Source organism: Podarcis vaucheri (assembly GCF_965113315.1).
Source record: "Podarcis vaucheri genome assembly, chromosome: 15".
Taxonomy (NCBI): Eukaryota; Metazoa; Chordata; class Lepidosauria; order Squamata; family Lacertidae; genus Podarcis; species Podarcis vaucheri.
Genome location: NC_138753.1, coordinates 25,762,258 through 25,883,244, shown reverse-complemented (window position 1 = coordinate 25,883,244; position 120,987 = coordinate 25,762,258). Strand labels below are relative to the sequence as shown.

Here is a 120,987-nt window from a genome sequence, read left to right as displayed (position 1 = left end):
ACACCCTCCCAACACTTCTCTGATGAAAATAGGGGCGTCCAAAGGAAAAGGGGACATTCTGGGATCAAGTATACCTGAAGGAGCGCCTCCACCCCCATCGTTCTGCCTGGACACTGAGGTCCAGCGCCGAGGGCCTTCTGGCGGTTCCCTCATTGCGAGAAGCAAAGCTACAGGGAACCAGGCAGAGGGCCTTTTCGGTGGCGGCACCCGCCCTGTGGAATGCCCTCCCATCGGATGTCAAGGTGATGGACAATTACCTGACATTCAGAAGACATCTTAAGGCGGCCCTATTCAGGGAAGCTTTTAATGTATGATATTTTAGTGTTTTTTGGTTTCTGTGGAAGCTGCCCAGAGTGGCTGGGGAAGCCCAGCCAGATGGGCGGGGTACAAATAATAAATTATTATTATTATTATTATTATCAAATCAGAAACCGGGATGGGTTATTGTAAAATCAGGGCTGTCCCTGGAAAATAGGGACACTTGGAGGGTCTGCCCTTTACCCGCAGATCTCGGGGTGGTTCACAACAAAAAGATTGCAACCTCTCCCCCCCCCCCAGAGCCCACTTTTAATGGGCATCATCAGGTACACAGGACACCTTTTTCTGGAAGAAAAGTACTGGTTAAAAATGTGGCACTTACTCTAACAACTGGTAAGTATTGACACCATTTTTTCGTAGCAGAATAGCACTGGACATCATTGAGATGTTGCAGGAAAACAACTCCCATCAGTCCCAGCCAGCACAATATTCTACCTGGGACTGATGGGAGTTGTAGCCCAACAACATCTCGAGGGCACCAGGTTGGCAAAGGTTGCTCCAGAAAAAGTGTAACCTGTTAGGATATTTCCGTTCCACCTTAAAAGGGAGCAGGCTTTGTGAGTCAGAGTCTGCGCATGTCCTGTTCACAGGATGTTTATGTTTGCTATTGCTTTCGTTTCTCCATAGGCGCCGACTCCATGGGGCCTGAGGGGGCTCGAGCCCGCTCAAAAATTTTTTTGGGGGGGCTCAGCCCCCCCCAATAATCTCGGGCGCCCTTCCAGCAGAGCGCCGCCGCCGTCCCCCGCCTCCTCCCCACCTGCTCCCTCGCCAGCCAGCCAGCCAGCCAGCCAGCCGCGCGCCCTAGTCGGAGAGCCCCGGCCGTCCCCCGCGAGATTAGGGAATCCCCGGGGGCGGGGGCTCCTGCCTCGCTGCTTCGCAGCACCACCGCCACTGCCAAGGCACTGCCGGGGGGAATTTCCTTCCTCCTGGCGGTTTCAGCGGTTTAGGGCCGGAGCGGAGGGGGCTCGTCCTCTCTTCTCCGGCTAGCCCCACGTTTCCGGCATATCAGCTGTTCCGGAGCTGATTAATAGGCGCAGCACGCTCTCCCCTATTCGCTCACGAGGAGGCGGCGCCACTTTATTTGCATATTCATGAGCTTATTTATTATTCATGAGCTTCCCCCCCCCAATATTTTTTATAAGTCCACGTCCCTGCGTTTCTCTCTCTGTCGGAGACACTGACGCAGGCAGTCATGGTTTTCTTTGTTCTGATCAACGCAGAATAAAACTTGTAAATAATGCTCTCCTGAGTGCAACTTTTGGCTGTGCATTATCTGCTGATAAAGAGTGTGCATGAGCTCCAGAATGTGGGAAGCCATTTCAGGAAACTCATGTCGCTAATTGCTGATACTGCGTGCCTACGGGAGATCGATGGATCGTCCGGCAGACGGCTTGGGGCCATGATGGACTTTATCTCCCAGGCAGTATCCCAACATGATGCTCTCCAAACGTTGGATTGCAAGTGCCATAATCTCTCACCATTGACCATAATGGAAGGGGCTGGTGGGAATTGTAGTCCACAATGTGGCATCTTGCGTGTTGTCTGTGTTCAGGGGAACATGACGGCTGCTTTGCATCGAATTGGCTGTCTTCGTCTGTCAATCACAGTGTTGTTGACACTAACTGGTGGCAGCTCTGCAGGGTTTCAAGCAGAGTTCTCACCCAGCCCTACCTGGAGAGGCTGGGGGTTGAGCCAGAAACCTTTCTGCATCCGAAGCAGATGATCTACCACTGAGCTAGGGCTCACTGATTCATTGAGGCTGTATCACCATCACTGAACTCACTTCCTGCATTTGTAGGTGGGCAGCTCGTGAGGGCCACTGTTGACAGGATGCCCAATTGGTGGGTATTTGCAGAATTTTCAGGAATGCTTGGAGGGGTGTGTGTGTGTGGAGGTGTCTGTCATTTTCCTGCTGTTTTCTGGTGTAGTGTCTTTCCTCCCATGTGAGCTGAGTATGCATTAGATCCAGTAGCCGTTCTGCAGGGATAGGGGCAGTGCATCTCTGGCCCACGCATAATATGAGTATAGGCTGGGCAACACATACATGGGGCCTTGTAAATTAACAATAAGCTAATAAATCATAATGGAGAGTCGGAATAACCATCTTGATAGTTTAGCAGAATGGCAGGCAGGTTTAACTTTTTATTTAACAAAATGTATGCAACACGGATTCAAAAGACCTCTAAGCGATTTGCAAAAGACAATCTGAAATATTAATTATGTTTAAAAACATTCTGAAATATTATGTTTAAAAACATTTTAAAAGTGTTTACATATATATGTGTGTCTCTCTGTGTGTGATAAAACCAGTAATTTAGAAGCAATTATGCTTACTAAAATCACATTACACAGAAAATCATATCACAATTGTATACTAAAGTTACATGTCTTGTTAGGTGTGCTGGAAGATAAACATTTTTAGTAGGCACTGATAATAATGCAGCAAAGGTAGTATCAGTGGGGCAGGGTGTTCCATGGCTGCCACACTGAAGAATTGATTCCTTGCAAGTGTGGAACAAAATGTGGTCTAGCAGGTACCTATGAGGTACATAGGTGCCATCTTCTGGAGGGGGCCTCTTCAGCTCTTTACCTTCTGTATTGATTTTTCTTCAAAGAATGCTACTTCCAGGCCTCAGTTGCCAAAGCTTCCATGCAAACAGTCGTGTTTCCTAGCCAGAGGTGAGACAGACCATTTTACCTGGCCGTGTTGTTAGTGACTGTTGCCTTCGTCAGTCAGCTAACTACACTGCCTGGTAACAAGGCTGGTGTTTAGACTCTTTCCAGCAGCCTAATTTCCTCCTTAACTCTGCAAGCCTCCCACATTATCTTAAATGACAGCAATTAGATTTAAGCCTACATTTTGTAGTTAGATCTTACAGAAAATACATCCAACTCAACGGTTAATTTTCAGAAAGAGGGCTCAGTTTGAACCCTGCGCTGAAGACAAAATGGTATGTTTGCACAGAATGGGGCAGGATGCTTCCTCTGCATTATGTATGTTACTTCTGTGTTTTAACAGAATACACAATACCCTTTACATGAAAAAAGTGATGGTGGTCTTGCAATTGCTATTACTATAGAATCACAGAGTTGGAAAGGGCCCATATGAGTCTAGTTAAGTGTTCTTCAACCTGTGGCCCTCCAGGCTTCATTGGACTACAATTCCCATCATCCCATGCTGGTTGGGGCTGAAGGGAGTTGGAGTCCAACAACATCTGGAGGATGGCAGGTTCCCCACCCCTCCTTTAGCTTCTGGATATGTTTGCACTTCCTTAGGGTGAAGAGTGCATAAAATAACAACAATACTTTTCCAGGCAGCCACCACTTACTCCCCCAAAATTTCAGCAGTATTTCACTTCTATCTACTGTTTGCACATAGTTCTTTCAGCAGGGATCAAACTTCTGGTGCTCCTTTTTGCTCTGCTCCCCAGGCATGTCAAGGAGAAGAAACATCACCTGTCTCCTATTCCCTTACATGGCGTAAGGAAGAAAACGAGCACTATCTTTGAAAAAGGCCACTCTGGCCAACTCTTTCTGCCCCCAAAGCATAGTAATCCATGCTCCATTTCAAAACCAATACATTGGTTTAGCTGTTGGAAAAAAGTCAAGGCTGGCTGAAAGGATGGAGGAGCCTTCAGTGTTCCCAAGTGTGTGATCGATAATGACTTTGAGCATTGCATATGGACAAAAGCTAGAATCAGATGCAACCACATACAACTTGCTTCACTTCTGTCAACTCCTGATTGCAAAGAGAGCATCCCATGTTAACCAGGTTCCTATGATACTGCTCTCTCCTCTTGTGATAAAGGGGAGAGACACAAGAAGTGGGGAATATTAAAAGGAGTTGCGTATGCAGAGTGAGCTCCCCTACTCTGTGGTTTATGTAGCATAATAGGAAAACTAGACCTTAAATACACGGTTGCAGGATATCTGTCCTCCAGCAGCAAATTCAGGCCAGGTGACCACTAACACTGGATTTGTAAGGCAGCCTTTGCCAACCTGGTGCCGGTGTGCTGGCTGGGGCTGTCGGGGGTTGCAGTTCAGGAGGGCACCGGGTTGGCAAAGGCTGTGAAAGGCTAGGTCCCTCAGACTAGGATGCCAGGGCTTTGCTTCCTACACCATTTAGGCAGAAGGAGCGTCCAGAGGTGACCCCTGAGCAGCGTTACGAAACTTCACCCACTGACTCCATCACTACCCAGTCAGGTGACCCAGAAAACCAATGTAGCTCCACCATGCTCTATAAATTGCATGTCCCATATGCTCTTCCTTCCTGTAGAGAATTATTTGGCAGGTTCCGCTTCCTCAGGCACACGGCTGCTTTGGGAACCTTGCCTTTTTTGCCTGCCTTAGACTGGCACTTGGCCTCTGTCTGCTTCTCTCTCCCACTTCACCCCTGGTGCTTTGCTTCTTCCTGATCCCAGGGCTCTGATCCTTCCACCCCACCCCATTCAACCCTGGCCAAATTCTGCTGTGACAGGATCATGCCCAACCAGTGCTAAAATCGTAACAAGGCTGCCAGTGTGTTCCTAATGTTGCGGGTCACGCAGCAACACAGATTCTTGGCGACCATCCAGCGTACTTCCTTGAGTCAGCATCATCTCTTAAAAGCCCCTTTGTCTTGCTTGCTGGTGAGCTGGTGGCTTCTACGAAGAAACAGGATATTATGAACAGAGACAGATAGTAATTCTTTGGGTTCAAGCCGAGAACCAGCTTTCCGGATGTTTTCTGCAGCGCTGGTGAGGTCTGCCATTGGGGGAATTCTGCGCCTTGTTTTGATAACAGTGAAGCTAGTGATTGCTCGGGGAAATGGATACAATCAGCTAACTACACTGCCTACAAACCAAATGCTACTTCTGCAGCATCCGAGCCTGAAAAAGACAAAACGTTTCCAGCAATTACACCTCCCGTTTGCTCGTTCCTTTGCTTTGAAATAATAAAGAGCACTGTATTTTGCATGCTGTGCCAGGGCTGTGTGTATTCTCATTTTCCAGCTGCTGGCATAAAGTTAGGTAATGAAAGCAGAATTCAATCTGCTGTGAATCCTCATTTTCCATATATATATTTTTTTAAAAAATCAAGTTTCTAGTCTAAGATGGCCACAAAGAGCCTTGAAAGTCTGAAAGCAATACGTGGTAAACTCTCAAAAGCTAGAGGTGACTGGATAGTGTTCTGGTGGTCAGAGAGAATGGTGCAGTGCCCTTCACAATTTTTATTTTGGTCTTTTTGCACAACTACCAATACATATATACTATTGGCATGGGTCTTTTCCTCAGCATGGAGTACACCTGGTTGTGACTCCTCACTGTAGCAGTCCCCAGAGTTCCCGATGCTTTAGTGTGGCTGAGAAACAAACCCGAAGAATGTGTTGGGGGTCTATGGAGAGAAACAGGATTTTTCCTTGGCTCCCATTCACTCTTATGGGGCCACAATCTTGGAGATTTGCAGGGGGCAAATCTAGCCCCAGCCCAATGGTGCCCTTAAACTTCTCCTGATAGGGATGGGTAAAAGGGACTCATCATTTGGTGGCAGTGTTGTAATGGATGGGGCAAAGCCTAGCTTCCACTCTTTTCCAGCCTCAGGAAACAAGCGCCTCTCCCCTCCGAGCATACAAGGTATCAGGGGGCTCAGCAATGCTGAGTGTTGCTTGCCCAAACAAGGAACACAAGAAGGAGGAGGAGGAGGAGAAGGAGGAGTTTGGAGTTGATATCCCGCTTTATCGCTACCCTAAGGAGTCTCAAAGCGGCTAACAATCTCCTTTCCCTTCCTCCCCCACAACAAACACTCTGTGAGGTGAGTGGGGCTGAGAGACTTCAGAGAAGTGTGACTAGCTCAAGATCACCCAGCAGCTGCATGTGGAGGAGCGGAGACGTGAACCCGGTTCACCAGATTACGAGTCTACCGCTCTTAACCACCACACCACACTGGCTCTCAGAGAACATAGAGAGCTGCCTTATACCAAATCAGACCATTGGTCCATGTAGCTCAATATTGTCTACTCTGGCAGTGGCTCTCTGGGGTTTCAGGCAGGAATCTTCCCTAGCCCTACTTGGAGATGCCAGGAACTGAAGCTGGGACCTCACTGCAGAGAGGGCAGCTGCTGTACCACTGAGCTATGATCCTGCACCTGATCCTCTGTACCTGTACCACCACATATTGGCCATAATCCAATCCCTTGTAGACCTCTACCAGAGACAAATTAGCAGCATCAGCACCAGGAATAAGGTCGGGTGGGTGGGAAATCAAACATTCCTCATATATCTCAAAAGTCTCATTTGCCTCTGAACATAGTATCTTCAATACACCTCCTCTGGTACAAGTTACGTAAAAGAAACTGTAGCAGTTGCCTTTAAGAAGCTTACCTTGCAGTAATCCCGCCAACTTTATAATTAATTACAACAGCCTGGAATCAGTTCAAAACTTGAGCTAGGAAGCGGGGGAAATCAACAACGCCTTTGAATTTCTTTTCCCTAATGGATAATCTCCTCCTTAACCTGCTTTTTAGTTTCTTAAAGCCGCAAATCCTGTTGATGAAAGAGGGACTTCTTTTGGTGGAAAAAAAGAAAAAGAAAGGAAAGATCAACCTGAAAAATAACCTGCCCACCTCAATCTATCAATTTCTAAACCTGAATCACAGAATTGAAGAGTTGGAAGGGACCACAAGGGCCATCTAGTCCAACCCCCTGCAATTCAGGAATCTTTTGCACAAGAGGGCAAAGTTTGATTCTGATCGAAATAAGATGCTCCATAAGCAAGATATCCCACCTGTTTCGTCCCTGCTCTCAACAGCCTTTGCACCAGACTGGCCTCAAACAAGACATGGGGCAGTCCCAGGCCCGACGTTTGTGTATACTCTGTTGTCATGGATGCTCAGGTGTGGCACAGGTGTGACTACAGATTAGCTCTCTGAAGGGGGTGGATTGACTTTGCTATTGTGGTGGTTGCATTGTGCAACGTTTCCATGGGTCATAGAATCATAAGAGTTGGAAGGAACCCAAGGGGCATCTAGTCCACCCCCTGCAATGAAGGAATCTCAGCTATAGGGCAAATGTTGTCCCTATTTTCAAAAAGGGGAAAAGAGAGGACCCAAATAATTACCGCCCAGTCAGTCTGACATCAATACCAGGGAAGATTCTGGAGCAGATCATTAAGCAAACAGTCTGTGAGCACCTAGAAAGGAATGCTGGGATCACCAATAGTCAGCATGGATTTCTGAAAAATAAGTCATGTCAGACTAACCTGATCTCGTTTTTTGACAGAATTACAAGCCTGGTAGATGAAGGGAACGCAGTGGATGTAGCCTACCTTGATTTCAGCAAGGCATTTGACAAGGTGCCCCATGATATTCTTGTAAAGAAGCTGGTAAAATGCGGTCTTGACTATGCTACCACTCAGTGGATTTGTAACTGGCTGACTGACTGAACCTCTTCATCCTGGAAAAGAGTGACTAGTGGGGTGCCACAGGGTTCTGTCTTGGGCCCGGTCTTATTCAACATCTTTATCAACGACTTGGATGATGGACTCAAGGGCATCCTGATCAAATTTGCAGATGACACCAAACTGGGAGGGGTGGCTAACACCCCAGAGGACAGGATCACACTTCAAAACGACCTTGACAGATTAGAGAACTGGGCCAAAACAAACAAGATGAACAGGGAGAAATGTAAAGTATTGCACTTGGGCAAAAAAATGAGAGGAACAAATACAAGATGGGTCACACCTGGCTTAAGAGCAGTACATGTGAAAAGGATCTAGGAGTCTTGGTTGACCACAAACTTGACATGAGCCAACAGTGTGACGTGGCAGCTAAAAAAGCCAATGCAATTCTGGGCTGCATCAATAGGAGTATAGCATCTAGATCAAGGGAAGTAATAGTGCCACTGTATTCTGCTCTGGTCAGACCTCACCTGGAGTACTGTGTCCAGTTCTGGGCACCACAGTTCAAGAAGGACACAGACAAACTGGAACGTGTCCAGAGGAGGGCAACCAAAATGGTCAAAGGCCTGGAAACGATGCCTTATGAGGAACGGCTAAGGGAGCTGGGCATGTTTAGCCTGGAGAAGAGGAGGTTAAGGGGTGATATGATAGCCATGTTCAAATATATAAAAGGATGTCATATAGAGGAGGGAGAAAGGTTGTTTTCTGCTGCTCCAGAGAAGCGGACATGGAGCAGTGGATCCAAACTACAAGAAAGAAGATTCCACCTAAACATTAGGAAGAACTTCCTGACAGTAAGAGCTGTTTGACAGTGGAATTTGCTGCCAAGGAGTGTGGTGGAGTCTCCTACTTTGGAGGTCTTTAAGCAGAGGCTTGACAACCATATGTCAGGAGTGCTCTGATGGTGTTTCCTGCTTGGCAGGGGGTTGGACTCGATGGCCCTTGTGGTCTCTTCCAACTCTATGATTCTATGATTCTATAGCATCCCTGACAGATGGCCATCCAACCTCTGCTTAAAAACCTCCGAGGAAGGAAAGTCCACAGCCTCCTGAGGGAGACTGTTCTACTGCCAAACAGCTCTTGCTGCCAGAAAGTTTTTCCGTATGTTTAGTCAGAATCTCCTTTCTTGTAACTTGAAGCCATTGATTCGAGTCCTACCCTGCAGAGCAGGAGAAAACAAGCATGCTCCCTCTTCCATGTGACAGCTCTTAAGATATTTGAAGATGGCTATCCTATCTCCTCTCAATCTCCTCTTTTCCAGGCTAAACATACCCAGCTCTTTCAAGCACTTCTCGTAAGGCTTAGTTTCCAGTCCCTTGATCATCTTGATTGCCCTCCTCGGCACACATTCCAGCTTGTCCTTCTTAAATTGTGGCACCCAGAATTGGGCACAGTATTCCAGGTGTGGCCTGACCAAGGCAGAATAGAGTGGTACTATTCCTTCCCTAGGGACGCGGGTGGCGCTGTGGGTAAAACCTCAGCGCCTAGGACTTGCCGATCGCATGGTCGGCGGTTCGAATCCCTGCGGCGGGGTGCGCTCCCGTTGTTCGGTCCCAGCGCCTGCCAACCTAGCAGTTCGAAAGCACCTCCGGGTGCAAGTAGATAAATAGGGACCGCTTACCAGCGGGAAGGTAAACGGCGTTCCATGTGCTGCACTGGCTCGCCAGATGCAGCTTGTCACGCTGGCCACGTGACCCGGAAGTGTCTGCGGACAGCGCTGGCTCCTGGCCTATAGAGTGAGATGAGCGCACAACCCTAGAGTCTGGCAAGACTGGCTCGTATGGGCAGGGGTACCTTTACCTTTTATTCCTTCCCTTGATCTGGACACTATACTTCTGTTGATGCAGCCTAGAATGACATTACCTTTTTTTCTGCTGCATCACACTGTTGACTCATGTTAAGCTTGTGGTCCACCAAGACCCCTAGATCCTTTTCACAAGTACTGCTAGTAAGCCAGGTGTCCCCCCCCCCATCTTATATTTGTGCATCAGGTTCTTCTTGCCTAAGTGCAGAACCTTACATTTGTCCCTACTGAAATTCTTTTTGTTAGCTTGGGCCCAGTTCTGTTAAGGTCAATTCTGATTCTGTCTCCTGCGGCATTAGCTACCCCTCCCAGTTTGGTGTCATCTGCAAATTTGATGAGCATCCCCTCAGTTCCTTCATCCAAGTCATTTATAAAGAACATGGCCGGACCAGGAAGCGGCATCAGCACCTATGCCTTTAAAACAGAGCTGCCCCTATCATTAGGCAGAGACTTTGGTGGCAGGCATAGCGGGGTGGGCAGGGATCATCATTGAGGTATATTGGAAGACAGCACTCTGTGTGCATCCTTTGCACTAGCCTGTTGCCCTCAGGTGCAGTGGGAGTCAGTGTTGAAGACAGAATCACCTGCAAGGCTGGTCAGTTTTTTATACATGGAATGGGGAGGTCCATTGCCATAGACAGGAAAATGCCTCAGTTTGTCTCTTCCATGACGATCAAGATCAAGATAATTTATTACGGTCAAAGACCAGCTTGCATAACACAATAAAAACAGTGTTCATAGAGATAAAATATACAATCAGAGCAGATTGCAGCAATAGCTCATGAGTTAAAATTGAGATATATACATACACCCATACAACTGAGATTTGGGCTACCATAAAAATTGACCCTGAGGCGCCCCAAAGGGGGACTTCAGCATTTCCCCAGTAAGTTATTTTATTCTAGAGGATGATCTATGCCTACAAATCTGGGTGCAGAATCGGGCTACCAGCCAGGTCGTCTTATGATCTTTGCCTAAGAGGAGAGAATTAAGTTTAGACTTGTCTGAAAGATCGGTGAGCCTCTTCAGCAAAGGACTCTTCCATGAAAATATAGACCTTGCTCTGGAGAGTTGAGTACCAGACCCTTTCATGAAGGGGGGGGAGGGAGAGGAATTGCCCCAGGCCCCACCCCCATATCAAATTTGATAAACAGTACAATATTTGTACTGCAGGGGGGGACGGGGACGTTGGCACAGGTTGTGGCCCATGCTCAAAAGTGGGAGACATAGTCATGAGGTTCACTGGACAACGTTGGCCCACTCACTGTCTTTCAGCCTAACCTCCTTCACAGGGATGTTGTGAAGATAAAATGGGGAGGAGGAGAACCTCCTTGGAGAAAAGGTGCACTATAGTTGTAAATAAATTAAAAGTTATTCATTCATTTGGATAGCTGTGACTTCATGGGAGGCAGGTGCTACTTGGTTCAAAATAAAAACTTAGTGCTTGTGGCGTCCTCGCCCCCCCCCCTGAACACAATTCTCTGAAAAGCCCTTCCTGTCCCGTACACCCCCAACTTACCTCCAGGGTTGAATCAGTCTCTCACACTCTGCCTCATCTGCATCTACACACACATGAGGATTTTTCTTCCATGCAAAAGTAATGCACCTTTCAGGTTTCTGGAACATCTAAGGCCAGACAGCAATAAGATTTCGACCAGGGGTCATTTCCATAGGGTGGTCAAGAGACCTCCAGATGCCTTTACCCCAAGAAGTCCCTGCAGAATTTGCAACCACCATCTTCAGAATGCATTTAGGAGAGCAATGTTTGCTCCAGATTAGGCCTGCAGTTGCTAGAGAACTGATGGACGACTCCCCCCCCCCCCTTTTGGCATGCCTGGGCTTGCCCAGAGAACAGGGAGACCCATAATTTAATTCAAGTAGGAATGCATGGGCTGAGGTTGGGACCCCATCCAAAACCTTTGGATAAGGATGGAGACCTTCACTCGGATTCTACATAAGGTTGGATGATGTTTAGAAAGAACACACATAGGGATGTCATGAGAATCCTGTATGGGAAACTGCAAAAAACCCCACAAACTTCCAGAAGATCTGGAAGTGACTTCCTGGAGTTCTTCACCGAGTAACCTCCAAAGCCATGAGAAAAGGGATGCACAGCGTAGAAACATTATTTTCTTCAGCTTACCTCTACTCCACAGTTCAACTCAATACAGTCAAAACTTTGGTTTCCAAACGGCTTAGTTGCCAAACAAATCAGCTCCCAAATGCTGCAAACCCGGAAGTAAATGTTCTGGTTTGCGAATGTTTTTCAGAAGCCAAACATCCAGCGTGGCTTCCACTTGAGTGCAGGAAGCTTCTGCAGCCAGTTAGAAGCAGCGCCTTGGTTTTCGAACAGTTTCGGAAGTTGAACAGACTCCCGGAACGGATTATGTTCAAGAACCAAGGTACCACTGTATTGCAATGCAAGTTCTCTGGCCCTTCTGGAAGGCCTGTTTATTGATCAATCAGCCTGATTGGTTTTGGGGAGGTTAAGTGTTGCTGCATCAAACTATTGTTACGCTACACTTTCCACTGCGTTTTCCTGAAACTTTTAACGCAGAAGGTCCAATCTTCAGGGGAAGCAGGTTTGCACTGCAAGAGCGCCAAATTTAATCACACAGCCCAAATTTGCCAGGTTGTGATTGAATGCTACCCGAAAACAGCACCAGTCTGGAAGTGCCTGACACCAGCTACTTCTTGAGCATTCATTCTGATTCGTTTGTGGAAAGGTTAGAAGCTGCAGCAAAGCAAGTACTATCCCGCACTTCCCAGGGCATTTTCCGGTCACTTTCCTTAGGAGCAAATGTCTGACCTTATCTGGGAAGCAGGTTTGTTGTTGTGAAAGAACTCTCCATTAACACTCATGTCACTTGAAAATAAGTCCTTAGATGTATAAGGTAAGCAATAAATGTTGGAAATGTAAAGAAAAAGAAGGAACATTTTACCATATGTGGTGGGAATGTAAAAAGGTGAAAAACTTCTGGGAAATGATATATAATGAGATGAAAAAAATGTTGAAATATACATTTATTAAAAAACCAGAAGCATTTTTACTAGGCATTGTAGGAGATGATATAAATAGAAATGATTGTAAGCGGTTTTTATATGCCATGACGGCAGCAAGAATATTACTGGCACAAAAATGGAAGCAACAAGAATTACCGACAAAAGAAGATTGGAGGATGAAGTTGATGGACTATGCAGAATTAGATAAACTAACGGGAAAAATTCGAAACCGGCGGGACCAGAGATTCACAGAAGAGTGGCGTAAATTTACGGACTATTTGAAAAGTAATTGTGATGATCAGATTACATTTGTAGGTTTGCAGGAAGTTTTGTGAGGGGAATAATTTGAATTATTGCACTATTGGACGAAAAGGAAGACGCTAGTTAAGATAATTAAAGGCAATATGAATTTAAGAAATCATAAAAATGGGGGATCATCAGAGGTGCTGATGGAAGTCCAAAAGATTGTATAAGATGTGAAATTTTGTGGAATGTATGATAATTAATATGTTTTAAAATGAATAAAAATTATATATATATATATATATATATATATATATATATATATATATATATATATGTCCTTAGAGACTTAGCACATAGCCAACAACTATGCAAAGAGACAAGTGTCTAGATGAGAGAAGCTGAAAGACTAGTGCAAAAGAGGCTTAAGGGGTCAGCAGAGGGAGGAACCACCTGAACCACGTCATTGTACAAAAGTGCCCAAATCAATTGCAAATTAAACAAAAACTGCATTTGACATCCAGGGCAAGTAGTACGCCTTGTGGGCTACAAAGAACATGGTTAGCCCAAGGACACCAGAAGTGCATGCTGGATCAGGCCAATGGCCCATCGAGTCCAGCATCCTGTTCTCACAGTGGTCAACCAAATGTCCATAGAAAACCCAAAAGCAGGATCTGGACTCAAGACCCCTCTCCCTTCCTAAGGTTCCCAGCACAGAGGCATTGCTGTCTGTGACTGTGGAAGCAAAGCATAGCTATTGACAGCCTTATCTCCCATGAATTGGTCTGATGCTCTTTTGGATTGGACAAAATGGAGCAGAGCTTGTTCTGCTAGCCAGTGGCGTAGCGTGGGGGGTGCAGGGGGGGCCGGCCGCACCGGGCGCAACATCTGGGGGTTAGGGTTAGGGTGTGCAAATCCATGGGTTAGGGGGCGCAAATTATTTGCCTTGCCCCGGGTGCTGACAACCCACGCTACGCCACTGCTGCTAGCAGCGCCTTGGTCTCACCATGGGAAGTTGGCAAGGAGGACCTGAGCACAATGACCCCCTCCCACTTGTGGTCCCCACTAACTAGGGCATTCAGAAGCATGCCTCCTTCAATTCAGGAGGAGGAAGAAGAAGAAGAAGAAGAAGAAGAAGAAGAAGAAGAAGAAGAAGAGTTGTTGTTTGGATTTGATATCCCGCCTTTCACTCCCTTTAAGGAGTCTCAAAGCGACTAACATTCTCCTTTCGCTTCCTCCCCCACAACAAACACTCTGTGAGGTGAGTGGGGCTGAGAGACTTCAGAGAAGTGTGACTAGCCCAAGATCACCCAGCAGCTGCATGTGGAGGAGCAGGGAAGCGAACCCAGTTCACCAGATTACAAGTCTATCGCTCTTAACCACTACACCACGCTGGCTCAGCCCAGGAAGCACACAGCTATTGGGGGTAGCAGCCATTGAAAGTCTTGTCCTCCACGCCTCTCTGGATTCAAGGAATGCCCCGTGAGTCTCCAGCAGCACTGTGTGTCCTTCATCACCAGGGAGACTCCAAACGGTTTATTTACGGCTTCGCTAGCCAGCAGCCCAGGGTAGTTCTCCAAAGTGTAGAGCAGGAAAAGGTGAACCTGTTTCAGCAAACAGCTTGATGCGCTTCTGTGGGATACAAAATACATTTGATTATAGCTTCTTGCAATGGCAGTCAGGCTTGGGCAAAAGCTCCTGACAGCTGAAGAAACTGTGCTGTCCTCAAACCTATGCTGCTCCCTCTCCTGTCTCCTCACCTGGAGATTGAAGAAGGAAATAAATACAGAGAAAATACCATCCTCAGGAGGTGGAGCTTTCTTAGTTCATTCTGCCCCTGACTTTTGTGTACTGAAATTTAGCTGTGTGGAAGAGACACCATTATACAGGATTTGCCAGCATTGGCAGGCAGACGTGCAACAGGTGAAGCGTCCCTCCTGTTGCCCCTCCATTAGATTTCTCCCTTTTAACTTCTGTTTCCCCCACCAATGTTAAAACCGCTTAGGATCACCACTAAGAAAAAAGTGACTCTCAGAAACAGCAGCAGAGGAGACTCATTGAAACTAACAGGCGTAATTAGCTCAGGGCCCTTTAATGGGGTTGTTTCCCTCGATCTAGACAGAACTATTTGGAAAACAGATTCAAAAGAAGGGAAATTACCAAATGGTTTGGTTTTTTTGACATGGTGTCCAATTTTGATTTAATTTATGGCGTGTTAAGCCTCCATTAGAATGCAAATCCACTTTTTTCTCAAATGCTAATAATTCTTCAAGTAGAAAATATCATATTTGGGCCTCAAAAGAACTAATAACTAGGGTTAAAAAGGTTGAGATACAACCGAAGACATTATCTGATCACAATGCCATCTTGATGATAATTGCAGATAAATTCAACAGAGTAAACAATATTCGATTGATGTAAAAGTGGGAAATTGATTTGAATGGTTATAGCAAAATATGCAGGAAATTATGATAAGTAATATGAACCATGGAAGGAGAAGAAGGGAAGTCACTGGATATTTTAAAGTTTGTAAAATGTTTACAGTGCTACCTCGGGTTAAGTACTTAATTCGTTCCGGAGGTCCGTTCTTAACCTGAAACTGTTCTTAACCTGAAGCACCACTTTAGCTAATGGGGCCTCCTGTTGTAGCTGCGCCTCTGGAGCATGATTTCTGTTCTCATCCTGAAGCAAAGTTCTTAACCTGAAGCACTATTTCTGGGTTAGCGGAGTCTGTAACCTGAAGCGTATGTAACCTGAAGCGTATGTAAACCAAGGTAATGTAGAAATGTAGAAAAATGAAAACTATATATATATATATATATATATGCAGGTTTTGGTGTCTTCGGGTGTCTTCCCGTGTAAGAGTCGGGGTGTCTGTGCGACGTTTCGACGAGGTCTCACTCGTCATCTTCAGGCTGGTGCTTTCGGCTTCTTGTTACTGGAACAGAGCAGAATCTGGTGTTTGAGTTCCTATAAATACTGTTGAGGGGTGTGGTGTATAGCCTCCAACGTTCTGGGCAGAGAGGAAGTTCCTAGATTAGTGTGCCTTTTCTTCTTTTGTTCCTTAATTACTTGAGGGATATCTTGAGTGATTTCATGAGTGATATTCTGAATACCACTGGGTGGGTCATTAAGTGTAGATTAGTTGCTAAAGCTTTCGTGTCTTGACCTCTTGAGCTTGTGAAGAGTTTTTCTGAGAAGATGGCTGTGCTGCATTTAGTTGTGCTCTGGCTTGGCTTCGTGTATAGGGGCGAGCTGTGGTTTTGTGCCTTGTGCCAGCCAGATCTGCTGCACCCCCCTGCAATCCCTACACAGATCTGGCTGGCACAAGGCACAAAACCACAGCTCGCCCCTATACACGAAGCCAAGCCAGAGCACAACTAAATGCAGCACAGCCATCTTCTCAGAAAAACTCTTCACAAGCTCAAGAGGTCAAGACACGAAAGCTTTAGCAACTAATCTACACTTAATGACCCACCCAGTGGTATTCAGAATATCACTCATGAAATCACTCAAGATATCCCTCAAGTAATTAAGGAACAAAAGAAGAAAAGGCACACTAATCTAGGAACTTCCTCTCTGCCCAGAACGTTGGAGGCTATACACCACACCCCTCAACAGTATTTATAGGAACTCAAACACCAGATTCTGCTCTGTTCCAGTAACAAGAAGCCGAAAGCACCAGCCTGAAGATGACGAGTGAGACCTCGTCGAAACGTCGCACAGACACCCCGACTCTTACACGGGAAGACACCCGAAGACACCAAAACCTGCATTCCTGTACCCGTGAAAATCTACGAAAGCAATATATATATATATATATATATATATATATATATATATATATATATGAATGACATTAATTTCAGTGAGTCTACTCATCACCAGCTTCCCAACACTGATGTTGCTGAAACTTACCAGAATAGGGCCAAGTAATGGTGAGACCAGGGCTGTGCTGACAGCAGTTGCTGCTGGTGCAAATGGGTCCTGGCAGGGCCAATGCCAGGGAGACCCACGCCAGGTGGTTACAGAGGCAATGACATGCAGAGGCAACTCAGCCTAGTGCTGGGGCCAAACGCTTCTCTGCTGGGTTCTACAAACAGCAACACAGAGACCATGGCGGGGAAAGCCAACAGGCAGTGCATTTTTAAGTGCAGGCTGGCCAAGCTGATGGGGCAGTGTTCCATTTGCCTTAATAGACACACGGATCGGTGGCACCAATCCGGCCATGGGAGGGCAGCTATATCGCACTGGCCACAACTCCTTGACTCCCCCAAAAGAAGACAAGGCCCTCCTACCCCTTTAAGAGGTGTGCAGACAAGGAGATTTCAACAGGTGTGAATTGCATGACCAGAGATACACCTGCTGAAATGGCCTATCCTGCGCAAATATTAAAAGGACAGGAGTTCGGTCTCTTTCTCTCTTCTTGACCACTGTAACACATGCAAATGTCCAACTGGGGGCATCTTTCTACAGAAACATTGCTGTAGAAGGAATTCCATGGCTTTTTTAAAAAATTGCCTCTGATCCTGTAAGCCTCCTCTTCTTCTTCTTCTTCTTCTTCTTCTTCTTCTTCTTCTTCTTCTTCTTCTTCTTCATAATTATACCCCGCCCATCTGGCTAGGTTTCCCCAGCCACTCTGGGCAGCTTCCATCAAAGATTAAAAATACAATAAAACATCAGTCATTAAAAACTTCCCTAAACAGGGCTGCATTCAGATGTCGTCTAAACGTAAGGTAAAGGGACATCTGACCATTAGGTCCAGTCGTGACTGACTCTGGGGTTGCAGCGCTCATCTCGCTTTATTGGCCGAGGGAGCCGGCGTACAGCTTCCAGGTAATGTGGCCAGAATGACTAAGCCGCTTCTGGCGAACCAGAGCAGTGCATGGAAATGCCATTTACCTCCCCACTGGAGCGGTACCTATTTATCTACTTGCACTTTGACGTGTTTTCGAACTGCTAGGTTGGCAAGTCCTAGGCTCTGTGGTTTAACCCACAGTGCCACCTGCGTCCCTCATCTAAACATCAGATAGTTGTTTATTTCTTTGACATCTGATGGTAGGGCGTTCTAGAGGGTGAGCACCACTACCGAGAAGGCCCTCTGCCTGGTTCCCTGTAACTTGGCTTCTCGCAGTGAGGGAACCGCCAGAAGGCCCTTGGCACTGGATCTCAGTGTCCAGGCAGAGTGATAGGGGTGGAGACGCTCCTTCCGGTATATTGAATGTTGAATAGTGGGTAGACATAGCAGACGACACAGTGATTTCTCCAAAGCTGCTCTTTATTTGTAAGCTGGACAGAACTGAACAGCAAACAGCTCAGCCGGCCTGCTTTTATAGGCAGCCGGCTGTCAACACTGTAGCAACAACAACCCAGGGTTTCCCGCCTAAAATAACTGACGTGGACCTGAGTGAAAACTACATACACAATACTCCTGGTGGCCAGGGTGAGAACTTCAGTACATAACACTGAATGAAAGGAGCATCTGAAGAAGGCTGAGATCCTAGGGCTTGGGTTTTATTACAGTCAAGTGGTATAGTGTATAAATCTTATGGGTTAAATAAAAAGAAGGAAAATTTAAAAAGTTCCCTTGAACACAGTGGGGGTGACTTGTCAGAGGGACCCACCGGTTAGGTGAGGTTCTTTGCAGGTATATTTCTGCAACATGCCATTGACACAGTTATAGAGCATTGCTGGTAGATTTATACTGGACCATCTGCACACATCACCCTGCTTTATTTTGTGTTCTGTGATGCTTCCCTGTTATTACTGCATTATTGCCATCCAGAGGGGCACTCCTGAGCTGCAGCTCAACAAAAACGGGAGTGGAAGGGGGACCTGGAACATTTGCCTTATGAAAAGGTACAGGATTTCAGCAGGAAGTTGCAGCACATGCACTAATAGCAAAAATTAAAAGGTAGTATGTCCTCCCTGAAACTCATCCAAGTGCAAACAGTAAGATCATGAGCAGAAAGCAGAATATAAAATCTCTGGAGAGGCCGTGAACACGCAGAAACTGAGGCTGGAAGCTTTTCCCAATGCTGATATAGCCATACCAGGAAGAACATTGCCTGTTTAATTTCTGCATTTCAGGCTGCTGTTAAAGTTACAGGAACATGATCAGTAGGTGGGAGGGGGGCAGAATCCTAAAATCTGCAATCCAATGTGCACTTACTTGGGAGCAAGTCCTCCTGGATTCAGCCGGGCTTGCTTCTGAGTAAATGCACACAATATGATTGGGTTGCATGTGGGGAAATAATTCTGCTTCCTCACTGCCTTCAAGCCTCTCAAGAGAGAGGGTTTTGAGGTATCGGGACCTGAGATGGAGATTTCTTCAGAAACAGGCCCTATCCTTGCTTTATGTGCACACACCTCCTTTGAAAGCCAACCTTAGCTACTCTAAGTCCTGCTTATATAAGCCAGAAGGAAGGTAGCAGTAGTTGTTTAGCTAGCAAAAGAGCTGCAGGTGGTTAAGAGGGTTAGCTGTAATAGCAAAAAGGAAAAGCACTACAGCTATTGAACTGGCCTCAAAGTTTAATAGCTTCTCCTCTTCTTTCTTACTGGAGTCTCTTTCCTCTGAGAGTGAAGTTGGTGAGTACTGAGGCTTGCAATAGAATTACATTTGGCCAGAGCAGGACAGTGCTTAAAGCAGAGATTTGCAAACTGTGTGTTGTGATGCATTAGTGTGTTGGCTGCAGGGGGTAGGTGTGTTGAGTGAATGCTCCCCACGCTCCTCCTGGGGCTGGAAAGGGGTTAGTTTAACCTCCAGTTTGGTAATAAATCTGAATTTCCGTGTCACGAAATGATGCATGCTGAAAAAGTGTATCCCCAATATGAAAGGTTTGGCTTAAAGTGTCAGACTAGCACCTGTGAGAGGAAGGTTCAAACCCCTGCTTAGCTGTGAAGGTCCCTGGGTGACCTTGGGCATGTCACCACAACTCAGGGTTGTTGTGAGAATTAATGAGGGCAGGGACACCTATGCATTCTGCCTTGAGCTTCTTGGAGTAAAAGGTGGGCTAAAGGCTTAGGACCCTCGTACCTACGGGACCGCCTCTCCTGGCATGCCCCACAGAGGACCTTAATGTCCATAAATAGCAATACCCTAGTGGTCCCGGGCCCTAAGGAAGTTAGATTAGCTTCAACCAGAGCCAGGGCCTTTTCAACACTGGCTCCGGCTTGGTGGAACACTCTGTCTCATGAGACCAGGGCCCTGCCGGATCTGATTTCTTTCTGCAGGGCCTGTAAGACAGAGTTATTCCTCCTGGGCTTTGGCTTGGAGCCAGTTTGATTCCCTCCCCCTCTTTCTTTTTCCTTTCTCCTCCTGTGATGAGACTGCATTTTAATGTTTTAATGTTTCAATATTTTAATGTTGTATTTTAATCTTGTTTTTAAGTTGTATTCATTCAACTTGTTTTTATTATTGCTTGTTAGCCGCCCTGAGCCTGGCCTTGGCTGGGGAGGGCAGGGTATAAAAATTATTATTATTATTAATATATAAATAATGATGAATCAATACCAAATATAGCTAGAGGTTTGACTGTTCTCCTCTGAGAGCATCTGTTCCTGAAGGTTTTATTTTGTGTGTTACTCTTTCCCATCCACCCAGGGTTGAAGTACTGTTACTATGTATAATGATCACATTAGAGTGAGGAGTAAACCATTACCCACGTCTCCCAGGAAAGAGAATTGGCCCACTATACAAAATGGCTGTGAAAGTGTCTAAATTTAATGGGGTGTGGCACTGTGGGGGAAAAAACGAGATTGGAAGCAAAGTGGGAAACACTTGCATTGTATAAACACTTGCATTGTATACTGTATGAACTTGTAGCAGGGCCAGCACACCCATTTTTCAGTGGAAGAAGCTACAACCTGGTTGGTTGGTGAAAGGGCTTCTTCAAAAAGGTGGAAGCCTCACATGATGGCAAGGAAATAATGACTGTTGGCAAGGATACCCTTAAATGTGTCATCAGAACTCACTTCTCCCACATTTCCTTTTTCTCCAGCTGTACTTTCAATCCAGAGGCTTATCTAGACATGAAGGATGAAATAGCTGCCACGGTCTTCTTCATCACACGCTTAGTGAAGAAGCACAACGTGCTGACTAAGCAGCAAATGGAGAAGTTTGCGTCCAAGTTGATGGCAGCTATGTTTGAGATGTACAAGAGCCACTGGTACCCAGACAAGCCTTCAAAAGGGCAAGCCTTTAGGTGAGTAGCCCCTATGCGACCTTCAAGCATCCCTTGCCTAGCTCTTGTGCAAAATGGGGGGCTTGCATGTCTCCAGTATGTGACATGAATTTGCCAGTATGTGATTGAATACTGCCCGAAGATTGTACGGTTAGGGTGTGTGTGTGTGTGTGTGTATGTATATATATATATAGAGAGAGAGAGAGTGAGTGAGTCAAAACATCCTGAAATTTTCACACTTAGACATGCAACACCTCAAATGTGAAATTCTGCCTCTAAACCTTTGTATTGGACTTTGATGATATTTGATGCCTGCCAGGTGTCAAGAGAGAGGAAGTCTTACAAGCTGTCAAATATGAAATGTTGGGCTGTCAAATACAGGTGCCAAATCACAAACCCAAGCACCTGGTGTCAAGTAACTGAATATTCAGGGATGTGTCAACTTGTTTGCACTGAAATTCTCAACAAAGAATGCCTAGGTGTATATTATTCTGGCTTTACAACAGCCCTAGCAGTATTGCTATTTATAATTTATGTGCTGCTCAATGCTGAAATTGTCTTCCAAGCCGTTTACAGGCATAAAAACCAATCACACAAGCATTAAAATACAAAGATCCATAAATGCACAGTAAAATAACCCCATGAAAACATCATAGTAATTAAGACTTGGGTTCAGAGACTCAGGGGATGCGTGTGTAGACAGGTGTGCCTTTGAAAGCCCACGGCATGCCAATACAGATGAGGCACCTTGTATTTCAGCAGGGTGTGCATCCTGTAACACGGATGCCACCATGAAAGAGATCACCTCTATGCCATCACAAGCAGATAATCATTAGCATTTTATGTACTGAATTGATGCCATCCTGCTTTTGTCTGGTGTATGAGCTGGGAGCATATAAGCCTTGGGTCATGGCTGTCTTTTGCACCAGAAAAGTTGTGCCATCTTCTCCCCCATGTAAAATATGCACAGCAGGTGCCAAGGGGTGGGTGTGCAGCCTGTTCCCGTTGCATAATGGGAATCATGAGCCACTGCGTCCTTCCCTAGTTCATGTGGGGCTAATTTGGGCTGAGGGTGGATTGCACAGCACTTGTGTCCCCAGTGCTAAGTTGATATTATTGTAATGTGTGGACTATAGAAGAGGAGGTACAATGGGCCATCCAGGATACCTCTTCTATTCTCTTCTGCTTGTCCAGGTGTATAAGGATAAACCAGTTCAACCCAAGAGACCCTCTGCTGGAGCGGGCATGTTTGGAGAGCAACGTGGACTTCAGCAGCCTTGGATTACCAAAGGAGATGACCATTTGGGTCGACCCATTTGATGTATGCTGCAGGTGAGCTCTTAGTGTGTTTGAAGGGCCTTACTAAAAAGAACTGATGGAGCGGGACATCTTTGGATAAGAAAACTGCCTTCTGTCCATTGCCCACTCCATCTCAGTACCTTGGCAAAAGGTTCCCCAGAGTTTCAGGCAGAATCTGTTGGTGCTGAGGATTGCACCTGGGACCTTTTGCACGTAGAGCAGATGTTCTATCACTGAGCAATAGTCTGGCCAACTGCTAAGCCTTGAGCGCAGGACTGTGCAATTTGTCACAAAGCAAAGAAGGAGGTGGAATGTAGCATATTTTTCGCTCCATAAGATACACCTGACCATAAGAAGCACCTAGTTTTTAGAGGGGGAATGCAAGATTTTTTTTTTTTTTAAGGGAGCGCTGAGCAGAGCCTGTATCCATCCCAGGCTCTGCTCAGTGCTCACTTTCACGAGCCGTGTGGAGCGTGTGTGCGACGCTTGCAGGATTTTCCCTAGGAGGGAAAAGCCCCCAAGAGCCTCACACACGCTCCACGCGGCTCGTGAAAGGGAGTGCGGCTCTTGCAGGCTTTTCCGGGAGGTAGGGGAAGGGACTGAGGGGCTGCCCTCTGTCCCTTCCCCCACCTCCCGCAAAAGCCCCCAAGAGCTGCACACCCTTTAAAGAGCGTGCGGCTCTTGCAGGCTTTTCTACGAGGTGGGGAAATTCCCGCAAAAGCCCCCAAGAGGGCTTTTCCCCGAGGAGGCAGAAGGGACTGACACAGGAAAAAGCCCCCACGGCTCTTGGAGGCTTTCCCCGCCTGCCTCCCGCCTGCATTCGCTCCATAAGACGCACACACATTTCCCCTTACTTTTTAGGAGGGAAAAAGTGCGCATTATGGAGTGAAAAATACGGTAGTCCCTGCTCAACGCATCTGGGGTTCTGTGTGTTTGTCTTTTGTACTTGCTGGCTGACAGAGTCCTTGGCTCTCCTCTTTGGCAGAGCTGTTTCCTCCTTGCATTAAACTCTACTTTTGCAGAGAGGGGAAAAATGTGATATAGGGGAGTGGCAGACCCTGGCACCTCAAATTTCATTGGTGCCCTGGGCGACGCTAAAATCCAGCAGCCCTCCCACCTCTCGCTTTCCATTGGATTCATAGTTGTGGCACCTGCTGTGGGGCCCCAAAAGCTCCATGCGCAGTGGATTCTGAAGGCTGATGCAGCAACATTGCTAAGCACTGCCTCAGCACTGACGATGGAACACTGTCCCTTGGCATGCCAGGGGTGTCAGGTTAGATGAGGGGGCTTGAGAGAGCCTGTAGGACAACAAAGGGGAATGGATGGAGTGGGAAGCTTAGAAGAAATAGCTGGGATGGCTGCTGTAACCCAGCACCCAGAGCCTGCTGAGGCAGTTGCCTCATTCTACCTCAAGGAAGAGATAGCCCTACTTATAGGGCTATTATAAGGATCACTACTAGATAGAAAACAAGTAAACTGAAGTACTTTGTGTTGGAAGTGGAGCTGCAACTTGGCTTGCTTAGATTGGGTCTACAGGAGGTTAAGACAGATGGAGTGGGAGACCTCCATATTCCTAGACTGTCTCTGTCCTTGGATCTCTGTACAGTGGCATAGGACAGGTTGCTGGTGCCCAGGGTGGGGAAAGGGTAGCCCGGCGGTGCTGGGCCGTCGCCAAGGAAGCTGCCTCTGCAGCTCCCTCGCACACCAGAGCCCAGCAGAGGAGTGGCACGGTGCTATTATCATTGCACTCCTTGGTGGGTGCTGGTGGGGCCTGCCCCCTCTTTTTTGGACGACCCAAGGACGGGGCACACACAGGCTTCCCTTCACTGGCCATGAGGAGAAGGAGGTGGGGTGAGGGATCCTGTTGTGGGGGCACCTCATTGCACCCTCTCAAAATCATAAACCCAGAGCCATGGCCCCTTTGCGGCCCCCCCCACCTCTGCTGATGTATCCCTTGAAATCAAAGTGATGTGTGTAAAATTGCATCCTCTTTCATGTATGCCTACCTTCTCACACTTTTATCTGGGACTCTTCTGAGAACAGAGGTCAAGTGTGGCTTCCTTGTTTCTCCAGCTCGTTAGTTAGCTAGGACTATGGAACTGATTCTTATCAAGAATGCACTCCCCTTAAAGAGCATAAGCTTTCTTATTTTATACCAGTTCTCAGTCTAAATCCCTTCCAGTTTAGCCCCATAGGCTAACACTTTGAATGCTCTGGCTGCCAATCAATGCTAGGACTCCACCTTTAGTATTGATGTAGCCTGCAATTGGGGACGTGGGTGGCACTGTGGGTTAAACCACAGAGCCTAGGACTTGCCGATCAGAAGGTCGGTGGTTCGAATCCCCGTGACAGGGTGAGCTCCCGTTGCTCAGTCCTTGCTCCTGCCAACCTAGCAGTTCGAAAGCACGTCAAAGTGCAAGTAGATAAATAGGTACCACTCCAGCAGGAAGGTAAACGGCATTTCCGTGCGCTGCTCTGGTTCGCCAGAAGTGGCTTAGACATGCTGGCCACATGACCCGGAAGCTGTACGCCGGCTCCCTCGGCCAATAAAGCGAGATTTTTAGCCTGCAATTAGAGCCATCCCATGCAAACTTGGACTGGATGAATCCCATAAGGAAGATGTTTTGGCTTCTCTGCCTAGAACTGCTTGGTGAGCCTTGACCTTCTCTCTGTCCTTCTCTATGTCTAGATATGGGGAGAATAACCAGCCTTTTACAGTGGCTCACTTTGAAGAGGACAGAAAGGACCACGATGTCCCTCAGCAAATCAGGCAGGCTGTGGATAAGGCAGAGGCCCTGGACTGCCCCTCCAGCATCTGCTCTGATGAGGAGGGCGCCACTGTCGAGCCCCAAAACATTCCCACCGTGAGCAACCCAAACAGCGTCTACCAGGTGAGAGAGCAGCTCGCCATGGATGAGTAGTGAGTAGCTTTCGTCTGCTTTCTCTCAATGCTTTTGCTGCTACGACTGACTGGGGCATGGCGGATAATAATGATAATAATAATAATTTTATTATTTATACCCCACCCATCTGGCTGGGTTTCCTGGTGTGCCTGTCTAGGGGGAACCTCCATCCTCAGCGGAGCTCCTTGTTTATTACTTTTTAAGAGCAGGATTTCCCAAGCTAGTTGCTTTTGGACTACAATTCCCATCATTCCTGACCACTGGTCCTGCTAGCTAGGGATGATGGGAGCTGTAGTCCAACAACAGCTGGCACACTGATTTAGAGTGTGTGTGCCCTGCTCTTCTGCCAAAAAGGCCTTCAGAATGACAACGTACAATTGAAACAAGACAATCCCTGCCTGCAGGGTGACATTCTAAAATAAAATAAAACATGACAAGCAAGGAGAGGGGGAAAATCAAACTCTGACACCAATTCTTAAGTAGTTGTTATCATAACGACTAGCTTGGGGTTTTTTTCCTGATGAAGCTGGTCCTTCAAGCTGATGGAATGAGCTTTTCATCTCTCCCAATATGGTGGTGTGATAGACTAGCTGCCCCCAGGTGATGGAGGGGAGAGAGGAGGCCTGATGGACCTGTCATAGCAGAGCTGATGGAATATCCTCAGCTTCCCATCTCTTCCACTGAGTCAGCCTCATTTGGCCTGTGAGGCTGTTTCCCTGCCTGCAAGCCATATCCACTTACCACCACGTGCAACATCAGGGGTAGAGGGCGGGTAAAGATGCAACTGCAAAGGAACAGCTGGGAGCTGAAAGGGTGCTTAGGGTGGTTCCTTGGCAAGGGGCTTCACTCACGGCATGTGCCAGCACTGAATGCCCTTTGAAATAATCCTGACCCGCAAGCGGATGCTGTTTCTTGGCAAACACCTTTGTGGGACTGCAGAGGGGGACAAGTGCCTTTTAAGGTGCTGTTTGGGTTCTTTCCAACCAAGTTCCGCTCAGAGTAGACCTTCTGGAAGTAATGCACCTAAGTCAGCTGCACCCATTAATTTTGGTGAGCAGAGCTTGCAAGGATACACCCATTTGAATTCAAAGAGAGAGAGGCCAGGCTTGCTGTCAGCTGATTAGCATGGACAGTGAGCCCCTTTCAAGACAAGCTGTTCTGCTCACCTGTAGGCCAGTTCTTGATCAAGACCTTAGGCTGAAAAAGGTTTCCCATCCCTGCCCTACAGTTTTAAAGAACATATACAGTGGTATCTCGGGTTACAGATGCTTCAGGTTACAGACTCCGCTAACTCAGAAATAGTGCTTCAGGTTAAGAACTTTGCTTCAGGATAAGAACAGAAATCGGGCTCTGGCGGTGCGGCGGCAGTGGGAGGCCCCATTAGTTAAAGTGGTGCTTCAGGTTAAGAAGAGTTTCAGGTTAAGAACGGACCCCCAGAACGAATTAAGTTCTTAACCTGAGGTACCACTGTATATGGAAGGGAACAAACCTGTTATACACATATTAAAGGGGGAATAGCAGGGAAGCGGCCAGAATGAGGCCATTTTAAAATATAGATGTTCCTGGAAGCAATGGGCTCTTAGAATGGCTTCCATACGAAACTGTCTTATACCGAATCGGGCCCTTGGCCCATCTAGCTCAGTAATGCCTACACTGACTGGTAGCTGCTCTCCAGGGTTTCAGGCAGGTGTGTCTCAGGGCTACCTAGAGATGGCAGGGATTAAACGTAGGACTTTTCGCACGCAAACCAAGTTAGCAAAGTAACTTAAACAACACAGGTGAAACCCAGAGATGAAAGAAATCCCGATAACAATTTATTGAGGAAAACTGCATTAAACATATGTTTTGTCTTTCTTAGTTCAGGCCTTGTACATAGCAGGGAGACACTAAACAAAACATACAGAGGAAACTACCTTGGAACTACACAGCCAATCAGATCATGGTCTGTGTCACTAACTATCTTGCCATCCACCTTGGTTGCTAAGGAACACCCCCACCCTTTCCCCCTCTTGGGTAGTTAACCTAACCCTAACAGAATTAACCCTCAAGGTTCAAATTGAATAATCCAAGCTGTTGTGTGCTATGGCCCACAAATGATGATGATGATTAAACAAGATGGTTCTTGCAGGGGACTAACATACAGTGGTACCTCTGGTTACAAACTTAATTTGTTCCGGAGGTCCGTTCTTAATCTAAAACAGTGCACAATTTCTGTTCTCATCCCGAGGTAAAGTTCTCAACCCAAGGTACTACTTCCAGGTTAGCGGAGTCTGTAACCCAAAGTGTTTGTAACCCGAGGTACCACTGTATAAGGGAAGGGGGATGAGAATAGAGGAAGAAAACAAACAAGTGTGGGCACCAGTTCTTAATGCTACAAAGTTCTTAGGATGACCAGCTTGAACGGAAAGTGTTTGGGAAGAGCTGGTCTCTGCAGAGCTGATGACCAGGTTCCCATCTAGCAGCCTGGGGAAGGAGGTTGTTGATGGAAAAGAAATTATGTCTGGCAAAAGAGCTTAAGACTGCTGCAGAAATGGGATAAAATGAGACAAGGATAGTCTTGTATTTAATAACTTGCCCAGTTGTCATGTCACTAGGTCAAGAAATTCAATCCTACTACAGCAGGCACCCCCAAACTCGCCCGCCAAGTTATGGGACTACAATTCCCATCATCCCTGACCGCTGGTCCTGTTAGCTAGGGATGATGGGAGTTGTAGTCCAAAAACATCTGGCGGGCCGAGTTTGGGGATGCCTGCTGTAGTAGGATTGAATTTCTTGATTCAGTTGAACTTCACAGTAAGGCTGGATTGAGTTGCTGTGCTATTTCAGACTATACACAAGCACAAAATATACCTTCTCTCTCCAAAACCCCTCCCCACTCCTGGCCCTCCCTCTTGATTTAATCTCAGTGCCATGAGCCATTTCAGCTATGGTCCCAGTATCCTCGGCGAAAGCTTCATGTACCTGATGGATCCCACCAGCATCCCACCAGTACATGCTGCCTTCAGTGCAAGGGCTACAAAGTCTGTCGGCCGTCATCCACCTTCACTGGTCCACGAGTAGACAGATACCACTGGGTCAACGCCAATCGATAATGATGGACAGCACCTCCCCACTAAGGCACTGGGGAAGAATAACTCTTTGGACAATATGTGGGAGGAAGCTGGAAGCTATACCAGGATGTTCAAATAAAGGTCTTCTTTCGAAGCATTTATTTCAACTCTTGCCTGTCACTGTTGCCAGCCACTTCTTTTCTTACTTCGTTTGTGTTTGTAAAACCTTTTAAACTGATACACCTGAAGGCTAAAGATAACTTTTAATTGAATGCTTTTAATGTATTTTTATGGCAAGACTGAAAATGGAACTGCCTAATGACAACTTTGTGGAAATCTTAAAAAGGAAATTAATTACTAATAAAATGTGCTTGTTTTATTAAAAAAAAAAACCCAAACACCTGCTTTTGTTTTTGATTTGCTTAGGTTGGCTCAAGACCAAGAGTGGATGAATCTGTCAATTTTGGTTTCTCATTCCCTGCCCCCCACTCTTTTTAAGTTCCAGCTTTCCATGTTTCCAAGCTGGTGTGCAGTTATTATTACTTTTTAAAGGCCTCATGATAATTCATTAGCATTTTAAAGCAAATTTCCTTAATATGCATGTGTTTTTATGCAATGTTGATTATGATACTTCTGCAAGGCAATTTCCCCTAAAACAATGCATTTTATGTACAGTTTACAGTACAGTGGAACCTTGGTTTCTGAACGTCTCTGAAGTCGAACATTTCAACTTCCAAATGTCGAAAACCCGGAAGTAACTGCTTTGGTTTTCGAACCATTTTCTGAAGCCAAACATGCCATGCAGCTTCAGTTTTGAGTTTCCCTATTGAAATCAAACCTTTATTAGGCATTATGCAAATAAAAACCGTAAGAAGGAAAATAACATGTAAAAGCCTTGAAATATATATAAAAAGGCAGCAGTTGGCTACAATCATATATATATATATATATACATATAAAATCAGTGGTTTTCCTTGTTAACCTGCTCCTTGGAGGACTGCAGCCAAAAACTCGGCTACCCCCGCCGTTACCCTTTGGTCAACGTCGGATAGGCAGAATCCCGCACATTCACCTTGCTGGGGTTCCAGACCACCCAAAAGAGGGGACAGCACGCGTTGACGGAGCGTACTGTACAATGGGCAATGAAAGAGAATATGCTCTACAGTGTCCGGGACATTCATAGAGCATCTGCAGAATCTCTTGTTTCTAGGGATGTTTTGATATCTTCCCCAGACAAATGCTGAGGGAAAGACATTCAACCGGGCCAGCATAAAAGCCCTACGTTGGGCTGGGATTATTAATTTAGTGACGTAATTGACTCTGCTATCTAAGATATTTAAATCATAGAATATGGGGGAGCAAATTTTGTTTACAGCTGCCAACCAAAAACAACAGCAGCAGTGAAAATTGGTCATAGCTAACCTTCTATATAGAAAATTTGACCGATAAATATCCAAATGCTTCACTGATAATAGCAGGTGATTTTAATGCTAGAGTGGGAACCAACAATGAACAACTATGTAGCAAATTAAATTGGAATACTGATAATGATATCGCACATGCCCTGAAAATAGGACGTTTCTCCAGAGATAGGGTTGTAAACAACGAAGGCTTACGCCTACTTGAATTATGTAACAACTTTAATTTGCAGATTGTGAACGGCTCAACAGAAGGCGATAGAAGCGGGGAGTTTACATACTTCTCCCCCCGAGGATGCAGTGTCATCGACTATATTCTTGCCCCTTATAATATTATAAATTCGATCATGGACCTCAAAATTGGAACGCGTACTGAAAGCGACCATCAGCCACTATCGCTGTCTATAAACTTAAAGAACGAAACCAAAATAACTAAGTACAATATCATAGAACCTTCGCAATACAAACAAATGACTCAATTAAAATGGTCTCAGGAAATGAGTGCAGCAGTGGGGCAAAAACTTACAGCCAACCTGAGAAAACAAGTATTATCCAATTTAAAGACCACTAATCCCTGCAGTGATATTCTGAAAACTTATAATGAAATCTTCCAAATGTTTGTAGAGCTTAGTACTCCACTTAAAGGTTGGATACTTAAACATAGCGCTAGCCCCTGGTTTGACGATGAATGTTTCCAGCTAAAAAGAAAACTGCGTCAAACATTTAAAAATAATCGCATTAAACTAGAGCCCTCTTATCTTGATGAAAAAAGAAAATATCATTACATTCTGGCCGAAAAGAAACAGAAATATGCAACCCAAAAATGGCTACAACTATTTGACTCAATTCAGAGTAAAAACAACAAAGCGTTCTGGAACCTAGTGTACGGAGGACTGAAAGCCGAAAATCAACTAACCCAACCACCAATTGCAGAATCCAAATGGTCCCAATACTTTACATCTGTATTTAACAATCTACACAGTGAACTTAAAGGAAATGAGACCGCTATAAATAAAATCAATAAACTCCAGGAGTGGCCAAGGGTAGAAGAAGAGGAAATTAGAGAGATAGTTAAAAATTTCAAATCAGGGAAATCGCCTGGGCCAGACGGTCTACCAATAGAATTATTTAAGACCTATATAGATTGGTGGAGTTTCCCTATTGTACTGAGGCTTCCGCTTTCAGATTTTGGTTTTCGAACATTTTGGCAGTCTTCTGGAATGGATTACGTTTGAAAACTGTACGTGCATTTTTGTAGACATAACTTGGCCAGAGAATGGCATTGCACTGCAGTCCTGCAGATAGCCTGGGCCTAAGCTGTATATGCTTTGTAAAGCTCATATTATTTCTGTTGGCCCTTGATGTTTACACAGATCCCTTGAGAAACAGAAGTTTGTGTACTCATATATACTCAGTGCTTTTTTGTTTGTTTGTTAAAAAAAAATGAGGTGCTAGTACTCCTATCTTCATAAAAGTGCTGTGGAGGCTGGGACAAAATGGCTGCCATTGGCAGCACAAAAATATTAGACGTGATGGTGTACCATACTGGTGATTACCACCACCAGAAAAACACTGCGTAGACCCCTGTCTCTAGCTGATGCAGGGGGGCACAGGGGGGAAATGACCAGAGGGGTTGGTTCCCACAGCACACTCTCAAGAATCCAAATGTGCCCACAAGTCTAAAAAGGTTGGTGACTCCTGCTGCGTGGGGAACACGTACAGAATCTTGCTTCTTGACTCAGCAGCAAAATTTCTTGGCCTGGCACCACAGCTGCCCATAACTGTACTCTTGAGGCTATTAACATGAGAAATGCTTTCTTGGAAAGTGCCCATCCCTTGCCAAGTTAAAAGGCCGATGTAAATCGTTCCTCCCATGCAGGGGATATAAACACGGCTTACTCTCAGCGAGAAGGAAAGCTTTATCTGTTTGTTGGCTCGGTATGAATTCTGCTGTTGTGGCACAATGCTAGATATGTTTACTTGATTTGCAATAGATGTTTAAAGTGAGGGTTTGGGAGTGGGCCATTAGTGCCTAATGGACAAAACCCCCCAAAAACCTGCTGATAAAGGAAAATGTGGGGCAGGTGGGGAGCAAAATGCTTGCCAGTTTGGAGTGTGTGCACACTGCCTTGTTGCAAATTCCTCCTGTAGGGCATGAATCATCCCACTGGACAATCGAGTCCTTTTCAGATTTGGTTTTAACTTTATTGGGGAAACCGTTACTGTGGCAGGGACATGTCTGAACAAGTGGTGGCAAAGTGGTAACACAACACAAAGTTTAGGAGAGCAAAGTTTTTGCAGTGGGTTTTGAGGCCCTCTGCCCGAGGTTGACCTTGCACTAATTTCTCTTGCAACTCCCCAGTTTATTCCTGCTTATCTTCATAGGTTGCCTGTCTCCACAGGCAGACATGAGGACAAATGATCTCTGCCCCCCTACCCCATCAACAAGGTTCCCCCACATCCTCCTCGCTCCCTTGTTCTAAAAATGCAATGATACGAATGCCAAGCTGTGGCAAATGTTACTTTTCCCCAAAGCCAACGTGAATAAACCTTCAGAGATGAGGTCAGCCACTAAATATATATTTGGTATTTCCTTCTAGCTTAATGTTGATAGCCTTTTCAAGTGGAAGCAACAGGAAGATGGGCTAGGGAAGGAAGTATCTGGCATGATGTAATCAGAGACTCTTCAGGGGGAATTGCTCAATGGCAGAGCATCTGCCTTGCGTGCGAAAGGTCACAGGTTCAATCCTCAGCATCTGCAGGTAGGGCTGAGAATTCTCCATACAGTGGCGTGGCGTGGGGGGTGCAGGGGGGGCCGGCCGCACCGGGCGCAACATCTGGGGGTTAGGGTTAGGGTGCGCAAATTACTTGCCTTGCCCCGGGTGCTGACAACCCATGCTACGCCACTGTCTCCATACTCCATACTTGGAGACCTGGGCTGGTGCGATCAGTCTTACCAATACTAAGCTAGATGGATCGATAGCCTCACTAGCTATAAGGCAGTTTCCCGTGCTCAGTGTTTTCACCTGCAAATGGCAAAGGATGGGGCCTCCATCCGATCTCCCTTTTAATCTCAGATTCCCACTAAGCACAAACCCTCCAAGTGGCCCTATTTTCCAGGGAGAGTCCCAAATTTACAGAAGCCATCCTGGTTTCATGATTTGATCCTGGAACGCCCCGCTTTTCCTTAGGACGTCCCTATTTTCATCGGACAAATGTTGGAGAGTATGGAGTTGTGCAACCTTGTGAGCCAAGGAGTAACTATACAACTTTTAGAAGACCTCTGAAGGCAGCCCTGTATAGGGAAGGGTTTTTTTAATGTTCAATCTTTTGTTATGTTTTTATATGTGTTGGAAGCCACCCAGAGTGGCTGGGGCAACCTAGTGAAATGTGCAGGGTATTATTATTATTATTATTATTATTATTATTATTATTATTATTATTTAGGATGCCCCTATTTTCATTGGAGAAATATTGTAGGGTATGTACGCATTGCCTTGGGAATGGTCTTTACCAGCCTTACTGTGTTTGTGTGGGCCTTGCCATAACTAACCAATTGTACTGAGAACTGGAATCCTTTGCTAATCATGTCCTGGTGACTGACTCTTGCCATTCTTGGCTTAAGCTGCAAGATGACATTACACTTGTTGCAGATGTACATTGGGGTAGAGGGAGAGAAAACAGGCAGCTATGTCAAGTCAAGCATTTGGGGGCGATTAGGCGTCTCCAATGCTATTTTTCTAGAAAAAAAGGATGCCGGAACTCACCATGAACCTCGCTCTCTAAAAATGGCAATGGTGCCCACCTGAGAGGCACAATCCTAACTTGTTGCCTCTCTCACTCCTGCCCCCATTGCTTTTCTAAGACTCCATGGATTCATTCCAGCCTCCCCTTTTTGGCTTCTGCCACTTTCCTTTCCAGGGCTTTTATTTCCTTCAGCAGAGAGTCTTTCTCCAAGCCGATGGCCTTGAGCTCATCAAACAGTGAAGCTCCATCATCTCCGCTCCTGGAGATGCACTCTTCCTCCTCTTGCAGGAGTGTCACCAGCTTCTCGTTGAGCACATCCAGCTTGTCTGCTGCTGCTTCGGGGGTGGTGTGGGGGTAACTGCTGGCCTGTGAGCTAAGGAAAGGGAGGAAGGGTCAGGTCAGGCCTTATAATGATCTCTGGCCAAGCGAGCAGCCCGATAAAGCAGCGAAGACTCTCCATCAGTTTTATACAAGTTTATTTGAAAGAAAAACACATTCAGAGCATGGCAATCTGCCTGCTCTCATTAATCTAGTTGCTCAGTCTGACTCATCGTTCCTTCCCCAACAGGAAGAACGCCAAAACCCCGCCTTTCATCTCCTTCCCTTCCGTTGCTCTCAGAGTCTCTCTAATCTCCTCATTTTGGGACCGCAGGGCTAAGCTACCCCTTCCTCAGAAGACTCAGCCTCTAACACCACCTTATCTGCTGGTTGCCTGGCAATGCCTTGGCCAACATCCAACTCCTCCCCCCCCCTTGGGAACTAATCACTTCCTCCCTGGAGAGGAGGGGCCCCAGACTGTTCTCTCTAAAATCAGACAAACAATTCTCATCCACAGTCAGCCTCTTCCTTGCTCAGCTCAATTTCCAAGGCTGACTCTCCCAGTGTGCTGGGGGGGGGGGGGCGGCACGTTCCTGACAGGCCTTGGTGCATGCTGTGTAGTAATTGAACCCATACCCACACCCATACATTTAAAGCACATTTACAATACTTTTATAGTCATGGTTGCCCTCTAAAGAATCATGGGAATTGTAGTCCACCTCTTGCAGAGCTACAGTTTCCAACACCATTGACAAACTACAGTTCCCAGGAGTCTATGGGAAGCCACAAGATATAAATGCATGTTGTGGATGTGACTTCGGAGATTTATCTTCCCGACTTCATGCTTTCCATTAGCCTTTGGTTGCCATTGCTCAGCTGCTCTCTTCCAGCCCTCAATACCTGCAACATTGGTCTACTTTCAAAGGTTGTACAGATGACTGAGACACTGAATGCACTGACACATAACACTAAGCCATGGTTTGCTTTAAGCATTTTGTTCAATGAACTATGGCTTGTCTCACAGACAAGCAATTTGGTGAGCATTGGAGATGGTGTGGACAAACGTATGGCTATGCAAGGAAGTTGTGGTAAGGCATAATGCCAAACTATAGCTAAAATGGCAACAGCAACTGTTTCATAATCTGCTGGGCTGGGTTTGGACATCTTCACAAAACCCAGTTTCGCTGAACAAACTAGACCTTAAGTGTTTACACTGCACTGGCTTCCGATTAGTTTCTGGATCTAATTTAAAGTGCAGGTTTTGACCTATAAAGCCTTAAGTGGCCCAGGACTAAAATACCTCAGGGACCACCTCTCTCCATATGAACCAACCCAGACACTGGAATCATCTTGTGAGGCCCTTCTTCATGTGCCTCTTCCACGAGAGGCCCGGAGGGTGGCAACATGAGAAAGGGCCTTTTCTGCAGTGGCTCCGTTTGTGGAATGCTCTCTCCAGGGAGGCTGACCAGGGAGACTTCAGTACATATCTCTGGGCACCAGGTGAACTCTTCAACCTTTAGTTGATTAAACAATCTATGGCCTTTTAAATGTCTTTTTTTTTGGAGGGGTGGGGGCATTGTTTTGTGTTATTATGCTATATATTTTGTGTTTTTATGTTTTCAGTCACCCTGTGATCTTTGAATGAAGGTCAGTATATGAATTTAATAAATAATGACAATAATAATGCATGCAACATCTGAAGCACTTGAGAAAAGCGCCACAGGATGCATGCCACAGTGCTCCACCAGCCTCGTGCTACTAGTTCTGGGATTCTAGACTGAACAAGGTACAAAGTGTCAGGAAAAAGCAGCAATGCAAGAGCGAGCTGCTAGTTGCTGGAATGCAAAACAGGATGTTGATGTTTGGGACTGTACTATTGGAACAAAGGGGCAGTCTATTCACTGTACTGAGCACCGGATGTTAGCTCAGAGTGTCATCTGACCTGTACTGGAAGTACAGGCGTGGAGTTTTCTCTCTCTACTGTTGGAGTCTGGAGAGTGCAGACGTGTTTCTCTGTACTGCTGGAATGACAGAAATAAAGACATGTAAAGAGATTTCTGTCTGTCTCTTTCCCCTCCCTGAGGAAAGCAGGGAGGAGGGGGAGAGGTGTGCCCCTCTCACGCTGAGTGGGATCGCCGATAGTGACCTTGCCTGTGTCCTGCCGGGAGACGCAGACGGGGAGGTCAACAAGGATCTCAAGCCGAATGCCTGGAGTGTGGCCAGTTACCTCTGACTGCAGCCTGAGAATCCGACATAGTTTCAGAGTGGCAAAGTGGGAAATCTGTTGCACTGCCACAGAGCAAGACCTTGTATGAGCTGAAAGCGAGCAGGACAGGGTTGCGATGGAGGCAAGCAGCAACACACAATTCGGTTCTTTAACGACAGCCAATACGGTGCCTTCCTGATGTTCCTGTTGCACTCCAACACCCATCAGCTTGTGCCAGCATGCCCAATGGTCAAGGATGATGGGGTCTGCAACCCAGCAACGTCTGGAGGGCCCCAGGCTGACTACCCACCTGTTTTCAGTACATTGTCATCAACCACCACTTGTGACTTGGACCACTCTCACCTTGTCGATGGGAGAATCTCCTGGCCGCTGGGCAAGATGTGGGAGTAACATTCCTTCTTCTTTCCGGGCAGTTTGCTTCTGAGCGAGTCGTCAAACTCCACGTCAAGCAAGAGGCTCTCATGCTTGCAAAGAAAGGCAAGGTGACCATTAATGAATTTGCTTCTCTAGCGTTGCATCCAGGGGGTTAGGTGACCTTTGGTGGACCTTCCAACCCTAGAATTCGACAAAGCAGCAGGTGCTATTGGGTACATCTGATAGGTTATGCAGGCAGGTGGGAACTTCTGTGCTGGTTGTATGTCAAGGACAGGGAGCCATGGCCAGGTATTGTTGAACTATAACCTCCATCATCCCTGACTGACCTGTTGGATACTGATGGGAGTTGGAGATCAACTACAGCAACTGCAGGGCAATAAGTCTCCCACCTTCTGTTTTGTAGCTTTGCTAGATATTAGTGGCTTTGTATGTGACTTTTGCTTTTTAATACTTTGTGATCATTTAAAAGTAGTATGCTGACCTGCTGCTTTGGGGATGGCACAGAAAACTGGGGAGGGGGAAAGGGGGAATGGAATATCCTAGAAAAGGACACAGCTAGCTGGAAGCTTGAACAGGAGTTTCTCTATGCTGCAACATACCATATTTTTTCGTCTATAAGACGGCCCCTATTTTGGGGGACTCAGATTTAAGAATATGGGGGGAGATGTATCCATGTATAAAACGCCCCCTGATTTTTGACATTATTTTTTAGGTGGGAAAACCTAGTCTTATACATGGGAAAATACGGTATATTTTTTTTGCAACCCCCCTTGCAAATTCATAAGCATATAGTGAAGCTCTCCGGGGCCATCCCAGCCTTCTTCACTCTTGACTGAGAAGCAACCAGTCTTTCTCTCTGGGGTGGCACAAGGGACCCTGGGAAGGGGTGGAGAGTGGACTGGTGTGTGTGTGTGTGTGTGTGTGTGTGTGTGTGTGTGTGTGTGTGTGAAGAATTACCTCCCCCTCTAAGTCTTCAGAAGGCTTCACTTTGGCATCCAAGAGCCCTGAGAGGAGATTGATTTTCTCATCTGCGAGCCCCTCTCCCTTCAGAAAAGCCTCGTTAATCATCATAGCTGCGGATTTACTGTCCTCCAGAACTGCTGACGTCTGAAGCCTGAGAGAGAACATTTCACCCAGGCAAGCCTTGAGTGCCTTAGATGCAATGATAAATAATATAGTTAATATATATATATATATATATATATTGCACCCTCTGCTTAAGTATGCTTAATGCACATTATTTCAAGGTAGCAAAAATTAAGAGAAATATGAAAGAAGGGTAGGGGTAAAGAAAGAAAAATTATCAGAATAACTTTTCAGATGAGTTCATGGCAAGCTGAATCTGTTGGTCTCAAAGAATCCCTTGGAGCTATTTTCATGGTGCAGGCAAGTCACTCATCGGAGCATAGCAGAGCTGGAAGCAAATTCCTGGATGGACTTCTAGTTGCCTAGAAAATTAACCCAGACATCTCATTGGGTCCAGGTTGATTAGGGCCCTTAAATTCTGGTGAATCAATGACACATCATCAACGTGACCAATCTCAGTAGTGGGCTTGCAGATTTCAAATATTTTGCTCCTTGGCTGAGCTGGGCTGGAACCTGGTCCAGGTCAGGGACCAGAGGACAGTGGCAGAGGAAGTGCAGATATTTTAAAGTGTTAAAAAATATATATATATTCAGGTGGCTGGCGCTGAAAGGCACTGTGAATTGTGGTGCAGGCTAAAGGGAATGTGCACAACAGAGTATGTAAAAGCAGCCCCTACAACTTCCACTGCTGGGCATAATAGGTGCATAAAGATCCAAGCAGCTTCTGCAGAAGAGACACACACAATCCATTTTCACCCATCATGGCTGTTCTACTGTGTGCACAAAGCACACCATAACCCCTGGGTGTGATGCATATACCTCAGAGATATTGTGGGCTTGGCTCCACTGCAATGAACAGAATTTTGCAATACATTGGACGCTCGGGTTTTAAACATGATCCGTGCTGGATGCATGTTTGCAACCCACAGTGGCGCATCTGCGCACACGCAGGTTGCAATTTAGTGCTTCTGCGCATGCGCGACTGCCGAAACCTGGAAGTAACCCGTTCCAGTACTTCCGGGTTTTGGCGGGTGTGTAACCTGAAAAAATGCAACCTGAAGTGGCTGTAACCTGAGCTATGGCTGTAGAGTGAGTCTCACACATTTTTGTGTTTCCCAATGCATATAAAAGTTATGTTTACACTTTATTGTAGTCTATAGGGGTGGAAAGGGAAAAACCTGGCTACAGATCCACTGGAGAAGAGGAGTAGTAGGGGGCGGGGCGGGGTGTGTGTGTAGACCCACGACACAAGGCAGGCGACCTGCAGCTGCACCCACATCCTTGTAAGAAGCAGTATCTGCAAACTACAGTAAAGCGAAACACAATAAAATGAGGTTTGCCTGTACAGGCCTGGCAGGGCCCAGATTAACAGCAAACCTGCTTGGTTTTCTAAATTCCTATCACTGCTTTTTTAATGAAACACAGAGAGGAGCTAGGAAGGAAGCAGCACACCAAAATCCTTGCTGATTTTCATACAGATGCGCATAGAAATTGTTGGAAGTTTGGGTGCAATTCAGCTTGCTGGGAGGGGTTTGCATGGGTGAAGACCCCAAACCATCCCTGTGACTATCCCTGCAATGACTTTTCTTTATCTCTCCGATGTTTAGACTGATATGTCTTAGGTTGCATCCTGTTTATAGCTTCCTGCTCCTCCTCCCATTCTTTCTCTGGACCTCAAGACAAGAGGTCATCTTGGAACTATCTTCTGAGAACAAAGGGGCAAGCATGGCTGCTTTGCTTCTCCAAACAGACAGTTAGCTAGAGCTATAGAATTCTTTCCTATCCAGAATGTACTTCCTTTAATAAACACAAACTTCCTTATTTTATACAAAGTGTCAATCTGAATACTGTTCAACTGAGGGTGTGCTCCAAGTAAAGGATTCATTTAACTAATATTAACTGCTGCTGCATATAAACTTTATATATTAACAGAAATGACAAACTGACCCTGGGCACAGCAGCTCAGCAGTATAGTTATGTGAGGTTCTGGTCCCTGTTTTCTTTGTGTGGGTCCAGGGAACACTTTTACTAGCTTCTCCATGACAGGAATTCACAGATGGATGCCAAATTGCTCTTTCCCAGTCTGCTCATACCTGGAGTCTCACCCAGGAGGCCACCAACCCTTAACTAGTAAAGGTAAAGGGGCCCCTGACCATTAGGTTCAGTCGTGGCCGACTCTGAGGTTGCGGCGCTCATCTCACTTTATTGGCTGAGGGAGCCGACATACAGCTTCCGGCTCATGTGGCCAGCATGACTAAGCCACTTCTGGCAAACCAGAGCAGCGCACAGAAACGCCATTTACCTTCCCGCCGGAGTGGAACCTACCGTATTTTTTGCACCATAACACTCACTTTTTTCCTCCTAGAAAGTAAGGGGAAATGTCTGTGCGTGTTATGGAGGGAATGCCTATGGGTGGCATGCCTACGGATTTTCCTCCTGTAAAAACTATGTGCGTGTTATGGTCAGGTACGTGTTATAGAGCGAAAAATACAGTATTTATCTACTTGAACTTTGATGTGCTTCCGAACTGTTAGGTTGGCAGGAGCAGGGACCGAGCAATGGGAGCTCACCCTGTTGCGGGGATTCGAACTGCTGACCTTCTGATCGGCAAGTCCTAGGCTCTGTGGTTTAACCCACAGCGCCACCTGCGTCCCAACCTTTAACTACTATGCCCTTTAAGTGTCCACAGATTTACAGCGCGGTTATGACTGCTTTGTACCTGGTAAAAGAGCCTCCGAAAAGCTGGGCTGGAATCCTGGCTGAGGTCTTCGGCAGCGATGTGGGCCAGGCAGTGAACGAGAAGCAGGATAAAACTGCCCACGCAACTCAGGCACTCCCTTAGAACGAACAGTTTGTTGCCAGAGCTCTAAGGAAGGCGAAAAGGCAACATTTAAATAAATAGGTAAATACTGAACACATGAGAGAGACTGAGGACTGATGCTTTTAGCTCAAGGTCCTTCGCCTTCAGGCTTTTGATACTTATAAAGCTCTCCAATCTTCTGTGCCTCTCTCTCTCTCTCCCTCTTTCTCTCCCTCTTTCCTTTCTCAGAATTCATAAGAAGAGCCTGACTCAAAGGCCCATCTGGCTCAGTGCTCTGTCCTCCCAGTGGCCGACCAGATGCCCATTATGGGAAGCCTGCAAGCAGGAGGTGACCACAATTGCACTGTCTCACCTGTGTCCCCCAGTGACTGCTTTTCAGAGGCACACTGTCTCCAATAGCAGAGGAGGTGTCAGGGACTGGACTGAGGAGGAATGGTGGGAGCTGCACTCCCCCTTTTCTGAACCTTCCCAATGGCAGGAGGGCAGTATTGATTTAGAACAGTGGTTTGCAGAGGGGCATAGTCCAGAGGGGGAAAGCTGAGAAATACTGGGGAAATACTGGGTGAGGAACAGCTAGAAGAGGAAACAGCAGGAGAGAGACAGCTGGCAGATTCACTGTCTTTAGAATGCTTTCTTGACCTCCCTTCACCTAAGACTAGACGGGCTATGAGAGTGATAGAACAGAAAGGGCAGCGCCAACAAGCTCAGATTACCCAACATAGGAGTGATGTAGATTAATGGGGATGGAGAGGGTAAACCTTTACTGGGAGCAATGCCCTTTTTTAGAGAGAGAAGCATTCCTTTGTCTCTCGCTGTGATTATTAAAGAACTTACCTGGCAAGAACGCTTCTTTCATTTGATCTGCTTATTTACTGCCACCAGGAGAGGGATCTGATTCCCCAAAGCCTCACAGGAGGACACCGCCACTACAACTAGCAACCAGTGATATCACCCAGGGATTTTCGAATACCCTTTTAAAGCTTTCTAAGTTGCTGGCTAACATTACGTCTAGTGGGAGTGAATTCCATACTTTAAGGAGTGGATAAACTTTTTGGTGCTGGGACCTGCACCTGGTATTTGGTCCCATCCTAAGGGCCACCTTTGACAGATGGGCAGAACAACCCACATGTCAACTACAGTATATCAATAATGTGACACCACATGATTGACAGGCCAGTTGTCCCTCCCACATGTCAAAATTCATTCCAAGTACCTGGCAGCTAGAGTCCCATGGCCAGATGGAGAGGCTTGGACACTTATCCTTTGGGTCTGAGGTTCCCCACACCTCCCCCAGATGGACCAAAGGCCTGACATGATGTAAGGAAGGTCCATACATTCATTTACATGGGACATTTGTTCTTCATTTTGTTTTGGAAAAGATTCCCTCTGTCAAGAGGACGTACCTGATAATGGAAAGAGTTCCGGAAGGCATTTCCTGGTGTGTTGCTGGAAGGAATGCTGGAAGCAACACACAGATCAATCTCTGGTGCCTAACATTGAAAGAAAACCATCTGTTATGGATATGTTTTGCCTCTCTGGTGCACTGTACGTCCAAAGCACAAGCCACATCTGATCAAAATTTAGAATAAGACTGCCACTTTCTCAAATACAAAACATCCCTCACGTTCAATCTGCCTCTTCTTTAATTACAGACATGAAATCAAACCACTTTGCTCAATGTTTTGGAGGGCTAACTTGGCCATTTCTTTGGGGGAGGTTTTCCATTGTTGCAATACATCACAGAGGGGCTGAAGCTCACAGAACTTGCAGACAAAAAGGAATAAAGTCTTTAGGGAGAGAGTGATATGAACTGGGAGCCATGTGGATGGACAGCGAAGACAGCCTTCGTCTTCCCGGTGCTGCAGATGTTGTTGGACTCCAGCGCTCAGCAGAACCAGCAGCCAGCATGGCCAATAGTCAGGGATGAAGGGCATTGTAGTCAAACATCATCTGGAGGGCACCATTTTTGCAAAGGCTGTGTTAAGAGAAGAAATACTGTCTCTCAGTGCTTTAAATGAATAGCACCATTGTTGCTCTTCTCTTCCTTTTGGAATTCTTGGGGTGGGGTGGCACAAAAGTAGCATGAGTAGAAGATGGCATTACAGTGGTACCTCGGGTTACAGACGCTTCAGATTACAGATGCTTCAGGTTACAGATGCTTCAGGTTACAGACTCCGCTAACCCGGAAGTAGTACCTCGGGTTAAGAACTTTGCTTCAGGATGAGAACAGAAATCGTGCAGCGGTGGCACGGCAACAGCGGGAGACCCCATTAGCTAAAGTGGTACCTCAGGTTAAGAACAGTTTCAAGGCTTGTGAGTCTTTGCAGGTCAGGGGGCACACTCGGAATTTTGAGGAAACGCTGTGAGCAGCAATTCAAAATGGCTGCCATGAGGCATAACACAAATTGGCTGCTTTGGGAGGTAGCAGAGGACAAGCCAGTGCAAACAGGAATTGAGCTGCAACAGCAAACCTTCTACAGTGGTACCTTGGGTTACAGAAGCTTCAGGTTACAGACTTTGCTAACCCAGAAATAGTACCTCGGGTTAAGAACTTTGCTTCAGGATGAGAACAGAAATCGTGCTCTGGTGGTACGGCAGCAGCGGGAGACCCCATTAGCTAAAGTGGTACCTCAGGTTAAGAACAGTTTCAGGTTAAGTGCGGACCTCCAGAACGAATTAAGTTCTTAACCCGAGGTACCACTGTATTCCTCTGCATATGTTTCAGTCCAGAGCCATTAAAACTCAATCTTTTTTTCAAGATTCTGCTCAAATTGCTGGGTTCCATGCAAAGCGTACCATCGTACAGACCATGGGACTGTTTCCCTGAAAAACATTGTGAACACTTACGCCAATATGAGGCCTGAGGAATTTCAGGATCACCATTCCGTATTGGTACACGACAAATTCCCTCGCAGAAAGGGTTGATGTGAGCAGAGGGACAAGATCTCTGGATTTAGGGACCATCTGAGTGTCCATTATATCCTGAAAAGAATTTACTTTATCTGCAAGGAAATACAAACATGAACCAAAATACATTTGTTCTCTTGGGTATTTCATTTTAACTACTTTTGCTTGTTTGTACAATATAGGCTGATGCATTTCAAAGTCCCTCAATTAAAGCAACAGAGACAAAAATAAAATACTTTTAAGGATAAAAGGATGCATATCAAGTGTTCAAGAATTACCATATTTTTTGCTCTATAAGACTCATTTTTTCTCTCCTAAAAAGTAAGGGGAAATGTGTGTGCGTCTTATGGAGCAAATGCAGGCTGCGCAGCTATCCCAGAAGCCAGAAAAGCAAGAGGGATTGCTGCTTTCACTGTGCAGCGATCCCTCTTGCTGTTCTGGCTTCTGAGATTCAGAATTTTTTTTTTTCTAGTTTTCCTCCTCCAAAAACTAGGTGTGTCTTGTGGTCTGGTGAATCTTATAGAGTGAAAAATACGGTACTTGTACTGATGTGTCAATTCTTAAAAGAATTTGGGATGGTTTGAGAAGGAAGTGGGCAGCAGAGAGGAGAAGGAGAAGGCCACAGAGATAAGACACAAGAGTAAAAGGGGTGTAGCTATATTGTGTGTGTGTGTGTGTGTGTGTGTGTGTGAGAGAGAGAGAGAGAGAGAGAGAGAGAGAGAGAGAGACAGACAGAGGGGTCGGGTGGGGCAGAGAACAAGAACAGCTGTTATATCTTCAAAGGCAATGAACCAAGGCCCCAATCAAGCTGTTGATCCAGTAGCCTCCCTCCAGAAAAGAACCTGTCCATGGTGCTGAAGCCTTTGTCTACTGAAAGCAGAACAGAGAGTGCAATGCAAAGGAATTACCATAGTCCGGACGATGGACATCCAGCAGTCCAACTGCCGCCGCACACTTTTGGATTTGGCAATTCACATCCTTCAGAAGAGCAAGGAGCTTGGAAGATGTCATACCACCAGATCCATTGCTATCTACACAAACGGGAAGAGAATTCACATTGCTTGTTGGCAGGTGGTTTTTTTGGCCAAGTTTGGCTACTCACAGGGCGCATTTCATAACTAACATGCAATATAGCTCATTCCGGAGTGCACAGGAGCCTTCAATCCTTTGAAAAAGTAAGACATAGCATCAGATGATGTGACAACAATCACTTTGGAAGCCTTACCAGACAGAAGAGCTGTGAACTGAGGATTCAGCAGGGTGGTTCGTAAACTCACTAGGAGTTCAGTTTGCTTCAAGACCTTGATATCTGCAAGGGAAGAGCATTGATTTAAGAATGCTGTATTATTTTACTGTTGTTAGCCGCTCTGAGCCCGGCTTCGGCTGGGAAGGGCTGGATATAAATAATTTATTATTATTATTATTTATTATTAATCTAGCTAGTGTGATCTAAGACAAAGAATGGTGTAGACACATTCATATCCCTGCCACCCCTCCTGTCTGTGGGGTGGGAGAGAAAATAGTTCATTTCTCTTCTTAATGCAACTATCCTTGAGATTCACACTCCTCCAAACTTGATGATGCCATTTCCCAATCAAAAACAGCATCAAAAAGCTTGTGTAAGGCTGATATCACGGGAAAAGCATGTACCTATATATTAGGAAAAAACTGTCAGGGGAAGGGCTGTAGCTTAGTAGTAGAGCACTAGTTTTGCATACAGAAGATCCCAAATTCAATCCCAGCATCTCCATGTATTGCTGGAAATGCTTCTTGCCTGAAATCCTGGATGGCTGCTGCCTGTCAGTGTAGGTAATGCTGAGCTAAACAACTTATGTTGCTAAAAAATGTGCCCGAAAATGCACTTGTATTTTCATGCAGATTTTTTGCTTGATAATTTGCATACTGATACATAAATGAGGTGAACTGAACTTAAGAAAGGAAAAAGTGGGAGAAACCGAAATTGAGAAATTGAGAGTGAGAGAAAGTAGTTCTGGAGAGGGCTCAGCATGCTGCTCTGGAAATGGCTATGACCCCATGGGATTCGTTGACCAATGCCACATTTACACCATACAATCAAATAGACATGACTTCCCCTAAGAATTATGGGAGCTGTAGTTTGCTAAGGGTGCTGAGAGTTGCTAGGAGGTACCTAGTCCTTTGGTACCTAGCTATTGTTTTCCCAGTAGTGATGTATGGAAGTGAGAGCTGGACCATAAAGAAGGCTGATCGCCAAAGAATTGATGCTTTTGAATTATGGTGCTGGATGAGACTCTTGAGAGTCCCATGGACTGCAAGAAGATCAAACCTATCCATTCTGAAGGAAATCAGCCCTGAGTGCTCACTGGAAGGACAGATCCTGAAGCTGAGACTCCAATATTTTGGCCACCTCATGAGAAGAGAAGACTCCCTGATGTTAGGAAAGATGGAGGGCACAAGGAGAAGGGGACGACAGAGGACGAGATGGTTGGATAGTGTTCTCGAAGCTACCAGCATGAGTTTGACCAAACTGCGGGAGGCAGTGGAAGACAGGAGTGCCTGGCGTGCTCTGGTCCATGGGGTCATGAAGAGTCGGACATGACTAAACGACTAAACAACAACAACAACAACCTAGTCCTTTCACAGAGCTGCAATTTCCAGAGATCCCTGAGGGGTTCTTTTTAAACCTCTCTGGAAATTGTAGCTGGGACGATGACGACAACAATTAGACACCTCTTAGCAGCTCTCAGCACCCTTAGCAAACTACAGCTCCCATAATTGTCTTTAAATGGCTGTTAAAGTGGTATAATAGTGTTTGAAATGCATGGCATTAACATGACCCAAGTAAACAAACTTCAGATTGGGCTATTGGTCTGAGATAACAACTCCAAAATCATCAGCTTTGCTAGCAACCAATGAAGGTCTCTCCATTTATGTGATTGAAGCCTCAGCTTCCATCACTGAGTGTCACTCACTTTATTTTGAAAGTGCTCACTGAGCCATGGATGAGTGACAAGGCTGGCTTAACTTTCTGTTAGCAGCCAAGGAGACTTACTTTCTGCCAAGAGGGAGAGAACTCTGTCTTCAGTCAGGCTGGGTTGGTTTTGTCCCGGCAAAGAGGCAGCTTCAGACGTCAGAGAATTTCCGTCTTCTTGACCTGAGTATTTTCTCCTTTGATCTTTCTCCATCCTCCCTCTGAGCTTGTGCACATCTTGGCGAAACGCCTTGTCCAGAAAGGTCACCGTCTCATCATGTTCTCTGATCAGTTTCTAACAAGAATAAGGGTTAAGCCCTGAGTTGCTATCTGCATTCCCTCTAAATATCTGTGAGTCCTGACCCTCTACCTCCTGGAGTCCAGCTGGGGCAGACTAGAGACATTTCTGCATAATGCTCTGAGCCTCTTTAATAGACCTCACAATACTGGAAACTGCAGAAGCCAGGAACTACAGTATCTCCTTCAGTGACACAGAACTACATTTTGTGTGTGCAGAAGTCATGCAGGGGTGCCAACTTGGAAAAAAATATTGGAGTGCCTGTTTTGAGCCTCCCCGTTTCGGTGCCAAATTAAGACGTTTAAAAATCCAATTATTCTACTCACGGGTAGTTACTTTAAGATCAAATTGTCCACAGGAAAAAGTCAGCGCTCTCCGGCAACAGCTATGCGGCTTCGCTCCGTGGAAAAAGCAGTCAATCCGAAGCACCGCACCGCTCACCCCACGTCGCTCCGGATCCCCGAAACCGGGTTTCCCTGTGAGTAGGGGAGGCGCAAAAGGTGCCCGCCAAATCCCACGTTCACAGGCTTCACCCGCCTGTGATTTTTAGTGGGTCTCCACCTTCGCCGTGGCGGCCAGACCCGAATTTCCATGAGGCAAATTCCTCCCGATCAGAGGAATTCCGCCATTGCCGGTGGCGCTAACCCGGAAGCCTCCCCTTTTTTGTAAATAAGACTGAGGCAAAGAGGTTGCAAGCTAAAGTCTTGGAAAGCCTATTGTAAAGGACTAAATTCTCATCAGTAAAAAATATTAAACCCCCCTTGGAAGCAGGAGAAGAGGGGGGAGGCTTTAGATTGTGTATCCCTGCAGGAGTGAGTGAAGGAAGTTAAAATACCACTGATCCGAACCTGGAAACGGGCTGCTAGTAAGACCGACGTGTCTTGGAAGGTTCATTGACAGCAAATAGAACGTTCGGTGACAGCTAGCATAAGAGAGATACATTGTTTCCATTGTTTTCGTCTGCACTTATAAAGGAGTAAAAGTAACGGAAAACTGAAACAACCTTATTGAAAAAAGGAGGAAAGTAACTGAAAATTGAAACTAACTTTGGATTATTGAAACTGTGTTTAAAAGAGGACATACTGACCGATATAAATACAACTCGCTTTCCCCTAGTGGAAGCTTTTGAAATTGGTTACTTTATCGGAGCTGGGCTAGGGGAATTTCCAGATGCAAGATAAAAAAGTGTGAGACTTTGGAATTGACCTTGAATCTCTCAAGTGTTATGGCAAAGGAAAGGAAAAAACAGACTGGATGTCGACAGAGGAGGCCTTAGTGGCTGCATTATTGAAAATAAATGATTCGCTGGAACAACTCCAGAAGAAAACAGATGCAATAAATGTGAAATTGGTTGTTGCAAATATTGAAATTGATTCAACTATAGAAATTTTAAATAACTTGGGACAAAAGGTGAATACCAATTCAGAAACCACCCAGAAACTGACACAGGAATCTACTTTGATATGGCAAACTGCAGATGAAGTTAGGGGGAAAACCCTTGCTGCTGAATCTAAAGCAATACAACAGGAGAAGAGAGTCCCATCCATACAAAGACAACTTGACGAGCATAAGTTGACATTCGTTATGATTGAACTTAAAGAAGAACGGATGAATTTGAGGACCAGAGCCCTATCTGAATTGGAAAAGGAAAGCTTGACAGAGTTTCAGGAGGCGATACTAACATTGGTTGAGAAAGAGAGGTATTTGGGGGTTAGTATGACCGCCAAAAATGTGACTCTGCTTAAGGATAACTGTGAAGGATGTTGGAATGAAGAGAAGGGGGATTTGGAAATATGGACAAATCAGAAGTTGTTACTGTTGGGCCGAGTTATTGTGGTGGGGATGAGGGCTGCTGTTTTGCTGGGGATGTTGCTTTTGTTTCAAACATTGCAAGCTTTGGATGGGATGGAGGGTCTCAGGAGGTGGCAGAGGGATGCTCCCAGAGTTGTTTGGCAGGGTAGGAAGCCTCGAGTAAAATTTAAGATATTGATGGATGCCAAAGAAGGAGGGGGACCTGCCCTGCCAGACCTTTAAACTTTGCTGTGAACCATCTGCTTTTTGCTGGTTGAGAGAATGGCTACTTCTTGAAAGCACTGAAGTGTTGGATAATGGCAGATGAAGTTGATGGACTATATGGAATTGGCGGAAATGACTGGCAAGATCCGAGACCAGGGTGAAGAGTCGGTGGAAGAAGATTGGAAAAAGTTTAAAGACTATTTATAGAAATATTGTAAAATTAAGGAATGTTAGAAAAATGTTGGAATGAAAATATATGGCTTTAGCAGAAATGTCATAAAGAATTAAGTATAAATAGACCAATAGAAAATTAAGGGAAAAGTATGGCAAGAATGTGTTAAGATAATTATAGAACAGAAAACAGAGTAAGATGGAAAGGAATTGCTGAAACAAATAATAGAAGTGGAATACAAAAAGGGAGGTGGGAGGAGGGCGCTGGAAATAAGTGAATGAAATATAAGATATTGAAAATATCTGAGGTGTTTTTAAATTGTTTTTGCTTGTTTTTGTTTGTTTTGTTAGTCCATGTAGCGTTTTTGTATTGTTTTTTCTTTTTTCTTTTTTTGTTTGTAATGTTGTGTTGGAAATGTTAAAAAAGTAATAAATATCATTTTTTTAAAAAATAATAATAATATTGGAGTGCCCAGGTAAGCCCCGCCCCACATAATCGATCACATGGCGTGGTGCATGAACACCATTTGAATGACAATGCTCCTGCTCCCACCTGCTTTGACCACTTCTTCATTTCCCCTCTTTCCAGCTGATCCTCTAGTTTGGCTTTCTCTTCCAATATTTGCTCCCGGTAAGATTCCTCCAGCTCCACCAACCGAGCTTCTTGGGAATCCACCCATTTCTCTTTTCCTTTTCCTCCTTTACCTTTTTTTTCTAGAGGAGGACTTTCACTCTGCAGGGAAGAAAGAAACCATGACTTTCAATTATTATTTTTTAAGAAACAAGTGATTTACTTCTTCTTATCTGGCAACCTCATTTGAATCTTCCCTGCAGAAAACCAGTGGCTTCCATGGCAATCCTACCTGGGGTGGACTGGGATTGCTTGAGGTTCCCTCTTTTGCCTTCTGGCTGCCCAGCAGGAAAGTTCTCAGCAGCTCTGCCAGCTCTCTGGTTTTCTGCTTCCTGAAGTCCTGCAGTCCACTGGCTATCTGGCGAGCATCCTCCAGGCGCTGCTGTTTGAAGGCCCCATTGAAACAGCGAGAGAGAAGGATAGCAAATACAGGCAGTGGTTAGGTTGCACAATAGCAGAGGAGTCAGCAAAAATAGTCACCGTTAATGTAGGGCTTGTGAGTCTTTTCAGGTCAGGGGGCACACTCGGAATTTTGAGGAAACGCTGTGAGCAGCATTCAAAATGGCTGCCATGGGGCATAACACAAATTGGCTGCTTTGGGAGGTAGCAGAGGACAAGCCAGTGCAAACAGGAATTGGAGCTGCAACAGCAAACCTTCTGCAGTGGTACCTTGGGTTACAGAAGCTTCAGGTTACAGACTCCGCTAACCCAGAAATAGTACCTCGGATTAAGAACTTTGCTTCAGGAAGAGAACAGAAATCGTGCTCTGGAGGCGCGGCGGCAGCAGGAGGCCCCATTAGCTAAAGTGGTACCTCAGGTTAAGAACAGTTTCAGGTTAAGAACGGACCCCCAGAATGAATCAAGTTCTTAACCCGAGGTACCACTGTAATGGTTTTTAGATTTTTTTTTTTTACTTTTTTTGCTTTCTTTTTGGTTTCTAAAGTGTCTGTTTGCTACCCTGGGCTGCTTGGGGAGAAAGAGCAGGATGTAATTTCAATGCATCATAATAATGTCAGTTCCTTGTCACCTTGTCTGAGGAGTGAGCCTTCAGCATTTGGACCATCTCTTGAAATTGCCTCTCCCTCAACTGCAGCAACTGTGCTGTGTGTTGCAGCTCCAGCACAGAGTCCTCATACTCCTTTTTCCCCTTCAGCAGCTGAGCAATGCCCTTCATCTCTTCATCCACAAGCAGCTCCTGAAACACAGAAAGGGCCAGATTCAATATGATCAAGACCACCCTCTTTTATTTTGTTTAAAAAGAGCAATAGAAGAGCTTTGCTGCGTGCATTCTATCTAGCACAGAATGTTGCCTTCCACTGTGCTCAGCCTCTGGGAAGCTGACAAGCAAACAGACCTCCCCTGCTTTCTGCTGCCCTGCAACTGACATTCAAAGGTACCTGCTTGGAGCCAGGCCACCTGAAAGATCACCTTCTCCTGTACGTACCTACCTGAACCTCAAGATCCCCTTTGGAGGCCCTGCTCTGGGTGCCCCCCCCGCTGAATCAAATGAGGGACAGGGCCTTCCCAGTGGCTGCCCCCTGGCTGAAATGTATGGGAGTTGCAGTCCAAAACAATTGTAGAGCAAAAGGCTGCTGAAAGCTGGCTGAGGCTAAATGTAAGACAGCTTTACATCCTGTCAATCTTCCAGCACTCTGAGTCGCTGACTTGTACTATCTGCACAATGCTGCAATTTTGACAGCCATTCTTCTCCACTATCAAAAATATCTTAAAGACGTCCGTTGGCAGGAACACTTGTCCCTACCTCCTGAGCAGGGTCTTCTGTGGGGCTCTGATCGCCTGGTGTTCTGGGGCTTGCTTTTTGAAGCCTCGAGATACCTTCTGATACTAGGACTGTTTGCCGTAGATGCCTCTGAGTCAGGAGAAAATACGCCAATTGTTCAGCAGCAGCGGAGCCTGGGGTCTGCTTGGCCACCTCCTGAATCACTTCCATTTCTTTGGCTTCCAGCTGGAGGAAACATTGAGAAACCCTTGTAGAACCATTTTTAAAAGGTTGAAGGGAAGAGTGGATGAAAGGCAAGTGCGGATAATTGCAGTCAGACCATTGCATGCAGACCTTATGCATGCAGAGTCGGTGTTCTACTTCCAGCTGTTGCCTTTTCCTGACAGATGAATCCTGAGTTTGGGGCACTGTCAGGGACCACGTGAGGAGGGCTGCACAGATGAGGAATGGATGGAGCCTCCCCCTTCCCCCCTGCTACAGATCAGGATCCTGAATCTTCTCAGGAGCAGTGGGACAGTATAGATTTGGAACAGTGGTTTGCAGAGGGGCAGAGTTCTGAAGACAAAAGTTGGGAAGAACTGGGTAGTGAATAGCTGGGAGAAAAAGAACCAGGAGAGAGAGAGAGAACAGATTCTGGTTCGCTGGAAAGTATCCAGCTGATCAGTCCAAGGTCAAGGAGATTAGATAAGGTAGCTGCACAGAAGGCACAGTGGTTGCGAGATCAGATTGCAAGACGAGGAAGTGACTCGGGTGACTTGGGGTGGAGTGGGTGGAAACCTTAATTGGGAGCACCTTCACTCCAAGAATGGACTCTGTTCTTTTGCTGCAATCATTAAAATCTCTTTAAACAGCAAGAGATTATTTTTTGCCTTGTTCTGCTTATCCACAGCCAAAGGGAGGGAGGAAGCTGTTTCCCCAAAGCCTGACAGGCACATCTGGATGCAGCCAGGCCAAGGAACGCAGTTTCTGTACCTTTTCCTCTATCTGTGCTTGCAGTTCCATTTGGATCAGTGCCTGTAGCTTCCTCAGCTCAGCTTCATCCATTTCTTTGAAAGAGACAAGTATTTCCCCTTCCTTAGAGGACTTTTGGAGAAAGGTCATCACTCTCTCCACCTGATGTTGCTCAGCTGACTGGGCCACCTCACGGGCCACCGTTTCCCCTGCAGCTGTGTAGCATAAGTTGTCCAGAACCTGTAATACGTCTTCCGGACAGCTCCATCTCTTAGGGCAGAAGGTAGAGAAATTCACACCAATGTTAGCAGTGGCGGCTCCATGGGAGAAGCTGCAACCGAGCAAAGTTAGAACAACTCATGAAGATAGTACATGCAGGATATAAAGATAAAGTTAAGGGACCCCTGATCATTAGGTCCAGTCGTGACCGACTCTGGGGTTGCGGCGTTCATCTTGCTTTATTGGCCGAGGGAGCCGGCGTACAGCTTCCGGGTCATGTGGCCAGCATGACTAAGCTGCTTCTGGCCAACCAGAGCAGCGCACGGAAACGCCGTTTACCTTCCCGCCAGAGTGGTACCTATTTATCTACTTGAACTTTGACGTGGTTTCGAACTGCTAGGTTGGCAGGAGCAGGGACCAAGCAATGGGAGCTCACCCCGTCGTGGGGATTCGAACCGCCAACCTTCTGATCGGCAAGCCCTAGGCTCTGTGGTTTAACTCACAGCGTCACCCGCGTCCCTATGCAGGATATAGTTACCCATTAAAATTAGGAGAACTGAGGTGAAGGAACATAGGAAGCTGTCTTGGCCTGAGTCAGACACTTGGTCCATCTAGCTCAGTATTCTCTACACTGGCAGGCAGCCAGATTTTCAGAGACGGTTCCCTCCCAGCCCTACTTGGAGCTGTCAACCATTGAACCTGGGACCTTCTGCGTCCAAGGCAGATGCTCTGTCACTGAGCTATGGCCCTTCCTCTGAAACAAGAGGCTGGGCTATACCTGGAGATGGTTATAACAATCCAGAACTCTGTGTATCCATATTTGCTTCATAGCTTCTTGCTTCACTATCTTGCTTGCCATGGCTCGCAGTTTCTGAGCCACTGAGCCTCTGCCCAGCTTGCTCTCCAAAGTTTGAGTTTCCTGCAGAGCAAAAGATAACGTTGCTGTAAGGGCATAGTTTTTTGCCAGGGGGATAAGAACAACAAAAACAACAACAACAATTTATACCCTGCCCATCTGGCTGGCCTTCGGCAGCCACTCTGGATGGCTTTCAGTATACAGTGGTACCTTGGGTTACATACGCTTCAGGTTACAGACTCCGCTAACCCAGAAATAGTGCTTCAGCTTAAAACTTTGCTTCAGGATGAGAACAGAAATCATGCTCCAGCGGCGTGGCAGCAGCAGGAAGGCCCCATTAGCTAAAGTGGTGCTTCAGGTTAAGAACAGTTTCAGGTTAAGTACGGACCTCCGGAACGAATTAAGTACTTAACCCGAGGTACCACTGTATAGAAAAACATATTTTTTAGTTTAGACGTCATCCTTGGGGTCCCCACCAAGCCTGCGCTTTTGTCCCCCTGGAATGGGGTTTCTGCAAAGAATAAAGGACTGCTAAAGTGGTCAACCAATCTCTTTGCTAAGTTGATGATTCCAGTGAAGTCTGCAAGGGATCTGCCTTGTTTTGTGAAGTGTGGTCCAAATTGGACATTTCCCCTACTGTTGGCTGGAGGTGGTGTTATCAAGCTCTGTGGACCAGTGAAGGAGAACAAAGAACTAGCAGCCTAGAACATTGGGTTGAGAAGAGGCACCGAGGCTTGTCTTGCTCTCTGTGCTGGATCTAGAGCTACGACAATAGGAAACCCAGTAGGGATGAGTATTTGTTTATATATGTGCTCTACAGCTAAGCTATGGCCATTTCCCCAAAGTCTCTGTACCTTTCCCTCTCCCCATAATATCCGTGCACCGATCGAACCCAACACACCTCTCTGCCAAATGCACCCACACCAGCCTGTCATTGAATAACACAGGTTACAGAAAAAGGGAATGAAGACAGGAGTCTGCTAAGCACAGGACTCCGGGAGTTGTAACTCACACTGTTTGCCTCTGCAAGGCCTAGTCTAGAGGGGCCCCCTGCTTTTTATCAGCATCGCCCTAGAGCCAGTGCACCAACTGGACTCGTGCACCTCAACCCCAACTGGGCTAGGCGAGCTGGGTAGCACCGCCAGAGACCTCCTTTCTCACAGGAACAGGTCACAGTGCTGTGGACTCACAGCTCAGAGCTGAGAGCACCGGATTCACTGTCTCAATAATACAGTCATTGCGCAGCAGAGTTTTGCAGAGTCTTGCAGAGTATAAACCACTCAGAGAGCAGCTCTGTAGAATATCTTCCTTTTATTCTGTAACTACAACTATGATACAAAACTATATACAGAGCTGAATATTCTAAGCATAAATCAATGCTACACTGAGAGTCTGCAGCTGCTCTTAGCAGCAATCTTATCTCTAGGATCTCTAACACTCTCACTCTCTCCGATACACTGACTGACTGACTCTCTCTCACACACACAGATATGTTGCTGGGCAGAAAGAAGTAAATAGGCAGGACACGCCTCCTCTGTGGAGAGTCAGCAGAGATCATCAGGAGATGGTCAGGAGATTCTTGGGTATGGGAGGAGTGAAATCTCCTCACTTTTTGCAGGTTGGCACCCAGCGACGCAAGATTCTGCAGGATTTCTTCCAGAGAGAATAAAGCCCCGTCTTTGAGGGTTCTTTCCTCGGGGCTGAGCCCGGCACATTTAATTTCTTCCCAGTGCTGCTGTCTAAGCTCTTCTTCAGCATGCTGGTGATACTCAGCCAGCTCCTTCAGGAGGCTGTCCCAGTCGTTGGCCGCTCCCAAGTTATGCCTTTGTGTTGTTCCCTGGAAATATAGGGATATGGGAAGCACAGGGCAATAAGGTCAATTTCTTGATGCAAAGGGATCAATGAGCACAAAACAGATATTAAAAATGTCAACGTTCGGGTGGCAGTGGAAGAACCTTCTTCAGCCTTTGCTGCTAACCTGGAGAAGTCACTATCGCTCAACAAGACGCCAGTGTGAACTGGTAAATTAGACTTCATCAGGAAATTGGATTTCATGCTTTTAGGTTTCATTAAAGACATCAGGATGTAGGGAGATGCCTTATTCAGGGTCAGGCTGTTGGGGTGGGGGAACCACCAGGGGTTGGGAATAATAATAATAATAATAATAATAATAATAATAATAATAATAATAATTTCTTTATACTCTGCCCATCTGGCTGGGTTTTCCCAGCTGCTCCTAACAGAATATGAGAAATACAATAAAACATCAAACATTAAAAACTTCCCTAAACAGGGCTGCCTTCAGATGTCTTCTAAAAGTCAGGTAGTTGTTTATTTCCTAGACATCTGATGGGAGGGTGCCACTACCAAGAAGGCCCTCTGCCTGGTTCCCCGTAATCTCACTTCTTGTGGGGAGGGAACTGCCAGAAGGCCCTCGGAGCTGGACCTCAGTGTCCTGGCTGAATGATGGGGGAGGAGATGCTCCTTCAGGTATACTGGGCTGAGGCCGTTTAGGGCTTTAAAGGTCAGCACCAACACTTTGAATTGTGCTCAGAAACGAAGCTTTGTCTCTCCAGATCTTGTTGGACTCCCACTCCCATCAGCATGGCCCTTGGTCAAGGATAATAGAAGGTGGAGTCCTACAACATTTAGAGGGCCACAGACTCCCAATCCCCTTTCCAGTCTTTACACTGATTGACAGTTGTTCTCCAGGGTTCTTTTCCAAATCTACCTGGAGATATTGGGGATGGAACCATAGCACCGTTTTTGACTCATGCAACCATTCCAGATAATTGGATGCTGAGCATCAAGACCAATCATCCACCTTCAAAGATCTCATTTACTGGAGGAAACTCCATAGAGCAAATTCTTTCTCTTGCCCATCACCCGGCTCTGTGACAGACAGCTCTCTCACCAGGTCCTTTCTCAGCTTGGAGGATTCGCAAAAGCAAGAGATCATGTTGATTTCCTCAGCCATCAAGGACAGCTCAAGGTGCACCATCTCGCTGGCGTGCTTCTCCAAGAAAATCCTGCCCAAACAACAGCACAGGTGATGTCAGGAGGCGCTGGCAGATTTATTAGCTGCCATGTGAGAAAGAGATGAATTGATTCTCCAGTTGCTGAAAGAATGGGAGGGAGAGGTGGGAGCTGTCATGAGCCCCAAGGGGCTGCTGGGATCAGATGTTGATTGAAAGGCACTGATGCAGGAGGATGAAGGAGCAAAAGGAGGAGGCTGAATGGTGGGAATGTGGACTGGAGGAGGAATGGATCTTCCCTATCTTCCCTGACTTCAGCCACTTTGGAAGAGGGAACATGGGTGCTGGTTCTCCCCCCAATTTTCTGCAGAGAAAAGGGCCTCAGTGGAGGCTGGGGAGGACTTGGAACTTGCCAAGGGGGGAAGCAGAACCTCCTCTGATCATAGAATCATAGAATTGCAGAGTTGGAAGAGACCACTAGGATCATGTACCCCCTGCAGTGCAGGAATCTTTTGCCCAATGCAGGGCTTGAACCCACATCCCTGATATTAAGTCTCATGCTCTACCAATCGAGTAGTCCCAGAGCTTAAGAGCCCTATGATTCTAAACACTGTGAATGCCAAGAAGAAAAAGCATCATAACCACAATCCCGTGAAGAATTAAGACAGAGCACAGAGCTGTAATAACACGGAAGCTCCTTCCCAGCCTTCCCATTGGCTTGAGAAGTGTGTTGACCCCTCCCTAAAAGAAACTGCCTATCCTGTGGCCTTTAAGGAATAAGCTCTCCCTGTTTTGCACAGCTGTTCTGTATCATGCTTGTGCAGAAGAGGGAGAATCTTAGGGTTATGCCAATGGCAAGAGTGTCACTAGAGGGCAGCCCAAGGCCCCCAGCGCCCGGGTGTTTTGTGCTGGGCTTTGGAGCTTGAGGAAAACCCATGCATCTCACCTGGTCTGGATTTCTTGCAACAACTGGGATCTGTTTGGTGTGGACCAAGAAGGTGGCGCAGGCGAGAGAGTTGCCGCAGCAAGAGCCATTTCCTGCCTCGTTTCGGTCCGGAACGCTTCGCCGGCAGCTTCAGACACCTTCAGAGTGCTTCTGGATGAGTAGCCTATAGGAGGAATGAGAGGTGCCAAAGGGATGCTTCTTTTGAAGGCTTATCAAATTCACCGTTTCTCTGGGAGGGGAAGCACTGCGTAGAGCAGGGTGTCTGCAAACAAATGTGGAGCAGCTTGGTAGTGGCATTAAGTGAGACAGCTGCCCTAAGCCAAAGAAGCGACGGCTTTCAGGTCCAAAAAGCTGATATTCTAAAGCACCAGTGAGGACCTTTTCCAACCTGAGGGCCACATTTCCTTCTGAGGGCCACTGGTGGTCGGGGCCAGAGGTAAATTGAGCAGACCAATAAGGGTGAATTTGACCTTGGAACAGTAGGCTGGTTTCCACTTACACTCAAACATTCCTCTCTATCCTCTGTCAAGGCAGCAAGAGTTCAAGCAAGACACATTCCATCTGGGCAAGGAGGAAGAAAAGCAGGGCCAGGAAGGAGTGTGGCCTGGGAAGGAAAGCCCCAAGGGCCACATAGAGAGGCCCAGAGGGCCACCTAGGGTCCCCGGGCCTGAGGACCTATATTTTATCCCTGGTCTAAAGTTGGATAATGGGGATGGAAAAGGCAACTGATAAAGTGGTCCATGGCATGGGCTGAGGGTTAATTAGATTAGCTGGTGAATTAGCTGAGAGGCTGAGGGCCCAATCTGAGGTGGCATTTCTACCTTTGCATAGCTGCTATCTTGAAAAATAAGCCACTAGTACCAATGGTTGTTTCTGCAAATTGCAACCGTGGTGGGGACAAAAGTTTAGAAATCCCTTCCAAACAGGGCCGGCCCTACTATTAGGTAGAGAGAGGGAGAGCTGCTTCAGATATCCAATGCCAGGGGGGTAGCTGCCCCTCAGTCCCTGGAACTAAGCTGCTCTGGGGCCCCTAAGCTGGCCTGGTGCCCCCCAGAAGAGATAGGGTATGTTTTTTCCCATTGCCAGTGGCGAAGCAAGATTCAACAGCCAGGTGCGTTCGGTTCTGTATGTGGAGCCAGTGGAGGAACAACATGCGAGAGGAAATGTGTGGTTTTTACCCTGCCTGCTATTAATTACGTTAATGCAGTTCTGGTAGTTTTTAAATAACCACCAACTATTTGCTGACAAATCTTAAAGGCTTTTGGGATTCTTCCCAGCTTGAACTGTATCCCCCCCACCCCCTAGTCTTCAGTCCAAAGATACGGACAAGTGACAAGACTTTGTACATCGAAAAGAAAGTTTGAGAAACTATGGGGGTTCTATTTTATTGATTTTTAATGGTAGGACATTTAAGGCTGAAGCCAGATCACTGCTGCTTAACAGAAGCCAGAAGCCAGAGCAGGCAGTCTGGACTGGGGAGAAGTTGTGTTTTGTTTGTACGTTAATGGGAAATGACCTAATGTGCACATTTTGAACCAATCTGTGTACCGCAGGAGAATTCAGCTTCAAAATGCCCACTTCTTCAAATGCTGCAATGCAGTTCTAAAAAACAAACCCTGATGCATATATTAGGGGGAAGAGTGCATAAAAATGCACCACAATGAAAACAACATTAAAATGCATTTGCAAAGGGGAATTACTTGCAAAAATGTGTGTGTTACTTAAAATTATATATGAAAAAGTATTTTAAGAGAGACTCATACTAAAATGCTGACTAATTTCCATGAGCGTTGACAAAACAACAACCCATATATTGCTGTGGATATGTGGAGATCTGGATTTAGGAAAGTGAGAAATAAAGTAAAGGAACCCCTGACCATTAGGTCCAGTCGTGACCAACTCTGGGGTTGCAGCGCTCATCTCGCTTTATTGGCCAAGGGAGCCGGTGTACAGCTTCCGGGTCATGTGGCCAGCATGACTAAGCCGCTTCTGGCGAACCAGAGCAGCGCATGGAAACACTGTTTACCTTCCTGCCTTAGCGGTACCTATTTATCTACTTGCACTTTGACGTGCTTTTGAACTGCTAGGTGGGTAGGAGCAGGGACCGAGCAACGGGAGCTCACCCCGTCACGGGGATTCGAACCGCCAACCTTCTGATCAGCAAGCCCTAGGCTCTGATCAGCAAGCCCACAGCGCCACCTGCGTCCCTAAGTGAGAAATAGAAGGAACTGAAATTGACAGATTTCTCTGTTCATACTAGGTAGTCACTTAGTGGGCAGAATTCAAGGCGCATCTGCAGTATCTGAACTAACTTGTGGACCTGCCATGACCCACGGGTGTGGCTGCCTTCCTGACCAAACTGATATTGCATCCCAGACACTTCAGGAGTTGCTTCTAGATGGGAGCTTGGTATTGCAAATTGGATCTTAGCATCATAGAGTTATAGAGTTGGGAAGGACCACTAGGATAATCAAGTCCAACTTCCTGCAATGCAGGAACCTTTTGCCCAATGTGGGGCTCAAACCTACGACCCTGAGATTAATAGTTTAATGCTCTGCTGACTGAGCTAATCAATGCATTGGAAATGGATTTTTAATATATCACATTTTATGTGGGAAACACTTCGGCCTAGCATGGGCATTCGCAAACTTTACTTGGCTGGAGAACTGCCTTGCAAAATTTGGAGTTGTGTGAATTTCCAAGGATGGCTGTGTGTTGACTTCAAAAGTGCAAATCGAGTAGGTTCCCTCTCTAAGTAGCTTAAATAATAAGCAAATGCATGCAAAGTGAACCAAATTCGTCTACATAAGATATGGTAAAAGGCCTGTGCACAATCAACAGGTGCTTGAGGAAGGACTGGATGAAAATAAAAATCTTTAGCATTTTCTGAGTGCAGCTCAGCTCCTGTTTTGGCCTTGTCAGCAGAACCCTAATGCCTGCCTGCCTGCGCATCTTCCCCATCCTGTTCTCCATATTCCCAGCTCTAGCCTAGCACTGTCTGCCAACAACCCCCCCCCCATTTAGATCTATTGTGTAACTAAGAGTCTGGCTGCATCACAATTGATAGATCTGAATTCCCAGGAGAGTGGGGTGGGGGTGGGGAGTAAAAGGGATGCCATTGATTTTCTGTACTTCATCCTCTTGCTGCCAAGTTGAGGACAGAAGGAATCCTGTGCTAACAGACTCTGGGTATGCTGCTGAATTAATTGAGGGGGGAATTAAACTGCAGAGGGAACCAGTTTAGACGCAGAGTGTTTATAGTGCCTTCACATGAAAATCTTGTGGTCAGGGTTTGAATAATGCAAGGGCACATCCGCAGAGACAGATTCTGAACCCGCCCAAACCTGGAAATTAAAAGGGAATAAAATCAGAAATGGCATCTTCAATGCAGAGAGTTTTTGCTCTTTTCCGAGCAATTGTCTCTTTTTTAATTATTGATGCTCATTGTTTTGATAATTTTATGGAAACCACTTTGCAAGGTTCCCCCTGAAAAGTGGTGTATAAAAATAGTTCTCCTAGACAAAACAAATAATTGGGAGTCTGCGCAGCATAGAGACATAAGCACATCAGAAGGAGACAGGCCAGTGGTCCAGTTGTCATAGTGGACACGGGTGGCACTGTGGTCTAAACCACTGAGCCTCTTGGGCTTGCCGATCAGAAGGTCGGCGGTTTGAATCCCCGCAACGGAGTGAGCTCCTGTTGCTCTGTCCCTGCTCCTGCCAACCTAGCAGTTCGAAAGCACGCCAGTGCAAGTAGATAAATAGGTACTGCTGTGGCAGGAAGGTAAACGGTGTTTCCGTGCACTCTGCCTTCCGTCATGGTGTTCTGTTGTGCCAGAAGCAGTTTAGCTCTGCTAGCCACACGACCCAGAAAGCTGTCTGTGAAAAAACACTGGCTCCCTTGGCCTGAAAGCGAGATGAGCGCCACAACCCCTTAGTCGCCTTTGACTGGACTTAACAATCCAGGGGTCCTTTACCTTTACCTTGTCATAGTGGCCAATCAGATTCCTATTATGGGAAGCCCCAAAGCAGACCCTGTGTGCAACAGCATTCCTAATCAGCCCAAACTTTGTAGGGTTATTTTCTAGCAGGCCCCAAAGGCACAATGTTATGTGAAGCGACTGCAGAAACCCCTTTGATGACTCCAACGTGCACTGCTCAGCCATTCCTTTAGCTGCCAGTGGGTGGTGCTGCCACTTCATTTCATTCTGCTCTGTAGGTCCAGCAGGTGGGGAACCTGCAAGCCTCCAAGCATTGTTGGTCAGACTTCAACTCCCGCTAATGTAGCTGATGGTCTGGGGGATGATGGGAGTTGTAGTCCAGCCACATCTGGAGGTACTCACAGGTTCCTCAAAGGAACGGCAGCATCCCCACAGCATTAATGCCCACCCCCAACAGCAGGGTGCTTGGCACATTCATCCTAATGTGTCTTGCAGCTGAATTACTGTGTTACAAGCAGTTTGAAAAGTTTAATTTTTCGAATAAGACTTTGATCTCCTTGCTGCTAAGATTTTTGGTTAGATTTTTTAATTTCGTCTGCTTCTCTGTCGGCTAGTGCTTTTCTTTGAGCTCTGATTCTCTCCTGTTTTGATGTTTCACCATCAGGTGGTTGTTTTTCATTGAGAATTGTCAGATATTTTCATTTTGGAGGGGAAAATGAGGCTAGAAATGGGAACAGTAAACAAATAAAGAAACTAAATCTTCATGACATGGGTTTATGATTCCACTGTTGAATGCTTAATAGGCAAAGACTTTATAAGCAGGCATGAGTATTATATACAGTGGTACCTCGGGTTACATACGCTTCAGGTTACATACGCTTCAGGCTACAGACTCCGCTAACCCAGAAATAGTGCTTCAGGTTAAGAACTTTGCTTCAGGATAAGAACAGAAATCGGGCTCCGGCGGCAGCAGGAGGCCCCATTAGCTAAAGTGGTGCTTCAGGTTAAGAACAGTTTCAGGTTAAGAACGGACCTCCAGAACGAATTAAATACTTAACCCGAGGTACCACTGTACTCGTATAGCTTTCCTTGGGCTTCTACAGGAGATATAATATGCCTTTTCCATTCATCAAGGGCAACAAGACTGAATCTTACTGCAACACTGGCTATGGAGCTGTGCTGCCTAGGCATGGGAAAATATGTCCATTTCTGTTTCTTCCAGTTTGTTATCTCCCCATTCTTCAGTTCTCCACATTTCCTCATCAGTTTGTGATTTATATTTTAAATAAAAACAAAATCCTCACAAAACACCCAGCATTTTAGTGTAAATTTCTTCTAATATACTCTTTTCTTTTCTGCAAAGTCTTTTTCCAGAAAGCATTTTTGTACCAGTGTATGCATTTCAATGCACATTTTGCACTGGTATGTTCATTTTTTTACATGTTTCTTGGCTGGAGACCCACATTGCAAATAAAATGCTACCATGCCGTGGGTGGCTGCAACAACACATGCAGAATTAGTGGAACAATGCATGCACAAGCAGAATGCCTGCTGAAACTCGTGGCCTGAACTTTGCACACTCACTGAGACGCTTTCTTCAGCAGTCGCAGACCAGCAACAAGCAGACATCCTCACTGGGGCACCAGCTCAGAAGAATGAAAGTGGCCTTTTAAGTGATGGTGGGGAATGGCTCAAGAGCAAAAGTGTGATGGCCTGGGATTCGGACTCGGATGCTGAGGGATCCCAGCCTCCACAGGATTCCCTGCCTCCAGAACCAGCTGAGCTGGGGCTGGGGCCTGAGCCTGAAGGGTCCTCACCTGTGCTGGGTCCTCAGGTGCAGGCATCAGCTGAGTCTGCTGTGGCTCCTGAGGTGATGGAGGACCCATTGCCTGCAGGTGCTCCACTCTCAGCCCCGTCAGAGGAAGCTGAGGTTGCCTCTGGGTCCGGTAACCCTCCAGCCTCTCCTGAGCTGCAGAGGCTCAGGGCGGAGAGGTGGGGGGAAATAAGTTCCCGCAGGAGAAGTGCTTGCCTCCAGGCCAGGAGAGGCGAGTCACCTGAGGATCGGGGCCGCCCTATGCCTCGGGGCAGATAAAAGCCAGCCAGCCCCAGTCCCAAGTTGCGGGAGGAACGTTGTTGGTTGCTAGTTCCTGCCTGAAACCTGTCCTGGTTTCCTGCCAGAGCTCCTGACCTTCCCTGGCTCCCTGCTTGCATGCCTGTTCCTGACTTCACCCGACTCCCTGCCCTGCACCCAGCTTCAGCTACTACGGACTGCCTCTGCATTGCAGACCACAGACTGGACTTGGACCTCACCTCTCAGATAACCCACGGGACCAGCACAAAAAGCTTGGGTGGCTGCCATAAGTTCCTCCTAGTATCTGCCACCTGAGGCATCTGCCTCATTATACCTAATGGTAGGGCTGGCCTTGCAACTCAACTGCACTTATTTCGCAGCTCAGAATACGGTTTCATCTCTTGCTCGGTTGAAAGACAAGCATTGCAAAGACCATGGAAACAGCAGACCACACCTTCTCCTGATCCCAGACCCAGAAGCATCTCAGGAGACAAGGGACCCCTTTTGCTCTCCTCCAGAGTCTGAACCACAGACTTGAGGAGCGGGATCAGTTTCCGATTGATGACTTCCCAACTTCCATGGGCAGTGCCGGCCGTGCTGTAGAATTTTGCGCCCGGGTAGTTCAGAAAGCACTGGGATGAACCGGAGAGAAGGTCCTGTGACAGAGAAGAAGATTAACTCTCAGCAAACATTTGCCACTTGAATTTTTCACAGGGTTAAACCCAGCTATAGGAACCAGTAAAAGAAGCAACTCTTTGAGTGGTGAATAATATGAATAAACCCAATCCAGGGAAAACCTTTATTTTTGCAGCATGTGATCATCCTTGGGTTAAGCTTTTAGGAAGCTTCCAGATGACTGAGCATTCATCCTAATTTGTTTGCAGGAAGATCAGACAATATTAGCTGTTTAATGAACATTCATTCTGATTTGTTTGCAAGGAGGCTAAGAACATATGAAGAAAGGTGCTGGCAGGGTCATCAGAACATCTAATCTAGCATCCTGTTCTTACTGCAGCCAACCAGATGCCTGTGAGAAACCCACAAGCCAGACCCAAATGCAGCAACCGGACACATATTGCCTCCAACAGTGGAAGTAGAAAATAGCCACCAGGGCTAGTGGCTACTGAGAACCTTAGGCTCCATAATTTCACCTAATCCTCTTTTAAAGCCATCAAAGTTGGTGGCCATCACTTCCTCCTATGGGAGCAGATTCTATCATTATCTACAGTATGCACTGTGTAAAGAAGTAATTCCTTTTCTCTGTACTGAATCTTCCAGCATTCAACTTCATCCACACCAAGTATAACTGCAGATTCTTCAAGTGTCCCTATTTTCCAGGGACAGTCCTGGATTTACATAAACTGTCCCGGTTTCTGATTTGATCCTGGAATGTCCCACTTTTCCTTAGGATGTCCCTATTTTCATCAGATAATTTTTGGAGAGTATGGAGTTATGCGACCCCCAAGCCATCTGAAGGCAGCCCTGTATAGGGAAGTTTTTTTAATGTTTTATGTTTTATGATATATGTTGGAAGCTGCCCAGAGTGGCTGGGGCAACCCAGTCTGATGGACGGGGTATGATGATGATGATGATGACAACAATAATTTAAATAGGAGGTCCCTATTTTCACCAGAGAAATATTAGTGGGTATGTAACTGTATACATTCCTAACGTGTTGCCTCTTACTTGCCTTTTCTCTGAACTAAATAGGCCCCAGGGCTGTAATCTTTCCTGATACGGGAGTTGTTCCATCCCTTGATCTTCTTAGTTGCCCCTCCCTGAAGCTTTTTTTTTTTTTTAAAAAAAAAATAGCTTTACAGTATCCTTTTTTCAGGGTGAGGCAACCTGAACTTTGTGCAGTATTCAGGTGTGGTTGCACCACAGATTAGAAGACGTTTCATCAAGCAAAGTTTATCCCACACTTTCCAGTTTATTTCCCCATCACTTTTCTTATTGCAAAAAGTTTGATCTTTTGGGAAAGCAGGTTTGTTGTGCAAGAACTCCCGATGCACGTTGTTGTTGTTTTTACTACTACTACTACTAGGTAAAGGTAAAGGTACGCCTGACCTTTAGGTCCAGTTGTGACTGGCTCTGGGGTCGCTTTATTGGCCGAGGCAGCCAGCGTATAGCTTCTGGGTCGTGTGGCCAGCATGACTAAGCTGCTTCTGGTGAACCAGAGTAGCGCACGGAAACGCTGTTTAGCTTCCCGCCGGAGTGGTACCTATTTATCTACTTACACTTTGATGTGCTTTTGAACTGCTAGGTTGGCAGGAGCTGGGACCAAGCAATGGGAGCTCATCCCGCCAAGGGGATTCGAACCGCGACCCTCTGATCAGCAAGTCCTAGGCTCTGTGGTTTAACCCACAGCGCCACCCGGGTCCCTTGTTACTACTACTACTACTAATATATTTATTTATATCCCACCTTTTCACTAGTCAAAACTCAATGCAGCTTACAAATAAAAATAAGTATTGCTTAAAACATAGAAAATCAACCATTAAAAATAGATTAAACATTGATAGAATTACGCGCACACACACAAACACAAATACACATACGAAATCTATTAAAACCATACCAATAATTACAATAAAAACAGCATGACACGAGCCCTTTCATTAAAAGCAGTCCATTCCCAAAAACCTACTGGAACAAAAAAGTCTTCACCTGCCAGTGGAACGACAACAAGGAGGGAGCCAGTCTAGCTTCTATAGGGAGGGATTCCAAAGTCGGAGCAGCCACTGAGAAGGCCCAAGTGAGCCTATGAGGGAGTCAGGACCAAGAGAAGGGCTTCCCCTGAAGATCTCATAACCCAGGCAGGTGCATATGAGGGAATAAGGTCTTTCAGATAGCTTGGACCTAAGCTGTGCCACCTATGATTGAATCCCACCCCAAAATGGTGACAGTCCCATAGACATACCTGGTAGTAAGTTGGTTTTCAATTTGCTACCTATGTTCACAAGAACGGCATACCTTTGTCTGTAGGGCCAGCGTATCTGATAATATTCGGAAATATTCCAGCCTGCAGTGGGCACTCTCCATGCCGGTCTGCTGCTTTGCAATGTGTTCCTGGAATCCAGCCACAAGATGCAATGTGATCTGGAAGAAGGCGGAGAAGTGGGGATGATCTCAACCCCTTCTTCCCATTCCCACCATCTTGCTTAAGAGCAGCATTAAGCATCAAGAAATGTGACTGCCAAGATTTTTGTGTTGCAAAATGTTAACATGAAGCATGCGGCAAAATGTTCCCAGAAAATTTGGGACCCATCTTTTGGTGGCCACATATATGATGCACAACCATTTGTTTTTGTATCATTGTTTTTGAGCTTGAACATGGCTAACTCCAGTCCATTGCTTTTGCTGTGTCTGCTCTGAGTAGAACTTAGTTGGAGACAATCCCATGCTTGGTTGCTCATTACCTGCTTTCCTATCATGGGCTACTTTAGACATTATTGTTATGTGCCATCCACAATCTCTGCTAAGTATTAGCAAGATTCCAGGAGGTTCCAGGCACTTACCCAAGTTGTGTTTCCTTCTTGAAAATTAGGCACAGTAGAGACTGCAGTGTCTTTGAGATATATGGTTTTATTTACACATATAGACACTGATGGAGGGAGTGCAGTATATTACACCTCAAGAGTGCCTCCTGTTTCTTCTCCCATAACTTTATCAAGCTTGGGTCCTGAGCAGAGGACAGCCATGCTCCCTGGTCTCTGGGTACAACCCTGTTCTGCCTACTTCCTGCTGCTTCTCCCCCCCCCAAACCTTGCCAAAATGCAACTTCCCCTTCTGTCTCCATTATCTCCCACTGTAACCCTGGCAACCCCCCTCTCTGTGCCCAGCAGAGTCTTCTGCTTCATCAGTGACTTGCACTGACGGGTTAATGACTGGTCAATTCAGCCTTTGTTCCTTAATGGCTTATCCCTAGCTAGCGCCCACACACTCTGGCACGCAAAACCTATAACACTATTATGATAATTCAGGGTTTCAAACAGAAATGCAAAGGACAGGCAAAAAAGTGTTACCCATATATGTCATACATTTAAAGCACATTCAGATACATTGCTTCCCCCAAAGAATTCTGGGAATTGGAGTTTACTCACTACAGACCGGATGTCAGGGAACTGCCATCAACTCAGAGGCAAGAGATGGAAGGGCAGTTGTGTTATAGGCAGCCTCTGAAAATCTTGTGAAGCACTTCCTCCTCTGGCGAGGAGGTAAGCCCCACCTCCAGTGGAGAAGAGGCGCAGGGACTAGGGGATGCTAGGGAGAGCCTCAACACCAAGCCTGAGCAAACCGGAGAGGCAGGAAGTATGCCACTGCCAGCGCCCATTCTGCGCAGTAGGCTTCGGTGCAGGGAGGGAAGGAAAAGGCTGGGGGTGACGCGACTTTTATGCTGGGGGAGGTACAAAGACCGACCACTCCCAGATTCTGCTAGCGATTGAGCCAGACATGAACTTACGATGCTCTTCACTGTAAATAGTTTGCACCAAGAATAAAGCCTGGAAAAGACAGGTCAGAGTCTTGCCTGTTTACTCTCGAGCAACCACACCACCACCTGACACCTGCAATTCCAGCACCCTTCGCCAACCATAGTTCCCAGAAATCTTTGAGGGTGTGTGAAGAAGGGACCCCATTGAAGAAAAGGAAAGAGGTACCCAGCCTCTGCTTGATGATTTGCTTCATTTTCTGACTTGCCTTATGCTAATCTCTCATCACCACAAGCCAACTTGAAAGCCACATTATCGCCTCACTCACATGCTAGAGCAAGAAGGCTCTTTAAATTGCTCTGGCACTCCAACAGATGCTGTGATCACCTCTTCTCTAATAAAAGTACTGGAGTTGTACCTCCCCTGCATTCCTTCCCGCACTGTACCACCGAAAACAGATAAATCAGGGTTTTTAATGTACAGTACATCAAAGCCAGATCATGGCAGATCATGTTGGGGAACAGGTGGTGATCTCACCTTTCTGGATTTCTCTCTAATGGCCTCTTCCATGTGCAAGCCTCTGCTCCACTGCCGTTCTGCTTCCTTCAACTGCATCTGGATCCGTCCTTCTTCTAGCTGCATCCTCCGGACGAACTGAACCAATTTCTCCAGCATCTTCCTGAGCAAAAGCCGAACTCTGGCTTCCTGGTCTCTCTCGTCCTTGTCAACTGGAGTCACCAAAACACAATCGTCTCAACGAGTAACACTGTTAGAAGCTCAGCAAGGACATTTTACAGAAGAGCTTGATGCAACAGCGCTACTCTAGGGCACAGCTGGGGAAATTGAGGCCCAGGGGATTGTGAGGTGGGGGGTTGAATGGGGTGGGAAGGGGGCCCACTGCAACCAACCAACCAACCAACCAACAACAAACAGTGGAGAAAATTCTGCAAATGTGTCTTTTTCTAAGGGGGCGAGGAAAGGAAACATCTCAGATATTTTCCAAGGGAACTGTCTTGTGAGAAACTTCAGCTCAGCTGTAGTTCAAGACAGCCACACAAACACGACAGCCAGAAGCTGTGCCTCCATACCTCTCATCCTCAGAGACTGTTCTGTGTCCCACACCATGTTCTGATCTCTGCTAGCTCTCCTTTGAGTTTCCTGGGCAGAGGATTCTTCCAGTAGGTGATAGATCTCATCAGCAGGTCTTAATTTGATCCTATACCTTAACTGCAAGGGGGAGGGGAGATAAAGAGAATTAAGCTAAAATATGCTTTGCATGCAGAAAGTCATCCCGATTCATCTCCAGGTAGGGCTGGGAAAGACTGCCTCCTCCAGAGCCACTGCCAGTCAGTGCAGGAAATACTGGACTGGATGTAACCGTTATTGGACTCAGTATAAGGTGGTTTCCTATATTCGTGTTTCATTCAGCCCTTTATGCAGAATCTTAAGGCCTGGGATCTTTAGTTGAAGAGGTACTCTTGGTTGCTCTAACACCCACAAAAGACTAAGTTCCCTCATGTCCAGGATTTTCCCCAAGCAATCGGACACTGTGACTGTGAGTCACTAATCTCTCCTGTGCCCTTTTCATGCCTCTTCTAGTTCTGGAAGACAAGGGCGGGGGGAGCTTGTCGCAGCAGGAGAGGGAGATATCTGTGACTCTTCCCCAGCCTTACTCATCTCTGCCCCTTGGCCTCTCTACTCTCCTGCTTCAGCTTCTTCCTCTGATTCTGAACTTCGCTCTATCACAGACTCTCCCTGCTCACTAAACCCTGTTACCCCTTTAGTTTCCGATACTTGCTCTTCCCAGTCTTCTCCCTCTGACCACTCAGCGTTGTCCCACCGCTACTCCCCGGGCCCTGAGCCTCCTCCCTTGGGGATTTCCCAGCTCGTTCCTTCCTACATTCCTCTGTGTCCAACTAGTCCATGACAATAATGCTGAGCTTGATGGATTAGTGGCCTGAGTTGCTCTAAGGCAGCTTCCTAGCTATAGGTGGGGAGAATCTGTCTTAACAAGGACATGATGGTCTATTGAAGTACTGCTACTCCAGCCCAGGGGAATAAGCCCAGCATGCATACAGGGCAGAGGGCCAGGGAACTCTTCTAATTTCACAGCAGGTGTTGCAGGTAAAGCCAACATGCACCTTTTTCATTTTCCCCTCCTTGGCTGCATCCAAGACATCCAGACATATAAAATCCAGCTCTTTAAAGAGCTCCTCTTCTTTTGCCCGCTGGCAGTGCCAGTATGCTTGCTTGGCATTTATTTCCTTCTCCAAAGCAGCCAGCTGTAAAAACAAAGACTTCCCATAACAGGCTGCAAGCATCCGAAAGGAGTTTGACAAATAACAAACCCCCTTCCCCCTCCTCTTAAAAATAATAATAACTTGGAATGGGAGTTACCAGTTCTGGGTCTGGATTTCCTCTTGGTAAGTTTCCCAGGGACTGGACCACAGGAATGACAGCATTTGTCCAAGGGTTGATTTGAGCCCCAATGACTGGACCAGTCTCGCCTGTTATGGGATCCACAGTTCTGAAGCCAACAGCGAGTGGAACAAGACCTGCAAGGAGTCAGAGCCAAACTATCAAGCCTAAGTGGGTATGAATGTGAGTTTTTATGAGCACGAAGTCAGAAAACTCTGAAGCATGATTAAACCCATACCATTGTGAGAAGCGTATTTTTTGTGTTGTTGCTTTTTGCAGCGGGCTGCTACATCCTTAATGTTTCTGGATTCTATCCCATTCATTCTAGACCATGATTTGAACCACAAAGGGCTTCATTATGGGACCACAGTCTCCACTCATTCCACAGTCCCCACTAGATAACTGCATATATATTTCCTACTTAACAGAAGAACATAAGAGTCCTGCTTCATCAGGCCAAAGACCTATCTAAACTCAGCATCCTATCCTTCCCGAAAGCTTCTGGAAAGCCTGCAAATAGGATCCAAATTCAACTTGGGATTCCCAGCATCCTGTCTCAAGCAGTGGAGGGTGAACATAGCCATTGGGGCTAGTAGTCACTGACAGCTGTATCTGCCATGCATTTGTCGAATCCTCTTTTAAAGCCTTCCAGTTTGGTGGCCATGGGTATATCTTGTGGGATTCCATAGTCTACTGCTACAATGCATGAAAAAAAGCATTTCCTTTTGTCTGTCCTGAATCTTCCCATATTCACCTTCATTGAATGGCCCTGAGTTCTAGTATTATGAAAGAGGGAGAGGCCCAAAGTGTAGGTGTCGCAACACTAAAAGATTGATTTCTTGCAAGAGTGGAACAAATTTTATGCGGCACTTGTAATAGTGGCAGCTCCACAGAATGAAGTGGGGTAAGGAAATCCCTTAAGTAAACTGGTCCCAATCTGTTAAATGGCTTTGTATGCTAACAGTAAGGGACACGGGTGGCGCTGTGGGTTAAACCACAGAGCCTAGGACTTGCCAATCAGAAGGTTGGCGGTTCGAATCCCCGCGACGGGGTGAGCTCCCATTGCTCAGTCCCTGCTCCTGCCAACCTAGCAGTTTGAAAGCACATAGAATCATAGAATCATAGAGTTGGAAGAGACCACAAAGGCCATCGAGTCCAACCCCCTGCCAAGCAGGAAACACCATCAGAGCACTCCTACTTACACGTCCAAGTGCAAGTAGATAAATAGGTACCGCTCCGGCGGGAAGGTAAATGGCGTTTCCATGCGCTGCTCTGGTTTGCCAGAAGTGGCTTAGTCATGCTGGCCACATGACCCGGAAGCTGTATGCCGGCTCCCTCGGCCAATAAAGCAAGATGAGTGCCGCAACCCCAGAGTCGGTTACGACTGGACCTCATGCTCAGGGGTCCCTTTACCTATGCTAACAGTAGCACCATGGCACCCATCCTCTGAAAAATCAAGCACTGCCCCCAACTTGCAGCCATCCAAGAACACAATAAAATAATACAGCATTTGGAGCAACAAATCAGAGATTGTCTTCTTGTACTGCTGCTAAGCATGACACCACCTCCCTGTAGCTGACTGTGCGTCACCTGCTCACTTTCCTTCCTGCTGCGGGGAGCTTCCAGTCCAAAGTGTTAGCCCTCACCTTTCCCATCTGCATCTTCCATGGTCCCAGCCAACGGCATTGGCTGCCCTGTCTTCCAGTCACATTCAACTCCAAGGATGGGCACCATCAAATCAGAACCTCCTGGATCCGGGATTTTCATCCCAAAGACGGCAGGGATCCAGAGTTCTGTGCTGGGATATTTGATCATTCCTAATTTGGTTGAGACAGCGAAAGGATAGCCAAGTCAGTATGAATACTGTATTAGCAAACGCCCATCGTCATGACAATAGGTGAATTTGGGTGTATGTATATGCAAAGAAGGAGAACTTGTATGTTGCTTATTTCTCTGTTACCCGTTTATTTTACAACTCCTTAAAGGGGCAGTGTGCATGTTTCTTTTCTTCCTCCTCATCCTTTTAGAAGAGAAGAGTTTGGATTTGATATCCCGCTTTATCACTACCCTAAGGAGTCTCAAAGCGGCTAACATTCTCCTTTCCCTTCCTCCCCCACAACAAACACTCTGTGAGGTGAGTGAGGCTGAGAGACTTCAGAGAAGTGTGACTAGCCCAAGGTCACCCAGCAGCTGCATGTGGAGGAGCAGGGAATCGAACCTGGTTCACCAGATTACAACTCCACCGCTCTTAACCACTACACCACACTGGCTCTCATGTGAAGTTGGCAAGGCTCAGAGAGAGTTATTAGTACATGGTCATCCAGTGAGGTTCTCAACTGAGCAGGGATTTGAGCCTGAGGAGTGAAATTTCTTTCGGTACATATTTTCTTGCAAACGTACCTAATCTACCCTTCCCAAAACAATGTGCAAATTGAAACTTTTCTTCCAAATTTGCCCACCTCCACATTTTGCAATGCAGCTTCCTGACCCAAGAATGTGTTATTGTACTGTGTATATTCAGGGAAAGAGCATACAAAAATGCATGTTCTTATGGAAAATTGCTTGCAAAGATGTGTATGTTAGGGGACACGCACCCTAAAAATTCTGATGAATTTTAATGAAATTGTTTAGAGGAAAAACAACAACAAATTGATGCTGATGTCTGGAAAACTGACTCTAAAATTAAGAAACCCAAATGGACAGATTTTTCCATCCTTAACCCAATACTCTAATCACTGCACCATGTTGCATTTTATTGTGTTCCATACATAGACAAAGGATTGCACTTGCAATAAACCCAGTGGAAGTTAGCTATGTCTGCTAATTTCAGTGGGCCAACTATTAGCATGTTGTGCAGTGTGTAGTTACAACTCACATTGCACCACATCCCCCACAGCAGAGGTTTTCAAACTTTTGGGGTCCACGGCTCCCTTGACCAACTATATTCTTTCTGCGGCACCCCTGTGGAGCACAGGAGCCTAGTTGTGTTACCCCTTGCCTGCAGAGCTGGCAGCCTCTCACCCTTTTTCGAACACCCTCCCTTGTGGAGGGTTCCTTCAGCCTCCTCTCTTCTCCTGTCTCCTTGGGAGTCCTCCGGGCAGCCACTGCTACTGTCCTGTTACCTGAGCTGCCCCCCCCCCACCCCAAAGAGAGGTGCCTCCCAGTGGCACCATCCATCTGGGGAGTTTGTAGCCAGGGCTGCTGCAAACAACTGTGCAAGCTTTTGGGAGGCAGAGACAAGAAAGGGCATCAGACAAGGGAGGGGAAGAAAGAAGGACAGAGGCCAGTGTTGCCCGCAGCATCCCCTGACCATCATTCAAGGCACCCCAGGGTTGAAAAACCACTGCCCCACAGGATTGCTTTGAGCAAAGGCTGCACCTGTTGTTATGTACTGAAGTTCTCACCCTGGGCCAGCAGGGGATACTGTAGATAGTTATGCAAATGAAGGATCGAAAGTGAGGTTCAGTGATTGGATAGTTTTAGAAAGTTGCTACAGTAACGTTGTACTGGAGCTCTATATAAGCAGGCTGACTGAGCACTTCAGCTCAGTTCTGTTCTGGCCTCTGAATAAACAAGAGCTGTTTGAAGAGTCGCTGTGTCATCTGATATGTTCACCCACAACTTAACACCTGTGGAACTTCAAGTACAGACTGATTTGTACGGAACAGTAACTGGCAGGGATTCGTTTCTACAGAAGGATGTAGAACAACACAGTTGTAATTCAGAGCACCTACCCAGCTTGCCGCCAGTGCTCTTGAGAACTGACGCGTGGCCCCGTTGCTTCTCTAGGGTTCTTAGCTGGTACAACAAATAATCCAGCACCTCGGAGAGAACTCTTTTCATGTCTTCTTCTGCGGCTTTGAGGGCTTTCTGCCTATCTCCAGCAGAGCACAGATCCTCACAAATGGCGTCCTTATACTCTCTTAGTGATTGAGCCACGTGGATCTGAGCTACAAGGAGGTTGGCGTCCAATACCGCCTGATAGCCCCCTGCGTGAGCGGCCATCTTGTCTTGCTGAAGGCAAATGCCTTGGACACGGGCAACCTTCCCACTCAGTGGCTCCTTAAAGGAATCCCCTATAAGGAGGAGGTTCTCTGGGGGCCCATGGAGGCCTCCCACTGGAATGAGGTCTCCTGCATTTAAGAGACGAGCAAAGAAAGAAAAAAGAGTTAATCTGGATATTCACCTTCCCACATAAGGTTCAGGTTCATGTTCCATTTCAATGCTTTATTTGAATAGGGCCTTTCACTCAAAGGCCTGATATTTACCACACAACTAGTTTTCAATTCAACTCCCTTACACAGTAAACAATAAGATTTGTCACAGGAAGTTACAGTTTTTTTATTATTTTTTATTGGGTTTTATAAGCAAGAATAATGTTATACAAACAAGTATACCAAGTTTTCTCATGTCATTTGTATATCACAAAAATAACATAGTAAACGTGGGAAAATATCTACAACGTAAGTTTCATTATTAGTGGTCAATGTATAGGTTTCTTGGTTCATGAATTGGTTTAAACAGTTGGAAAGAAAGAAAGAAAGGAAGGAAGGAAGGAAGGAAGGAAGGAAGGAAGGAAGGAAGGGGAGGGGAACAGGAAGTTAAATGTGATGTGGAAGTTCAACATTTCCACATCAATTTGTGATTTTTTTCTTTCCAGAAAATTCCTCATGAAAGTTGCTCTGCCTTACAATCTTGATTCTAATATACCCATTTTTGCAAAGCCATTTCCCCTAACCTTATGCATTTTTGTGTACAGTGGTACCTTGGGTTACATACTGTCAGGGGCTCAGGAACAGAGGTACTGGGGAGAGAGGAAATGGAGAGCGAAGGGGAAGGATCTGAGGGCAGCGTAGGGGAGTATGACAGTGGCCCGAGAGATTCCATGAGCTTCTCCAGCGAATCAGAAGATTCCCAGAAGGAGGCGCCGATGGTCAGGGCAAGGGGGGTCCCAGGGGGGACACACCAGAAACAAGGGGCCAGCGGGGAGTCCCAAAGCAGCAGCGGGAGATCAGGACCAGCTTCCCCACCAGAGCGTAGTGGGGGGGAAGAGTCCCATGTGTCAGGGCCAGCGTTTCCTCCAGCAGGGAGAGAAGATGAGGCAGGGCTGACCACACCTCCATCGGAGAGTGGGGGAACGGAGGGGAGGTCAGGTCCAGCTAGCCTCCCCGAAGGGGGAAGCAGTGACAGGAGCAGTGGAACGGTCAGGAGGAAGGTTGCCGGCTGGGCGCGCGCGCCAAGTTCAAATGTACAGGCGCGTGGGACAGCAGAAAACCCGCATTGGGAACCAGGTCCTAAAGCCCGCCGGAGGCAGGGGGAAGACTCAGGGGACTCAGCGTCAGAAGAGTCTAGGAAGGGCGAGACCCCAGCTGACAGAGGACACCCCAGAGGACAGGATCACACTTCAAAACGACCTTGACAGATTAGAGAACTGGGCCAAAACAAACAAGATGAATTTTAACAGGGAGAAATGTAAAGTATTGCACTTGGGCAAAAAAAATGAGAGGCACAAATACAAGATGGGTGACACCTGGCTTGAGAGCAGTACATGTGAAAAGGATCTAGGAGTCTTGGTTGACCACAAACTTGACATGAGCCAACAGTGTGACGCGGCAGCTAAAAAAGCCAATGCAATTCTGGGCTGCATCAATAGGAGTATAGCATCTAGATCAAGGGAAGTAATAGTGCCACTGTATTCTGCTCTGGTCAGACCACACCTGGAGTACTGTGTCCAGTTCTGGGCACCACAGTTCAAGAAGGACACTGACAAACTGGAACGTGTCCAGAGGAGGGCAACCAAAATGGTCAAAGGCCTGGAAACGATGCCTTATGAGGAACGGCTAAGGGAGCTGGGCATGTTTAGCCTGGAGAAGAGGAGGTTAAGGGGTGATATGATAGCCATGTTCAAATATATAAAAGGATGTCACATAGAGGAGGGAGAAAGGTTGTTTTCTGCTGCTCCAGAGAAGCGGACACGGAGCAATGGATCCAAACTACAAGAAAGAAGATTCCACCTAAACATTAGGAAGAACTTCCTGACAGTAAGAGCTGTTCGACAGTGGAATTTGCTGCCAAGGAGTGTGGTGGAGTCTCCTACTTTGGAGGTCTTTAAGCAGAGGCTTGACAACCATATGTCAGGAGTGCTCTGATGGTGTTTCCTGCTTGGCAGGGGGTTGGACTCGATGGCCCTTGTGGTCTATTCCAACTCTATGATTCTATGATTCTATGACAGGCGGAGCCAGAGGAGGAAAGAGCAAAGGAAGAGGTGGAGCAAGGCTAGAGTCTTAAACTGGTGTCTGGGGGGAGGAGATTCAGACGGAGCTTCGGCGGTCCAGAGTTTCAGACGTAGAGCTGCACGCTGCGGCTGTGAAAGCGAAAATGAACTTCAATAAAGACTTTTGTATATAACAACAAACTGGCGTTGGTCCTTTGTGAGCTGGGACCTCGGGCAGCTCTGACACATACACTTCAGGTTACATACGCTTCAGGTTACAGACTCCGCTAACCCAGAAATAGTGCTTCAGGTTAAGAACTTTGCTTCAAGATGAGAACAGAAATTGTGGTCTGGCGGCGTGGCGGCAGCAGGAGGCCCCATTAGCTAAAGTCGTGCTTCAGGTTAAGAACAGTTTCAGGTTAAGTACGGACCTCCAGAACAAATTAAGTACTTAACCTGAGGTACCACTGTACTATTTTCACTTACATATGTGCACTTTAGCCCTAGTATATGCATTTTTGTACAAATTACTTGGCTGAAGAATTGCAATGCCAAATTATGAGAAGTGAGTATTTCAAAGGATGGCTGTGTTTTGAATCACATATTGTTTGAGAAAATACAGATTAGGAAGGTTCAGGTTCCTGAGGCTTCTCCTCAGTCACAGAAAAGACTATTTGGATGCCCATGGAGCAGAACTGAGACAAATCAGGAAATGGGTAGGCCTTGGAGTGATGCTTCACTCTTGTTTCTGAGCCAGGATCAACCAACCACAGAACTGAATTATTATCTTATGCACTCGATATCCCATTTGCTTTGTATGCGGTTTGTATATTTATAGTGGCCCAAGGAAGGATTTGTTTCAAACATGTCAGGCCTGGAATAGATCTCATTTCTAGCACCCACAGTTTCTTTCTGCCTTTTTTGTCTGAACCAGAAAAAGTTACCCGAAGTTGAGGGAATGAAGAATCATGACCTAATTTTAACACCTCACATCGGTTGGTCAAAGAGAAAGACCAGCTCTATTTACTAATACAAGCGGGAGACACAAAGTGGATCATATACTAACTGGGAGGAAAAAACTCTTTGAGCCTGGAGCCTAGTTTAGACAAATAAGTTAGGATAAACTGAGTTGGAGCTGGAGCTTAGGAGGCCCTCAGTCTGCCCTCTCCCTAATTTCTGGGTGTCTTCATCCTGCCATTACCATGGAGTTGACAGAGATTGGAGGAAAATGAGGAATCTATTCATCTCATTTTCTAACATCACTGATACAAAACTGAACAGAGTGAAAAATGCTTACTAAGCTGAGCTGGAAGACTCTAACAGACCCGTTTTAATGCACTGTTTATTACATTAATCGATCAACTGAACTACTTCCAAGAAAGTCAAATTTGCCTCAGCTGTTCAATTAATGAAGGCAGCACCTCTTAAGAGTAATCAATCATAGTTTTAATTTCATCTCTCTCACTCTTTCTAGAATATCTTCACGAAAAGGCTGGGGTGGTTATTGATTTTCTTTTTTAGCTTCTGAAATAATACTTCTAAATCAACGGTTTCTCTCAGAGACTTTTTGATTTGGAGAGTGTCACCTATTAAGTTCTACATGCCCATCACCTGTGGCTTATCATTCAACATCAAGATGGCAGTGGTAGAAACCAAGGCGTTTGATGGAGTCATTAATATCCAGCACCTTGAAGGGCTAATGGCCCACCCACCATTGCCAACACACAGGCAGGGCTTGCCCTACCATAAAACAACCAGCTGCCTCAGGTGGCAGATGCTGGGGCTAGCATCAAAATGTAGGAGGGCAGAGTTATGTGTGCCTCGTGGCTTGCTACGTGCCCACTAAGGTACCATGATGCTTTCAAGTGTTGTGGAGGATGCTGTCATGTGACCTTCAACCACTGATGCCTGTCTACTTGGTTTCTCTACATGGCATTGGGGAAGGTGCTATCTTGACCTTTGCCTCAGGCAGCAAAATGTCTTGGCCTGACCACAGACAGAAGAGGAAGCAGAAGGGGAAGAAACAACAACAACAACAACAACAACAACAACAATAATTCTTCATTATTTATACCCCACCCATCTGGCTGTGTTTCCCCAGCCACTCTGGGTGCCTCACAGCATATATAAGAACAAACTAAACATCAAACATTTAAAACTTCCCGATACAGGGCTGCCTTCAGATGTCTTCTAAAAGAGAGATAGTTGTTTATTTCCTTGACATCCAAAGGGAGGGTGTTCCACAGGGAGGGTGCCACTATCGAGAAGGCCCTCTGCCCGGTTCCCTGTAACCTCACTTCTCGCGGTGAAGGAACCAGCAGAAGACCCTCAAAGGAGGACCTCAGTGTCCTGGCTGAATGACGGGGGAGGAGTTGATCCTTCAGGTATACTGGGCTGAGGCTGTTTAGGGCTTTAAAGGTCAGCACCAACACTTTGAATTGTGCTCGGAAATGTAGTGGGAGCCAGTGTAGGTCTTTCAGGACCGGTGTTTTATGGTGCTGTAGCTCAGAAGCAAAGCATCTGCTTTCCCTGCAGAAGATCCCGAGTTCAAGCCCAAATGACCTCTCTAGGTAGGGCTGAGAAGAACTCCCTACCTGAAACTCAGAACTACTGCCAGGCAGTGAAGACAGTAGGGTGCTTGATGGACTTGACTTGGTATAAGGCGGCTTCCTATGTTTCAGTGAATGTAACCTGCCAGTAGGATAAACCTGAAGGACAATGCAGGAAAAACTACTAGGGGCTGGATGGGGATTTTGGGGAGCTGGGTCTTGCCTGCTGGTTGCCAGATGACCATCTGTGGTTGAGACATAGCCCAGCATAGTGACCTTCTGCCTGCACTGCAGAGACATCCCAATCTTACAGATGAACCTGCCGTATACTGAGTCAGACTGTTTGTCCATCTAGCCTAATGCTGCCTATTCTGACTGGCAGTGGGTCTCTCAGGGGTAGGGACATTCCTACCCCTAGAAGGAAATGCTGGGGATCTGTGACCTTCTATATGGAAAGCAGATGCTCTCCAAATTACCTAAGATCCATCCTTTAAGGCATAGGATGTTTCCTCAAACTGCATCAAGACCATTGATCCATCTGACTCAGTATGGTCTACACTGCCTGGCAGCGGCTCCCCGGGGTTTCAGGTAAGCGTCTCTCCCAGGCCTACCTGGAGATGCTGGGAATGGAACCGGTGACCTTCTGCATGCCAAGCAAGTGTCCTGCCATTGACCAATCCTCCCCGCTGTTTCTCTTTCTTCCAGAAGCAAGCCAGGTAGATGAAACCAAGAGAACAGAACCCAGTTAACAGAACACAACACTTACCTGTGTTATTATCCAAACTGACTCCAAGGATTGGAACAATTCTTCCTCCTTCTGGGAACCTCATAGGCCCCCCCAATTCAAGAGGTGTCACTGTTCCTGTTAGAGGATTCAGGTATGTCCCACCCAAAGACAGCTTCTGACCAGTTTGGGGGTGAATGGTAATGGCAAGTATTGGCACCTCGATCCCCGTCGCTGGGTCTTGCATGAGGCCTCCCAATTTAAACACTTTCTCAGGCTGTAGGACTGGCAGGTGAGTCTTCACTGGTAGACCAGAGTGGAGACACACGGGATATGGGACATAGGGCAAGATGGGAACTTCCGAGTGACGAATCTCCCCTAAGCAGAGAAACCAAAGGTGGTTACAGTCTATGTGGGATATAATCCATTGATGCAGTCAAATGCGACATTCCTTTTTCCCTAGAGTGGGCACAGCCAGGGGGGCATCCAGTCAGTGTAACTTTCTGTTCCACTGGTGTGGAGCATCCTCCCCCTGCATGTGACCTGGGAGATGGGCGTGGCCCTGGCTGACTCCATAAAAGAACCGAGTCACGCAGCCATTTTCTCAGTCGCAGTCTAGTCTTGAAGTTGTCTTGTTCCAATGTTGTCTTATTCTATCTTTTGCTGCCATGCTGCTCTCCTGCAGCTATTTTGTTGTCTTAATGTAATTTTGCTGTCTGCTGGCTCTCAGCCAGCAGCACATGAGTTCAATCTCCATATGAGATGAACTCACTGTCTCTTATGTAACTACTAAGAAAAGCCTGCCTTTCAGGGATCATAAAGTGAACTGAAATGTGAGTAAACGTTTTGTTATTTTACTCAAAAAGACTTTCGTGTCTTTATTCTTTTAGGAGGTATAAAAGGGGACACCAGGAAATAACCTTAACTAAGAGATTGAAGAGGAACACCAGGACACCAGGAAATAATCTTAACTAAGAGCAATGACAAACCTAGACAGCATCTTAAAAAGCAGAGACATCACCTTGCCAACAAAGGTCCGTATAGTTAAAGCTATGGTTTTCCCAGTAGTGATGTATGGAAGTGAGAGCTGGACCATAAAGAAGGCTGATCGCCAAAGAATTGATGCTTTTGAATTATGGTGCTGGAGGAGACTCTTGAGAGTCCCATGGACTGCAAGAAGATCAAACCTATCCATTCTGAAGGAAATCAGCCCTGAGTGCTCACTGGAAGGACAGATCCTGAAGCTGAGGCTCTAATACTCTGGCCACCTCATGAGAAGAGAAGACTCCCTGGAAAAGACCCTGATGTTGGGAAAGATGGAGGGCACAAGGAGAAGGGGACGACAGAGGACGAGATGGTTGGACAGTGTTCTCGAAGCTACTGACATGAGTTTGACCAAACTGCGGGAGGCAGTGGAAAACAGGAGTGCCTGGCGTGCTCTGGTCCATGGGGTCACGAAGGGTCGGACACGACTAAACGACTAAACAACAACAAGAGATTGAAATAAATCTGCAAATTAGCTTCCAGCTATATTAAGGAGAATTTGCTTTGCTACATCACTCACTAATGCGAGACAAGGAAGGATAATACAGTATTTATTCAATATATCCTTTCCTACAATCCTTAACATTCCCACAGCCTAGACTGGGGGATGGGGAGTAACAATTTTCATTTCCCTCTGTGCAACTTTTTAGGGGGCCACGTGCCACTGGTGGGTGGAGTCAGAGGCAAAAGTAGGCAGAACCTTTCCAATCAGCTACATGTGGATGCTGACCTCTGCTTTGCCTGCCATTGCTGATCTGAACTTACTCTCTGCTTTGCCTGACCTGCCATTGCTGCAACATGCCCTTTGTTTGAGGTGACTTTGCTTCCTAGATCTCAGGCTGATGCTGGTAGGTATGTGGGTTGGTGTCCCTGGACTCTGTGCCCCCAGCTGGAGACAGGACAGGACCTTGGGTGGAAAGATCCCCATCTAAATCTTTGGGGAAATGGTGTAAGTCAGAGCAGATGCTCCAATGGTCTTCCTCTACATATGGCAGCTCTAGGTGCATGGGTTGGGCAACCACCAGTTCATGATTGGTTACAGGTTACAATGTGATGGTGGTTCAGCAACAGTACGCAAGCTAGCACCTCCACATAGGGCCGATTAATGGAGTTATAGAAGAACCGTGGCTCTTACCAGGTGCTAAATCAACCACAGGGATCAGCTTAGAGTTGACTGGGTCGAAGCCAACATTCCCAGCTATCGGGAGCAATCTTCCTGTGTCGGGGTGCAGGAAGTGGTGGGCAGATACAGGCTCCATGGACTGATTGGCCAGCAGCATGACAGCACCATGGCTGGGCATTATCAGTCCAGTGGTAGCATCCTGGTGCAGGACATCGTGCGCCTTCACAGAGCCATCTGATCCTGGAAGAGCAATGGAAAGATACACACAGACTCAATGGTGCAGCTGAGTAACTTTCTGCAAAGGATACTTGCTTAAGAGACGGGGCTGCCCCTCAGGCATTCCTGGCAACTGTAGTTCATCTAAGGCAGGCATCCCCAAACGTGGCCCTCCAGCTGTTTTCCGGACTACAGTTCCCATCATCCCTGACCACTGATCCTGTTAGCTAGGGATGATGGGAGTTGTAGTCCCAAAGCAGCTGAAGGACTGAGTTTGGGGGTGCCTGATCCAAGGGATGGGGAACCCTCTGGATTTTGTTGGGCTCCAACTCCCACCATTCCTGACCATTGGCCATGCTGGCTTGGGCTGGTTGAGTTGGAGTCCACAGATGGATAGCCACAAGTTCCCCATCGTTGGGCTGGGATATCTGACAACAAATTCTCTACCTGCACAGAACACCTCTTCCCATGAATCATTTTTGTGTGCGTGTGGAGGGGAGGGAGCCATCACAATTAAACAAATTTCAATCATGCATACATATTGTGCAGATGTGCACAATGAAGAAAAACCCCTCTGGGAAGCTAAGAGTTTACATTTACCTACAAGCTCCGCCTTGGTGAGTAGCCTGGTTCTCTCTCTGTTAACAAGGTGAGCTCCCGTTCCTTCTCCCAGGATGCCCCATGCCATGAGCCTACGAGTCTCCTGTATGACAGTGCTGGACACCTGGTTGCTTGCAGCATCGATGAGGCTTAATAACCTGAAGCCACCATGATAAGAAACAAAAAGCAGAAATAAAATGGTCTTAGGGTATCAACTATGGAAGTGAGAGCTGGACCATAAAGAAGGCTGATAGCCGAAGAATTGATGCTTTTGAATTATGGTGCTGGAGGAGACTCCTGAGAGTCCCATGGACTGTAAGAAGACCAAACCGATCCATTCTTAAGGAAATCAGCCCTGAGTGCTCACTGGAAGGACAGATCATGAAACTGAGGCTCCAATACTTTGGCTACCTCATGAGAAGGGAAGACCCTGATGTTGGGAAAGATGGAGGGCACAAGGAGAAGGGGATGACAGAGGACAAGATAATAATAATAATAATAATAATAATAATAATAATAATAATAATAATAATAATAATAATAAATTTATATCCCGCCCTCCCCAGCTGAGCCGGGCTCAGGGCGGCTAACAACAATCAAATAAACAATCAAATAATCATACATTCTAAAAATATTTCATTATAAAAATTAGTTAAAATCAAATTGATGGCAACCGATTAAGCAAAATTCTGTGCAGGTTGCCAGAGGAGGGAGTCAGGCTGCGCCCTGACCAAAGGCCTGGCGGAACAAGTCTGTCTTGCAGGCCCTGCGGAAAGATGTCAGGTCCCACAGGGCCCTAGTCTCTTGTGACAGAGCATTCCACCAGGTTGGAGCCGCAGCCGAGAAGGCTCTGGCTCTAGTTGAGGCCAGCCTAACCTCTCTGAGGCCTGGGACCTTGAGGATGTTATTATTTGCAGACCGTAGGTTTCTCTGTGGGGCATACCAGGAGAGGTGGTCCCGTAGGTATGAGGGTCCTAGGCCGTATAGGGCTTTAAAGGTTAAAACCAGCACCTTAAACCTGATCTTGTACTCCACCGGGAGCCAGTGCAGCTGGTATAGTACCGGATGAATGTGATCTCGCAGTGAAGACCCCATAAGGAGTCTCGCCGCGGCATTCTGCACCCGCTGGAGTTTCTAGGTCAGTCTCAAGGGCAGCCCCACGTAGAGCGAGTTACAATAATCCAGTCTGGAGGTGACCGTCGCATGGATCACAGTGGCTAGGTCAGGGCGAGAGAGATAAGGGGCCAACTGCTTAGCTTGGCGGAGATGGAAAAATGCCGCCTTTGTTATAGCTGTAATCTGCGCCTCCATAGAGAGGGAGGTATCGAAGATTACACCCAAACTCTTCACGGACGATGCTGGCACTAATTGCACCCCCACAAGAGATGGGAGTTGCCCCCTCGATCCCATATCGTCCCGCCCCAGCCAGAGGACCTCTGTCTTCGAAGGATTTAACTTCAACCGGCTCCCACATAACCATCCAGCCACAGCTTCCAGACATCTGGTCAGTGTGCCTGGGGCCGAGTTAGGATGGCCATCCATCAACAGATAGAGTTGGGTGTCATCAGCATACTGATGGCAACCCAGCCCAAAACTCCGGACAAGCTGGGCGAGGGGGCGCATAAAGATGTTAAAAAGCATCGGGGAGAGAATCGCACCCTGAGGCACTCCACACACCAAGGAGTGACGCGATGACAATTCCCCCCCAAGCGCCACCCTCTGTCCCCGATCAGAGAGAAACGAGCGCAGCCATTGAAGGACTGTGCCCTGGATCCCCACGTCGGCAAGGCGGTGGTCCAGGAGTTCGTGGTCGACCATGTCAAAGGCTGCTGACAGATCTAGAAGAATCAGCAGCCCTGACCCGCCTCGATCCAGCTGCCTGCGGAGATCATCTGTTAGGGCGACCAGAGCCGTCTCGGTCCCATGACCAGCACGGAAGCCGGACTGGAATGGATCCAAAGCAGATGTTTCATCCAGAAACCTACCAAGCTGTTCAGCAACCGCTCTCTCAATCACCTTACCCAGGAATGGAAGATTCGAGACCGGGCGGTAATTGGATAGATCTAAGGGATCTAGTGATGTTTTCTTTAAGAGCGGACGCACCACCGCCTCCTTCAGTTCCCCTGGGAATATCCCGGTGCCAAGGGACAAATTGATGATATCCCCCAGGGGGGTCTGCACCTCGTCTGGACACGCTCTAATCAGCCATGGCGGGCACGGGTCAAGAGGACAGGTGGTGGGCTTTCCAGCTTGAAGGAATCTGTCCACATCGGCTGGAGATATCCGGTCAAAGTGGTCCAATACTGGACCCGAGGACAGTCGAGGGGCCTCCAGTTCCTTTATTGTATCCAAATTGGCAGGGAGGTCATGGCGGAGCAACAGGACCTTCTCCGCAAAAAAGCTCGCAAATGCCTCACAGCTGTGTGTCAGATTGTTATTTAAATTTGGCTGTCCTTCAAGGGACGTTAAAGACCGAATTATACTAAATAATTGCGCCGGGCGAGAGCTAGCGGATGCAATGGAGGCCGAGAAGTAAGACTTCTTAGCGGCCTTCACTGCCATCTCATAGGTTTTCATAAAAACCCTATAAGATGTTCTTGAGGCTCCGTCACAGGCACCCCGCCATACTCGCTCTAGCCGTCTGAGGTCCCGCTTCATTTTCCGAAGGTCCTCGGTAAACCAGGGAGCCCGGTTTCTGCGGGGTCGCAGAGGGCGCTTAGGTGCGATCTCATCGATGGCTGCCAGGAGCTGGGTATTCCAGCCCTCAACAAGCTCAGTCAATGAGTCGCCAGGGGGAGCAAGGTCCCGCAAGGCTTGACGGAATCTATCAGGGTCCATCAGCCTCTGCGGGCGAGCCCAAATCGGCTCGCCACCTAAGCAGGGTGGGGGTGGAAAGTCAATCCTGGCTTTCAGAGCGTAGTGATCAGACCATGGCACCTTCATCGAAGGAGACATGATCACATTTATACCGGCGCCAAAGATCAAATCCAGCGTGTGGCCTGCTTGATGTGTGGGGCCCGAAACAAACTGGGAGAGCCAGTGTTCTCGAAGCTACCAGCATGAATTTGACCAAACTGCGGGAGGCAGTGGAAGACAGGAGTGCCTGGCGTGCTCTGCTCCATGGGGTCACGAAGAGTCGGACACGACTAAACGACTAAACAACAACAAGAGATTGAAATAAATCTGCAAATTTATTATCAGGGTTCAAGGGTGCATCCCAGCCAGTCAAAAACACTCAAGGAGGGTGTGAAGCAGGGCCCATGAGATGTGAGGCCAGGAGTGGGGGGGGGGGGTCCTGGGAGGGGCAGGCCTGAGGATTCAACATCGCTGCCTCAGATCGCATTAAGTACACACTGAAATAAAGTCTTAATGCACAGCCAGGTCATAATGTCACTGAAGCTTTGACATGTCGCAAAGAATGGCCCTTACCTGTGATGGGCTGATTTAGAGCCTGAGACTTGACCTTCCTCAGAAGACAGAGCCTCCGCCAGGGCCTCTGTCAATCTTATGGCTTCCTGCAGAGCGGAATTAAATGCCACCCAGTGCTCCTCACGTCGTTTCATGTCCTGGCTCAGTAAGTGGAGCTGCCTGCTCACGCTTTCTTCATATTCTGTGGCCAGGTGCTTTCGGAGCAGAATCTCCTCCTCCGCCTAATGAAACATTAAACCCACACATTCACAATTGGGATGGCCAAACCAGGCAATTTCAGTTTCTCCCAGTTTCTCCAGGCTTCAGTTTACCCCATTTTTTCTTTTCTTTTTTTGAAACAGATTTTTATTTGATTTTCCAAAATATAAACATACAACTAAAACAATTCCCAATCTAATTACTGAGATTACTCTGAATCTCCTGACATCCCACCATCCCTTCCATGGGTCCTATTGATTCTATTTTCAACTGCATATCAGTACTTCTCCAGTTTTTCATCTTCCTGAATTATCTATATGTTCTGTTACATTACAAGTGTGTTTAAAATCCTGCTGGTGTTTTGACCTGTTTACAGTGATTTTTCATATACATTATAAACATTTCCAATTCTTTTTAAAATTTCTTGTCTTCTTGATTCCTGAGCTTCCCACTTAGTTTTGCCATTTCAGCATAGTCCATCAACTTGATTTGCCATTCTTCTCTGGTTGGGGTTATCTCTTCCTTCCATCTCATGTGTTTGTGTGTTTTTCTTTTTTCTTTTAAAAAAAATTCAGATGAAAGCAGGGCTATATTTTGTATGCATTTCTCCTGGTTCATGAATTTCAGCAAGCAAATTTCCCTACTATAATGTATGTGCTTTTTTAATAAGCATTTTTTTGTGTGGGGGAACTGCATCACACACTTTAGAGGACAGAATGTTTTGAAGTATACCTGCATTTCAGTTTGCAAGTAGGTTGGGAAGAACAAATTTTGTAGGTTCCCATTAAAATGAAACCAGGTAATTTCTCCCTCATGGTATGGATTCTATCATCCACAAAATTGGTTCTTTTTGTTTCACACTGTCCTGGCATAGCATGATGGCAGAGGCTCTTACTTGTAAGACAGACAGCTTTGTTCAGTATAGGTTCAGTAGCAAACATGGCTGTAGGAATCAAGAGTTCAGGAGCTGGTCAAGAAGTTTGGGACCAGATGAAGATGTCCCATCTCACCTCACCTGTATCCTTCCCTTCTGATTCAAGCTCAGCCTTTTCCAGTAGCTGCTGCCACCCTCCCTAGATCCTGATGAGGTTCTTTGCTCTGTTATTGCAGTCCCACTTAAGCTGATGCAACTGTAGTGTATTACTGGTGGGTTATTGCACAAGAACAGGCCTCCAGACAGCAATAATGTGGTAACACTGGGGAGTATCACAAAGTAATGAATAAAGTGGAGTGATATATGGATGGTCCATTATAAAGAGGTGGGGCTGTGGTCTAAACCACTGAGCCTCTTGGGCTTGCCGATCAGAAGGTTGGCAGTTCAAATCCCCATGACAGAGTGAGCTCCCGTTGCTCTGTCCCAGCTCCTGCCAACCTAGCAGTTCGAAAACACACCAGTGCAAGTACATAAATATGTACCGCTATGGTGGGAAAGTAAATGGCGTTTCTGTGCACTCTGGCTTCTGTCGCAGTCTTCCATTGCGCCAGAAGCGGTTTAAGTCATGCTGGCCACATGACATGGAAAGCTGTCTGTGGACAAAAGCCGGCTACCTCGGCCTGAAAGTGAGATGAGCGCCGCAACCCCATAGTCATCTTTGACTGGACTTAACCATCCAGGGGTCCTTTACCTTTGTACCTACCATTATAAATCCAGCAGTAACATACTACAGTTGCATCAATGGCATGTTGAAAATCACCAGTCTGGAGGGGCCCAAAGAGCATGCTTAAAAAAATAAAATAAATTGCTAATAACTTCTGTGGGTGATGACAATTTTTTTTTTTTTGCAACCCCGCAGAAACCCCACAAAATGTTTCCTGACCACAAGTCAATGCAGCCCTTGATCCCAGAAAGATCAGCCACCCCTGATTTAATCAGAAATAACTGATCATCTGGAGAGGTATTTGATTTATTCAGTCTTCTACCTGCTGTTTTGCTTTGACATAGTTCCCCATCAGTACATCATCACAAGGATCAGCTCTGTCAGGGATGCACAGCTTGGCCAGCCAAAGATCTCTGAGCATGGCTGCTTCATCCAGAAGTTTATGGTACAAGATTTTCAGCTGCAAAGGGAAAGGAAGCACACAAAATGAGCAGGTTGTGCTGGGCTTGGCTCCCATTTTATGCTCCCATATTCTCTGTGCATGCAACTATAAGACATATGCAATTGTTATAGCGATCTATTGGAAATAGCCTAAAGCAGGAAGAACTGAGGAAGAGGGAACAGTACTCTTAAAAATGGCTCAGGTGCTATCCTAACCAGGGGCCCTCCAGATGTTGAGGGACTACAACTCTTATAGAATATGCAGTGTGGGGCTAATGGGAGTTGGAGTCCATCAACATCTGGATATGTTGTTACCTTATTCCTGTGCTAAAATAAGGGAAGGACCCTTTGGCTCCTTAGACCCCAAAGAAGGGATTTCTAAAAGGTGCTAGAACTTTAAATCCTGGAACACAGCTACATTAGTAAAAAAAACAACCCAGCGTTTTGAATGCGTTATAAACATGCAACACCAGATGTCGCTTAGAAGATGTTGCTCTTCTAAGTCCCTCAGGTGAAGGCTGAGCTCTTCACACTCTGCCTGTTCTTGCTTCCCTCCTTGCAGAGCCACCCTCCTGCTTCCACGATGCCAACCCCCGACAATGACTTCTAAAACCAGCTCAGCTGGTGAAAATCCAAACAGAGGAAACAACCACTAGGCACCTCTTCTTTAAACTGGCTCAGTTTGGCTGTAACTGCCAGAGACTGCGCGACCAGGATTTCAAAGAAGGCGTTGGTATTGAATGAGTCCAGATCTATTTGTTCTTCCGTGTCCCATATTTCACACTTGCCTAGGAAGAGAGGTAAAATGAGTGCCGCAATATTAGCACAAACAGCAATAGTAATAATAATAACAATCATGGCTACAGTAATAATAACAGAGGAATGTGAAGGTGGCGTGTGTGTTAAGGAGAGTAGAGGAGCACAGCAACAATATCCTGCTCAATACATTCATAATATATACTAATTATTGCTAACATACTTGCTTGGATAAGTTCCATCCACTGGTAAGCATTGTTAGACTGGGCTGTAAGGTAGAGTACTACTGTATTCCCATTCTACAGAGAGAAAACTGAGGCCGAAGCATAGTGACTTGTGTTAAAAACAAAACACTGAGAATTTTGTTAGCTAAAAACTGGAAACTACAAGAAATACCAACAGTGGAGGAATGGCAGATGAAGATGGTGGACTTTTTGGAGCTGGCTGACCTGACTGGAAGAATCCGCAAACAGAAAGAGGAGGAGTATCAAGAAGAATGGAAGAAATTTAAGGACTATTTACCGGTAGTTAAATATTCTATGATAATATAAGTAGAACTACCTGTAAATACCAAAGTGGCCTAGGAGTTAAATATGTTAAATTGTATAACATTATGGATAGAAGACAATATGAAAAGAAAGAAAGATGTTAATTGATTAAGTTAATCTCATTTGAAAGTAGTATTGGAAAACTGCTACAATGAGTTATATAGAAACTTAGCTAGGGGGATTTGAGGAAGTCATCTAACAATGATAACAAAATTGGGATTTTAACTTAGGATAAATGTTTGTCTTTTTTCTTTTTTTATTGTAAGGTAATGTTTTTCTTTTATGTTTGTTATAAATTTGGAAAACTAATAAATTTTTTGAACAAAACAAAACAAAACAAAAACACTGAAGCTATTCTTGACTGTAGTGGGATTTGAATGTAGGTATCCCTTGTTTCTTAACAACAACAACAACCTAGTCAATTGATCACACTGATATGAGCTCAGCAGATCCCCTGTGACAGGGATGATCCTGTGGCCCTTCTGATGTTGAGCAACAACTCTTATCATTCAATTAGCCAGCATGATGGAGGTTGTAGTCCAGCAACATCTGGAAGGCACCACAAGTTGAAGTTCATTCTGTATTATGCGAAGAAGAAAATCACACGGATTCTGGGGTAGCATTTGCAACAGCATCCTCCATGCCTTAACACAATACCCCTCCCCTCCGAGTGCAAACCAATATTTATCAAGGCAGGGTAAGTAACCTGTGACCCTCCAATTGTTGCTGGAGGACTCCAACTCCCATCGGCTCCAACCACCACGGTCAATAGTAAGGGATGATGGGCTCTGTAGTGCATCTGAAGGCCCAGAGTCCCACAGACCCCAAATCTAAATTAATCCAAAGGTTAGTTGGCAGCAAGGAAAGGATTTTATGCTACCTCTCATGAAGAAGAAGTCCTCCATGGATGCACCCATCAAACACGATTTGGTTCTTTATTTATGTGCAGTGTCTGTATCATATACTGTAAAAGATAATTCATACCTTCTCTTTTCTCCATGTGGCTGAAGTTCTTTTCCAAACTGCCTGCTTGCTGCATTCCAGGGTGATATTTTCTGAGGGTAAGGACTGTGGATTCTTTGGAGGAATATTTGTCTATATTATATTTCAGCTGTAACCTTCGGAACCGTGGGGAAGGGCTTCCTTTCCTGGACAGACCAAAGGTTTGGCAAAAAGTCTGAAAAATTCATGAGAAAAGTACTTACAGGAAGCAGGGACATTTCCACATTCCCAGGAAAACACACACACACACACACTGTTCACACATTACATTCAACAAGTGTACAATCTGTGTACCTGTGTATACAATAACTGTGCTGTAGAAATCAGCAAGTGTTCACTCTTTCTCACAAAGAAACATGTGTACATGTGTAGAGACAGCTTGCACCTGTGGTCATTGTAATGTGTGAATAAGGCCTACAAATGCACAAAATTAGGGGGTAGTTCCTCCCCTTGTCTTTCATTTACTCACAATCAGTAGCAGGCAAACAATGAGGAGAAAGACGACTCCGAATATAATCCCAATAATTGCTCGCCAGTCAGGTTTCAGAATGAGGTCTGGGATCCTGGCAACCCCCACTTGCACCATGTGTCTGGGAGTCGTTGGGAAGAAGGGACCCTCGTCGTAACACTGCCCACCATACGGCATGACTCTGACATACTTCGGGAAAGGAACAGACAGACACAGGGAACCCAGGTCAGAGGCACAAAGGAGGAGGATTCACACATAGCCACAAACGCAGAAAGGGGAGTCTGTAAGGACCAGATGAGATGTATACATCATGTAATTGTGTTTTGTAACATTTAGCTTCAAGACTGCTGATTTCATTGTGAATTTTTTTCAGCTAGCTTGCTTTGATATCTGATTTATCATGGGTAATTTTAATGTAAACCTCTAAGAGGTTTTGATTTTTAAACATCATATAAATCCTGTCGCCCCGTCCCCCCACATACTTGCATTTACCAGGAAGAGTTTTGGGGGGATTATTAAATGGAAACTTAATAAACTAGGTCTGTGCGATAATTATTTCAGATCCCACCAAGTCTGGAGTGGAAACTTAATCTTGCCTCCCTGCTAGGATGCTGAGGAAAATACTCCCCCCCCCAAGCTGGAATTTATTTTGTATGGAGGGGAGGGGCAGTTCAAACTGGCGGATTTCTTCCCAATTCAGTTACCGGTTTTAAAGGAATTATTTTCTTCAGGACCTCAGCAGGGGAGAGAAGGGGTTAATTTCTCCCTTCCACACCTGCTGGGATTCCAGTAATTATTGGGCATGATATAATTTCCTCTTAAAATGAAACAAACAAACAAACAAACAAACAAACAAACAAACAAACAAATGGCCAAGACGCTGCACAATAAATGCAAAGATGTATTTAACACCACATCTTGTTTGGTCCTAAGATGAGATGACCAGTTCCATAGCTGGACCCCCACTTCAATGCACTTCTTACATAAAGGTAAAGGTAAAGGGACCCCTAACCATTAGGCCCAGTCATGTGGGGTTGCGGCACTCATCTCACTTTATTGGCCGAGGGAGCCGGCGTACAGCTTCCGGGTCATGTGGCCAGCATGACTAAGCCGCTTCTGGCAAACCAAAGCAGTGCACGGAAACGCCGTTTACCTTCCCACCAGAGTGGTATCTGTTTATCTACTTGCACTTTGACGTGCTTTCGAACTGCTAGGTTGGCAGGAGCAGGGACTGAGCAACGGGAGCTTACCCCGTCACGGGGATTCGAACCGCCGACCTTCTGATCAGCAAGTCCTAGGCTCTGTGGTTTAACCCACAGCGCCACCCGCGTCCCTCATCTGATGTAAATAATAATAAATAATAATTTTATTATTTATACCCCGCCCATCTAGCTGGGTTTCCCCAGCCACTCTGGGCGGCTTTCAACAGAATATTAAAATACAATAGTCTGTTAAATATTAAAAGCTTCCCTAAACAGGGCTGCCTTCAGATGTCTTCTAAAAGTCTGGTAGTTGTTTTGTTCTTTGACATCTGGTGGGAGGGCATTCCACAGGGTGGGTGCCACTACCAAGAAGGCCCTCTGCCTGGTTCCCTGTAACTTCGCTTCTCGTAGCAAGGGAACCGCCAGAAGGCCCTTGGCGCTGGACCTCAGTGTCTGGGCAGAACAATGGGGGTGGAGACGCTCCTTCAGGTATACTGGACCGAGGCCATTAGGAGGGTGATGATGGCAGAAATGACCTTTTTGGTTGTAGCCCCTCAGGAAGTTTCCCTAGTGCTCATCCTATTGTTTTGGTGCCAAGCAGATCCTTCTAAAAATTTACCCATGTGTTTCAGCCTGTTCTAGAGTTCCTTTTTAGTTTTATGGTGGAGTTGGGCTAGACTTTGTTAGTTTGATGGACCGCTGTTTCTGTGCTCTGATATTTGCTTTTGTAGTTCTGCTGTTTTCTTTTATGATTTGTGCCACGAGTTTTATATTGAAAGGTGGCCCAAAAGTTATGTAAACCAAGGATTAAGCTGCTGAACCAATGGCCTAGCCCTCCCACAGATGAGACACACCACCCATTGCAAATGTTTATCAGACTAATGAATGCACCTCACTGGAAACTCCTTTGTAAGCAAACATGCCAGGACCTGAAACAAACCATTCTTTTGTGCTGGTTGCTACTTAGCCTCAAGACATAAGTTCCGGGATCATGGAACTGGTAAAAGAAGAGCAGGAAGTTGTCGGAGCCTGAGGCCAACTTAGCTTCTTCTGCTAGGCTGCGGAAACCTCCCCAGTCAAACTCGTGGTTTGTATTGTACAGGCTGTTGCTAAGGAAAGACACAAGACAAACATGTTGGCTGCCCAAATTATCTCGATTCCAAAAATGGTACTTGCAGTTTTAACTGTGATTCCGTCCTCTGCGCGACAGACAGGACAGCGATGCAAGATTAAACAGAATTTACGTATTAGGGAAGCTGCTATCCATTTATATCAGTTTTACCGATCACAGGAAACAGAAGGCCATTCTGTGTTGACAATATTTGTGTTGATAACTACCTGCTCAGAAAATGGCAACCAAAATGATCAGGTGTGTGGAACAACTTCCATATGAGTAATGGTTAAAATATCTGGGACTTTCTAGTTTAGAAAAAAGGAAGTCTGGGGACGGGGTGAGGGTGCCATTAAAAATGATGCACGGAGTTAAGAAAGTGGGTAGCCGTTTTTATTTGCCATGCATAATCGTGGAACTGGGGGGGTCATACGATGAAGCTGATTGGTGAGAGATTGTGAAACAGGATGCTGAGCTAGATAGGCCTTTGATGTAATCCAGCAGGGATCTTCTGATGGAAAATGTACCATCTCAGCAAAACATCTCAGCAAAACATCTGCTTTAACTTCTCCATGGGAGTATATTTAACTGTGCAAGTAAGTTTCCCCATGGCTAACTCTTAAGAATGTGGGAGCACCCATACTTCGGAACTCCCTTATTGACATGAGGCAGGCACCCAATAAAAATATATTTGTTTAGTCAAGCCTGTTCAGACATGTAGAATGATGATCATAGAATCATAGAATTGTAGAGTTGGAAGGGACCCTTAGGATCATCTAGTCCAACCCCCTGAAATATAGGAATATGCAGTTTTCTCACACGCGGATTGAACCTGCAAACTTGGCATTATCAGCATCACACTCTGATCTGGTTTTTAGCTTATCATTTATTTTAATTGTTTTTTGAATGTTTTATATAGTTGTTTTTAACTGATAATTGCATTGTTTTGTTCTTCTGCTTTGAGTTTGTTGTTGTTTTTTTACAATCCAGCTGTATATAAATTTTATGAAATAAAATTATGAAATAAAGACATTTTGAGGCAATTTTTGTACGTTCATTTCATTAGTAATATGTATTTGTATGCACCCTTCATGCCAGTAGACCCATTTTTGTACACATTATTTGACTGGAGAATTGCATTGCAAAATTCAGTGTGAATTTCAAAGAATGGCTGTGTTTTGGTTTGTGCGTTGTTCAGAACGGACGGACGAGGCCAGCTTGGCATTCGGTGTGAACTGAATGTAACAATGCCGCCACCCCCGCAATGCTTACTTACACATCATAAACTGGATAATGATCCTTAGAAACAATGAACATGACAATGTCGTGAATCTTGAGGCATGTAGTAGGGTTGAAGATGCCACTGAACGTCATTTTCAGGGTAGAATCGGAAGGTTGCTGGGGCCAGGACTTGTAAAATGTAAAATCTTCTTTAGATGGCCCTATGTGAACATAAAAACCAAGTGAAGCACATGAAAAGAGTTGTGTTGGTGTTGGTGTTGACCTTTAAAGCCCTAAACAGCCCCAGCCCAGTATACCTGAAGGAGCATCTCCACTCCCATCGTTCTGCCCGGACACTGAGGTCCAGCGCCGAGAGCCTTCTGGCAGTTCCCTCACTGCAAGAAGCAAAGCTACAGGGAACCAGGCAGAGGGCCTTTTCGGTAGTGGCGCCTGCCCTGTGGAACACCCTCCCATCAGATGTTAAGGAGATAAACAACTACCTGACATTTAGAAGACATCTGAAGGCAGCCCTGTTCAGGGAAGTTTTTAATGTGTGACATTTTAATGTATTTTTAATCTTTGTTGGAAGCTGCCCAGAGTGGCTGGGAAGGCACAGCCAGATGGGCGGGGTACAAATAAAAAATTACCATTATTATTATTATTATTATTATTATTATTATTATTATTATTTAGGAATCTGCTCAGCGCTTGTGTGGGCTCATGCTTGTGTCAACAGGCAATTCCAACTGGGTGGTGTACAAGCATACTGTTGAGTACTACCAGAAAAAAAGCACAGTATATAATACCTGTAGATGTCATGGAGCGCAATCTATTCTGGGAGTCTAATATAACCGCATTAGAGGTAAGGAAGTAGTGTAGGAGCTCTGGTTCAGGATCGTACACCCCCAGGAATCCTCTTCCTGAAATAACATTGAACAAAACCAAATAAACCAAAGGTCATAGGCCTGCTCTCTCTGCCTAGACTTCTTCTAGGTGACCTGCATTCATCCAGGTTTGTTTACAGGGAGGTCGCATCAGTCAAGTGTTATCCACACTTTCCAATGCAGCAACAAACTGCTTTGCATATTTACTTGCAGGACCAGGCATCAGACTTCCCAACCCATGTAAATAAGAGGCCAGTAAGCCTGGGTTTTGGGTCAAAACAGGCCACAACTTCATTGAATACAGTGGTACCTTAGTTCTCAAATGCCTTGATACTCAAAAGCCTTGGTTCTCAAACGCTGAAAACCCGGAAGTAAGTGTTCCGGTTTTTGAACATTTTTTGGAAGCCGAACATCAGAAGCTGTGCCTTGGTTTTGAACATTTCGGGAGAGAAACGGACTTCTGGAACGGATTAAGTTTGGTGCTTTTGTTTTTGCGATTTATTTTGCCTTTTTGTATTTGAGGCTTTTTCGGTTAATTTGTTTTTGTGACTGTGTGGAACCCAGTTCAGCTACTGATTGATTGATTGTGCTACTGTGGAAATGGATAGAAGCCAAACAATGACTATCATCAGTGCAGGTAATTAATTTTAATTTTTATCATCTACAATACTGTCTTATTTATTTTATAGTACAGTACATTGATTATTGCTTTCATTTTATGGATCGATGGTATCATCAGATAGTAACATTCATGTTAAATTGCTGTTTTAGGGGTTGTTTGGTCTGGAACAGATTAATCCATTTTGCATTACTTTCTATCGGGAAGCGCATCTTGGTTTTGGAAGACTTTGGTTTTGGAACAGACTTCCGGAACGGATTAAGTTTGAGAATGTAGGTACCACTGTACAGATGAAAGAGATTTGGTTTGGGCATGGGGCAATCTAAATACTTCCGGCCCGCCAGCTGGACGTGACGTGTGGTCAATCCAGGCGGGGATTCCTAAGACTTACAACTAATAGGGTGACCCACGCAGGGACTGCCATCTGGGGGAATACCTTCAGCCCTGGCCCCCCTGGGCACGCAGACATGGCCACTCCCCCTAGATCCCTTTAACACAGCGTTTCTCAACCTGTGGGTCCCCAGGTGTTGTTGGACTACAACTCCCATCATCCCTGAGCTCTGGCCTTTCTAGCTAGGGGTGATGGGAGTTGTAGTCCAACAACATCTGGGGACCCACAGGTTGAGAAAGGCTGCTTTAACGGGATACCCCAGTGTTTGGAGGGGCAGGTGGGGATTACAACCTCAAGGGAAGCCCTCCATTGGCTCCGCCCCCTGGCACAACCCATGTCCCAGCCTGCATTCCCATTGGCCAATACAGGGTGCAGGCTAGGATCTGGCTTCTGATAGGTGGCAGGGGCTTATGCCCTCACCGCCTATCAGGAAGGGCACTGCTGTTTGAATTCCACCGTCGGGACCCCAGTGAAACCTCTTCCGTCCAGCAATGCACACCAAGAGAGGTGAGTGGTCTTGTTAGTTAGTTTGTTCTTAAAGTATTAATCAACCGCTTAATTTTAAAGAATAATAATCCCTGAGCAGTGTTCAACTTAAAATCAATTTAAAATATAATCAAAACAAAAATACAACATGAAGCCAGTAAAAGCGGCAGTATAAAAGCAATTCAGATAATTCAAACAAATAATAATAAAACGACAACAGGGTCTGATCTGAAGGGCCAGTGTAATCATGGCAAAATGTTATTTCATTGCAAGACACTTAATGCAATGGAGGAGTGCTTCTTGGCATGCAGAAGGTTCAACCCCTGGTATCTCAGCGCTTCACATTTCCACACCAGTTTGCATTTTAATATAATTTCTGTTATGTGCTGAAGTTCTCACCCTGGGCCAGCAGGGGGATACTGTAGATAGTTATGCAAATAAGGGATCGAAAGTGACGTTCAGTGATTGGATAGTTACAGAAAGTTGTAACAGTTACGTTGTACTGGAGCTCTATATAAGCAGGCTGGCTGAACCCTTCAGTTCAGTTCTGTCCTGGCCTGTGAATAAACAAGAGCTGTTTGAAGAATCGCTGTGTTGTCTGATATGTTCACCCACAACTTAACAATGTCCTCCTAATATAAACATTTGTATGCAATTTTGTGTTATATGTTTTTGCAGAACAATTTCCATTAAAACAATGCATTTTCGTATATGTTATTTTCACCAATATATGCATTTTTATGGACATTTTGTCACCATATATGTATTTTTGTACATACCGCTTGGCTGGACACCTGCACTGCAATATTTATAAATGTGTGAATTTTGAAGAATGGGCTGTGTTTTGGTTCTTGTGTTGTTTTGGAAAGTATGAAGTCGTTTTGGCTTTCAATGAGAACTCTCCCCTAGGTAATTGTGGTTCATCTTTTTCTTTTCTTTCTTTTTTTTGTCTATGTTTGTTCTTACTACACTTTACTTCGAACCCACTCTCTAGATCTGCTTTGCAAGACGAGCAGTCTAAAAATGTTTTAAAATAAATAAAACACAATCACTTTATCTCTGGAGCTTCGAGGCCAACTGGCAAATGAATTGCTTTTGATTTACCACATTTGTCTGTAGAAATCAAACACCAAGCCAAATACGGTTATTTGTACAAGCCAAAAACAGCAGTGGAGTTTCTTTAGGTAATGACAGATATATCTAAATTGTGCGCTTAAATCAGTCTTCTGCTATGCTGTCAGGAAACAGAGGATACAGGAAAACACACAACACACAGAGGGAATAATCATAGGGAAGGCAGAATATTAATCAAACAGGATTAAGAGTGGAAAACTGTAAGAAAAAGAGAGATCGGGTGTGATGTTGTCATTCCAGCATCCAACTAGAATTTGGGATACCCGAGTTCAAATTTCCCCTGTCATAAAGATCACTAGGTGACCTTCAGCTGGTCACTGTCTCTCAGTGCAGCCTCACAGGATTGTTCTGAAGATAAAATGGAGAGGGTGGATGGAGCCAGGTACGCTAAAGGTAAAGGTAAAGGGACCACTGACCTTTAGGTCCAGTCGTGACCGACTCTGGGGTTGCGGCGCTCATCTCGCTTTACTGGACGAGGGAGCCGGCGTACAGCTTCCGGGTCATGTGGCCAGCATGACTAAGCCGCTTCTGGCGAACCAGAGCAGCGCACAGAAACGCCGTTTACCTTCCCGCCGGAGCGGTACCTATTTATCTACTTGCACTTTGACATGCTTTCGAACTGCTAGGTTGGCAGGAGCAGGGACCGAGCAACGGGAGCTCACCCCGTTGCGGGGATTCGAACCGCTGACCTTCTGATCGGCAAGTCCTAGGCTCTGTGGTTTAACCCACAGCGCCACCCGCGTCGCCAGGTACGCTACCTTGAGCTATTTGGAGGGGAAAGGCATTATAAATTCAATCCATAAATCAAAAGGACAGAACTTGTCCCTTACCACTTGTTTTTACCACATATACTGGACACAATTTCTTGTTCTCCTCTGAGGTGCACCCATTTAGCGTGTGGAAATCTAACAGCTGCAGCGACGCTCTTATCTCTTCCAGTAAAACGTCAAGCTATAAAGAATCGAAAGGAGAAGTCTTCAGAGCCCAGGCTTCACATCCTGGGAGTATTTGCACTGATGGGCCATCAGTTTGGATGTACACAATGGAACTGGCTAAAGCTAAAGTACATTTTGCAACAATATGCAAGGGTGCCAAAAGGAACCTCTACATTAGGGCTGCATAAGTTGTGGTCCTCTGGTTGCTATTGGACTTTGCTGGTTCACCTGGATGTGGGATGGGGAGCTATCTTGTTGTTGGCTTCAGGCAGTGGAAAGTCTTGATCTGGCCTGAGTGCCATTGACGCTTCACCCCAATGAAAAGCAGGGTTGCAACCAAGCAGCATCAGTGGCAGAGAGACAAAGGCTGTTTGCACATTACTGCTATAAAGCCACAACTAGGCCACTCTTTTTCTCAGTTCATGTTGACGTTGGTTTGAGGGAAAGTGCATCAGAACACAGTGTTTCCTAAGAAATGACAGAATAGATATGGACTGTGGCTAGTGTTGTTTGTGCATCTCTTCTCAGTTCCACGATGGGAGCGCACTGGGTGAAGTGCAAACAAGAGTCAGCACACAGCCTTAGCAACAAGACTACTGGGAAGGCAGTTGGGAGTATGTTGGCCCACTAGCCCACCCCACACCTGCCTTGTCAATGCAGCTTCCCAACAAAACAAGTTGCTTATGATCAGCAGTGTACTGACAAATTCAGAAGTGCAGGATCACTCCATAATAGTCATGGCTATGCTTCCTTGCAGCCACACCCCCTTCTAAGATTATAAATCTAAGATTATGGAATAACCTAATGCAATAATAATAATGAGGGATGCATTGCAACAATCAATACAGATCTTCACATGTTGCCTTTCAGCTACTTCTATTATTTTCTGTGCACATGATTCAGAATGCTCCAGTATCCTTTTTTTGGGAGTGACTTAAATGGGGTTTTCCTCCAAGTTCCATTGTATGAAACAAAACTTGCACACCATTCTCTTGAAACTGTAGCACCTTGTGTTTTCCCTGTTCCCAAATGCTGAGCTTTGGAGCATAAAGAACAATTCCTCCTCGTTGTTCTTCCTGGGTGCCTTGACCAGAGTGACCCGAGGAACCAATCCTCAGTGGCTGGCTCACTGCCTTTCACTCTGATTGGCTCCAATAAGCACAAAGGGAGGGGTGCCCTCTTCCCGGGCCCTAAGGAAGTCAGATTATCCTCCACCAGGGCCTTCTCAGTGATGGCTCCGACTTGGTGGAATGCTCTGTCCCATGAGACCAGGGCCCTGCAGGATTTAACTTCCTTCTGCAGGGCCTGTAAGACAGAGCTATTCTGCCTGGCTTTCAATTTGAACTTAGCCTGATCTTTTATTCCACTTCCTTCCCTCCCCCTCCCCTTTTTATGAAGATTACCCGCTCTGGATCCCACAGCTAATTCTCCCCTGGTCTCCTCACTGGCCCAAATAGGACTAATTTAGCCAGCTAGCCCTGGTGATTTCCCCCCTAAATTGAGTTTTGAATTCTGAATTTATTGTTATTCACATTTTATACTGTATTTTATGCTGAATTTTGAATTCTGAATTTATTGTTATTCACATTTTATACTGTATTTTATGTTTTTTTTGTTGTAGCAATTACCGGTAAGTGTTTTAAATTTGTTGTTAGCTGCCCTGAGCCCAGTTTTCTGAACCGAGAAGGGCGGGGTATAAATAAAAATGTATTTATTATTATTATTATTATTATTATTATTATTATTATTATTATTATTATTATTATTATTATTCTCAGTGGCTAAAAACTCTCCCTTTCATGCTGAATGGGCAGCTCTGTTTCACCAGAGACAGGGACCCTGCTGGCAACCTGTTAACAGAAATAGCCAAGGGTCTTTAACCCCGCGTGAGCCCAGCCTGTTACACTTCTGCTGATGAGTTCTGGTTGTTTTTGTTTTTTACCTGGCTCCCGTTTCTGAAGGCCAAAGAAAATCGGGCTGATTCTTTTTCACTGACAAATTGGAAAATTCTCCTTTGTCGTCTTCGGCACAGGCGGTTGCACAGACTGTCCAGGTTGTCCGCTTGGCAAAGGCAGAGGCCAAGAACTTTGTCGTATCCCTGATAATCTTTGGGGAGAGCACAAACCTAGCAGAGAAAGTGAGATGAACGTAAGGGCTGTCACTCAATGGGGCAGATCCAATGAAGCTGAATGCTGGAAGATTTGGGGGAGACAAAAGAAAGGGTATCTTTACACAGTGCAAAATTAAACTACAGAATTCACTTCCACAGGAGGCAGTCATGGTGACCACCAACTTGGATGACTTTGGAAGGCTACATTCTACCTTCACTGAGAAGAATACAGTGGTACCTCGGGTTGCATACGCTTCAGGTTACATACGCTTCAGGTTACAGACTCCGCTAACCCAGAAATAATACCTCAGGTTAAGAACTTTGCTTCAGGATGAGAACAGAAATAGCACGGCAGCAGCAGGAGGCCCCATTAGCTAAAGTGGTGCTTCAGGTTAAGAACAGTTTCAGGTTAAGCAAGGACCTCTGGAACGAATTAAGTACATAACCAGAGGTACCATTGTATCTGCTACTCAGAATCACAAGCTGGGAGAGGGCTGTTGTGCTGAAGTCCTGCTTGTGGAATTTCAGTAATGGGCATCTGGTTGTCAGGACTCTGGAAACTGGCCAAAAAGGTGACCCATGACTCCAAAAAAGGACTGAAAATGTGATCTGTGGGTCAGGAAGCCTAAAAAGGACTGAAAACATGACCCACAGGCTAGGACTTGGAATGATGATCTGCTGGTCAGTCCTCTGAAAAATGACTGTAAGCATCACTGCAAACATGAGCAAAAATGTCACCCACAAATCAAGATTCTGAAAAATGAGCTGCTACTTGACAGATGTGCTCAGAGCAGAAGACAATGAGTGTGGGAGTAGCTGCTTCGGCTTTGAATTCATCTTTAGGTGGGAAGTTGAAACACTCTCCTCTTTTGTACATTCCGGTCCAGCTCCGCTTGCTGTCAAAGGTGCTAATTAGGAGCTAAGGAAATCCTGAAAAACCTGAGCAGCGACCTAGCTCAAATCTAAAGCCTTGCTAGATCTTAGATCCAAGCTGTTTAGCACTTCAGGTTTTGTAATATTGTTGTGACTGAGAAGCTGCAGCACCAGCAGAATTTACCATGAGCAATGGCTGTGTCCTTTGGCAGTTGGCAAGCTTGGCGCTTGGGAAATCTACCGAAACTGAGGGCACGGTTGCTTAAGAAACTTCAGATGAAGGGAAACTGACTGGAAATGGGCAAAGCTGGAAAGATCAGTTACCCAAAATGAAGCAAGAGAATTTAGACTTAAAAAAAAAAACCCAAGCATTACGCACAGCCATTCAGTGGGAACTGGCTGACTTGTGTTAAGCCATAACTTGCAGTACCTTGTCTGAGCAGTAGTGGCGCCATCCTTCCTGAGTTAAGCATTGCCCCTCTTCGTTCCGGACAGCACCATCTCTACAGATGTCATACATCTGCTTGACGCAGTCCCATCTCCGGTCTTCTATAGGGCTTTTATACCCAGGGGCGCATGGGCATTGGGCATCACTAGGCTGCAATGAGAATACAATGCCTGTGTTTTGCATTTATTTATTTTTGTTAGCTCAGTGATTCACACCACTTTTCTTGATTTATTCTTAATTTGAAAGAAAGAAAGAAAGAGAGAGAGAGAGAGAGAGAGGAAGGAAGGAAGGAAGGAAGGAAGGAAGGAAGGAAGGAAGGAAGGAAGGTGTGTTCCTCTAGAATTAAAAAAGGTAACCAAAATGACCCAAACCACAGGGCATCTTTCCCTATGGGGAAAGGCTACAAAGTCTGTGGCATTTTATTTTAGAGGAAGGTTCAATCTAGGGCATCTCCACAAAGGGCTGGGAATTGCCTGCTAGTCAGCATCATCAATATTGAGCTGGATGGACCAATGGTCTGAGTTGGTATAAAGCAGCTTCCTATATTCCTATAGCTTAAGGGAGGGACTATAGCTCAGGGGCAGGGCATCTGTTTTGCATGTAGAAGGTGTCCCAGGTTCAATCCCCAGCACCTCCAGGGAGGGCTAGGAACCCCTGCCTGAAACCCTGTAGAGCTGCTGTCAGTGTAGACAATAGTGAGTTAGATGGAGCATGAGACTCTTAGGACTCAGCTACTTACTGGTAAGTAAAGAAGCAATGTTTTGAATGCGCTATAAAGATGCAACACCAGATGGCATCAGAGAGCAAGAACTTTTCATACATGATTTTCCATAGGTTCCATAGGCCCCCCCTTTGGTTATAACAATCTAATTTCTGATTTATTTATAGCATTTCCCCCCTGTGTGTAGATCCACCCCCTATCTCAGGGCCGTGGGTTCAAACCCCACATTGGGTGAAAGGTTCCGGCATTGCAGGGGGTTGGACTAGATGATCCTTGTGGTCCCTTCCAGCTCTATGACTCTATGATCTATGGAGCAGTATTCTGGCTTGAAAAGGAACCTTTTCCACTAGGAAGTGGGAGGATATCGACAAAGTTTATAAAATTATGCATAGGACGGAGAATGTGCTAGGGAGAAGGTGTTCTCTTAGCGCTAGGATTCGGGGACATCTAATGGAAGCGTTTGGTGGGAGGTTCAAGGATGGGCAAAAGGTAGGACATCCTTTTAAGTGGTTTGTGGAATTTAAGGCCACCAGATGCAGTCATATAGGGGACGCGGGTGGCGCTGTGGGTTAAACCACAGAGCCTAGGACTTGCTGATCAGAAGGTCGGTGGTTCGAATCCCTGCAGCAGGGTGAGCTCCCGTTGCTCGCTCCCTGCTCCTGCCAACCAAGCAGTTCGAAAGCACATCAAAGTGCAAGTAGATAAATAGGTACTGCTCCAGTGGGAAGGTAAACGGTGTTTCCGTGCGCTCCTCTGATTCGCCAGAAGCAGCTTAGCCATGCTGGCCACATGACCCGGAAGCTGTACCCCGGCTCCCTCAGCCAATAAAGCGAGAAGAGTGCCGCAATCCCTGAGTTGGTCATGACTGGACCTAATGTTCAGGTGTCCCTTTACCTTTACAGTGGTACCTCACAAGACGAATGCCTCGCAAGACGAAAAACGTGCAAAACGAAAGAGTTTTCCATTTTTTGAGTCGTTCCGCAAGACGAATTTCCCTATGGGCTTGCTTCGCAAGACGAAACGTCTTGCGAGTTCTTGCGAGTTTGTTTCCTTTTTCTTAAAGCCGCTAAGCCGCTAAGCCATTAATAGCCGCTAAGCCGCTAATAGCCGCTAAGCCGCTAATAGCCGTGCTTCGCAAGACGAAAAAACCGCAAGACGAAGAGACTCACGGAACGGATTAATTTCGTCTTGCGAGGCAAGGTGCGGTCATGGCTACTCTTTTACTTGACTTTGGAAGGTGCTTGGACAAATACATAGAGGATGAGGGCGCTTCCAGCTGACCCACCTATTCAGCCTGCAGTTACCTGGAACACTCGGCCTTCCCGAAGGCAGACACACGTTCTTTGACCTTCCTTGAGCTGCACAGCCTCCGAACCACATGGGAAGCAAGCTGCTTGGCCCAGCTTAGCATTGAAGAAGTTCACAGGGCAGGCAACACATGAATGGGACGGAGACCTTCCTGTTGAGCGAAAGGTGCCTTCTGGGCACGGGAAAGGGATTGAATCGCTACCCAGGCAGAAAAAACCTGAAAGCAAAATGCATGACATGAAATTGGGATGAATACAGGGATATTGACAGGTAATGTTATGGAGCACTTACCTTCAAAGGATGGACTCTGGATGAGGATTGCAGTTGGAAACTTTCAGTTGCCTGTGATGCATTGGATATCACCCTTGCTTTATAAGGTTAACAGCACATCAATCACTCAGCAGCAAAACAAAGACCCTTCATCTCCTCAAGGCCATAAATGCAATATGTAATTTATCTGCAATTTTGTGCTATCACAGTTTGGCTCTTAACCTACATGGGTAATGAGAAATCTGTGTTGTTACTAAGATGTTAAAGGCATGGTGAGGTTTTTTGTTTTATTGTTTTTTAAATTATTTATTTCAGTTAAGCAATCATTCAAATATTTCACAGAGTTATAGAATCTTAGAGCTGGAAGTGCAACCCTGCAATGCAGGAATCTCAGCTAAAGCATCTTTGACAGATGGCCACCCAACCTCTATTTAAAAACCTCCAAGGAAAGAAAGTCCCCCACCTCTCGTGGGAGTCTGTTCCACTGCTGAACAGCTCTTACTGTCAGAAGGTTTTTCCGAATGTTTAGTCGGAATCTCCTTTCTTGCAACTTGAAGCCATGGGTTTGAGTCCTACCCTCCAGAGCAGGAGAAAACAAGCTTGCTTCCTCCTCCATGTGACAGCTCTTAAGATATTTGAAGATGACTATGCTATCTCCATGGGATGTGGGTGGTGCTGTGGGTTAAACCGCAGAGCCTAGGACTTGCCGATCAGAAGGTTGGCGGTTCAAATCCCTGCAACCGGGTGAGCTCCCATTGCTCGGTCCCTGCTCCTGCCAACCTAACAGTTCGAAAGCATGTCAAAGTGCAAGTAGATAAATAGATACTGCTCCGGCGGGAAGGTAAACGGCCTTTCCATGTGCTGCTCTGGTTCGCCAGAAGCGGCTTAGTCCTGCTGGCCACATGACCCGGATGCTGTACGCCGGCTCCCTCGGCCAATAAAGCAAGATGAGCAGCGCAACCCCAGAGTTGGTCACGACTGGACCTAATGGTCAGGGGTCCCTTTACCTATCCTATCTCCTCTCAATCTCCTCTTTTCCAGGCTAAACATACCCAGCTCCTTCAAGCGCTCCTCATAAGGCTTAGTTTCCACACCTTTGACCATCTTGGTTGCCCTCCTCCTCAGCACACGTTCCAGCTTGTCAACATTGTGGCACCCAGAATTGGACACAGTGTTCCAGGTGTGGTCTGACCAAGGCAGAATAGAGTGGTACTATTACTTCCCTTCATGGGACGCGGGTGGCGCTGTGGGTTAAAGCCTCAGCGCCTAGGGCTTGCCGATCGAAAGGTCGGCGGTTCGAATCCCCGCGGCGGGGTGCGCTCCCGCTGCTCGGTCCCAGCGCCTGCCAACCTAGCAGTTTGAAAGCACCCCCGGGTGCAAGTAGATAAATAGGTACCGCTTACCAGCAGGAAGGTAAACGGCGTTCCGTGTGCTGCGCTGGCTCGCCAGATGCAGCTTTGTCACGCTGGCCACGTGACTCGGAAGTGTCTCTGGACAGCGCTGGCCCCCGGCCTATAGATGTGAGATGGGCGCACAAACCCCAGAGTCTGTCAAGACTGGCCCGTTCGGGCAGGGGTACCTTTACCTTTATTACTTCCCTTGATCTGGATACTATACGTTGATGTGGCCTAGAATAGCATTAGCTTTTTTTGCTGCTGCATCACACTGTTGACTCGTATTAAGCTTGTGGTCCACCAAGACCCCTAGATCCTTTTCATATGTACTGCTAGTAAGCCAGGTGTCCCCCATCCTATATTTGTTCATCTGGTTCTTCCTGCCTAAGCGCAGAATCTTTCGTTTGTCCCTACTGAAATTCATTTTGTTAGCTTGCCCCCAGTTCTCCAATCTGTTAAGGTCATTTTGAATTCTGATTCTGTCTTCTGTGGTATTAGCTACCCCTCCCAGTTTGGTGTCATCTGCAAATTTGATGAGCATCCCCTCAATTCCTTCACCCAAGTCATTTATAAAGACATTGAACAACAACTGGCCCAGGACAGAACCCTGCGGCACCCCACTTGTCACTTTTCTCCAGCATGACGAGGAACCATTAATGAGTACTTTTTAGGTTCGGTCAGTCAACCAGCTACAAATCCACCTAACAGTTACCTCGTTCAACCCACATTTTACCAGCTTCCGTTCAAGAATATAGTGGGGGGCTTTGTCAAAAGCCTTACTGAAATCAAGATACAGTAATTCCCTCAAGAAGAGAAATCAGATTGGTCTGGCATGACTTATTTTTGAGAAACCCATGTTGGGTCTTAGTAGTCACAGCATTCTTTTCTAAATGCTCACAGATCAATTGTTGAATTATCTGTTCTAGGACCTTCCCTAGTATTGATAAGCTCACCGGTCGGTAGTTACCTGGGTCTTCCTCCCCCCCCCTTTTGAAGATGGGGACAACATTTGCCTGCCTACAGTTTGTAGGGACCTCAACTGTTCTCCCATAATTCTCAAAGATAATAGACAAAGGGTCTGAATTACACCTGCAAGTTCCTTCATTACCCTTGGACGCAGCTCATCAGGCCCTAGAGATTTGAATTCATTTAAAGGAGGTGTTCCCTTACTACCTCTTTTCCTATCTTGGGCTGCAGCCCCCTCCTTACACCATTTATTCTGTTATCACCATGTTGGGCATCGCTGAAGAAAAATCTAGCAAACACAACAAACAAGTGCAGCTTAAAAAGCAAACAGGCAAATCATTATTCGGCTACTTTATACCTGCTGGGCATGTCGAAGGGTTTCTTTGTCTTCTTGTGCAATTAAACTCATTCTCACAATCTTCTCCTTGTAGTTGCAAATTTCCAGTGTGGCCAGAAATGAAAGCAAACAAAATAAAGATAAGGCCAAGCATATTTCGTGGATTCAAAACATTCAGTTGTTTCAGCACTGATGGGCTTCCACTTTTAAATATTTCAGTATAGTCAGAGTGTGTAAATTAAACAAGGTGGAAATGGATCCCTCAGGATCAGATGACATAGCTGAGTTGCACTAGAACAGCTTTCACAAACCTGCTGCCATTAGCTCCAGGCAGCTATGTTTCAAAACCCAATTGAAGTCCAAAATTTCTGGAGAGCATCAGATTGGGAAAGGGTGCAGTAGAATATCAAGGACAGGTGTAGCGATCTCACTAATTGACTTCCAATCAGTTTGTGAAATTCACATATGCAGGTTTCCAGTGCAGAGTAACTTAGGCTCCAACGGGTCTACTCTGAGTAGGATGAGAACTGTCTATAACATTGTGTCTTAAGCTCCCATGCTTTCCTGTTCTGAGTCCTGGGTGGAATCTAGATATATATTAAAAAACGCTGTGAAAACGCTTTTTAAAAAAACGTTTTGAAAAATATATTGAATTTGCCATAAGCTCACCATTGCCATCTAGTGCCACATTTGTATAAGGCACTTAAAACATTGTATTTGCTGCTGAAGAGCTGCTGAGTCACTGGACCTATGCTATGCTAGGAGAAGTGCTGCAAACTGGAATTCTCCCTTATGTGCAGCTACAACTGAACATTGCCTGGCTGGGAAACTGATTCATTAGCCCATTGCAAAAGCAGGAAAGCTCAGCTCTGTGGTGGTAAGGGAATTCACCCTTGCTGCGTTGTCAATTCAATTTGAAAAGTGTACTCTACTCCCAATAGGTGGCAGCAATGCTTCCCGTGCCGTGCAAAAAGGTCACAGATTCTGAGCTGGGGCTACAGTTTAAGGCTGATCCTTCCTAACTAAATTCCTAAGTGTGTTTGAATATACATAAGCATAGCATCCTGGGATCATATGCTTGCCTTTTGTTTTTAACACTTTCTATTCCAACTGTATAAGGGACGCAGGTGGCGCTGTGGGTTAAACCACAGAGCCTAGGACTTGCTGATCAGAACGTCGGCGGTTCGAATCCCTGCAGCGGGGTGAGCTCCCTTGCTCAGTCCCTGCTCCTGCCAACCTAGCAGTTCGAAAGCACAACAAGTACGAGTAGATAAATAGGTACCGCTCCGGCGGGAAGGTAAACGGCGTTTCCGTGCACTGTTCTGGTTCACCAGAAGTGGCTTAGTAATGCTGGCCACATGACCCGGAAGCTGTACTCCAGCTCCCTCGGCCAATAAAGCGAGATGAGTGCCGCAACCCCAGAGTTGGCCGCGACTGGACCTAATGGTCAGGGGTCCCTTTACCTTTACATATGCCAACTGTGTAGCTAAGATGTGCATGGAAAGGGATGTAGCTCAGTGATGGAGCCTCTATTTCGCACGCAGGTTTCCTTGGCATCTCTGGGTAGAGTTGGGGATGTCCCCTACCCTAAACCATGAAAAGCTGCTGCCAGGAAGCATGGAAAATACTCAGCTACATTAAGTCACTGTCTGACTTGGTATAAGGCAATTTCTCATAGCTGCATTAAAAAGGTAAAGGGACCCTTGATCAGGGTCGTGACCAACTCTGAGTTGTGACCGACTCTGAGGTTGCAGCGTTCATCTCGCTTTATTGGCCGAGGGAGCCGGTGTACAGCTTCCAGGTCATGTGGCCAGCATGAGAAACCTGCTTCTGGCGAACCAGAGCAGTGCATGGAAACACCGTTTACCTTCCCGCCGGAGCGGTCCCTATTTATCTACTTGTACTTTAACGTGCTTTTGAACTGCTAGGTGGGCAGGAGCAGGGACCGAGCAATGGGAGCTCACCCCATCGCGGGGATTCAAGCCTACAACCTTCTGATCGGCAAGCCCTAGGCTCTGTGGTTTAACCCACAGCGCCACCCGCGTCCCTACATCAGCCTTTAACTGAGAAGCATGAGGACTAGAATTGTGTTTCATTTTTAGGGGAAGAATTGTAGAGTACAGTGGCTGAGCACAGCCCTTGCATGCAGAAAGTCCCAGTTTCAATCCTTGGCATTTCCCAGTAGGGCTGGGAGACACCCCTGACTGAAATCCTGCAGATTCGCTACCAGTCAGAGCAGACAGTACTGAGCTAGATGGACCATTATACTGACTCAGTATAACAGCACAGTCTACCACGATAAGCTTTGATTTGATAGTGTTTGGGATCTGTGTAAAATCATGCAAATTCAAGAGAATCTGTTTTCATTCCATTGGATCTAACTTTTATCTACACCCCAAAATGGCAAAGAGTGCCTATGTGAGTGTGTTTTCACTTTCTCGCTTTCTGCCTGTCTCAGGGTTGTGGTGGGGGTGCTCCAGGAGAGGATGGCGAGAAGCAGCCAGAAAGGATGAGAAGGAGCCAGTGTGGTGTAGTGGTTAAGAGCTGTGGATTCATAATCTGGGGAACCGGGTTTGATTCCCTGCTCCTCCACATGCAGCTGCTGGGTGACCTTGGGCTAGTCACACTTCTCTGAAGTCTCTCAGCCTCACTCACCTCACAGAGTGTTTGTTGTGGGGGAGGAAAGGAAAAGGAGATTGTTAGCTGCTTTGATAAAGCGGGATATCAAATCCAAACTCTTCTTCTTCTCTTCTTCCTCTCAAAATTCCAAATATGGTCATGGGACCCCAAAAGCTTGGCAACTCCCAGCATTCCTGCTTCCCAGTCAGACCACAAACAGAGTATGAAGATAACTATGGTTATCATATTCCAAAAAGTGAAAATCCAGACAGAAAAGTTGTTGAGCTGCCTTTTGGCCAAATTTGTTGAGCTTTCGTTGCCAAAAACAACACTGCTGACATGTGTTGCCATATGTCTGGATTTTCCAAGACCTTTTTTTTGTGATTTCTGCCCGGACACTCCTTTCGACTGTGGGGTATTCCAGATGCATGGCAACCCTAAAGCTAAGAGCCCTATGCTACCACTGCCCCGCCCCCTAACACTGCCTCTGAACATGGAATGCCAGTTATGTGCTGTTGTTAATATCCAGCGATGGAGCTTTAATCCCTGGGCATTTCTCAATTCCCCTTTCAAAGCCATCTGAACTACTGGTCACCATCAGCAAGAGATGGCATGTACGCTGCTTATTTGCCCTCCTGCGGGCTGAGTTGCTGCTGCATGCTGGCATGGAGAAGAGAAGCAGGGAGATTGGCATGGTGGAAGCATGCTGGCAAAAGCACTGGATTGGCTCCAGTGGAACATTTTCTCCCTGCCTCCTGTCCCTACGCTGCCCCTGAATGCAGCAGCAACTCAGCTGGAGGGAGGTCAGGTTAGAGGTGCAGACTTGTGGCGCCATCCGGCACTCATCCTCACTGTGTCTTGTGACAGCCGATTCCCCACATGCGCTGCCTAGAGATCTATTTTTGCCTGCTGTGGTCTGCGGTGTGCTCCCTATCTAATTAAACTCCTTGGCAATTATATTCCCTGCAGGTGTTTGTTTTGCATACTGTCATCTGTTGACAAATGGCATTTGGCCATAAAGATAAGATATAATTGTTATAAAATGGATTTGACTGTTAGTAGCAGACAGTGGTAACCAACCTAATATACCAAGGCCCTTTTCTTCAGAACTACCACACCCGCTGTAAATCAATGATCCATTCACCTTTTCAACAGACTGAGGGACAAGCATTACTGTGAAGTTTCCCCCCTGGAAACCAGACGTTTTGAGAAGCTTTGCTGCCGCTGCCTCCTCCTCCTTTTTTTTTTAAATCAAGTTTCTGGTCCTCTTGATCACAAAGAGGAGCTAGGGACACTTTGGGCAATTTCTTTGAATGGCTCAATGCACATTCATAGCGCACAGGTTCATGCTGCGAATTACCATATTTTTCGCTCTATAAGACGTACCAGACCCTAAGACGCATCTAGTTTTTGGAGGAGGAAAACAAGGGAAAAAAATGCTGAATCCCAGAAGCCAGAACAGCAAGAGGGATCTGGCTTCTGGGATAGCCACGTGAAGCCTCTCCCGGGTAGCGGGATGAAGGCTCCCCCTGCCCAGAAGAGGCTGCGCGCAGCTAAGCCATAAGCCAGGACAGCAAGCAGGATCACTGCGCAGCAATCCCTCTTGCTGTCCTGGCTTATGGGATAGCCGCACGCAGCCTCTCCCGGGCAGCGGGAGGAAGGCTAGCCCAAGAGCCTCCTTGGGAAAAGCCCCCAAGAGCCGCACACATGCTCCACATGGCTCTTTAAAGGGAGCGCTGAGCAGAGCCTCCTGCCTGCATTCGCTCCATAAGACGCACACACATTTCCCCTTACTTTTTAGGAGGGGAAAGGTGCGTCTTATAGAGCGAAAAAGACGGTAGGTGTTGCAGCAATGAACCAAAGGTGGTGCGAGGGTTTGAAATGGTGGGGAGAAAAAACCTCCTTCTCAGATGTTCCCACAGTCAGGGACAAGTTGCTCATGTTTTTCCCGACAGAGACACTGAGCTTTCAACAGAGGCAGGAATGAGGAGAGGGGAAATCAACTGGTGAACCTTTGCCCTTTGCTATTAAACGATGCCAGAATTTTTGTTACTTGCTGGATTTTGTATTGGGTCATTATTCTATAAAGTTGTATTGGGTCATTATTCTATAAAGTTAGGAGGAGGAGTTAGCACAGCTGCTAAAGGTCCAGCAATGGGAGTGGGGCAAAACAAAGAGCCCACAGATGTAGGGGTGGGACTAATCCAGCACATGCTCATACCTGCCTTTGACCTGTTTTCTTCATAATTGCTTTTCCAAAGAAATGTTGCCGTTATCCAGGCAATCTATATACAGGAGTGGCTCATAAAGAAGTTTATTGTCCCTAGAATCCCACTGTGTTGTTGAAGGTTCCTCCCACCTGCTTCTTCCAGAGAAATGGCTCTTGGCTATTTTTAGACATTGTGGCTTTAAGGTGTTGGCAGGGACTTTGCTTTTCAGGGCTGAGGCCGAGATGAAGCAAAACTGTCCTGGCAACCATAGAAGTAAACAGCATGATAAGAAGGTGCACTTCTCTGCCTCTGATTTCTGTGATGTTTCATAGAGTGAGTAATCTGTAGCCTCCCACTCTCTTTCTATGCACACTGAATGCAATCCAAAAAGTGATATTTAGGCACACCTAAACTGGAAGTTTAAGGGACGCAGGTTTAAGTTTAAGGGATGCGGGTGGCTCTGTGGGTTAAACCACAGAGCCTAGGACTTGCCAATCAGAAGGTTGGTGGTTCGAATCCCTGCAATGGGGTGAGCTCCCGTTGCTCGGTCCCTGCTCCTGCCAACCTAGCACTTTGAAAGCACGTTGAAGTGCAAGTAGATAAATAGGTACTGCTCTGGTGGGAAGGTAAACGGCGTTTCCGTGCTCTGTTCTGGTTCGCCAGAAGCGGCTTAGTCATGCTGGCCACATGACCCAGAAGCTGTACGCCAGCTCCCTCGGCCAACAAAGTGAGATGAGCGCCGCAACCCCAGAGTCGGCCACGACTGGACCTAATGGTCAGGGGTCCCTTTACCTTTTAAACTTCCAGTAGGTTTTGGACTCCCTGCCTCGCATGCCATAGTGCAAAATTGCTTTAAATCCAGCTCCCTTTTAAAAACGTTGGCTGTGGAAGATGAGCTGTGGATTCTGCAGGCTGAGAAACAGGTACCCAAACCCACCCTCTCCCCACTCAGTTTGGTGTGCAGTAGTGATGAGTTAATATGTCAATTTCTATTTTTTTACACACTCCAAATCGAACCATCTCTCTTGATCCATTGCCCGCTTTGTAGCAGAATTAAGTATCTCGGTTGTTAGGAAGGTCTTTAGTCTTACTAATAGCTCGATAAACGAGTCCATAGCCTTTCCCCCGGTATTAGCTGATACAATGGTTGAGTAGATGGTCTTCACATCTTCCGAATGGAGGAGATGGGTTAGCTCTGTATTGAGCATGGGGGTCCATTTAATTCTTCTGGGGGCCAGTGATCCCAGATTAACGATGGGGGTGTAGTAAAGGTTAGCCATGGGTTTGTTAAATGATGGGCCATTGAGCGCTAAAATTAGTGGAAGATGGTCACTTTCGGTGTTATGTCCCACTTGAAACTTCGACACAGAGTTATAGGCGAATCTTGATATCAGAATATAGTCTATCACACTTCCTCCCATCTTTGAAAAATGGGTATACTCCCCTGGGCGATCCTCTTCCTTACTACCGTTTAATATCATCAGCTCCCTTCTTTTTGCGACCTGGGCTAGACATAGCCCCGAGAAGTTGCATTTATTATCTTTAGAAAGTTGTGAGACGCCTGCTTCGGTTAGACTTTCCGGGTCCTGAATCTGATTATATTGGCTGTAAAGATTGTTATCGTCAATTCCCATACGGGCGTTGAAATCCCCCCCGATTATAATCGGTGTAGAAGGGTGGGAAGATTCTATGGACTCTAGGAATGCCTCTAACTCTGCCCAGTTAGCTTTCACTATAGACTTTTTTTGGCAGGGGGGCAGATAGACATTGACCACTACCAGTGCATCTCTCTTAAATTTGAGTAGGACTGTCGTGGCTAGTGAATTGCAGTTTGGGAGGGCTTTTAAGGAATGTTCAAGCTCTGTGGAGATAAGGCTGGCTAAACCTCCACTAGGCCTACCTCCCCTCACAGATGGAGTAGCAGATAGGGAGTGACAAGAATACCCATTGAACAGAATGGGGTCGCTGTGCCAGGTCTCCTGCAGGAGGATGATATCGAATCGCTTAAGAAACATTTTCTATTTTTCCTCATTTCCCCAATCTTAAGTTCAGTTCTTCATATTTCCACATCAGTTTGTGATTGTTGTTTTTTTTTTAAAAAAAGAAAATCTCACCAACGTTTTAGTGCAAATTTCTCCCAATATACACATTTTCGTAAGCAATTTTTGTGTGTGTGATTTGAGCCCCAAAGCAGCTGTTGACCAACTTGGACTGAGAACTTTGTGAAACAAAGAGTCATGCAGGAAACCAGCCTCAAGGTGTGAGGTAGAGGTTTCTGCTTTTGGGGACTGTTTACTGATTTACTGTACAGATTCTTCTTGAAAGTTTCATCATTGCTTTTTGGAATGCTGTTGATTTGTGTATTTTGCATGTTTGTGGTGATGGGAACTGTTTAAAGATTTTTAGGAATTGTTCTGACAACTGTGCGCGTGCCTTGAGCCAACAAAAGAAGAATGGCAGACGAAATTGATGGAGTATGCAGAGATGGAGAAACTGACAAGAAAGATCCGAAAACAGGAAGATCAAGTATTTTTAAAAGACTGGAGTAAATTTCTAATTTATTTAAAAGACCACTATAAAAGGTTAAAATCATTGGCAGGGATGTAATGTAATGTGGGATTAACTATGGTAACTATGGACATACAACAGATGGACAATGATAAAAGATGCAGAAAACTTTATCTTAATTATGGAACTCATGGAAGGAGGGAAGGAGATCCGAAGGTTCAAAAGAACCTTTTATTTTCATGTTTGAAATGGTTAAAGTTAAAATGTATAAAATTGTGAAAAACCAATAATTTTTTTTTAAGGTAACTGTGTGCGTGCTTGAAAGCTCTTTTGTGCTGCAGTGACACACACACACACACACACACACACACACACAAAGAATGCGCAAAGACTTTGGGTAATGCAGCTCTGGTACTGAGGCTTGCATCCTGGCTTAAACATGTCAGAAACCCATCATCTTGGGCATACTGCCAAATTCCAGAAGGGGTTGTAAATGATTCAGGTGTGTGTAACACCTAATCACATTGTGTGTTGCCTAGAGGTGTTGTTACAATGCAAAGTGTCTGCTGCATCACTGACTCTGCAGGCTTTCCCTGACAAGAAGTGCTTTTTTTTTTTTTTTGCAAAAATATGCCTGCCAAAGAAGAGACTAGGAATTCTTCTCCTTCTCTTTCAGGTCAGTAAACATTGCATGCTCATGAAATGGGGGGGGGGGAGAAGCATGCCATTAAACAGCGGGCACTGCCTATGCCTCATGAACTTTCTACCTGCATGGGTGTTGTCCAAGAGCTCAGGATACAACATGCCTTAACCCACATTACTAGGAATTGCTGGGTTCCAGAGAAATCCCTTTATCTGAACTTACATCAGAGTCATGACTGCCTTTACAGGTGAGTCATCCTAATGCAAAGGTTAGTCTATCACCTGGTGCCTTACCTGGCACACAGACACTTGGTCCACCTTAGCAGGAGGCTGGAAAATGTAATCTGACTGCTCATGTACCAATTGGCATGGGGATGTTTGGCACTTAGATCTTATGGGTATCAAAGGACAGAGGTGTGAAGAAGTTCAGCTCTGCAACAGTTATCTAGTATGTTATAAGCCAATAGTGAAGGACCTGGTGTTGGATTACAGCTCCTATAGTTCCTGACCACTGACCACCCCAGCTGTAAGTTGGAGCCCAATATAAAGAGGGCCACAGGTTCTTCTCAATTGTCACAGGCAGCAGTTGTAACAGAGAAGTTCTGGCCAAATACACAGTGGGGCAAATATTTTTGTGTGCAAAATGCAGGATGAATTTTACATATAAATTCAAAGCACCCTGTCTCTAGCAGTTTTGTTTTTAATGAAGTCAAAGAGCCTTTCTGTGCTTGGTTTCCCTCACCGTTTTGCACCTGAGTTTTAGAACTTGAGCACCACCCAGAAAATTCCACTATAATCCTGTGTTCAGAAATGAATGGACCTTGTAGGCAACAACGTGACGAAGAAAGAGTATATTAAAAAAGAAAAGAAATTTGTTAAGTTGTGGGTGGACATATCAGACGACACAGCGATTCTTCAAACAGCTCTTGTTTATTCCGAGGTCAGAACAGAACTGAACTGAAGGGTTCAGCCAGCCTGCTTATATGGAGCTCCACTACAACGCAACAGTAACAACTTTCTGTAACTATCCAATCACTGAACGTCATTTTCGATCCCTTATTTACATAACTATCTACAGTATCCCCCTGCTGGCCCAGGGTGAGAACTTCAGTATACATAACAAAATTCAATTCATATGTCAACCCTACCATCGCTGTCTATTTTTGTTTAGGAGAAATGAAGATGTAGAGCCTATCATATAAAAGAATTGCTCAGGAGTTTCTGTAGATGAAACATCACATATAAAACCAAGCCTACCATACTGAGCAGGATCAGAGAAAGGAAATGTATTAAACCTGTATGGGCAGCAGCGTCCTTAAAAATACAAAAATTGGGCACTCTACAGGTATTGCAAAAGAAGTTTACCAAGCATGCAAACTAATGAATCAGTCATTGGAGGTTATCAAGGCAATCCGAACTACTACTGTTTGCACTTTGTATTGCTTGGACACGTTTTGTGTATGTGTGTGATACACTCACAGAATTGTAATCATTTTTTCATGCCTCTTCCTATCCTCTTAAAGTTTCAAAAGGGTTTTAAAAAGAAATGTACATAAAATAAAGCACAATTTAGATATTGGTGTGTGTGTGGGGGGAATCTTATGGAAAGGTTAACTCATGATCTACGCAGGGCTAAGGGTCAAGTCAAATCTGACGTATCTGAAACAGCACAACCCCCGATTTAATACTTCAGTTATGCCACTGTCTAGTACTCAACTTGGGTTTTGGAGAGGAAATGTAAGAGGACGATCTTTTTGCAGATTTTGCTCTCCCAATCACTTGTACTTATTCCTAAAAATGTATCAACATACAATAATTAATATGGGGTTGTTCTTGTTCTATCTTGGTGTGTTTCTTAATGTTCCCATGATTACCTGGTTTTGCAAAATATCAATAAAAAGTTTTTAAAAGCACACACACATATATTGCTGGAAGGCCACAAACCAGCAGGTTTCTCTTTTTCAGCATTCAAAAAAAAAAAAAAAAAAAAAAGGGTCCCCGGATTCTTTGAAAAAAAATCTGGTAACCTTAGCCTATGGTCCTTGTGGCTTTCTTGTGAACTTGCCCTCTCATTATTTTCAGTGAAACTGCTCCCAGTATAAAGGTGAGTCTGTACTCCTGAGATTACTTCCCACATATGCCAGTCTCCCCCAGTCCCATGACATCTTCTTTTGTTCTTGGGAGAGGCAATGCTAATCCCAGCAAGGTGTTTGAGCCACAGCCTTTCAAGTGTAATTTGAAACCGCCCCTCTCCCATCAATCCTGGCTGATGTTTTTGTGCCCAGATTCTAATCAACAGGAAGATAGGCCTTTCTTTGTGTTGTGTTCTGTTTCTTGTATTCAATAAGAAGAGGAGACTGGCTGCTAGATCAGCCCAGTGGCCCATCTAGTCTAACATCCTGTTCACACAAAACCAGCCTGATCCCTCCTCTGGGAAAACCCATAACAGAGGCAAGCCTCAAAATGGTACTAAAAATATGTGAATTGCCCCTGAATTGCTCCTTATTTATTGAGCTTTTGTTTCTTGCAAGTGAGTTGTCAAATTGCTTGTTTTACAATATATCCCTCCTAATTCAGCACTTGCTTTATTATCACAAGATTTGGCCCCAAACTCCATCCTTCCTGTTCAAAGCAGCTAGACTAGTTATTGCCCAACGATGGAAGGAAACATCTAATATACCAATAGAGGCTTGGGTTAACAATATCTGGAGTATTACTCTATCAGAACGCCTCGCATACCATCGGTGACTAATCAAGGGCATCTCAAAAAAAGATACCTTTGATACAGTCTGGTATCCCCTTTTCTCTTTTATTGAAGAACAAGATATTTTAATGCCATCATCATCATCACAGAGGTGTCTGTGAGGGGGATATATTCATTGAAAATGTTAGCTTTTCTTTTCTTTTTTAAAAAAAGGAACCTATCTGTTTGTTAACCCTAGCACTAGAGGTACCGGTAATTCTCTCAATATCCCTGCCACTCTGTAGACTTTCTTAATAATAATAATAATAGTAGTAGTAGTAGTAGTAATAATAATAATAATAATAATAATTTATTATTATTATTATTATTATTATTATTATTATTATTATGCCACCACCTGATTGGGCTGCCCGGAGCATAGCTGTCAACTTACAGATTTGAAAATAAGGGACCTGCAGCCAAAATAAGGGACCTGCAGCCTCACCTGTTCCAGGCACTCCAGTCTTCCTGTCCTCCTGCAGTCTGGTCAAACTCATGCTGGTAGCTTCGAGAACACTGTCCAACCAACTTTGTAACCAGAGGTTCAACTGAATAGAATCTGAATCACATGCACCACAAGGCCTATGCAGCCTCAACTTAAGATGGCTCCCCGGCCTGGCTTTGCACTGCAAAGTTTGCAGCAGCACGTGCAACAAAATGGCGTCCAGCATTCAAAAAACCCCTCAGCTTGCATTAACTAGCCACACACAAGGCATGCAAGCGCCACCCCCCAGTCGTTCTTAGACTTCTTATTGGGTGAGCAACACAGCCAAGCAACACAGTTGCTGGTCGGGAGGGAGGGAGGGAGGGAGAGGAGCTGCTTCCTTTGAAATTTAAGGGACATCATTTAAGGGACATTTAAGGGACATCCATCAATAAGGGACAGCAGCGGGACATGGCGCTGGAATGACCCACAAATTTAGACTTGTTTTTTTTTTGGGGGGGGGAGATTGCCCAGGATTTTAACTGATTTTATATCTACCGCTTTTTGTATTTTTACTGTTGCTACAATAACTGCTTTTGTTTCTGATAAAAAATTTTTTCCCTTCCAGTAGCACCTTAGAGACCAACTAAGTTTGTTATTGGTATGAGCTTTCGTGTGCATGCACACTTCTTTCTGATGTTTCTGATCTGTTTTTATATTTGTTTTATGGTTCTCTTTTGTAGGCTATCTTGGATATCTAGATTAATAAAATTATTGGTTTGTTTTTTTTTTTAAATGCTTGTTTCATTCTGTTATCCATTTTCATGATAGCAAAATTACACTATTTACCTCCAATGAAAAGGAAAGGAAAGGGAGGGAGGGAGGGAGGGAGGGAGGGAGGGAGGGAGGGAGGGAGAGAGAGAATAGTAAAGCAAAATTAAATAAAGAACAATTACAGAGGTGCCCCGCAAGACGAATGCCTCGCAAGACGGAAAACTTGCTAGACGAAAGAGTTTTCCGTTTTGGAGGTGCTTCGCAAAACGAATTTCCTATGGGCTTGCTTCACAAGACGAAAATGTCTTGCGAGTTCCTGCGGGTTTTTTTCCCTCCCCCCCTTTTTCTAAGCCGCTAAGCCGCTTATCAGCTGATCTGATAAGCTGCTAAAAGCCGCTAATAGCGCTAATCTGCTAATCCGTCAATGGGCTTGCTTTGCAAGACGAAAAAACCGCTAGACGAAGAGAATCACGGAACGGATTCTTTTCGTCTTGCGAGGCACCACTGTAATGGGGAATTCAGTATTGATCTCTTAGCTGTACAGACTCAGGAAGCTAAAAAGCAAACAAACCACAACAGCACAACTTACAAGCAGGAGGCTTTTGATTAGCATTATAAGGCACCGTTATTGAAAGGAACTTACTTTTGACTAGGTATTATAATAAGAACTTGTCTATGAGAAACAGTATTCTTAGTTAAGATTAGTGTTGCGTTTATATCCCGCCTTGCCTTCAAGCAGCTCCAAGTGGCATGTTATTCTCACAACAACACTGTGACGTAGCTTAGGCTAAGAGGCAATGATTGATCCAAATTTGAACCCAGGACTGCCCAATTCCTAGTCCAACACTCTAACCACTCCACCACACTTCCTCTTCTAGTTAATTCCACATCTAGCAGGAAAGGAAATGCCTTTGCTGTGCTAAAGAGGTCCAGTGCAGAACCAACCTAACAGCACCTATAACAGCTGATTTTTCATCTAGGCTGTAAACCTGACTTTACAGAAGTGATGTTACACACACACACACACACCAGTGAGTTGTGATTAGAGCCATTTGGCAATGCCTAACAGCCATCTTTCACATTCCTTGCAGTTAAACAACAGGCCTGCCAAGTGCTGAAAATTATAAATATTTATTGAAGGTGAGGGATGGAGGAAATGGATTAAGCTCCCAGATATTCTCAGAAAAAAGTACTGTATGTTTGTTATAGATTTCACAATGATTAAATAATGCACACACACAAAATTCAAAGTTAAATTTTCATAATCCACTAGAGCAAAAAATGTTTCTTACTGTGTATCACTGGGCCTATTTTGTACAAGTTATTTTGTGAATTCATTGCCAAGATGATTTTTGACTTTTATACATATCATCCACAGCCAGACTACAAATTCACCATCACTAATACAACCTCACTGTGCACACATAAAATCATAAAATTGAAGAGTTGGAAGGGTTCCCGAGGGTCATCTAGTCCAACCCCTTGCAATGCAGGAATTTCAACATGTGGTCCCCCATCCAATGCTTAGCTTTGCAAATGTACTAGCAGCTTTATGTACAGTTTTATGTACAAGTGCACCTTGGGCTGCAGTCTTGGAATCCTGATGCACCATTTTTATAGAATCATAGAATCATAGAGTTGGAAGAGACCACAAGGGCCATCAAGTCCAACCCCCTGCCAAGCAGGAAACACCATCAGAGCACTCCTGACATATGGTTGTCAAGCCTCTGCTTAAAGACCTCCAAAGTAGGAGACTCCACCACACTCCTTGGCAGCAAATTCCACTGTCGAACAGCTCTTACTGTCAGGAAGTTCTTCCTAATGTTTAGGTGGAATCTTCTTTCTTGTAGTTTGGATCCATTGCTCCGTGTCCGCTTCTCCGGAGCAGCAGAAAACAACCTTTCTCCCTCCTCTATGTGACATCCTTTTATATATTTAAACATGGCTATCATATCACCCCTTAACCTCCTCTTCTCCAGGCTAAACATGCCCAGCTC

At 45.9% G+C, this 120,987-nt stretch overlaps 4 protein-coding genes across 4 annotated transcripts; 1 reads left to right on the top strand and 3 right to left on the bottom strand.

Moving 5' to 3' along the window:
* The first annotated feature begins 11,108 nt into the window (after positions 1–11,108).
* Positions 11,109–28,906, top strand: BTG4 (BTG anti-proliferation factor 4). Its single transcript, XM_082201088.1, has 5 exons — positions 11,109–11,153; positions 20,803–21,006; positions 22,180–22,317; positions 24,974–25,175; positions 28,094–28,906. Exons 1-5 carry the CDS (start codon positions 11,146–11,148, stop codon positions 28,277–28,279), a joined length of 738 nt encoding a protein of 245 aa, XP_082057214.1. The 5' UTR covers positions 11,109–11,145; the 3' UTR covers positions 28,280–28,906.
* Positions 28,907–33,112: 4,206 nt separating this feature from the next.
* On the bottom strand, positions 33,113–54,022 carry LOC309519806 (uncharacterized protein). The gene is made up of 16 exons (XM_082200962.1): positions 53,982–54,022; positions 52,892–53,032; positions 51,916–52,164; positions 50,965–51,168; positions 50,230–50,397; positions 49,435–49,584; positions 49,125–49,304; positions 46,168–46,381; positions 44,362–44,445; positions 44,045–44,167; positions 43,077–43,231; positions 41,633–41,719; positions 40,128–40,274; positions 37,280–37,474; positions 36,290–36,411; positions 33,113–33,775 (listed from the first exon to the last, which is right to left on the bottom strand). The coding sequence occupies exons 2-16, from the start codon at positions 52,970–52,972 to the stop codon at positions 33,532–33,534; spliced, it is 2,403 nt and encodes an 800-aa protein (XP_082057088.1). The 5' UTR covers positions 52,973–53,032; positions 53,982–54,022; the 3' UTR covers positions 33,113–33,531.
* A 66-nt stretch (positions 54,023–54,088) lies between these two features.
* Positions 54,089–91,612, bottom strand: LOC309519348 (uncharacterized protein; the record flags this gene model as incomplete). Its single annotated transcript, XM_082200181.1, has 20 exons — positions 90,661–91,612; positions 90,174–90,366; positions 88,546–88,673; positions 87,767–87,904; positions 85,649–85,869; positions 82,220–82,377; positions 81,416–81,643; positions 79,279–79,614; positions 73,484–73,882; positions 71,396–71,566; positions 69,729–69,886; positions 69,473–69,613; positions 68,420–68,558; positions 67,869–68,059; positions 65,875–66,000; positions 63,356–63,557; positions 56,891–57,053; positions 55,884–55,998; positions 54,579–54,806; positions 54,089–54,097 (listed from the first exon to the last, which is right to left on the bottom strand). The coding sequence occupies exons 1-20, from the start codon at positions 90,835–90,837 to the stop codon at positions 54,089–54,091; spliced, it is 3,621 nt and encodes a 1,206-aa protein (XP_082056307.1). The 5' UTR covers positions 90,838–91,612.
* Positions 91,613–92,831: 1,219 nt separating this feature from the next.
* On the bottom strand, positions 92,832–107,323 carry LOC309519346 (uncharacterized protein; the record flags this gene model as incomplete). The annotated part of the gene is made up of 8 exons (XM_082200180.1): positions 107,092–107,323; positions 104,100–104,320; positions 102,057–102,224; positions 100,586–100,768; positions 98,539–98,659; positions 95,001–95,114; positions 94,250–94,415; positions 92,832–92,859 (listed from the first exon to the last, which is right to left on the bottom strand). Exons 1-8 carry the CDS (start codon positions 107,222–107,224, stop codon positions 92,832–92,834), a joined length of 1,134 nt encoding a protein of 377 aa, XP_082056306.1. The 5' UTR covers positions 107,225–107,323.
* Between the last annotated feature and the right edge of the window lie 13,664 nt (positions 107,324–120,987).

Bases quoted from the DNA above. Each gene is read 5' to 3' on its own strand.
- BTG4 (XM_082201088.1), top strand. The intron at 21,007-22,179 runs GTGAGTAGCCCC...CTGCTTGTCCAG, and splicing joins TCAAAAGGGCAAGCCTTTAG to GTGTATAAGGATAAACCAGT. The intron at 22,318-24,973 runs GTGAGCTCTTAG...CTCTATGTCTAG, and splicing joins CCATTTGATGTATGCTGCAG to ATATGGGGAGAATAACCAGC.
- LOC309519806 (XM_082200962.1), bottom strand. From the start codon at position 52,972: ATGGCAAGCAAGATAGTGAAGCAAGAAGCTATGAAGCAAATATGGATA. The intron at 44,446-46,167 runs GTAAGTCTCCTT...CTTCCCTTGCAG, and splicing joins TCTCTCCCTCTTGGCAGAAA to ATATCAAGGTCTTGAAGCAA. The intron at 44,168-44,361 runs GTAAGGCTTCCA...CCGTTTGTGTAG, and splicing joins GTTCACAGCTCTTCTGTCTG to ATAGCAATGGATCTGGTGGT.